A 144,179-nucleotide genomic window follows, 5' to 3' on the forward strand; every position below is an offset into this window, starting at 1 on the left:
GAGAAGTTTCGGATTAGACACAAAATTTCTTTCAAAGCGATTTGTAGAGAATCCGCAGATCTCAACATGCCCACTGTCATAGAACGGTTTGATAAATTACCTTCAATAGTTTGTAATTACATATTACCTTGTTTACTAATTTACATAAGAAAATATCGAAACCTCTCTAAGATGGACACTTCTATAGCGGACAATTTTTGATTCCTCACGGCTGTCCGCTTTAGAGAGGTTTCACTGTATATAGTGTTGTGTCGATCATGAATCATGGCGTGAATCAAATGAATTATTATTCTACAAATTAATCATGTGTACTTTTCACTTAATTGTTTGCCGTGATCGAAATGTATGAATTGTGAATCACAAACTGCGAGCTTGGGTAAATAAATCGCTAGTGTTGCTTTATTTGCATAATGCGCTTTCAGTTCACAGTGGGTAAGAGAGTGGCAAAATAAGTCAAAACGTACGAGCACTTCTTTTCTTCGTGCTTTCGTTCATACACCACAACAGAGAAAGCAAGTAGCATTACTAAAAACTAAGTAATTTAAAAATAAATTTTCCTGCTGCTTTGTCGCTGTCTTAGGACGCTAAGCACTGACATAGTTACTCAAGTAGGTGTAATACAATTTTCTTGTTGGTTTCAACATACTCGATGACTGTTTATCAATTAAAAGGTGCTGTATAGGTATTGTATACACGACTCCAAAAGTCTATTACCACCAGTAATTCTCCTTCTCCTGCAATAGCAAGTAACCCAAAAAGCTCGGCGGTTGGATTGGTTGCGAATTCGAAAGGCGTTGAACCAAACCTCAATTTTGTTACAAATATATCAGTGTGGCAAACTGCAAATAAGAGAATAAAATAAATTGTTAAGAATGACAATTTTATTATCGTAACGGAGTTGGATGACATCAAAAGTTACAAAATGATCAACTTAAGCAGTTCATACAAGATGAATGGCGAGAAATAGATATCAGATTAAAGCATTGCTCTCCTTCCCCTCAAAAAATAATCTCAAAAAAGTTACACAATGCAAAGGTTTAATATAAAAGCCCCACCCAAAATTTTGACAGTTGACGCCCGAAAGGCAAGAAGAATGGAACTGAACTGAATGAAATTATGCACTGATATTGTAGACATAAAATGAGGATACGGGTTTCGTATTTTCCTGGAGAAAACGGTTGGGTGGGGCACAGTAGTAGGCCCCCACGTATGTCCAGCCGAGTCAGCAAAAATTTTCTCGATTCTGATTGGCTGAGAGAGGTCACGTGACGTTAGGCCCCGCCCACGCGGGAAATTCAAATTTTCAGGTCACGTGGTATGACGTCATGAGTCACCCTGTGGGGAAATCCCTCATTCTCTTTTATGACCGGGATTTTTGAAAATTGTTCCCTTTTACGGGTAAGATGTGTGATTCTGATTGGTTGACAGCTGTCACATGATCTTAGACCCTGCGATATTTGAAATTCGTTCCCTTTTACGGTAAGATGAATGGTTTGGTACCACGATGCTGATTGGCTGACAGAGGTCACGTGATCTTAGGCTCAGGGATTTTTTAAAATTTGTTCCCTTTTATGGGTAAGATGAGTGGTTTGGTACCTTGAATTTGATTGATTGATAGCGGTCACATGATCTTAGACCCTGGGATTTTGAAATTTGGGTATCCTCTTTGATGAGTACTTTGGTACTACGATACTGATTGGCTGATAGAGGTTACATGATCTTAGACCCGCTACACGGTGAACAGGTCACATGGTATGACGTCATGTTTTACCCTTGCGGGGAAATCCATCACTAATTCGTTTCCTTTTACGGGTAAGATAAGTGCTTTGGTACCTTGATTCTGATTGGATGATAGAGATCACGGGATTTTAGGTCCTAGGATTTTGAAATTAGGGTGTCCTTTCTGATGTATACTTTGGTATCTCGATTCTGATTGGTTGATAGAGGTCACATGATTTTAGACCCGCCACACAGTGAACAGGTTACATGGGAAAACCCCTCACTCATTTGTTTTATTTTATGTGTAAGATGAGTGTTTTGGTACCTCAATTTTGATTGGTGGATAGAAGTCACATGATCTTAGCCCCCCCCCAGTCCATGAGGGAAATACAGAGCGATATGACGGCGATCCATCCTAGACCTGGATTTTAGAATTTTGTCCCCTTTTTATGGTTATCCTTAAAGTTCCCATGGAGGGTTCAACCTCCTCCTTAAATAACCCTTTTTGGTATCATGATATTGTACTGAAGTTTACCTTAAATATTATCATTCTCTTTGACAGATAAGATGATTACCAGTTTTCTTACCTTGATGGAGAGACAGCTTGCCTTATACGTTTACGTATGGAGATCATGTCCATTAATTAGTTGCCTATGCCTCTGAAATTATACATTTATTTTAACAATGGTGAAAGAGGGGTCCATCCTTGTCGCTTGTAGATTTCTTATAACACATTGTTGTGAGTTTAAGAGATTTTTTTTAAACGCTCAGTAAGCGCTTCATTAATGGAAACAGTGTTGCCAGATTTTTCTTACCTAAACTGCTCCGATTCTTTTCGAAACGGTTTCGCAGAGTGCAAGAATTTTCAAACTAAAAATTTTTCGAACTAAAAAAAATTTCAAAACTAAAAATTTTCGAACCAAAAAAATTTCAAACAAAAAGTTTCAAACACAATTTTCGAACTAAAAATTTTGAAACAAAAATTACAAAAAATTTTCGAACTAAAAATTTAAACAATTTTTTTTGAACAAAAAATTTTAAACTAAAAACTTTCGAACTAAATTTTCAGATCAAAAATTTTTCGAACAAAAAATTTTCGAACCAAAAAAATTTCAAAAAATTTCGAACCAATTTTTAAAAACAAGTTTCGAACTAAAGTTGTAAACCACATCTAAAAATTTTCAAATCCAAATTTTTTCGAACTAAATTAAAAATCAAATTTTGGACACTAAAAAAATTCTTTAATTATTTTTTCGAACAAAATCATGTAAACCAAATCTTGAATATATTTTCCACCTTAAATTTTCAAGATTACCATGATTTGAAAACAAGTGTTCAGGGTTTCAAGAAATAATAAAACATATTTTTTTTCAACTTGTTGTATTTTAACGAAAAGTATGTGCTCTTCCTATACATGTTTATTAACATAATAAATACAGGATCTAGTTTAATGAATATGTTGGACGTGTCATCATCTTCGAATGTTGTAGACGTATCCTGTAAAGAAAAAGAAGAAACGACGGATTACTTTATGAATTTCTTTTTTTTTTCTGAAACAATAAAAACGAGTCAATATTGATAAGAGAGAAATAAAACTTACTCGTAAATGATGGATCTGTTTAGGTTCATCTTCCTCCTCGGGTACGAGATGACAGCATTTCTTCCACTGATGGATGTTTATGAACTCTTCTGGGTACTGCATTTTTCTTGGTGTTGCTGCTTTATGGTCAAGGTTCCCCCTTCGGTACGAGATGACTACATTTCTTCCACTGATGGTGGTGTTGATGGTTTATGATCTCTTCTGGGTACTTCATTTTTTCTGGGTGTTGCTGCTTTGTGGTTAAGGAGTGGAAAAAGGAAAAGGAAAAAGAAATGGCGGCCTTATTGGGTGTTTACAGTTTTTTCTTCTTCATCTTCTTTTTCCAGTTCCATCTTCTGTTTTTTAACGTACCCGTACGGAACCGTATCATAAGAATTGAGTTCTTTAAATCGACGTTTTGTGTATCGGATGCTGTACATTTTTTCTTCTTTGCGTGTGACGATGGTATGGTCTTTGGTCCTGCATATTTTATGTGGGATAGTGATGGTGACTTGTCCACGGCATTGATTTGTAATCATTTCTTTTAGCGTGTTGAAATTTAATTGCTGTCCTGCATTGTAGTTTAATGTAAATCCTCTAATTTTACATATGTAGCTGGTGACGTTGGTATCCGGATTGTATATTTCTAAGCTGTAATTTTTCGGTCCTCCACTGACAAATGTCTTGATGTATGCTCGTTGGCCATAAGACTCCATCTCGTCCGATAAGCATCCCAAGTACGTTGAAGGTTCAATGGTTGGCTCCCCGGGCTTTTCTGTAAATATCACAGAATCCGTGTCGAAATATAAAACACGTTCCTGCAACATTTCCAGGTACTTGTACAGTTCCAGACGTGCCTGACATGTTGTAAATGCACCTAACACGACATTGGTGTTTCGGTTTTGAGCAGGCACATGTTCATTGTACTCCCAGTACGCATACAACATCGTATCATTGATGGGTACAATTTGATGGAGTTTAATGTCGGGGGAAGTGAGTTTTTCATAAAATTCTTCCGGCCGATCAATAATTGTGGTCTGGCTAAAGTTTGAACGCTGACAAAGCTTTCCCCATAATGAGTTAACACAAAGCTTAGATAAACTTCTTCGTGCAGGATTATTTTCAATTTTGGACGGATCCAATGCAATACCTTCACGCTCCAGGACGGTTTGTATGAATTTTGTTTTGTCTTCTTCGGTCACACAGGAACTAGGCCAGCCAGAAGCTTCCATTTTCGATTTTAAAAACGTATTGATATATTCCGTGAACAAGCCACCTGTTTTCGTGATGGGATCATATTGTTCAATGTCATAATCCCAAATTTCAAAAATTTCCACTGGTTGATATCCTAATTCTATTGCTTTCTGTATTTCATATGATACCCATGTTCCAGTGAGGCATCGCTCCTGATCGTTGTGCGTACACGTTGCTGTAGGGTCTGGGTTCATTTCTTCGGCACACGCAGCACACAGTGGAAAGAGTAGTTTCTTGTTGCATCGGTAAGGCAGGAGACCATGATAAAGATGGCGACTTGGTAATATCGTCATTTTGATCAGACCATTGACTTTATTTATTGGTGGTATATTTTCATCACCCTGTAGATAAATTCTAGGATGGCCTACAGGGTATTTAGCACACTTATTTACATAAGGATAAAGCGAGACAATATCGAAATATTTTATTACTTCTCCTGCTTTTTCGTCGACTTGGTGGTACAATTTCACGCAATTGGTCCTTCCTCCAAAAAAGCTATCTCTTGGATTTAATGGTCTGCGGTTCATGTACGGGTGATTCTTCAGATACGTCGCCATTGCAGGATTTTGTTTTAAGAACTGATTAAATTCGCACTCCCACATTTCATGTACAATGTACCCCAATTCACGCAGTCTTGCATTTTTGCGTTGCGTTCGTTCATAACGGAATTCCATGGTGTGTTCTGGATTGTTGTAGATGGGCTGATTACGGCCTGTAGTAAAACATACTTTACACCCGTGATAAAAACAGCCGGCATGCTCGTAGACGTGCTCCTCTAACGTCTCAGGATCTTGGTAGTAGCCATCAACATGGAATCCCGCAATAAACACTTCTTTTTGTCGGGCCGCATGTAAGATTTGTTTTTCTTCGGTTTTTTCAATGTAGGCCAGCCATTGCATTGCAGCGATCGATTGGGTACTTCTCCATCGATAGCCATGTGCCGGTAGAATTCCAATGGTGTTGGGTTTGAGGAAATTCCGGCGGAATACTAAATTGAAAGCACTGGCAATCGTGATCGTCTCCAAGAAGGGATTCACTTTGGTTTCTGTTTCAAATGACGTCATAAACGAAACACATGCTTGTCGCAGTACATTGACATCTTGAATACAATACTTGAGAATTTCCTTCTGGAAATCAAACGTGTCATTACGATGATCGTTGTACCACTGCATGAACTTGTTCCTGTCTTCGACGGCCATTTCATTTGCACCATAATACTTCGTTTCTGGAAGTGGTCCAATATACGATTGATTCTCTTTGGTGTTGAAGAAATGCGGGAAGTAGCCTTTGGTTGCGGGTAAATTGAACGCTTTTGACAATTTACTTAATGCCATAGGTAGGAAGTTCAAAGAGTCAATGAACGTCAGATTATTCAACGTTAAACTCAGTATCTTGGTCCCATTTAATATGACGTCAGGTCTCCATTGGCATTGTTCTACCATGGTCTTTAGGATAAAATGTCCATCGTATCCCTTCGCGTTGTGAGCGAGACAGAAAATCCTATTTATATTGGGACGACGTTCCCGCAAGTACTGGAGAAAATTATAAATTGGATCCTCTCCTTGGAAAATATGCTGGCGCTGACCACACGTACTGCAAGACTGCTGGATATTATTGTTTTCAACACATGCATAACATAATTGTTGTGCAACCAATAAATTTGGAACGTGTACATACGTATTATCGCCAATATTCTTGTCTTGCATAGATTCTATATCGTAAAAAATCAATAATGCTTTCTTTGCATGCATGAGCGAAGGAACACCAGGTTTCAAACATTGTCGATCGGGAAGCATAAAACATTGATGTGATCCCGGAACAATCTTCTTACAAACATTGCAAAAGATCTCATTACAATCATGAAGGCGTTGTCCACTTCGTACAAAAGAATATACTCTGTAGCATCTAGTACATTGCTTCACCATTTTGCATATAGCTTCCCCTTGATGATATACAATATTACGATGATTGTTAAAACATTCTTCGCCATAAAATTGACGATTGCAGTCGTTGCACAGCACTAGCGTTTGATTCTTGTCGCATAGAGGTCTCTGTAAACATTTGGAGCACGTTACAGGACAATTTTTCACATGTTCATTGCGTTTACTATACTTTTTATGGCACGCTTCACAGTAGAACTTGGTTGCAAAACAAGCAGTTAAAGATTGGATGATGTCAAAATGGCCAGCCAAACAAATCAAATTTATGGGAGTGCGATTTTCATCATTGGGCCCCTCGTACATGATGTCACGGCCTGTGAAACTAGTATACACAGTAATTTTATATTCTTTGAGGTATGCCTGGAATTGTCGAATTTCATTTACACTGGCACCATGATCCAAATTGACTCCTGCATTTGAACATAACGCATCAACTTCATCGTCCACAATACATTTCGATTGATGTTGATACTGCTTATGTCGTTTTACATCTACATTCTTTTATTTTTTTCAGGCCAATAGCAATAACAAGGGCGTACGCCAAACACCTCGAATCTTGATTTTTTACACGTACAATCCCTCGCTTTATTCGTAACAATTCTTCATTTTGAAGTACTCCTTGCCGCAAACCGCCGCCGTAGCCACGTGGAATATCCACACGATGAAAATGAACGGTAAATGGTTCGTGCAGGAGAAATGCATTGTTACTTTGTAACACTCTTTCGAACGAGGCCCACATCGTTTCCAGTGATAGGTTTCGTGCTTGGCGAAAACTCACCCAAAATGGCTTATTCGTGTTGCGTGGCGATATTACTGATAAACCAACCATCGCCTCATTGTCGACATTGGCTAACAAATGGTCCAGCATTGCTTGGAAACTATTATGTACATACTGTATGATATCGGTTCCTACGGGTGGTGCGTTGAATTGAATTTCGAGCATTCTGCCTTCAATGTTAAATCGTCTATAATGACGAGTGATTTCATTGCGAACAGTAAAACCCGATTCGGCCATGGTTAACAAAGGAGAAAACAAACAAACAGGTACAATTGCGATAAATGTGTAAGGGAAAAAAGGAATTGAGCAGCGTGAATTTACTACAAAAGAAAAGAAGAAAGAAAAATCTTAATCACCTGATAAACAGGAAATCATAACATTCATGATAAATAATTAACTAAGTAATTCATGTAAAGGTCCTGAGTTTGATTCCCTGGCGGGGCGTTCAGAATCTCATTATGAAAGCACGTGTACTAGAAATCAAAGTTAAAAAATAATTATGTTACTGAAATGAGTGTTTTATTGCTGTCAAACTCGAGACCATTACATCCGCATTTAACTGACCTATCATTCTATAGTGATAAAAAGAATGCATGAATGAATGTTTCATCAGTACTGAGATGTGATAAAGCACGCGTAAGCATTTTTTCTACTCACAACGACCTTTAAATGATGCGTTTGCAAGTTGAAGATATTCATCAAACATTAACGATACCCATGCGTAATTGTCAAAATAAAATCTGTATAGCGTATTTTTTTTATTATTGTGACTAAGCGGTTAGCGTACATGGTTCGGACGTGGAAGTCCCTGGTTCAATCCTCGGCGGGTTTGCTTTCCACGTCGGGGGCATGTCAAGCCTTTTCTGTAATTTAATATTCTCATGCGTTATCATACATTCTTTTCAAAACTAAGCTAAATGACTGACGTACACACCTCATAATACATAAACGTACATAAATCGTCTATAATGACGAGTGATTTCATTACAAACAGTAAAACCCGATTCGGCCATGGTTAAAAATGAAAACAAACAAACAGGTACGGTAAAACAAATATGTAATGGGAAAAAAAGGAATTGAGCAGCGTGAATTTACTACAAAAGAAAAGAAGAAAGAAAAATCTTAATCACCTGATAAACAAGAAATCATAACATTCATGATAAATTCTTAACTAAGCAATTCATGTAAAGGTCCTGAGTTTGATTCCCTGGCGCTGGCGTTCAGAATCTCATTATGAAAGCACGTGTACTAGAAATCAAAGTTTTTTTTAAATAATTATGTTACTGAAATGAGTGTTTTATTGCTGTCAAACTCGAAACCATTACATCAGCATGTAACTGACCTACCATTCTATAGTGATAAAAAGAATGCATGAATGAATGAATGTTTCAACAGTACTGAGATGTGATAAAGCACGCGTAAGCATTTTTTCTACTCACAACGACCTTTAAATGATGCGTTTGCAAGTTGAAGAGATTCACCAAGCATTAACGTAACACATACGTAATTGTCAAAACAAAATCTGTATAGCGTATTTTTTTTTATTATTGTGACTAAGCGGTTAGCGTACATGGTTCGGACGTGGAAGGCCCTGGTTCAATCCTCGGTGGGGTTTGCTTTCACACATCGGATCGCTGTCAACCCTTTTCTGAAATTTAATATTCTCATGCGTTATCATACATTCTTTTTCAAAACTAAGCTAAATGATTGACGTACACACCTCTGGCCTTGGTTCAATCCCGGGTGATTGCTCGAATATCACGTTAAGCTGAAGGGGACGCTAATGGTTTCAAAGGGAATCGAACCATATTATTCTCAGGCATAGTTTCTGAAATTTTGTAATGTATTCTTTTCAAAACTAAGCGTACACACTTTTCTGGCCATGGCTCAATTCCCTACGGGAGTTCACATTCAACATTAAGCTGAAGGGACGCTAAACCATATCATTTATCGTGCTTACTTCTAATGTGTGGGGGTCCTGATTCGTACTCCCACTTTCCCATTCCACTAATTTCTTCATAGTCTAAATATTTCGTACTAAAAGTAAAACAGTGTATGAGTGATCCACCCCCACAAATATGAAATAAAAATAATTTTCGAATCTTGTGTGAAAAATAAAATCTCACTGAACTTACCTCAAATTCAATGAACAAAAAGTCGGTGCAGTAAAGCTTCTTAAATGAAGACACTTTTAAAAAACAGACCTTCTCACTCGATAGTTGAGAGCGGTGTAGGATTTGAAAAATGAAATTTAGATTTTTATTTAGGTCGCTGCGAAAACGATGTCATCATCAACCAATCAGAAACGAGGAAATTTATAAAATGACATCACAACGAACCAATCAAAACGCTCGCTGCTTTTGTCATGAATCACGAACCAAAACGATGTGTAACAATCGATCGTGACGTCATTCACGTTTCTCAATAGTTACAACATCTAGTATCGCAATTCCGATGCCAATTCCCTTCTGCCAGGATCATGTCACTACTTGTCGTAACTGTGACGACATTTCATTTTCCTCATATTCCATACGAGAATGTCAATGTTTGCTTTTTTCATGAATCATGCTGACACGTTCGTAGTAAAACAAAAGTAATGCGATCCGATGACGTTTGCATTTTCAATCATATGTACTTCTATGTCAACACAAAAAAAAAGTCTATCAGCATTTTATTTTAATCCACGAACGGAAGCGTTACACTGTCAGATTTATTTTCTTAAAGTATATGTGTATCCTTTTCAAGAACCATGGTTCGAAACCCACCAAGCACGATTAAAACCGAATTCATTCATAGCTAAACGGTTAGCATACACATCTTTGGTTTGAAAGACCTGAGTTCGATTCCTGGAGAAACATTTCTTAGGATTTTTCTAAAACTTGGTTTAAATTTCTAGTTCGAAAATTTTAAAAGTTTAGTTCGATAAAAAGTTTGATTTGAAAATTTTTAGATGTGATTTACATCTTTAGTTCGAAACTTTGGTTTTTAAAAAATGTTTTAGTTTGACAAAATTTTGTTTCAATTTTTTTTAGTTCGAAATTTTTTTTGGGTTCGAAAATTTTTTGTTTGAAACTTTTTTGTTTCAAAATTTTTAGTTCGAAAATTTTTTGTTTGAAAATTTTTGTTTGAAAATTTTTTAGTTACAAATTTTTTTAGTTCGAAAAAATTTTAGTTTAAAATTTCTTGTACTCTGCGGAACCGTTTCGAAAAGAATCGGAGCAGTTTAGGTAAGAAAAATCTGGCAACACTGTTTCCATTAATGAAGCGCTTACTGAGCAATAAATCGCTTAAACTCACAACAATGTGTTATAAGAAATCTACAAGCGACACCCTCTTTTACCTGTAAAAGGAAACAAATGAGTGAGGGGTATTCCCATGTAACCTGTTCACCGTGTGACGGGTCTAAAATCATGTGACCTCTATCAACCAATCAGAATCGAGATACCAAAGTATACATCAGAAAGGACACCCTAATTTCAAAATCCTAGGACCTAAAATCCCGTGATCTCTATCATCCAATCAGAATCAAGGTACCAAAGCACTTATCTTACCCGTAAAAGGAAACGAATTAGTGATGGATTTCCCCGCAAGGGTAAAACATGACGTCATACCATGTGACCTGTTCACCGTGTAGCGGGTCTAAGATCATGTAACCTCTATCAGCCAATCAGTATCGTAGTACCAAAGTACTCATCAAAGAGGATACCCAAATTTCAAAATCCCAGGGTCTAAGATCATGTGACCGCTATCAATCAATCAAATTCAAGGTACCAAACCACTCATCTTACCCATAAAAGGGAACAAATTTTAAAAAATCCCTGAGCCTAAGATCACGTGACCTCTGTCAGCCAATCAGCATCGTGGTACCAAACCATTCATCTTACCGTAAAAGGGAACGAATTTCAAATATCGCAGGGTCTAAGATCATGTGACAGCTGTCAACCAATCAGAATCACACATCTTACCCGTAAAAGGGAACAATTTTCAAAAATCCCGGTCATAAAAGAGAATGAGGGATTTCCCCACAGGGTGACTCATGACGTCATACCACGTGACCTGAAAATTTGAATTTCCCGCGTGGGCGGGGCCTAACGTCACGTGACCTCTCTCAGCCAATCAGAATCGAGTAAATTTTTGCTGACTCGGCTGGACATACGCGGGGGCCTACTACTGGCACGGACCCCTCCAAACATTTGATCACGAAATATCAAAAGTGCTAGTAACAGTATGTCAGATGTGTGTAAAGGACATGAAGAATTGCAACTAAACTTTGTGTGTGGACAATACGCAAAAAATAAACGAATATGTTTTTTTTTTTAATTTTCTGCGGAAAAACGGTTTTGAGGGGCAAAAGTTCCCATCCAAAATTTTGAAATTTGACGCTCGAAAGGCAAAAAGAAGTGAGCCGGAGTGAATAAAATTGAGCAGAGATATTTTAGACGTAACATGTGGAAATACGGCTTTGGTATTTTCCTGGAAAAAACGGTTGGGTGTGGGACGGACCCCTCCAAACCTTTGATTACGAAATATCGAAAGTGCAAGTAACGGTGTGTCAGATATGTGTAAAGGATATGAAGAATTGTAACAAAACTTTGTGTATGAACAATAGGCAAAAAATAAAAGAATACTTTTTTATTTTTGGGGGGAAACGGCTTTTGGGGGCAAAAGCTCGCGTCCAAAATTTTGGAATTTGACCCCAAAAGGCAAGAATTGGACCGAAGTGAATGAAATGTGCAAAAATATTGGAGAGATAAGATGAGGGAATACGTGTTTCGTATTTTCCTGAAAAGAGAAAAGAACTGTTGAGTGCACCGAGGCGTTGAGTGGCGGGAGGAGTGAACAGAAGCGAATGAAATTTTAGTAGATATTGAATATGTAAAATATCGCATTTCGTGTTTCACAAGTGTCGCGTCTCCATCCGATTTCTTCAAATTTGGCAGATCAACTACAAGCACAAACAGTATAGCGTATTTTATAGTATTTCAGGAAACACCTTTAACCCTTACAGTGTTTTTGCGCATAAACAAAAACACGTCGATTTATTTCCAGTTTGCTGTTGATCTGCCAAATTTGAAGCAAAACGGATAGGGACACTTGAGAAAGACGAAAGGACTTATTTTACATAGGGTCTATATAGTATCTATACACAATTTCATTTGCTTCGGTCTACTCCTTCCTGCGCAATTACGGTAATATTTACTTTTTTTGTGATGGAGCCTAGGCCCCCCAAAATTAAAACACGTTTCATTTATTGTTTTGCAAATTGTCCCTATACGAAGTTTCGCTGCGATTCTCCATATTCTTTAGGAACTTCTGACGTATGATTATTTGCATTTTTGATATTTCGTAATCAACAGTTCCGTGACTCACTCAACCGCTTTTTTTCAGGAAAATACGAAACCCGATTATCTCATTTTACGTCTACAATATCTGTGCACAATGTCATTCGATTCCGTGCACTTCTTCTTGCCTTTTGATCTCAAATTTCAAAATTTTGAGTGGGAACTTTTACTCCCTAAAACCGTTTTTCCGCAAAAAATTAAAAAAAAACGTATTCGTTTATTTTTTTGCGTATTGTCCCTATACAATGTGTCGTTCCAATTCTTCATGTTCTTCAAGCACTTCTGACACACTGTTATTAGCACTTTTGATATTTCACGATCAAAGTTTTGGAGGGGTCTGTGTCCCACCTACACGGTTTTCTTTTTTCCAGGAAAATAAGAAACCCATATTCCCTCATTTTATGTCTACAACATCTATGTACAATTTATTTCACTTATGTTCACTTCTTTTTGCCTTTCTGGCGGCAACTTTCAAAATTTTGGGTGGGGGCTCTTTCCCCTTAAAACCGTTTTTCTGCAGAAAATAAAAAAAAACGTATTGTTTTATTTTTTGGGTATTGTCCATACATAAAGTTTCGTTGCAATTCTTCGCAATAGCGAGGCTTGAGTGGAGACAGGGTAGACAGCGTCTAACCTTTAGAATTTTATATTTATTAAACCATTAAGCCTAAATTACTAACTTAAAATATGTAATTTAAGGACTCTGAACTTAAAATTTCCTATAATTTATTCTGAGCTTTTTTTTTTTTTAAATGCTTCTATATGAAAGACAGAAAGCAAAGTGTCTCGCGAAACCATGAACATAATTTCTCTGCTGCATCCATTTAACTTGCATCAACCTATAGAAGAGTAGGAGGAAAGCCACGTGAGAAGTTCAAGTCCAAAGACTCGCGCTGTGTAGTAGTACCTGCGAAAAGACATTTGCTGTTTTGTCTAGGGTTAAAGGGTTGCCTATCTTGTTTATTTTAAGCTGGATTTGTAAATGAAAAAAAAAACAGACAGCTATTTCTTCTTTTGTTTTTATTTTAAACCATCTTTCGAGCTCCCTCTATAAAATGTTAAATTATAACGTACCCTTGGAGAACATTAGTATATATATTGTCCAAATGTCTCCAACATTAGAATAAAAAAAGACCCCCCGTAACGAAAAGTTGAGACGTATTGGCAATTCTGTCACTTTTATGTTTCTCGCGAGAATGATAAGTACTTTTAGATGTCCCGGTAAACGCCCCCCCCCCTGAGACCACATGATTCAATTTTAAAAAGAACACATCGCCTTGGTCTGGGGCCTAGACCAAGATACCCGTGATAAAATTTTGATATCCACCTTTCCTAACACTTTTTGTTCAGATCAGCTTAATAATGAACTTATCAACTTATGTTCCGATAGTAAACAACACATTTCTCTTCCCGAATATTTGAAATATATTCTCAGTAATGAACTTCAAAGCGTATATCTGGGAGACAATAAAGCTGCCAAATATGGTATTGAGCATTCTATCAACTTCAGGTTTTTGAAAACATTCATTAAGTGCCCTGAAAAGAGTGAAAACTTATTTAACGAACAGCATGACAAATTATGAACACTTCCTGAATTACGGACACTTATAATAACGAACTTGGTGTGGAAGGTTTGTACGATACCTGAATCCAAAGAAAGAGCTATTAATATTTTCGCCGAAATGAAGAAAAGGGTATGGAGCTCATTTAAAAGACTGTAAGGTATTAGGTAAGGTAAGCCCTATTTGGTATTAGGTTAGGTGTAAGGTGTTTTAATTCTATCGTTTATGTTTAATTTACAGCTCATTTCTAAGGTATTTAGAAATGACTATCCCTAAAGAGGGTATGCGGAACTAATTTCCCATTTCTAGCAAATGTGGTACCATTCAGAAATCTAGCCTTCGGAGAAAGAAATACTATACACCAAATTTCATTAATTATAAAATTTTATACTTAAAGGAACAGAGTAAATATTTATTGCAAAGAATATTGAAAACTCAAATATTAATAAGTCTACTATATTTATGAATTATCAGGGGTCATCTTACTTGGAATAGTGATGTATATCAGCATGCTTTATGCAGTACGAAATATCAGAACTAAAAATAGAAGTGAAAACCAAATACCCTACAAATACCGGTATATATATATATATATATATATATATATATATATATATATATATATATATATATATATATATATATTATGTGTGTGTGTGTGTTTGTGTCTGTCTACCCAGTTTTTAAAGCACGCTTCGCCACTGATTCTTCATGTCCTTTACACACATCTGACATACTGTTACTAGCACTTTTGATATTTCGTGATCAAATGTTTGGAGGGGCCCGCGCCCCACCCAACCGTTTTTTCCAGGAAAATACGAAACCCGTATTCCCTCTTTTACGTCTGCAATATCTGTGCACAATTTCATTCACTTCGGTTCAGTTGTTCTTGCCTTTCGTGTGTCAAATTTCAAAATTTTGGGTGGGGCTCTTATATTAAAGCTTTACATTATGTAACTTTTTTCTTTTTTTGAGATTCTTTTTTTTGGGGGGAGTAGAGAAATGCTTTCTTCTTATATCTGTTTCTTGCCATTCACCTTGTTTGAATTGCCTAAGTAAGAACATTTTGTAACTTTTGATGTCATCCAACTCCGTCACGATAAAAAAATTGTCATTCTAGACAATTTATTTTTCTCTTATTTGCAGTTTGCCACACTTAGTGCTCTCAAACGGGTCGGGTCAGCTCGGGTCGGGTTGTCGGGTCGGGTCACTCGGGTCGGGTCAGTCGGGTCAGTTCACTTTCTTCAACTGAGTTTAGGTTGAGCTTAAACTCGGCTGGAGGTGAAAGCTGCTGTTTTTCACTAGCTGCCTAATTAAAAATAGCAATTTTCAATTGATTTTATAGAAGCCATAAATCTATTTTGAACACTTGCAGCTAGTGTTTTTATGGTAAATGCTTATTTTTGTACTTGTGTGTACTTTAATTTTTAAATGTGGAAGATTGATTTTACAAATCGACTGTAATATTAATATCTACGCCAATATGGAGTCTGGATTTAGAACAAAACTAGCAGTTGTTTAAGCAAGGCCAAAAGAAAGATTGGATATGGACGACCAAGCCCAAGCAGGGCCGCGGTAGCTCAGTGGTAGAGAATTCATCTCTGGTGCATGGTGTCCATGGTTCGATCCCAGCTTGTGTTAAGTGGGCTTTGTGATGGAGAAACGCCGTGTAGTGGGTTTTCTCGAGGTTCTCTTGTTTCCTCCCACTTTCTTCATTCCACAATTTCATTCATTTCTCATGGTCACCATATCCCTTAGCCTCGGTGCAGAATCGAGGGACCTTAAACTGAATATTTCATTTTATTTCACCAAGCCCAAGAACATCGATACAAGAATAAGATAAAGATTGGATATGCAAGACGAAGTGCATAGTAATCTTGCTCTTGGCCTTGTTTTGGTGATCACCAAGTAGCGATGAGCATTGGTGCTTTCGTATAGTATGAAAGACCATAATCAAAGTCACACTTGGTCTTTATTTGTACCGATGAGGCTAGCATTCTTGGCTCTTGTATAGCATGAAAGACCACCAAGACTACGAAATGCAGGACCAATACTTGACTGTGCAAGACAAAGAATAAGACGCAGTATTGATGACCAAGACCCAGGGTGCGAATTGTTTGAATTTCATTTGTTGGGCTGAAAGTGATGAAATAAAATTAGTACTTTATAATTAATTATCATACTGTATTTTTAAATTTTAAACTACAAAATTCATATTATATATCTTCCTACTTGCAACTATATATACTGTGAAATACGTTTTAATTACCGAGAAAGAAAAATCAAAGTGACGCGGGTCCCGGAATCATAAGAACCTATTTTGGAATGAAAGTTGAAGGGTTGGAAAAATTCACACGTGTTCTTCCGTTTCCTCAACCCTTATCATTCTAGCTAAACCATTTCCTTTTGTCTCCGCCAAGAGACTCTTGCTACTGCCTTCCGAGAAGACACCCTGCCATTCGAGCAGGTGAGAACACTGACCTTGAATAAAAGTTTCGTCACATAGAACTAAAGCAAGAAAAAAATAAATTTCTCCCACGTCGGACACTGGTATCAGTTATAAAAAGACATAACCAAACCTCAAAAGTGCCAAATATTCATTAACATGCATATACAAATCCCCAGCTTGATCTAGCTAGTGGTTAACGTGTAAGACTTCGGTACACGTGATCCGGGTTTAATTCCCAATGGGAGTGTATTTTGGCGTTCACCCAGTGTCGTGACCATAGTGCTCTCAAATGGGCCGGGCTACGGATCGGGTCGGGTTGGGTCAACTCGGGTCGGGTCAGTCGGGTCAGCTCGGGTCGAGTTGTCGGGTCAGGCTACTCGGGTCGGGTCAGTCGGGTCAGCTCGGGTCGGGTTGTCGGGTCAGGTCAATCGGATCGGATCACGGGTCAGGTCACTCGGGTCGGGTCGGGTCAGTCAATTCGGGTCACGGGTCGGTCTTCAACCCGACCCAACCCGACCCGTTGAGAGCACTAGCCACACTGATATTTGTTACAAAATTGATGTTTGGTTCAATGCCTTTCGAATTCGCAACAAACCCAACCACCGAGCTTTTTGAGTTGCCCACTATTGCATTAAAAGGAGAATTGCAGGTGGTAATGCATTTTTGGAGTCGTGTATACATTAATATTGATACATCTAAGCTTCATGGAGTAATGGAAAGTTAATGAGTATTATGTTAGCAAACGCACGGATGACAATAGAATGTAGATATCACAGTGGTCTACATTCAAATAAACACTCTTACAAACTGAGAAGCAAACACATTACTAAAGGCTGATGTTGTTAGCCTCACAGGCGCTGAAGCTGTGGTGGGAGTATTATACATAAGTTTTCCAGTGCCACTTTATATCCCGATTTTTTTAGCAGCACCATGAGTTTCCATCTTCTGAGATTAAGGGATATGTTTTTTCCTTTATTTTTCTTATTATCCTAATTTGGTAACTTGGTTTGAATTTTGACCTATTCTTTGAATAATTTGGCTCTCCATTCTGGAACTTTATTTCGCCAATTGAACAATGGACGAAAGGACACATTTCTCAACATTAATTTTTTACGATGTTTCAGTGCCAATCTAGCATAATGATGCTAGATCTAGCATAATTTGCATGTCTTTAGCATCTAGCATCTTGCTTTTAACATCATGCCCAAATCTAGCACAATTTCAGCTAGTTTATCAAAAAGACGCACAACCTAGAGATGAGAAAGAAGTTGGTCATGGGAAGAAAAAGAACGGCAAAAATGTATCTTCTCCCATTGATTCATACAGTCGGTAAACCATACAGGCAGTCTCATTTTCCGAAGTAAGTTACAAAGGGCTCTGTTTTTTTTTTTTTTTTGTGGCTCCACCCAGGGTTTTCTAATCCTCTAACTGCGAGGCATGGGCGGAGCTATGGGGGCCATTCTCCCCCGAAATTTTGACAACTTCACCATCTTTATTTCTGATTTCATGACCATCTTTATTCCTGAAATGAAAGGTCCGAGACCGACCAAAAATCTGCCCCCCAGCAGACAATTCCCAACTCCGCTTATGCTGCGAGGTAACTTTCTTTCAAAATATGTAAACAAAAGCTTTGCATTCATTTATACGATATATACGCCATTGAGTCTGGCAACGACTGCACTAGTTTAGTTGAGTTAAAGCTTTGATGCGTGAAGTATTGAGTTCTATCCACGCATTCTTGCGCTCTGGGTATTTTAAGTTACGTTATCGTATCTCAACTTCGTTTTCTTTTTAACTCCTGAATTAGTAATTATGAGGATCTAGCATAATTTGACCAAATCTAGCATAATTTCGATCAGGTTTTGGAATAATTCCGAGCTGTGAGTCTGGCAACGCTGCATTATACACACTAGTTAAACCAATCTAAATTCACTTAAAAATTAAACGTCTTTCCTTGTTAATTGTTGTATACACTAATTATATTTCAGTTTGTAATTTGATTTTAATGCATATTAATTAATTAATTTATTTATTTAACAATCACCAGATACAGCATAGAGGCCATTTTATACTGGATTTTTATTAATAAATTAAAAAGTATTTAAACTTGCTTCTTTTTTATTATAACTAATAATAATAATAATAATAATAATAATAATAATAATAATAATAATAATAATAATTTGAAGTCATTAACGAAAATAAAAATAATGAACTAAGTATATCTATATTGCACTACTTTTGAGAACTTTTCTGAAAGTGTGATGTGCGGACCACTAGCTGTACAATATAATTTTGATTTACATATTGTATCATGTAATCAATGAGATCTCCAAGGGCTACGGTGCTCAGTGGTAGATCGTTCACCTCTGGGCATAGGGTCGCGGGTTCAATCCCAGTGAACTTTGTAGTGGACAAACACTGCGTTCGTGGGTTTCCTCGGGGTTCCCCCACTTCCACCATTTCATTAATTTCTCATGATCACCGTCTCCTTTAGCCTCGCCGGCATAATCGTGCGACGTAAAACTCAACGATTTTATTTCATTTCTTATGCTGTTCACAAGATCGTGTGAACTACCAAATATTGTGCGTTGTTTATTTTCGTTAATACTTACAACAATATTAAAAGTTTTATATTTCGTCTCTCTTTTCTTTCCTTTTCTTCTTTCCTGTAACAAATTATAATCACCAGAAATCTTCTTTAATCATTGCACATACACTCTTCGCTTGCTTATACATTTATATAATTTCCATCATCTCACCACGTTCACAACAAGACTGCGAACGGGATGGGGTTACCGGTACTCTGTGTGTAGTACAGAAGGTACCGGTAAGCGGGACGGATGAATTTCGGCCACTCGCCGTTCAAAAAAGAATTTGAACATGCAGTGTTGATAACTGTTGTTGACTAATTTGTCGTAATGTGACGCTTCATACAGCATGAAAGAAAACTTCTTTTGCAACTAAAGATAAGATTTGCTATTATTACCAATCTTTAATAATAAAAATAAACTAATGGGAAAAACAAAATTTCAACTTTCCAAGTCGTGTCGAGGAGAATGTATAGCTTTAAAACTCAACGGTGCCGACTTTCCAAAATTTATGTAGTTGCATATCAGTGGCGGGGCGTGTTATATGTTTTCAGAGAAGTCTCGATATTTTCTGATTGATTTCCTTTCAGTTAAAATCTTTTATGAACACTGTCATAAAGGGCTGTGCTCGGTTCTATTCACTATTTAGTTCCATTTTATTATTATTATTATTATTATTATTACAGTAAAACCTGCCTTCAACGGACCCTTTATTAAACGGAAAACTGTCTTAAACGGAAATATTTCATGGTCCCGTGAATTTTCCAGTAAAAAACGTCTAAAAGTCCCTTCATTAAGCGGAAACTGTGTTATGCGGACAACGGAAAGCAAATTAAACCTTTAACGGAAATTTCTAAGTTCCGGACTACAGCATTTAGACATCCTGTGAGAGGGGATACACATACATTTACACACATATACTCTCTCTTTATGGTCTATGGAACCCGGAGGTTCCATGCCGGTTCACAAAATCTCTCCACTGACTTCTATCTTTAACCAGCTATCTGTGATATACATTATACTGTCTGTGATAAATTCTTCGTTCTTTTGTTAAATTTTTTTGGGCATTGTTGACCTTCCCCAACCACTACTCATATTCACCCCCATAATTTGTCCTTAATCCCCTCACCTTAATCAAGAATCATACGGAAAGTCGGAAAGGAGAAGACGAGATGGAAGAAGAAGAGGAATACCGTGTTCCAAAAAAGGATTAGAATAAAGACGTATTAAGATGCTCTTAGAAGTTTGAAAGAACTGCAACAATTTGCCTTTCGAAAAAAATGACTCTGATTTACTTAGTGCTATTTCTCAGGCTAAAGTGTGTGCGGAAAGTAGAGCAGCCAAGCAGCAATGCATACAGAAAACACTGTTTGACTACTGGAAAATATAAAGAAAGCATGTGCTTAGCATATTTTGTATTAATTTTTAACTTTTTGCGTATTAATTCGTAGAAGATAGAAATACTGAAGAAATACTGTAATTGAAAAAGGTACGTAGAACATTTTCATAGTATGTCCATTATAAGCATGTATTTTAAAAAAGACAACGTCTACCTCCATTAAGCGGAAACCTGACTTTAACGGAAATTTTTGCGAGTCCCGCTCGATTCCGCTAAAGACAGGTTTCACTGTATTATTATTATTATTATTATTATTATTATTATTATTATTATTATTATTATTATTATTATTATTATTATTATTATTATTATTATTATTATTATTATTATTATTATTATTGTGGGGACTGCCTTTGATTAGGCCAGAGACATGTAAGGAATAGGGGAGTGTGTTGCTTGGTTGCCTTTGCATGAACACATTTGAAACAAACAATTATGTTTTAGAGGTTAGAAATTTTAACTTCCATCTCAGTGTTTTAATTGCTTATTATTTTTTGATAATGGCAAGTGAGAAATAAGTATTTTATTTTGTTTCTATCAAACTAAAAATCTTGTAGGTGCGCCCCGCACCCACAAGATTATTTGTGTGTGTGCTGGAGCCCCAGAACACCCACGTAGTCGGCGCGCATTCTCTCCACAATCCTTGAGAGCTGTTTGGCTTTTCAGGACACAACATATAGATAAGTACCGTAAGACGGGGTTACTTTGCACAAAAGATGAAAAGAGTTGCACAGTCCTCTGTCGGTAAAACCATGAACTGTGCCGGTAAAAGTCTCTGAACTCTGTCGGTAAAAGTTCCAACTGCCACCGTAAGATAGAACATCCATCTGTATTTTGGTTATAACGTTGGCGGTTAACATCAGTTCTAATTACCCGTAGAGTTTGTTGTTGTAGAGGCATTGAAAGCAGTCATTGTTAAGGCCGCTAAAATTTGAAAGATATCACCTACAAGAATTTATATTACTGTGCATAATGGGACTTTATAACAGTAGTTGAAATTGAAATGTGAAACGTTTTAGTCATAAAAAAAAAAGGATAAAACTGGGAGAAGGCGGTTTCAGCCTTTAATCGAGGTTACTTTGCACCGGTCCAAAGTAACCCCTTAGATAGGAAATCACTACTGCTGGTACCTCCTGCCTTCTAATTTTAGATAAATTTCCTATCCGCCGGATGGATTAGTAGGTAGATGCCGGAATTGATTTCTTGTTGGAAAATAAATTACGAACAGTGGTGGATCCAGAAAATTAGTTTGAGAGGGGCTTCACTCAGAAAAGCTTAACTCTTCTTTATTTTTAGAAATCAATGGACTTTTAGGTGAGGTGCCTGAAGCTTATATCTATAGGAATGACCAACATTAATTTAAAAAAAGAAAGAAAGAAAAGAAAAGAAAAGAAATCATGCAATTTGGGTGGGCTTCAGTCTGAAAGTCCCAAACACCGTAAATGTTCCACTGATTACGTTTGGGATGATATTCTCGGACATAAAGAGCAACCAAGGCAAATCAGTTCACGGAGATTTTTCTGTTCCTGAGTTCGTGTCAGGGGCGTCGTTAAGGGGGGTAAAAGGGAAAGCCTCCCCTCCAAAGTTACCAATTTCTTGACAAGTTGGCAAATTAAAATACATAGTTGGAAATTTGAAGAATGCCGTTTTGTTCAATTGACTTATTCGGTTTAACATTTTCTTAGGTACCCAGTTGCTGCAAATTATTATCAGTTCTTCTATAGATTTGGCATAAATTTTGTGTAGTTTCCAAATAAATTGATATATTCGTTTAAAGTTTCTTTACTTGTTGCAAGTGATCACACTTCACTTTTGTTAATTTGACATTCCTAAAGATTTGGAGGAATCTTTAATGAAAATTCGGGAATTGTACTACTGACTAAAGCAGAATAGAGCTGGCATGCAGAGACAGACAGAAGAGGCGTTTCGGTGGCAAGTAGAGCATTGGACGCAAAAGCATTTGATACAAGAGCGTATAGAAGGCAACAGGTAGTGACTGGCAGAATTGATGTTAATAAAACAAGAACAAGGCAGTGGTTGGTTAGTATTAGTGATGGGTAAATTCCCGGGAAGATATTTTTTGGGAATATTCACTGGGAATATTCCCGGGAAGATTCCCAAAAATGGGAATTTTCCGGGAATTTATGTATATACAATCACAAAGAAAATTGCATTCTATTACTATATTACGATTTCTAAGTTAAATTCGTTTTTATATCACTATATTATTACTGTTGTCCCCAGAGGAGTAACTATATATTTTGAACGGTGTTATGTTATTTTACTAATACTTTATTATATTTAGAGAGTACACATAAATGGATATTTATTTACAATATATTCTATGAAAGTAAATGTGTGTCAAAAATGGTATAGTAAGTCCACATACTTTTAAACCGCTAAACAGTTTAAATTTATATGTAGGTGTATTTTCTAAACTTGAAGTGTGTCTTTTCTACTACTGATGTCATAAACATATTAAATGTTTAAATGTTATTTTTAAAAAAAAATAAGCTGGGTAACTGCCAGAAGACACATGTCCCACTATTTTGTCAACATTTGCGCTCACAATATTTGCAAGATACTTTCTTATCTTTATAATTTTGCACGTAACATTGACACACCCAACCTTTCTTCCTGCCCATTTCTCGAAATTTCATGCGTTAATTCACATGTAAGAGAAGTCCGAGGACCTCTTCAGAAATTCGAGTCAGAGAGAGGAGACAGACCGACGTCTATTACTAACGGTGGTTCAGGGTTTATTAACAGTACTTCATCTCTATTTCTACATAATTCTACATTACTTTACAAAATGGCTCCTTTTCATCATTAGTAAAGGAGTAAACTAGTATTTTGCTACTTTTTAGTGTAAATGGAAATGGAACTTAAAAAATCATATTATATATTAATTTTATAAAGTACAGTAAAAGAATTTTAAAAATTTTAACCTTCAAATTATTTAAAACCTAGAAGTAAATCATAATATATTAAAATAAAGTAATTAGTCATATGATTCTTATCATTTTGAAGATAAAGCAAGGAAATTGAAATAAATTCCTTCCCGGGAATTTATATGCCAGGGAAAAAACCCGGAAATATTCCTATTTTTAAAACTCCTTCCCCCCGGGAATATTCCCACTGCCCATCACTAGTTAGTATTAAGCCTGCCATACGTCCCTAAAAAACGGGATAGTAAATTTAGTTGGGACAGGAAAATATCCCATATTTTAATTCCATCCTATTTCTGCGATCAATATAAGCTTATTCGAAAAGTGAAAAATCAAAAATTCTAACATTGACTGGAATAATGTGAATGAACAATAAAGTGTAGCATGTAACAGTTTTGAGCAAGTTATCACAATACCCTGTCCGACTTGATAGCGAGCGAAATTTGCGATGATACCTTTTCCATTGTAACTAATAGAATCTCGAGCACACACTCTCTCTCTCTCTCTCTCTCTCTCTAAAAAAAAAAAAAAAAATACAACCACATGAAAGATGAGTGACTTTTTCTTGAGAGAGACATTAAATAAAGTAACAAGAATTATAATATTTTTGACAGGCTATGGGCACAGAATTGTGCTTGGTCTAGGGCTTAGAAATATGTAAATCTGATCCTGACAATTATACACAACACAAAGAGAAAAATCAACTTTTCATCAGATTAAACTGACAAACGTAATTTTGGCAAATACTACCATGTAAATAAATATTGCTAAAGGCACGAAGAATATTGAATGTAGATTGTATCACTGATTTAAACCATTTGCATTTTGTTTTTCGGTAAAGCATTTTTATAAGACATTATCTTAAGTTTTTAAGGTGAAACTTTTATAGTTGGATTGTAAACATCTTCAGTCCGTAAAGTTAATTGCAGGGGAAGACAAGAGAAAAATAGCTGCACCTTAGGGAACTTCCGCCTATTATATTGTTGAAAAAAATAAATGTCGGCTAGGTTAAAGGAGACGGTGATGATGAGAAATCAATGTGTTTAATTTAAAATATTTGTCTATATATTATCGATTATGAAATTTAGATGCGTATAGTGGTTAGTATCTTATTACTCAAGTTAAACAGCTAAATAATAATTTGGTAGTATATTAAAGAAAGGAATTCAATGTATATGTTTATTACAAGGATATCTAAATCATTATTACAAATGTGCAGACGTAATATTATCAAACATTAAGTATTAAAAATGAGCTCAAAAGGTCTGCAAAACATTACAATAGTATTCATTAATAAATGATGAATTCTTAGCTTTAAGAGCTGTTATACTTGAGGCCATAGCAGGAGACTGCCTGAAGAAATTACTTCTTCAAAGAGACTTGAATTATTCAAAAGGTAAAGAACTTACTCTTAACGTTAGGAGGTCTCTCTCTCAGCTCGATGTTGACCATCATCGTTGAAGCTTCAAAGTCCAATTGTAAGTCGCAAGATGACGGAGTAGCGAAGACAAAGTATGATGAAGATTGAGATCGATTGAGATAAATAGTTCCAAAATTTTAAGCTTTTATACTAGTCTGAGAGAGTGAGTATGTGACAAACAACTTGTACGTAAGCAGTCCTTGTAACTTATTTTCGTTGTGGGTTTTTTCTTTAAAAGTTGTTTGTCTTATGACGTCTAACGTTGTTTTTTCGTATAACACTGATGAAATGTTCTTAATTGTACACTCATATACAAAAGTTTCGTTTTTAACATTTCAATAATTAATTAAACATAACAAATGCAATGGTAGAATGAAGAAAGTGGGAGGAAACGAGAGAACCCCGAGAAAACCCACACTCACGGTGTTTTTACACTACAAAGGCCATTTAAAGCGAGCTGGGATAGAACCAAGGACCCCATGCACCAGAAGTGAACATTATACCACTGAGCCACCGCGGCCTATTATACTGTTGTTCATAACCAGAGGTACAGTTTATTTATTGGATTGTGTTGGAAAGTTTGGGAAGGAGGGGGGGGGGGGTTAACGGGAACTAAGGTGTCCAGTATTCTCATGAAGAAAATATGGCAGGTTTATTAGTATAAACTTTTTACTATGTATAGTATATAAATTTGACAAATTTAAGAGTTTATTTTCTAATAGTAAAATGTCAAAGTGAAGTAGATGTTGATACCAGAGTGAATATACTTTCTATTGTGTAACCGTGTATGCTTTGTTTGTGAATAAACCTTCCGCTTTGAAACAAAAGGTGATCATATTAACCTTTAGGACACGAAGTAACTATATTTAGTTACCTAAAAATAAGGCTTGGGATACGAAGTAACTATTTATAGATACCTTGCAGTTTGCCCACTAAACCTAATTGTTTTTTTAACTTTCTGAGTATCACATATATCCACTTGCATGTGTTTTATTCAGGAGACATACTAGGCAACTGCAGAAATTGGCGCCGTATCCCAGGCTTTATTTTTTAAAAAGGCTCCGTAATCAAAAGGTTAATATAGAGGACAAGAATAGCTTATTTCAGTTCTGTTTTGCAGTAAGACTTCCTATTGACAGGGCTTTTCGAGTAGGGAGAACTGAATAAAAGTGTGTTTTGGGAATGGTATCACAAGTGCCTTGCATAACAGGGGTGATAGTCCCGGGCGCCGAAGAAAGGGGGCGCAAAATTGGGGAGAAAATGAAAAGAAGAGAATGAAAGAAAAAGAGAGAAAGGAAAAATTACTTGGAATATTACTAGTATGTACTTAAATCCTCTTCCTGCTTTAGGAAGTGGTCCTATAATGTTACTCATGTTAGGAAAATATATGTGCACATATATAAAATGGAAAGAAAAAAGTAATAAAAGTTGCTCAAAATCGAGGAAAAGCAGGGTTTATTTTTTAAAATTTTATTACGCTTCGCGCCAACCATGGTGGCGCTTCGCGGCTGATCTGTCGCCCTAACTCATATGTGCGAGGCCACCGTCGTATAATCTCGCCCCGGGTGCTGATTTTCCAGGGCACGGCACAGGGGGGCACAGTAGGTTTCTGGAAATGTTGTTCGAAGAAGGAAAGCTACAATGGATGAGTCAAGTCATTCTGTCGCTTCCGCCATGAACCTAAGTGCATGATGCCAAAAGTCACATTTTGGGGGGCCAAACAATACGTCTGTTGGGTGAAAGCATAGACCGTTGTGTGTTTCACTTCATTTTCATACAAATGTGTTGCCTTTCCTACTTTATTTTTAATGCCGTAGTTGCTTCTTTCGGAAAGTAAAACAAAAATTGCAATTCTTTCTTTCTTTATAGTATTTATAAGTCAAAGCATTACGTAACCATTGTATGTTACTTATGTAGCTCATGGGGGAGCAAGCGAGGCACGTGCCCCGGGCTTGTGGTTAGAGGGGCGCCTAAAATGGAGGTTATATATATTAGTAATTTTCTTGCCGGTATTTAATACTTTTCATCAGAATGCGAAATTATGAAATTGAAGTGGGAGGAAACTGGAGGTCAGAAGAGAAAAAAACGCTGCGCACTTTTGGTGAGGATTGGCTGGCGGGGATTAATTACGTAAACTAGCCATAAGTTGTCAAATTAACAGTTGTGCATCGTGGGAGATGATAATGATTCTGAGTTGAGGTGTGAAATTTTATTCGAAACCGGGGGCTATTCGTATTCGTATCTCAGACAGGGCACGGAATGGGACGAATATGAATATAAGGTTGCTGTAAAATTTTCCGCAGGGTTGGCAAAAGTGAGACCAAGATTTTCGAAACACTTGGTAATTTTTTATCAAGACTTGGCATTTTTTTTAAGTCAAGACTTGGCAATTCCAAGTTTCATCCCCCTCCCCAATCTTGTAATGCTGGTTGGCATTTTTGTGTTGTATATGCTAAACTATCAGAATGTGGTTTCTGTGCCGGGACCAGAAAATACATAATTTTCTTTACAAATATCAATAATTCATATTAAGTAGTGGTACCAGTACCATCATTCTAATATCAATATTTGTAGACTGCATGCAGTTTTGCGTAGGAAGTGAAATGTATTATATAAATACTGAAGTGAAAACATTGCAGAAACATTACGTTCGTATGTTGAACATACTTCTTTCTATGTTGTGCAAAGTATCCCCATCTATGGGGTTACTTTGCATCAAAGCTTATGTTTCAAGAACTATGGTAATACTAAATGTTTACCTCTGTAATGCACAAATATTTTTCTTATATATATCTAGCTATTATATATTTAAATTACAGCGTTCTGAATCATTATGTTTGTAAGTTACATGCGATTTTCTTTAAAATTCCCTAAATCTGGTGCAAAGTAATCCTGTCTTACGGTAAATGTAAAGTGAATGTAAAATCATTTCAGAAATATTATGGAGAAAACTATGTACAATATGTTTACTTGCTGGAGTTACACTTCAAACGCACAATTGTGTTGTTCCGTTGTGTTCGTTTGGCTTATAATTGAAATTTATTCTTCTCTTATACACCTAGGTACAGGCACGTAGCCAGGATTTCGTGAGGGGGGGAGGGGTCCGTGACATGAAATACTATGGTCATCTCACCAGGTGCTACATCATTCTAAACTATTTTACTGAAACATATATTGGTTCGTTTAGCCAGGATTTCGTGCCGGGGTGGGGTGGGGGGGTGACATAAAATTCTGAAGGCCCAGGAGCTTGATCAATCTAAACTAGTTTACTATCAACATATATTGGTTTGTTAGGACAATAAAATGAGGTTATGTTGGCAAGTATTTTAATAACAAACTATGAAGAAATCTCGAGTAAAATAATAATAATAATAATAAACGTATTGAAGATTTTAACAATATTTACGTCCTTCCTCAGTTATAGGAAAGGAGGGCAAAGCGGATCACTTAACTTCAAAGGCCTCAAATGGCAACTAAAATTAAGACTAGGAAACCAAAATTTTGAGGAAATATTTTATGATTATTAAACTTTCAAATAATAATACAATAGTAGCGAGAATTGCATATACATAAATGATATTACTTAATTACTGAACTACTGCAATTTATTCACTTTGCCCCACCGGTAGGGCAAAGCGGATCATGATAGTGGGGCAAAGTGAATAAGCAAAAACTCATACATTAAAAGTCAGGTTTAATACAGATATGCAAAATAGAAATTGTATAGAAGAACAATATATATGTACACAGTCTAAGATCATAAAAGAATGACACCTAAATGAACTGCTTTACCTACCAGAAGATCAAAATGTTTAATATTTTGTGAGTATTAGCCTAACACATTTAAATATAGAATTAAGTCTAGACAAACCTTGCATACACATGATCCCTAAATATGTTTAAAAAGCTCAAGTCCATAGAAGTCTTTTTTCTTATCAAGTAGGCATCTAGTATCTAGTTTCTTTCAATCTATAGTAACCCTAATGAGTACAATCTACGTAGCAGCAAACAGATTGAGAAAAAAAAAAAACAATAAGGCTTAAGGCTGAAAATAATATCACATCACACGCTTGGTTTACACAGATCACAAATGTAAATGTCTTGTCCCTTATAATATTCGGTACAGTTTTCGTGAAACCATGACAGACAAATAGAACACTGAATCCAGTCTTCATTGAGTGGATCTGAATAATATTCATTACAGAACTTGCAATGGTAACTACCGTCTCCTTCTGGTGATTTTGAATGTTAACGGAACAAATTCAATATGAATATCAATATTCAAATTAGCTGTGTTGCAACGTATACGTACTTATTTAGTGCCAAACAGATGTTCTAAAACAGTACTGCATTATGCTTGGGGCAAAGTGAATCGCTATTCGCTTTGCCCCTTCTAAAATTATTCTCTTTGCCCCACACTACCAAATGAGACAAAAGACTGTCTACAGCATATGGACGACGTATTTACGATAATTCTCAAACATGATAACAAAAGTAAGATCCCACCCTGTCCATGCATAGTGTGCTCGCAAACATTCAACGGAATAGTAAGAAAATATTTCAAAATCCTTACGTCTTGAATTTTTTAGCAAAATGCGTATTTTCTTTTTTTCTCCTCTCTCGTCTAAACAACAACACGTACACACAAAACAGTAACGTCCTTCTCTTCTTTAACTAGTGACGTCATAAACTGGGGCAAACATTTCCTGCCCTCTGTTTTCAGTTGACTGTAAATTGCGTTATTCGCTTTGCCTCATATATCCACTTTGCCCCCCTTTCCTCTAATTCAAATACAACAATTTTCCTTTCATTATGAATTCAACTATTATAAAAAGTACATATTCACTATTATAAAAACTACATACTCAATAATGTCTTGTAAACTATTTTACAATATTTGCGTTCCTTTCTCTGTTGAATCAAATGGTAACAGAACTTTCCACACAAATTTTTGTTTTTATTATTCCGCCAACTACTGTCGGTTCCAAATGACAGATTAAAGGAGCTGTAGAAAATTTTTCTTGGAATAACATGTTTGATACTGCAAGGATGCGATGACGAAAAATTATGATAAAAAATGTCCACGCTGTTACACAACGGCACTATGCTTTCGGAAGCTTAAAATCTTCCTGACTAGTAGCAGAAATTCTGAGAATTCCTTATTTTTTGTTGAAATTTCAAATTCCCTGAATCTTCCAGGATATCTCACTTACCTCGCCACCATGTATTGGAAACAATACAAATCTCCTCATAAGAAAGAGTAACCAAAAGCTCCCTCTAGTTTTATATTTTTAACGTTGCTCCTTTTTCTCATTTCATTTTGTTTAATCCTTCCTTAATTCAATTGGTAGAGCGTTGGCTTCGCATTCGGGAGGTCGCAGGTTCGAATCCCGCTGCCGACCATCCTGACTGAGGTTTTCCAGGGTTTCCCTCAGTCCTACCAGGCAAATGCCGGGATGGTACCTACTAAACAGGCCCTGGCCAATACCTTCCCAAATCCTTTCCATTATTATTGTTGTTGTTGGATATCCAGTGTAAAATGGCCTCTGAGCTGTATCTGGTGATTGTTAAATAAATAAATAAATAAATATTTTTTTCATTTCTGGTCTCCAAGGGGGAAGGGGTCCGGACCCCCTGGACCTTCCCCCCCTTGGCTACGTGTCTGCTAGATACATACTGTAGAACCAAGCTATCACAATCAGCCAATGAAAATAAATCACAGGTGACATGGGTGTGGAAGAGGATTGTTTACTCTGTAATGTTCGCCCCTCTGAGCAGGTGCGTGAGTTCGAACAGGTTCTTTTATTTCTCAGGGCGCAAATTTCCCGGTGCAGGTACACTCATGTCCAAAATTATTGTCGCATGTTTATAAATATGTTGTTGTAGGAATATAATTTGATAACGAATTCACCCGGTTTTTCTTATAATGTTAGTATGTGTATAATCGGCAAAAACATGCGACAATAATTTTGAACATGAAAAAAATGAAATGAAATCTTTGAGTTTTACGTCCCACGGTTATGCCGGTTAGGCTAAAGGAGACGGTGATGATGAGTAATGAATGAAATGGTGGAATGAAGAAAGTGGGAGGAAACGGGAGAACCCCGAGAAAACTCACGCACACGGTGTTTGTCCACCACAAAGTTCACTTGGCGGGGGCTGGGATTGAACCCGGGACCCCAAGCACCAGAGGTGAACGCTCTACCACTGAGCCACCGCGGCCCTAATTTTGAACATGAGTGTACATTGCGGGCGCAATTTTCCCTCTTCTTGAGGTAGGGCGCAAATTTTCCAGGCGCAAAATTCTCAACACCATCTCGACCCACAACCCACTTCATCTCTGATCACTACATTCCATTCAAACCTCTAACCCTCATCCCGATGAAAGCTAAGCTTGAACGGCAATAGAAGTGTTTCTATTCATTTCAGCAATCCCGAAAACTATGTATTGCAGATTAATAACTGTCGTTTTCGACTATTTCTACATGACATTATTATTAAATTTTTCGCATAAATTATTACTTCCCCCTAACCCACTTATTATGCGCATTTTAATCAATTTAATATCATAAGATCTTGAGGGGGTGTGTGTCTATGGTTGATAATCATGTCAAGTATCATTTCAGTTGATTCGGTAGTTAATGCGTGATGCGATCAGATACTAACATTAACTCTTACTACATACGTAATAATAAAAACAATAACGATTCTTCTTCTTCTTCTTCTTCTTCTTATTATTATTATTATTATTATTATTATTATTATTATTATTATTATTATTATTATTATTAGATTGTCAACACGTTTCAAAAGAATTATATCGTTACAGTGTTTAATCAACCTACTGAATCAACGTATTGAAAGCATTATTAAATTATCTGAAACAAAGACTAAAAAAAAAAAAAAAAAAAAAAAAAAAAAAAATCAAAAATGAGGAACCGCGCCCAGCTCACACCTCTCAGCTGAAAATCTCAATTGCTTTAGTGAGCAGAAGTGTTTATGTTGTCGCCACCTGTTTTTTTGTCATCCAACGATCGGAGTTCAGAAGCTACCAGCAGATGGCACTACAAGTACACAGAGTAGCAGATTGGTTGACATGAATCCTGTAATCAATAGACGAGACGAGGTTTTGCCAGTTTACTTGACTAGCATTGATCGGTAATATAGTTTAACAGCTCTTCCCTAGGTGTCTCTACTGTTCTCTCCTGGTTGGTTTGTTATCCTGTGTTGTTAGGTTCACTGCACACCGTAAATTCGTCTGTTGATTCCATTTTAGTGGCAGGCGGCTATATTCCTTTTTTTTTTCTATTAACGTATTCCAAAATCGGTAAGTACCCAGTATTGCCTTATCAATGGTAAATGTGCTTCTTCGTCTAATTTTGTAAAGAAAGGGAATAGGTTTTAAAAGATGCTTTGTTTCCCCTCATACCAATTCAAATTTCATCTTAAAAACAAAGAGAACCGGAATCTTCTCTTTTTTTTTCTTTCTGTGTTAATACAATAGTAAAAAATCATATACAAGTACGTAAACTACTTACCAAGATCTAAATTCATTAAAGACTATATTTTACGCGTTTTTATTGTCTTTCGTGAGACAATAAGTCAATATACATAAGTGAATGAAGCCAATATTTATTCTAGCCGCTCGTTCCACAACAAAAAGTAACTAACATTTTTCCTTTTTTGGTTAATCTCTCAGCAATTACTTGTCAATAGTTTATTGTCACTTTTTCAAATGGTTTTCGAAAGAAGGTGAAAATATACCGTTAAAAAAGGAAACATTTGATGATAATTTTAGTTATATTGCGTTTTGAATGAGAGATATACTTTTTTAAAACTTCCAAATTATACTACGGATACATACGTATGGGAAGTCTTAAATATAACCGACCGTCTATCAACAGGTAACAGAACAAGAACTGGTTTTTGATATTAATCCACCACCCTAAGAGTAGGATCCATTTCCACCTTTGACCCCTATTCAAACCGAAAATGCTGCAAATAAATCGTTTTGGGGGTTTAACACTGATCACCAAAGTGAAATTACAGTAGATAGCAAGAAGGGGTTTCTTGATATTTCAAGAATATGTTTCATTTCTGCTTTTATCGCTCCATTCAAACCGGAAGTGATGGAAATCTATTGTCGCTTCCGGTTTTAATTGAAGCAAGCGTTAGCAAATCTTCTATTATTCGACTCGATTGGCATTTATGTATCTGTCCATCTGTTTCACGATAACTCTCGTAAAACTTAAAATGATTTTGATGAAGCCTGGTATGTGCCTCCCTCTACTTGCAGAAATAACCCTATTGTTGGGGTTGCAATACATCAAGTGTAAGGACAAGGTAAAATCCACCCCACACATATGTACATGCAAGACAATTTTCCAGTATAAACCAAGACATTTTTATGGCATTGAAAATATTCCTGGAGCCGCGGTGGCGCAGTGGTATAGCGTTCACATCTGGTGCACGGGGTCCTTGTTTCGATCCCAGCTTTGTGACCAGTGAGCTTTGTGGTGGATAAACGCAGTGTGCGTGGGTTTTTTCGGGGTTCTCCAGTTTCCTCCCACTTCCTTAGTTTGTCCATTTCATTCATTTATTATCATCAGCGTCTCCTTTAGCCTAGCTGAGATAACCGTGGTCGTAAACCTTAAAGATTTTATTTCATTTTGAAAATATTCCCACAGTTTAGGGTCAAAAGCTGCCACAATAGAAGTGTAATCACCCCTTACCTTCAATTCAAAAAATAAGTTCCACAATAATTCTTGTTTTAAAATATTCAATTTTGGCGTAATATGTTGTACATTTTCTTTGAGGATTTCCAATCATCCTCTCTGCAAGGAATTAAAATCAGTAAACAATAAATGAAATAATTCAGTTTAACGTCCTACGATTATGGCTGTTAGGCTAAGAGAGACGATGATTAAAGCAGGTGAATGATGATGGAAGAATTGGCGGAATGAGAAAGTGAGAGGAGATTGAAATACCTCGAGAAAACCCACGGACATGATGTTGTCCACCATAAATTTACTTGGCTGGAGATCGAAACAGGGACCCCAGGCACCAGAGTCAAGCGCTCTACCTCTGAGCCATCGTCCCCCCCCCAGTAAACAATAAAGTAGTAGATTTACCCTCCTAGCTCACTTCGATTTCCTTAAGAGTTCCACGACAATTTCCTTAAATTCATTCGGTTTCTATACGGTATAATGTACCTTTTCTTTAAATCTTTTCCGTAATCTCCGGTGCTTGGGATGAAAATAAGCCAAGATTGAACTGTAAATTTAGCCCTCTCATGTGGTAAGGATTAGCCGTCTCCTTAAATTTCAAAAGCACTTCCACAATAATTTCCAATACAACTGTTCGATTTTGATGTAATATCATAAATTTTCTTTAAAGCATCATAACCATTCAATAAGCATGGAGCTGAAATCATTAAAGAGTAAAGTTGTGGTATTATCACCTCCCCCCCCCCCCCGTATTTGAGTTTGATTACAATATTATGGATATTTTTTGAACTCTTTTTCGTAATCCTCTGTGCTTGAGATTAAAATTAATCAAGAATTAACTTTAAATTTAGCTCTTTAATGAGATAAGGATTCAAGGTAGAATTAGGCTATTTTTCCAGGGAAGTGGGGATAAAGTAAAAAAAAAAAAAAACGTTTAAACCAACTCGCTATAATCGTGCCAACTCTGCTGACATCAACAATTATTCTTAATATACTTGGCTTAGGTTTGGGGCGGGAAAGTACACCAATATTATACCATTTTTATCCAAACCTACAGCAGCAGGTCGCACTAAAATTTCTTTTTCAAAAACACATCAACCTTAACGTAACCTAACCAAATTACTTTTTTACAATGAATTTTCTATTAACAATTCCCAAAAGGATTTGCGTTAAGCACATTGAATTAAATAATTTGAATGATGTAAGAAATATAACTGAGGATAGAAGGGGAAAATAGCATCCCACACTGGACATTTTTTCTGCCTTCCAGCTAGGGATAAGACGTTTCCAGAGGGGGATTTCCCCCTCTATCCCTGACCGTAATTCGCACCCTGTAGGGATTACTCCCCTCCCCTTTCAGATTAAAATATATGATCCAAGTTATCTTCCGTAAAAAAGAAAAAAAATGTTAGATTTTCATGGAAAGTGGTATATGCCTTTCTGAGATTTCACAATCATTCCCACTACTTAAATTCAAAATCAATCGAGAGAAAGAGAATGAACCCCTTCCCCTTCCGAGGTTTAACAACAAATGTTCTATGGTAAATTTTGTGAATACTGTTCGAGTTCAGCACGATATGATGTAGTATATGTTTATTAAAGTTTTCACATAATCCCCACTCTTGCAATTGAAGTTAATCAAATATCAGGACCAGTGGCGTCTCGTGACATAATTTTTCGGTAGTTCACAGTCGTTAGAAAATTCTATTCTACGTAGAATTCTTTCAGTATTCAAAATTAAAAAAAAAAAAAACTATAGATAATCAATGAAAGTAACCATATATATTTATATATTTACCATGAAAAGTACCAATTTATAAACAAATGCTTCATTTCATTCGTATGTGAAATTGCTTCTCATGTTCTTCTGGGCAATTATTTGTCCATAACGCTTCTGAAGTTTATTTTTTTTAAATTTTTTTTTCTCTGTTGATATTATAGCTAATGCACTGAAACTATTTTGAGCTACGGTACTCCTTTAAATGCTTTCATATTTCTTCAATATGGTACCACAACTTTCAGTTTCTGAAGTCGACTTCGGATTATTTGCTATAATTTTCACGAATTTTGTTGTATGCCATTCTCTTTCTACAAACTCACCATCAATTTCACAATATGCTAAATGTAATCTCCATTAGTATCAAGACTGCAAACATTTGCTATCTCGTATATTTGAAGAGCTCCTTTGTGGCTAAGCGGTTAGCGTACGTGCCTTCGGCATGGGAGACCCGGATTCGATTCTCGGAGGGAGCTCATGTGGTTCGGATTCCACGTTAATCAGTTGGTCCCGTCTCACATAGCCTCGCTGCTGAAAGGGACGTTAAACTCAAAATCAACTCAATTCGTATATTTGAATTGCCATGTATACTCTTTAGTGAACTGTTAACAGTATACATGAAACATGCAATGTATCAAATTATTATGATAGTTGCAGAGGCACCTTTAATTAGGAACGCTTTGTCCATGTACTTTTGTATTGTTATCTCAAGACACTTCATTACTGTTCCGGCCCCCTCCAAATAATAATAAAAAAAAACTTCCGGTTACAGCTGAACGTACGTTACTGCAAATCTCAATATTCGTCTTTTTCTATTTTGCATGCGTTAAAGATGAATGTTGAAAAAAATTCAATTCCAAAATTTCCTTCAGGTTCCCACAATACAGAAGGTAAGATTTTACCATTGTAGGATTATAACCAAGTACAGCATGTTTTGATAAGCTATTCGCTTTTCTTACAAATATTTAGTTTATTTAGGTAGAAAAACCGTAGCCTAAAGAAAAATAAGATATTATACATATTTTTAAAAAGTCTTGAAAATAAATTAAAATTTAATTTTATTTTGCATTAAGATAAAAATCTCTGGGAAATGGTTTTAAACCTTCCATTCCCCTTAGTACGACCTTGGAAAGCCATAATTTTGTTTGTTTCATTAGTGTATTTTCATTACGAGAAATTGAGATAAAAAGAAATGTAGAGAACTGATTGAAAGAATGAGTTATGCTATAGTTCTATATATTGTAAGTTGCAGTCATGGTCGGCCTTAAGCCGATTGGACCGATTGCTCCCAATCCGGTCCCGCGCCTAAGGGGGCCCCGCGCTAGTATCGTCTACTCTACTGTGCAGTCTAATCTACTTTCCAGTGCCGTTTTAACAACATACATACAGCAGTTGCAGGTTTGCTTATGCTTCTTTCTTGATGTTCCACACTTCTCTGCCAAGTTTGGTCAAGGAACTAGATTTCGACATCGATAAATTCACTTGTAAGAGAAGAAAACTATGAAATGCTTCTCGAAAATTGCGGGGTACAAGAGTGAAATATGTATTTTAAAATTCATTCACTATCTGCATTTCTATTTGAGTTATTTCTCTTAAAATAAATAAATAAATAAGCTGCTATAAGCAATGAACAGGCTGAGCGTTTTCACCAGAGCATTTTACAGATGAAAAAACGCCGTATATAAATGGGGCCCCGCAAAATGTTCCCAATCGGGCCCCGCACCATGTAAGTCTGGCTCTGATTGCAGTTCATTGTTTGATTTTGTTCAAAGCGTCACATTACTGGAAATAAGTCAACAACAGTGCTGTCAACGCTGCTTGTGCAAACCTTGATTTGAACGACATGAGACCGCAGTTCCTCCCCCCGACTGCCCGTGTTTCCTTCCGTACTACACACAGAACAGCTTATCACACTCGCTTCTCTGTTGTGACCGTAGTGTGATGATGGAATGCATATACGCAAGGGGTAAAACAAGCAAAGAATAGAAGCGAAACGACAATACATAAATATTCTAAATATTATTAAATGTCTTAAGGAGTAACAAACAGCACACGATGCTTGGTGGTTCACGTGCTCTTGCGAACTGCACAAGTCGACACCACTGATCAGGACTCGCTTAACCCACGAAAATTTAAATAAATCTTCAATGATGATAACTTTCGTAGAAAAAAAGTATGCAATAAGATCTAGAGGGTGGTCCATAAGTCTTAGTACTGTGGATTATTTTGGAAACAAACATGATTAAAGCAAATCTAACTAGTGGAGGGCGGACTTGGGTAAAGGAGCTACCGATTGATGCATGCGTGGTGAATGGCGGATATCTTGATGGCCGCCATCTTGGATCCAGGTTAATTTTTTCAAACGGGAAGGTAGGCATGTGACACATCAATTAACATTGCTTTTTTGCAGGGGAATGCAGTCCTGCAAGCAGAAATGCGTTAATATATCCCGTTCCAAAGTTATGACGCCCCAAAGTTGACGGTTATCTGTTTCCTTGCAGGAAGAGCTTCATGGCACTAACGCTGCAAGAAAGACGTGACGCCCCAAATTTGACAAGTTTTCTTTTCGTTGCAAATAGAGCGAGATTGCACTGACAAAGCAGGAAAGAATTGAGATCACCCTAATGTCTGGGGAAAGAGCAGTCGTCCAGGGGAAAGAATCACATTGCCCAGGACTTCAACGCGCGCCAGCCCGAAAGACCTGCAATAAGCCACAACACCGTTAGCTACCTCATTACGAAATTCAGTGTACCTGGTAATGTTGCCGACAGACCACTGTCAAGTTCCCCACAAACCGCGACAGAGGAAAAGACATCCACAATGGTGCTTGCTGCGAGTGTGAAAAGTCAGAATCGCAGCACAAGACAATTATCAGGGATAACAGGCGTACCACGTGCTTCCGTGATGAGGATTCTCCATACGAACAAGTAGCATCCCTTCAAGCTGCAGCTTGTCTACAACCTTTCAGAGGAAGACCCAGACCTGCCCATGGAATTATCCAATTGGGCTTTGTCACAATATGACCGAGATCCGCATTTCCCAGCCAGCGTTCTCTTCACACACGAGGCAAACTTTTATTTGGATGGGGAAGTGAATCGCCAGAACACGCGATATTGGTCGGATGCAAACCAACATGCGATCAATCCCTTCAAGACGGTTTCCCCTGCTCATATCATGGTGTGTGATGTGGCATATAGAACACGTCGATCATAGGACCCTTATTCATTCCTGGTACCCTAAATGGTTTCCGATATCTGGACATGTTACAGGAGTTGGTGTTTCCGTTGCTTCTCCGCTCTGATTCCACCTTGCCACGATATTTTCAGCAAGATGGTGCCCCACCGCACTATGCGCTGTCTGTGCGAGAATGCTTGGATCTGCATTTTCCTGGACGTTGGATCGGTCGCCGATGCCCTGTGGTGTGACCAGCCCGGTCGCCGGACCTCACTTCCTTGGATTTTTATGGGGACACTTAAAATACCTGGTGTATCAGGAGAAGATTCGGGATGTTGCACACCTACAGGGACGTATTCAGGATGCCTGTGATAGCATCACCCCCGCTGTGTTGTTACAGGTTAAGGAGGACTGGATTAAGAGACTCCGGTTGTGTGTTGTAATGGGCTGGCAATATATGGAGCACATCCTGTAGGTGAAACCTTGGGGCGTCATAACTTTGGAACGGAACATAATAACGCATTTCTGCTTGTAGGACTGCATTCCCCTGCAAAAACCAGTAATAATTGATGTGTCACGTGCCTACCTTCCCGTTTGAAAAAAAAACTGTATCCAAGATGGCGGGCATCAAGATATCCGCCATTCACCACGCATGCATCAATCTGTAGCTCCTTTACCCAAGTCCACCCTCCGCTAGTCAGATTTGCTTTAATCATACAGAGTCTTTGTTTCTAAAATAATTAACTGTACTAATACTTATAGACCACTCTGTATATTTTTTTCTGAGAATTTACAATCGTCTCAATTGTTTACAGTTGAAATAGACCAACGCGCTTTCCTCAATTTTTATATAACATATTTTGCTGAATATTTATTTGAAACCCTCAGATTTTTATAGTGTATTATGTGTGTTTTGTTGGAGATTAGAGTCTCCCTCCTATAGTATGGGGTTGAAATTATTGAGAGGGAGAATTGTTTGCTTCAACGATGTATAGCAGCGTTTCCCAACCTTTTTCAACTTGCGGCACACATATTATTATTATTATTATTATTATTATTATTATTATTATTATTTGAAAATATAAAATACTGTAGTATTTTTTTCTGATTACTGACATCCTTCTCACAGAGAAGAAAGCTAGACCACTGCTTTTTCCCCGTGGTAAATCATTATGCTTATTTTTCATTTTAATTTAAAAATAGAAAACAATTACAATCAGATATAGGGCTCAAGTTGTTAAAAATACATTTTTTTTTTTTTTCGAAAACTGTATCCAACCTTTCATTAAGAAGGAGGATCACTAAATAACGAACGAACAAACGAATCTCTTTTACTTTTAAAACACAAATATAGGTAATTCGTATGCATGTTTACTTTGCCGGAAGGATTGAATAATATTTTAAAATTTCAAGTTACGAAATAGTCTGCAACAATAAAGAAGCAATAATGGTCATAACAATGATAACAAATACTTTTTTTTCAAAATTAGAAATGTACAGAAAAATGTTCTACAGAAAAGTAACACAGTATGAAACTTTAAATTTTAGAATCATAGTAGTAATTTGAAATACAAATATACCTTTTTCTGTATGTCTTGCAATTTGATTGCTATAGAATTAATAATTTTGTTCCGATTTCCTCGCGGCACACCAGCGACCCATTCGCGGCACACCACTGTGCCGCGGCACACCGGTTGGGAAACGCTGATGTATAGCATCGCTAGTATAAATCCCCAAAACGATATGAATTTAGAATCCTAAAGAAATAATCCATCTCAGCCATTATTCTTCCATTAAAACCGGAAATGGTAGGGTCGTACTATTACTTCCGGTTTCAGTATTATACTCCATAGAGCAAAATCGTTAATAGATAACAATAAGTTGTTGTTGATATTGTTTCAGCATCTCAGGAAGAATTTCTGTAAGCTCCGCCCTTATGCTTTCACTGAAATCAAAAATGGTGGAAATTTACAAGTACCTTCGATTCCAACATTGATCACCACAAAACGAAGGCTGTATAGGAGAACGACAAACGGTTCCTGGTATGGATTCAATGTCTCATGAATATGTTCCATCTGCGCACTCATCTCTCTATTGAAACCGGAAGTAGTACGAATCTATCATTCCCGGTTTCAATACTGTATCTACCCATATAATAAACTAGCAGAATATCCATTCTTCACACGGGAAGAATGCGTTTCAGTCTGGACATAACATATAGGGGTGAATTTGAATTTGAACAGCATCGGAAGTGTCACTGTTCGTCCCAATAACCCCGAAAACTATGTATTCGATACTAATATCGGTCACTTTCGAACGTTTTTAACTATTTCATCCCAGCAGCGCCGACTTTCCAAACTTTATGTGGGTGCATATCAATGGCGGGACTTGTTAGCCTTTGTTTTCAGGGAAGCCTCGATATTTGATTGATTTATTTTTAGTTAACTGTCATAAAGGGCTCTACTATGATAAAGTAAAAATATACCGGAACTATAAGGATAAGTCGAGGCTACCTTAGGTAAGTCGATAACACGGCTGACTGAAACGCAAGAGAAATGGCTTCATACCCGGGTCTAAACTTAAAATCTTGTGAGTGCGCCGGACCCATAAGATTTTTTATGTGGGTGCCGGAGCCCCGGAGCACCCACGTAGTCAGCGCGCATGTTTCATCCTCCCCCTCCCTTACGTTGTATCGTTAAAGTGAAATGATAAGAATCATTGCAGGTTCGAATCTCATCTATGTTGAAAATTTGATCGAGATCGATCGGGTGGTTCAAGAAGTATGAAGTCACAAATATACTCACTTTGATTTTTATACAAGTCTATATAGATAACAAAGAAGGGTATTCAAAGCCCAGTAATAGATTTGCTATCTTCGTCCTTATTCTTCTATTAAAATCAGGGTGCTAGAAATGTTCCACCTCCAGTTTTACTGTTAGATGTGCGTAGAACGAAAAGGTTTTTTTTTTTTTTTTTTTTTTTTGTATAAGATACTGTTTTCCAAGAGTAGGCTCCCACTCTGCCCTCGCTTCCTCTAATTAGGGCTAAATCAATTCCGGTTATAATACTGGATCCCTTTAAATTGGAAGTCTTCCATAGTTAGAGAATGTGAAAAAATATTCACGTGTAATGTGTGTTATCCTTGTTTTGAATAACTTCTCTGCGTGGCTACTATCTGTCATTACAAGTGGAATGAGAATATATACATAGATGGTTATCAATACGTCTTGGAATTCTATGACTTAAAAATTTTGAAAATATGCATGCATTTATAGCCTAAAAAAATAGCTAAATATGACCTAAAATATAAACTAAAGGCAAAGTATTCTTTGGGACTTCAGGAGTGAGGGCATATATATTTTAATCAATACTACAAATAACATTTTAATGAAGAACGTAAAACTTTATCTATTTATATCGAAAAATCTTCTCCTCCCAAGCAAATACACAAATGACGCTACTGCTTAAAAAAAAAAAAAAAAAAAAAAAAAAAAACGCAACTTAACACTACGTAGCAGAACATGCAGTGAATCTATGCATCGTGATGATAGACAGTCCCTCTTAATACTTGTCAAATATCCCTCATGCTAGAAAAATATCCATATACTTAGCGTAGAGAAAGAAACAATGCAAAAGAAGAAAAGACGGATCTTTAAGTACCATTAATGATTTCGCGAGGTGGTGGTTCGAGTGGAAATTTTTGTTGTCATGTGTACCCCAGGCCCAGATTGTGGTTAATGTGGAATATCAGTATTTTCTCAATATTGATTTCACCTCTTGTATATTTATTTAAAGTCTCAAGAGGATATGGGTGAAAATATTTCCCACTAATATGCAACAAACATACTTCGGGTATCTTTTGCAGTGGAGGAGAAAAAGTGAGGCAGGGACATGATCAGAGGCTGAAGAGTCGATCTCAATTCAGTGATAGATACTGTACCGTCACACTGTACAGTATTCTTTCAAACTCAATACACAAAATCAAACATTTCTAAGAAAATAGTCCCAAATTACCTCACTGCCAATACTAGCAAACATATTTCTGAGCAATAAGTAATATTTGCTTAAAATACCACCAATGTGCTTTTGCATCACTTGGGGGTCAAATATGATCTGAAGCTAAAATGTTATTCAAATATGCATTTATATGACCATAAAAGATGTATTTTCATATTCACAAGAGTCAGAAATGTGTGTATATTTAATTAGAGACGTAGAAAGCTGCCAGGATGAAAATATGACGTCATAGAAATCCGATCCTTAAAGATATCAACATAATAAAATCACCCGTAGCTTGCCATGTAAGATCTATACACATATACGTGTCCAATGGTTGGTCGTTGTTAGTAATTTCTTAGGTGTTGGTCTGTATTATGTCTTGTAAGGAGGAGGAACGGGGTAGAATGGAGGCGTGTCAAGAAGAAAAGTGTCCAAGGTGGTAACATCTATAGAATCCATGGCAAAAATTAAGTCGGCAAAGACCCAACACCTGCAAAGCATGTTGCAACAATGTCCAACACAAGTTGTGTAATCCAAGATCTGCGATTGGGTAGCAATTTCCAAACTTCTCATCACAGACAACAATTAGTATCGTCATTTCAGGTTTTGCTTTGGAGAGGATGGAGAGCAACATATTCATCGATACAGTATATAAGCAGAGTTCTCTTTTTCTTCATTAATATATTACTGTATTATTTATCGTCGGCGGCAATTCAAAACCTGCTATGTGCATTTTGCAGGAGAAGCGAAAAACAGTATCCTGGTTAGATTTTTCGCTTTATAAAAGTGATGTTATAAGTAATATTTGATGCTGCACGTAACTGGTACCTTCTCAAGTTACTTGAAAAGGTATCAAGTTACGTGCAGCATCAAATATTACTTATAACATCACTTCTATAAAGCCAAAAAGCTAACCAGGATACTGTTTTTCGCTTCTCCTGCAAAATGCACATAGCAGGTTTTGAATTGCCGCCGACGTTATTATAATGTGTATCTCAAACTAGATATGCAAAAAGCCGGCTTTTCAAGTGTGTTTTTTTTTTCATACAAAGATAGCTGTTTTTAAAACGGAATTTTTCCCTTAAAAAAAAAATCTTGTGGTTTTATTATTCAAGTACCGCCATTGTTTACCTATAGTGAATAGTACATATACCATAATTAAAACAATAAAAGAACATTTTTGTGTTGTTAATTTTACCACATAAAGGTACTGCAAGTATTATGCAACTATAGTGCCTACACACGCCACGTGATTTTTTTTTTAGCAAGAAGAAAAATCACGTAAATCACCACACTCAGTGTTCCCAAATGTTCCGGATTTTAAGAGACAGTCCCTTATTTTATGATTTTGTCTCGCGTCCCGGGGAGCTTCGATACGGGGCAGCAAAAGTCCCATATTTTGCCCAAATGACAAATTTACCTCAGACAACGACTTTAAAGCCCGCAATTTTTAATGAGTCGTCATGAGTGCGTCCAGTAAATGGCAAATGCTATTTCAGAAAAGATCCGAGTTGCCAAATTTATTTAAAGTCGTCTCCTTTTGCCTAAGGATCCCACCGTCAAATTCATTTGTGGAAAGTCTTCTCATATATGAATTTGAAATGGACTGACACAGAAATATGTGTTTCTGTCCAGTTGATGACAGCTGAGTTTTTCGACAGCCTAAAGAAAAATCCAAACTTGAAAAAGATTATAAGTACGTACAGTTAAGTCAAGCGTGAAGTAGGATTTTTGAAATAGTTTAGATTACGTAAATCCAATGTTTTAAAAGTAAGATTTACCTATTTTTTTCTTAGATCTATATTAACTATTTGTATTAGTTTATACTTTTGTATTTCTTTCAGTCTAAAATGATTACTTTTTTTATGTGATGCATGGTTCATTTTCTACCACTAGATCATGTTTATTAAAACCTTCCTGTTAATACTCATTGAAACTCGTCAACCCATCCCTTATTTAGACTATTTTTATTTGGCAATCCTGACTACACTACACTTGTCTAAATCCACTCAGACTTACGTGACAGACAACTTGTCCCTCTGTTTAGTGCACGTTAGTAGTAACGCCACAACGACCGAAAGGTCAACTATGCCCTGTACGTTAAATCTCATGTTACGAGAGGGATATGGTAAGACGCTAAGGGATCGTAGCCGGCGATGATTTTACAATTACTTGTCGTCTTTTCGGAAGCAGAATAATACCAGCTCACAGTTATGTAGTTGAGTTGATTTTAGTTTAGCGTCCCGTTCAGCGAGCCTATATGAGACGTGGACCTACTGATTAACGTGGAATCCGAACCAGATGAGCTCCCGCCGGGAATCGAACCCGGGTTTTCCCCGACTTTGGACCCCTCCCAACAAAAAGTTCTAGGTGCGCGCCTGCAGGAATAGACATCTTGACGTATGAGAATTGCATTGTTTCAATTTAAGTATTTCGAAATAGGGCAAGGGGCGTAAGCGTATTTAAAATTGGGCAGTTTGCGTACTTGTAATCATTTAGTTGCAATATAAACTGTATATCTTTCAATTTAATTATCACTAGCCAACAGTGAAAATGTAACTGGAATGAAGTAAATGTTTGTTTACTATATCGACAACGCTGATAATGAAAACGACAACGAAAAACTCGAATTAGCTCTCCTTTCCAAATTAGCATTCATTGCCAATCGCTTCCCGTATAGACTTCGAAATCCCGCTGATGGTAGACAGACTGAGTTATCTACAGGTAATAATAGCTGTGGTATTTTGTTGCTACTTTTAGCCCATGCTCGTAGCAACAATGGGGGAAGGGGGAGAGGAATTGAGGAGTGGTGCATGTTTCATTTAAGCGTAGTTTCAGTCTGTTATAAGCTTGTTCTTGGTTCGATCCCAGATCGCGCTAAGGGAGCTTTGTGGTGGACAAACAGAGTGTGCGTGGGTTTTCTCGGGGTTCTCTCGTTTCCTCCCACTTTCTTCATTCTACCATTTTTACTCATTCCTCATCCTCAGCGCCTCCTTTAGCCTAGCCGAAATAATAGTGGGACGTAAAACTTAGATTTCGTTTCATCTTCTGATATAAGCTGTTTTTATCTGTTCATGTGCCGGAAGAATGTGCTACTGAAGTGTAGTTAGTGCATGTGGTCATTGTAATTCCTTTGATTCAATATGCCTCGCAAATGCGTAAACGGTACTGACAATTTTTGCTACATTTGCGAACAGGATACAATGAATTCGCAAAGTAGGATAATAACGCCATATATTAGGAAGGCGGGCATACTGTAGTTTGGCTGTGAAATTGGTTACTAGGACAAGCCCTGGATTCCTCATGTATATTGCATATCTTGTGTCTCGAATTTTCATTCATGGTTGAATCGTAAAAGATCTTCCGTGGGCTTTGCTATACCTATAATCTGGCGAGAACCATCAAACCATGTGAATGATTGCTACCTTTGTATAACAACTTATTAATACATGGAATGGTCAGAGAAGAAATGGTCTTCCTTGACATATACTGACTTCTTTCCTGACAACTGTGATACAATAAACGACGAGCACAGGGAAATCTTCCACTAGCAAATTTTGAACATGGATATGAGATATCAGGGAAAGTGGAGTGCATCAATGTTAGCCGATTACTGCTGGACACTAATCAGGGAATCACCAACAGAAAACTCCAAACGCCAGTCAAATCAGTTGCGCCTTCAGTGACCTTCCTCCGAGAGATTACAACAAGGTAAATACATGCTTAAGGCTATATCTATATTATAAAAGAGAACGTACAAATCCTTTGTTCCCTCATCACGCTAATACGGCTGAACCAATTTCTTTTATTTTTGGGGGGTTATTAGGATTTGGACCCTAGATGGTTTTTATCATATCACTTTAATTTTTAATTACCAGTGTCTTGAGATAATTGACCATTCAAGTGTCCATACGTACAAATCCTTTGTTATTAGTTCATCATAGGTAAAAATAAACGTATTTATATGCAACCCGCATGACCGTGTCACTCGGCGGGTTAACATAAATGACAGGCGCTATAATGTTAACATTTACTGCAATTTGAAAGCGAAAAAGTAAAAATTATCTAAGTAACAAAGTTTATTGCGTTCCGGGGTGACCGCAGCGAAGCGGGGTGAACGCTGCTAGTAGGCAATAACGTAAAGTTATCGTAACTTCAAAACGAGAGTTAATCTTGCATTTTCATTGACATTTTCGTTATCAGCACTCCCGAAAACATAAAGATTATCTGTTTTCATGCCAGTTACAGAAAAAAAAGTAAAATTTTGTTGGCTATTAGTGTTATTTGAACATGAACGTACTTAGCTGTTATTAAGAGCCGTAAACACATGTAGATTAGTCCAGTAAAGATAGGATTGAGAAAGGAACAAATTAGTAACAAGCTGAAAATTGGTATGGAAGTAGGGGGATGTGTCAGGAATAACATACTAAAAGTCTCCTAAAATCCCACTGTAGCTTTTCCCGCAATTTTGAAAAATGTCCGCCATCTTTAGACGACGACAAGGAATTTATGGAAATCGTCACCCTTTATGTTTATTCCTCTAGCCACCGTTCTAATTATCACAAACCCATGAATCATATATGGTTGGAAACCTTGAAAGACAGAAAATCTAAGTAAATAACATACATGCCCATCGTGCTAAATTTCTAGAAGAAGAGGAAGAAGAAAACAGCTTTTTTATTTAAAAAAGATATATTTTCAGAAATCATGAGAAGTTTGCAACACTGACAGTTATTGCACACAAACGAAACACCACCAACAGATGTCATTGATATTTAACTCAATCATAGTTAACAATGACACAAATCGATGCAATACAAGCCGAGAAAAAATATAACTTATGTTACTTTCTGACCTCTTTGTACAAAAGTGCATAATATGACATACACTTTCGCTGTTCTAGTCACCTTCTTTTATCACATAGGACCAAGAGTTATATATCATTGAAAATCTTAATAAACATAAATTCGAACGAGGTAACACATACTAATCAAGCCCAATTTGTGGAAGAAGCGCAAAACCCAAAATTTCGGGATAAAACGTGATTTTCGCATAAATTCTTTAAAACTTGGAACACTGACAATTATCGTATGTTAACAAAACTCAGCCACCGTTTTCACTATCATTATTATTAATTTACTCTTAAAATGGCCAACGTTTTTCCCAATGGAGTAAGCTTTTATGATACATAGTTTTACATCACTTAAATATAACACAAAAATCATTTATTGACAGCATTAGAAAGTAGCAGAAATTGGTAGTCTACTATTCATAGGAAAATCTAATTCACACACTTAAAATCACTCTCAACTACAATAGTCATTTGAATGTAATTTTTTAAAAATGTCTTGTTTATGACTAGAATGAAATTTTCCTCCAAGTATTCTTCAAATCAACTTAATATTTACATTACACGTTAGTATGCACTTTAAGAACATTTTTGTAACTAGTCCATTCGGACTTATTTTATTAGAAATCAATGAGGTTATCATTATCTCGTTCATCTCCATGGTTTTCATCATTTGATTTATCATTCACACATCCAATTCCTCGACAGTGATATAAATAAGAGCACACAATTCCTGCTTTCCGACAACCGTGCATACGTTCACAGCCCTTTTTACAGTTACAGGATATTACCGGAGTGGGTTCCTTGGTCATTCTTGCTGGTACGAGGATACTTCCTAATGTTGTCCATTCATATTCAGTCGCTCGCATATCATTGAGCAATACCTGGGCTCAAAATATGTATACTGTCAAAGAACGAATGAAATATACCACTTTTAACGTACACACGCAAAGGTAATGGCCTTTCGGATTTAATCATTGAAGATATAAGATACCTTCTTGTTCTGATTATCCAAACTGAAATCCACCTTCTGTACGATGTAACATGGATGATTCTCAAGTAGTTGAACACACCAACGTGCCCGAATTGGAATGGATTTATGCAGCTGGTGACAAGCAACAACCATAAGTACCAAACATAGTAAGTAGTAATTCAACCTTGCATCAATCTTCAGCAAATAAGCATGGATGCTGTATACTCGGCGCTTATGTTTGCCAGCAAAGAATGTGCAGGAAATAAGCAAAAAAGCGTGCTTAGTCACGTTGGATCAACCTTTGTACTCTAAAGCATGTGACATTGTAGCAGCATGTAGAAATTCTGGTGAATTACCGTCAGTGGTTGTTAGACTTGGGGGTTTTCCACACTATAATGTCATTTATGGAAACAGTTGCATATATAATGAAAGGTAGTGGCATTGAAGAAGTTTGGTCTTGTGTGTATGCTAGTAACTCCATGCCACAGATAAAGTCAGGCCATTCTTATTGCTCGTGCTTTGCGACCTCATTTTTTTTTTAACACAGTTAGCAATTGCAATATATACTGTTTAATTAATGAATCAGACGCCACTGAGGAGTTTGTGCGTCAATTGCGAGATGTTTGTATTCCTCTGATGACTGAAGAAGATATCGATACTGATATAGTTGTTCAACATTCAAACATAGTCAATCAAGATTGCAAATGATTGCAAATGTTATTCATTAACGCTGCTGCAGAAACAAGCAGTATCTCTAAGTTATTCTCTCTGTACTTTCAGCTTGTAGAAATTATGAGTCTTTTAATTCGAAAGAACTGGAGACTTGAATCTTCATCTTCACTGCATGTGAGAAATGTTACCATACTCCTATGCAGCTCAGCATCTTTTGTATGCCAAATACGCACATCTGTACTTACAGGAAATGTTGCGGTTGGAGGATGAAATGGATCTTCATGAGTTCCAGCTACTTACAGGAGACGGTTACTTCACTATTCGTAGAAAATATATATTTTGGAGTGGTACATGGTCTGATATGACGATTGAGCAGGTTTTAGCGAGAGCAATGAAGAGCAGCGGTGGACTGACCCATGGGAGAGGCATGACTGAAGAGATAATATCTAGGTGTGTGTCAAGTATACCAGCAGCGTGCTACTTACGAGAATGTCTTGAAAAATTGTTAAACAATAGGCAAGAACTTCACACTGGTCGGCATGTGGACCTGTACCAAAGCAGTCAATCGCGTGATATATTACATCCAAAGAAATTCTTGCGTGAGTTTTGCCAGCATTCTCCATTCCCTTCATATTTGGAGCTCGCGTCCCTAAGCACTGGCATGGTAGGTAATGAAATGGTCAACTGATAAATATAAGGAAATCGGATTGGCTGCTATGGAAGGAATGTTTGGACGGACTTTTGGAAATGTGAAACTTAAACAAAAAGATAAAGCCATCCCACTATCCATAATTCACAATGTAGTGCGTATCTGTGATGAGCTACTGGCTGTAAACACCATACTTCAACTGAATCATATGAGTAGAAGTCCGAAAAAGAAGTCCAGCAATGTTTTGCTTACGAGCTTCCACCCTATTCACTTTCTAAATGTCCATAAGAAAAACGAAAAAGTCCACTTTGTACGACATGTTTGAATATCGGACAAATTTTTAAACTCAAATTGAAAACACTGTGTACGTTATAGCTGGAGGCTGGCTTCTACATCATGTTGTTTGGCCACAACATGGAACATACCTTGACGTGCACAACTCGTATGTGTCCTATGTACTCACAAACTCAGGAACGAAAGCAACAATTATTTTTTTTTATGGGTATTGCACTGAAAACTGTACAAAAGCCGCTGAGCGGGAGCAACGTGAGTCAAAAGTTAAATCAGCTTTGGTGTTATTCACAAATGAAACCACATTATTAACAAAAAAAGATAAATTCTTAGGTAATTTCAAAAATAAGGATTGTTTCGCCTGTGAGTTGATGGTTCATTTGACACAAGCTGGAATTCAAACCCAGCAAGCAAGAAGTGATGCTGACGCACTTATAGCTAAAACTGCTGTAGCCAAGTCTTTAAATCCTTGTAGGCACGTCGTGATAATAGGCGAGGATGTTGACATTTTAATCATTTTGCTTGAACAAGGTAATAATCAGTACATCACATTTCGAAAGCTTGGACGTGTACAAGACGTGAGTAAAGAATTTAGTACTAAGAAGTTGTAAGATACACAGACAAATATACTAACTGTTTTGCTCAGCTACCACGCTTTAACTAGATGCGACACATCATGTGGTTTGTATCGACAGGGAAAGAAAAAGCCATTGCGATTACTTCAAAAACGGGAAGATTTATGCCGATCACTTGAAGTTTTGAACCATGATAATGCTAGTGTACAATCCATAATGCTGGCATATCATTTCTACGAACACACTACGATTCTCCAGCAATAGTAACCTTACTGGATGAATTCCAGTATCATTTATACATCCATGCAGTACGTCGCTCTCCATTCACAACGAAATACAATTGGTAAAATTGCCACCCACCAGTGATGCTGCGAAACACCATATAATCAGGTTCAATTGTACCGTGGAAATGACTTGGGAGCGACTGAATTTGGATGGACAACATTAGGAGGCATTCTCGTACCAGCAAGAATGACCAAGGAACCCACTCCGGTAATATCCTGTAACTGTAAAAAGGGCTGTGAACGTATGCACGGTTGTCGGAAAGCAGGAATTGTGTGCTCTTATTTATGTCACTGTCGAGGAATTGGATGTGTGAATGATAAATCAAATGATGAAAACCATGGAGATGAACGAGATAATGATAACCTCATCGATTTCTAATAAAATAAGTCCGAATGGACTAGTTACAAAAATGTTCTTAAAGTGCATACTAACGTGTAATGTAAATATTAAGTTGATTTGAAAAATACTTGGAGGAAAATTTCATTCTAGTCATAAACAAGACATTTTTAAAAAATTACATTCAAATGACTATTGTAGTTGAGAGTGATTTTAAGTGTGTGAATTAGATTTTCCTATGAATAGTAGACTACCAATTTCTGCTACTTTCTAATGCTGTCAATAAATGATTTTTGTGTTATATTTAAGTGATGTAAAACTATGTATCATAAAAGCTTACTCCATTGGGAAAAACGTTGGCCATTTTAAGAGTAAATTAATAATAATGATAGTGAAGACGGTGGCTGAGTTTTGTTAACATACGATAATTGTCAGTGTTCCAAGTTTTAAAGAATTTATGCGAAAATCACGTTTTATCCCGAAATTTTGGGTTTTGCGCTTCTTCCACAAATTGGGCTTGATTAGTATAAGTGTTACCTCGTTCGAATTTATGTTTATTAAGATTTTCAATGATATATAACTCTTGGTCCTATGTGATAAAAGAAGGTGACTAGAACAGCGAAAGTGTATGTCATCTTATGCACTTTTGTACAAAGAGGTCAGAAAGTAACATAAGTTATATTTTTTCTCGGCTTGTATTGCATCGATTTGTGTCATTGTTAACTATGATTGAGATAAATATCAATGACATCTGTTGGTGGTGTTTCGTTTGTGTGCAATAACTGTCAGTGTTGCAAACTTCTCATGATTTCTGAAAATATATCTTTTTTAAATAAAAAAAGCTGTTTTCTTCTTCCTCTTCTTCTAGAAATTTAGCACGATGGGCATATATGTTATTTACTTAGATTTTCTGTCTTTCAAGGTTTCCAACCATATATGATTCATGGGTTTGTGATAATTAGAACGGTAGCTTGAGGAATAAACATAAAGGGTGACGATTTCCATAAATTCCTTGTCGTCGTCTAAAGATGGCGGACATTTTTCAAAATTGCGGGAAAAGCTACAGTGGGATTTTAGGGGACTTTTAGTATGTTATTCCTGACACATCCCCCTACTTCCATACCAATTTTCAGCTTGTTGCTAATTTGTTCCTTTCTTGGCAGAAAAATGGGCTATCTTTACTGGACTAGATGTGAGCATTACAGTTTTGTGTAACTCATATTGGTTGTTGAGGAAACTAAAGGGAAAAAATAAACATAAACACTTAAAACTTTATAAATAAGCACGATTTTAGCCTATAGTGTACAGCAGGCAGAAGACGCAGGTTGAACAGCTAGTATTCATAAATGTTAAATGGCAATATTGTTTCGTGAAATCTATTACATTTTCAGAACAATTGTTGCTAACACCATTAAACTTTTTACTATAAAAGTCTTGTCCTTGAATATTGCTCTACGATTAATTCGTTGGAACTACTCGTAAAAAAAAAAAAAAAAAAAAAAAAAAAAAAAAAAAAAAAAAAAAAAAAAAAAACCTGCTTCTACCGGTTTATCCTTTTACTTTCAAACAAAGCCCGATTTTATTTATTGCTTAAATATTTTCATGATTTTTTTCTTCAAAATGCAGTCGTTAAATCTTTTTTCGTGTTATAATGGGAATGAGAAGATAGTGTATTGTTATCGCTTCGTTAGAATCGAAAATTTAAAAAGCCCAAAATTTACGAACAAAAATCTTATCTTCGGTCCTTCCCCCAAGAAAACGGTATTTTCCGAGAGTTTGCATCTCTATCTCAAACCCAAGAGGATATATTAACCTCCTATCCCCTAAGTGACGCCCCTTTCAAACAACATTTTACCTTTGAGAACGATAATCATTTACTAGAACATAATTTAATTTCGTTCATCCTCCAGCAGAGTAGACAGAATTTCATCACTGACGGATTCACTCACGTTCATATCGTTTCAGATGTTTGTGAAAATATTTTAATATTATGCTAAATGTTTATTTTTGCGTATCTTATTGAAGGGAGGGGACGTTAAAAGATTGGAAACCTCCCTCTTCTGTACGCCATTGATCCTCACAATCACTGTGCGACGTAGCAAATTCTCCTTGTTTGGACGACTTATATTTACATTGTCAATATTTGAAGTAGAAGATTAAAGTTATGCTTATAAACTGCGTTTGTTCTCTGACTTTTATTTGATCTTGTATATTCATTTTTAGTTTCGAGCGACGATAGGAGTGAAGAAAGTATGATGACTGTAAAAAAGAAATCTAATCTAAGATTTTAACGGATTTACACATTTCATGGCTACTAGATGGCGAAAAAGTGTTTTTGTGTTTTCGTTTTCCATATCTGACCATCTGGTCACCCTAATGTATACTCGTCTAGAGGTACCGTTCAATGTACCTTGACAAATTTAAACATTTTTATAGTTCGAATTTTGTACCTACCCCAAAATTAAGGGTAGTTTACTAAAAAAGTAAAAACAAAAATTCGTGAATTTCTCGGTAACGCCTCCAAACATTTTGTTCATTTTCCATAAATTAATATTCAGTAACAGCTCTATACTCTAGTAGAAGTCGTTTCTCTGTAGTAGGGCGGCTTAACCCGGAAAATCAAACGAAAACTGCATTTAGTGAAAGAATTATGAAACTTGGCATACTTTTAGAGTAAGCCATGGGAAACATTTTGAGAAATGGAGACATTCGAAATTCGTTCTTGTTTGGCCGCCACCTTGAAAATGAAGGTGGCGTCCCCGCGAAGGCACAGACTTTTACTTAAATAATAATATCTCCTCACAGAACTACCCTAGAAACCCCCTTCTTGCGTCAAATTAAAGAAAATGAAAGAGTTAAGAATTTAAACTTAGTACATGTTATTTGTACAGCCACTATTATCACTAAATTTTAGTTGTAGTTGTTATTGAATATTGTTATAATGGCAAATAACTTTAAAACTATCAAATTTATACATTTACATAGAGGTAAACATAATAGCGCATAATCTAGCCTTTCCAATGATGTTGGTATCTTTGTTCTATCTTTAAAACGAAGAAAGCTAGTCGATTTTATGTATTACAGGGCGTTGTGCTTTGAGATCTTCAATTTCTCACCAATGTGTAATTATGTTCTCAAATAATTACTATAATTACTTTGTTGTACTCATTAAAATGAATATTTTCGTGTCATTAATTGTTAAGTTTGGGTAACCTGACCTGATATGAAGTAAATGGATTCTTTAAATCGCAGAGATCTGGCAACGCTGCACGATCTTTCGTTGCTTGCAAATAAACATAGTACATGGTGACCCAGCTGTCAAAATAGATCAGTATGAAGTATAAATACAAGTCTCTTTATCCTAAATATGTCACATCATATTTTGGTGGGAGTGGCAAGAAGATACAAGAAATTAGCTCACGAAATTACACCCGTTGCTCTTTATCAACTTATGAAAGAAGACTATGAGAAGGATAACAGAATCTCGAATTCCAAAAATGGACAAAAGCAAAAAGTCAAGATATACCAATGTTTAAGTACTGGACTACATGCCTGGATCTTCAGATGATTCTGTTCATGTTTGTACGACCATAGAGGACTGGAGATTACAATCTCTTCGTTTCAACCTTGAAGAATATGATACCCTGTTTTTTTTCGATGGATTTTCACAATTACGCAATATAGCTTCCGGTGTTTGTTAAAGATCTAGTCCAGCTTCCGCAAACATTGCCTAAAATATACGAGGCTTTTCAACAGGGACTGTTCGTTGTTAAAAAGACGGACAGAAAATTTTCGTCTATGGTGATAAATCAAGCCCATGATTAGAACAACGCTCTTGTCAAAGAAGACGGTGGGGATGCTTGCTGGGCCCGAAATGTCATCTGTGATTCAAGACTTCGAGGAAGGTCAATTGGGATTGCACACAGAAACAGGGTATATGCACCATGAAGAAACATCGTCTTTTCAGAAGAGATTTCGTGCAAAGGTGAAAGCGCTTCGTGAGGTATTGGTGGGCTTGGAAATCCATTTCTTGAAGAAGGAAACGAATTATTTTCCCCGTTGTAGTGCAAGCGGAATGCAAACGAAAGCTTATGATTATTGAAGAAACAGGGAAGAACCAATACAAATCATACTTAGAGGATAGAATTTTGAATCAACGAGTCTCAATATACTCACCAATATCTAAGAATTATTTCAAGATGTTTGGATTAGCTAGAAAGGCTCGATCCACTAATGTGCTTATAAAGTCCTAAAATACGACATAGATCTCTTTTCTAAGCTGTTTGTAATTTGTCTGAAAAGAGAATTGGATATCGACAACTTCTTTGCCTTTGAAACCAACTATTTCCACCCTCCATTTCTGAGAATGGGATTATGAGAACTGGTGATAAAGCTCAGTTGCTAAGGTGCTTTGGTACTGGAGGACAATATATTATGAACGATGCAGTAGTAGGAGATTGCTCTAACACAGAAAGTGAAAATGACCAGGAGGAATCTTATACCACACCTTTCTACCACTACGTTAAAGAATGTAGCTTCTCTTAAGTTTGATGTAATTACGTACGATGGGGCAGCCCTTGTTCACATTCTTAAGTCAACAGCTACAAGTACGTTCCTTGAGTACTCCTCAATGATATTTCAAGAACACATCAAACAAGATGCTAACAAGTACAATTCGCAACGAATGGACATTGTATGGGACACTTATATCTAGCATTAAATCTCATACTAGGGAATCTCGAGGTATTGGACAGAGATTACAGGTACGACCAAATGGATCATTGCCAAGGAACTGGCAAAACTTCCTTTAAAATTCCGAAAATAAATCTGAACTATTTCCGTTCCTAGGAGAAGAAATAGTAACTTCGGGGTCCTTTTCAGACATTGAAGTAGTATCTATTCATGGTTCAGGAGTTATAACAAATCGCTCTTATTTTCGCGAAGTTTGCAACACGAAGAAACCGATACAAGCATTATTTTGCATGTTCAGGATGCTGTACTTCATGGTAAACATGACATATGTATCAGAACAGTTGACACCGATGTTGTGGTTTTGGCAGTATCGTATTATTCCGAGTTGAAACGTCAAGGTCTTAAACGGTTGTTCATCAAGTTTGGTAGTGGAAAACATGCCACATTCTTCTATGTCCATGTTATCGATGAACAACTTGGAGAACGAAAGTCAGTTGCACTTCGCGGTTTCCACGCTTTCAGTGGATACGACAGTGTTTCGTTTTTTTCTGGGCGTGGAAAAGCAACCATGTGAAAGCGATGAAATTCATTTCCTGAAGTATTGGAAGCATTTGAGTTTCTGTCGTTTCCTCAAGATACAATCACTTACAATGTATCTGATCTACTCCAACGATATACCGTGCTCCACTATGCTCAGACGAGTGACTTAATTACTGTAAATGAGGCTTTAAACCAACTATTTCCTTCCTTCAACAGAACGATGTTCAACATTCCTCCAACAGCTGATGCTTTGAAGCAGCATATTTTAAGGGCATTTCACCAAAGTGGTCACATATGGGGACAAGCCACAATGAACATCATTAATACACCACCACTACAAGGTTGGGGATGGATTTTGCTAGGTGGGAAATCAACACCAAAATGGCTGCAAAAAAGGATGCCAGCAAAATGCTTTCCAGTGCAAAAAAGAAAGGCCTGTTGTGTAAGCTTATGTGCAAAAATTGTGCAGTAGCTTGCTCCTGAAGTGACTTGACGCTTTGAAATTTCTGTTATCCACTTTTTATTTATTTATTTTTTTTAAAGTCTCATATAATACAATAAAATTTCTAATAATAATATTTCAAAATAATTTTTTACTAATATAAGGGTTGTACACCGTTTATTGTAACTGTAGACAAATCAGTGTAGCATGCGGCAAAACGAGTAAATATATTCTGCTAGTCTGATATTTTTAGGAAATTAATTTTATTTAATTTGACTCGAGAAAGAAGTATTTATCGTAATTTCTTGAGAACATAATTACACGTTGGTGTGCAATTAAAGATCCCAAAGCACAACACCCTGTAACACATAAAGTAGACTAGCTCCCTTTATTTTGAAGATAGAGCAAAGGTACTGACATCGTTGGAAAGGCTAGATTATGCTCTATCCTATTTACTTCTACGTGAATGTACAAATCTGATAGTTTCATAGTTATTTGCCATTATAGCAATATTTAATAACAAGTACAACTAAAATTTATGATAGTCGCTATATTTAAATATGGTTTCTGCACAAATAACATGTACTAAGTTTAAATTCTTAACCCTTTCATTATCTTTAATTTGATGCAAGAAGGAAGTTTCTAGTTCTGTGAGGAGATATTATTATTTAAGTAAAAGTCTGTGGCTTCGCATGGACGCCATATTGATTTTCAAGATGGCGGCCAAGCAAGCACAAATTTCGAATGTCTCCATATCTTAAAATGTTTCCCATGGCTTGCTGTATAAGTGTGCCAAGTTCTTTCACTAAATGCAGTGTTTTATGACTACGCCACGCTACTACTGGGGAAACTCAAGAAGGGATAGTTTATTTTCGGGGAGAGTTCTTCTTTGGAAAGTTTTTTTTTAAAGAGACTTTTACAGTTTTGTTCATACAGTAAGACCTGTCTTTAACGGACCCTTTATTAAATAGAAACTTGTGTTAAACGGAAATATTTCACGTTTTCATGAATTTACTGGCAAAAATCGTGTTAAATTCCTTTCATTAAACGGAAACTGTATTACGCAGACAACGGAAATCAAAATAAGCCTGTTAACGGAAAATTTCAAATTTCGGACTGCAGCATTTAGAAAATTTCTAGACATCCTATGAGAGGTTACATTATTTTTAGCAAAACAGATAGTGACGTGCAAACCGGAGCAGACACAATGGATATACATATTTTAATTGAGAATTATACGAAAGTCTAAAAGGAGAAGATGAAGTGGAGGAAGGAGAGTTGGCATTGGAAAAGAGATATACATGGCATTGAGTTGGAAGGGGAATGTAGGCTAAAGAAATACCAAGATTCTGTCAAAAGTTTAAAGGAACTGCAACATTTGCCTTACGTCGGAGTGACACTAGTGTGCTTAGTATGGTTTCTCAGGCTAAAGTCTTTGTGTAAAGTTGAACAAACAAGCAGCGATGTGTATAGAAAACCCTCCTTGACTATTGAACCAATTAAGTTAAAGTGTGTTCAGTATTTTTCAGTTCATTGTAAGCTTTGCGTCTATTAATTCGTAATAGAAATAAATACTCGAAATTGACTAAGATAAGTACAGGATCTTATTTTATATCAGTATGTCCATTATATGCATGCTTTTTTTTTTTTGCATAGTCTACCTTCGTTAACCGGAAACCTATCTTTAACGAAAATTCTAGCGAGTTCCCATTCGATTCTGCTAAAGACAGGTTTTTATTGTATTTTATAAATACATGTTCCATTAACAAACCTTCAGTACGATATAAATTATTTTTCGCTATAAAATTCACAATATATTCCTGGGATAAAGCTTTTTTTTTTTACCTCAAGAACTGTTCAGTTTATTTTATTTCTAAATAAATATTTCATTAACGATCTAATAATAACAGCATAAATCAGTTTGCATGAAGAAGTCCCAAGAGGTAGTTTACCTTACGTTGAGTTCTTTACAGACGATCTCAACATTGACTTCGACAATTTAGTATTTATTTCATAAATAACATCTCTCTAACAGTCCTACAAAATGACATCAGTAAATCATTTCTCATGAAAAATCCACAAGGGGTATTTGCTCTGTCATCATTCTACAATAGTATTAAAACCGGAACTGGTTGAAGTGCACTGCAACGTCTTCCGGTTTGAATATCGACCTCATTAAAAAAAGCTTTAATAAATAGCGAGAAAATAGCTTTCCATATGAATGTAGTATCCAAAAAAAAAAAAAAAAAAAAAGAAAGAAAAAGAAAGAAAGAAAGAAAGAAAGAAAGAAAGAAAGAAAAGGCTTCATTTCCAACTTCAACGTTAATCGCAATATACAGCAAAAATAGTCAAATATAGCGGAAAACAATTCTTTCATACGAGTTCAGCATCTCCAGAACATTCCTCTTCTCTGCACGTATTCCTATACTAAAATCGGAAATGGTTTAAATATACTATGACTTCTAGTTTCATTATTGAGACATAAAATTTATACGTTACACTTACGTACACGGAAACTTAAGACTGTATTTTACATTGTAAAATTTAATTATTTACAATATCTGGAGATGAATTTTGCTTCAAGCCCTGAAATGAGCTTCAGATAGAAATCTTAAAGATGAAATATATTCAAAATGACGGACTTGATTTCCTTATATATTGAACACACCAAACATTTCACTTTTGGTTAGAATATTGGACTCCTATGAGTGAAACGAAACTCGATTTATTTCCTCATCGACTTCGTATTTAAATACTTAGATCTTACGATTGCTCTTGCACTTAAATTAAATAATGTGCCATGCAGAAAGTAATTACTTTGCAAATGAAAATAAGCGAATGTTAGTGGATCCGAAGGTTGCTGTGTGTAATAAAATGAAGTTGGAGAATTCTTTTCTACCTACTACGTGTGGGATTTTAATTACTTCACGAATTAATTTGTAGTATTTCAGTTTTGCAAAAAAAAAAAAAAAAAAAAAAAAAAAAAAAACTGTTGGTGGTGACTGTATCAAATGCTTTGTTAAGTAATAATAGTACTACGAAGTAGATCTTGTTTTCATTTATTGTATGAACCGTGTCTTCCATTATATCCAATACATTGCTGGCATACTTCTTATGCCTTTGACAAATCTATTCTTGGGTTAAAGCACATAACATGGAAGTTTACTTGTGTCGAACATGAACATTGAAACAAATACTGCTGTCTTACCATAACAAAATTCTGGATCTGTTTGAAGATAGTTATTGTACTTATTGTGTGAATTATCCATGCTATGAACAAAGGCAGAACAGATATTTTTTTAAAAGGCATTATAAGCAAAGATGTTGAACATGCAATAAAATTCCCGCAGAATGCGTAGCATATCCGTGGTTTATAAGTATCAATTAAAAACAAATAAAGATGCCTTTTCATTAGCGAAAACAATGATTATTGTTACAATTGTCTTTTTTTCGTTGATGATGCTTTGAGGAAGTCTAAAATTATGTACTTTGTGAGTTTGAATGCAATATTATTTTATGATATTTCAGTAAGGTTTCCCGGGAGGAAAAACTAAATCGCTTTACTAGGGGTTAGATGGGGAAGCCTGTAGTCAATAGCGTAATTAAGGGAGAATGGGATAGAGACGGACAAGGTAGCTCTGGGACTAAGTTAAATGTGCAATCGAGAAGAAACAATAGAAAGGAGACATTTTATTAGTATTGTTAGCCTGCTGACCAGTAGCAAGTCTTTCTGCATCTTCGCATCTATCTGGGAGATAATTACCTGCATCTCTCTACGAAACTCGTCCAGGCGTTTACACGTCCAAGCGGAAGTTTGAAGAAGTTGGAGCATTCATATTTGGCCGTTCGTATATTGACCAGAGGAAGGCTAGCCAACCAAGTCGAGGCAGGAGAGTATGCGGCAAAACAAACTACTGAAATCATATTTGGCATTTATTTATTTCTTTTTTGTATAACGTAATGAAACATATGAAATGTCAAAAAGATGTCAGCTAATTATACTCAACACAAATTATAAATTTAAGAGAAATCGAGCCTGTACATCACGTCTTCAAAATGTTGACCATTACGTCTAACATTCTTCATAGCCGTTCTGTAGATCGATGAACATGTTAGTGAACACGGCTTGCTAGAACAACAAAACAAATGATCGAATTTTCTCTCTTAACTCCAGTACAGTGGTAGGGTATTATGTATTCGGAAAATTGCTTCCTTTAGTATACCCCACATGGAGGCATCTCCACCCATCTCCTGCAGTGAGATGCTGGCCCACAACATATGAGCGAAAATAGTGCTCTAAAATAAACACCTGTTCCTCTGTTGTGAGTAACATTATTGCTCCACGTGCATACTCCACAAGTCCACACACAGCTAAGCATACAAGCATACAATGTGGTGCTCACAGCTCATACCACATTGTGCGCGCTCGCGTTGGCTCAGTGGTAGAGCGTTCACCTCTGGTGCTTGGGGTCCCGGGTTCGATCCCAGCCCCCGCCAAGTGAACTTTGTGGTGGACAAACACCGTGTACGTGGGTTTTCTCGGGGTTCTCCCGTTTCCTCCCACTTTCTTCATTCCACCATTTCATTCATTACTCATCATCACCATCTCCTTTAGCCTAACCGGCATAAACGTGGGACGTAAAACTCAAAGATTTCATTTCATTTTATATGTATCGAGAGAGAGAGAGAGAGGGGGGGGGAGAGTTTTTAATAAGTTTTTAAAAACCTGAAAATCATTGGTTAGATGTTGAGTAAGGAATAGACGCAATGAAATCAATCAATAGAATCATCGGAAACTTTTCTTTTCAGTTCAACCGGTCAGTGGAAACAAGAATATGATATAGTCTAGGGTCTGGCTGCCCCACCCCCAAGTTTTAACCTTCAAGATCCGCCACTGGTGTTGTTTTCAAGTTCTGACACTAGTCCTTCATCTTCCAATCAAGTTAAAATATGAAAAAGAAAAACTACCGAGACCGTAGTTAATTATTTCGAGAGCTAACACAAGATGATACAATTCTCTTCTGGGACATTGGCAAAGTTGGTAGTTGGGGAGCCTAGAACTTAAAATAGCGAGATAATTGAATTATGTATCAAAGAAAAGATCATGACGAAGAAGCATTGATGGTGACTCTGATAATTGTCATAATGATGATGGTAGAAGTCAAGAAGTGAAAAAAAAAAGAAAGAAAGAAAAGAAAACGAAGAACAGAAAATTATGCACAACTTGGTATTGTCCGTTCAATCTAGGACGGAAAATTGTTTACAAACGAATTGTAGTGCGAACGTCAAAACCTTGCTTCTCAAGAACACTACATGGTTAATTCATGGTTGCCAGGCACATGAATCGCCGAACCGAATGTACTTACTTCTGCACTTACATAAATTGCTGCTTTCGAGATGACTGAGACATTAACGTTATGACAAATCGAGTTAGTTATTATATAATACAATCTTACATACAATGCCCACTCAATTTTGTACAAAGGTTCGCTGGACAGCATTGTTTTCATGACAAGACGACAGAAACGTATTGTACTGATTGTAAACAGGGCTGGGAATTTCGATGCGAATATAGGTGGAAATATTCTCGCCACATAATGCTGTCTTCTCACGTGGTCACCGAGTGACGTGACTTAGTTGAGTCACTGCTTGTGAAAAGAAATACAAACCAGGCGACCGGCAGCAGGTACCGAGGCCTCTTGTCCTTTTCTGTTTTTCCCTCCCTTTTATTGTCCAAATTATGTATGGTGTTGCCAGGACACATAGAAATACATGGAACACGCAGAAACACACATATAGCCATTCATGGTTCTATATTGCAGTTAACATACATTGGTATCAACATAACACTGGCAACCTTGTGCGGTGACGGTCACTGCAGTGTCCCCGTGTGAAAGTTAGAATTTAAAGCAATGCTTTTCCTCGAGTGACGGACACTGAGAGTTGCTCGAGACAGTTGCGGGAGAGCGGTCGGTGACGGCAACCGTTTTAGTGACGGCAACTGCAGTTGCCTCGTACGAATACTACAATTTAAAGCAATGTTTCACAAGCAGTTGTGTCACCGAGATGCGTCACTCAGTGACTGCGTATGAATAAGCAGTCAGTGAAGGTTTGCAATGTTGCAAACTGCCAAGTCTAGAATTTCATACTAATTGAACGAGCTTTGAGAAGGAGGAGTATGATGCAATAATTATAATGACTAACAACCATAGACTTACAGTACTAGAGCATGCTGCTGTAAGAAGAATATAATACTCATTGAATTACGTGTTCAAAGTGCAGTATAAAGGGAATTTTAACATGTAAACATTTTTAAGCAGTACAGATTTTCTCTCACTGTGTGGGTGTTCTTTCCAGACACTGTCCAACAAAAAAAAAGGCATTAAAATAGGTAGATCGAGCGTGGGCATGAACCCGGTTCCGGCCGATCTTCCTGATTAAGGTTTTCCTATCTCATGAGGTGAATGCCTAGATGGTAGCTTCTGTAACAGAATTGGGCCGAACACGGAGACCCCAGAATTGGCAAGAGATATATTTCACCAGAATATTATGTCGCCAACACTTTCGCAAATATTCTGGTGGTGGGTTCTGATATTCTTTTTTTCGTTTTAGATTGCTTAAATTCGTTACGAAGTAAATATAGAAGCGTTTCTTTCATTTTCTTTCTTTTTCCTACTCATCTTACTCATCCTCGCTCTCTTTTCCCCACTTTCTTAAAATCCGAATACTATCTTCCTGTAAGACTTCGTTTCTCTTCACGGCCCAAGCTGAGAGACCAATCTGATATTGTTAACTATTAGCAGAAGTGTATCAATAAATTCAAATTAGGGAAGAAGTAAAGTGTTTGTTTCGAAATTTACGCAACTTGCAAATACCAAACCCTACTAGTGCTAAGGTTGATGAGTTAGTGTCACTGTTAAAATTGCGATAAGAGGAAAGAAGGAGAAGAACTGCTAAGATTCGCTAGACGGGTTTTGTGTCAAAACACAGCGCCAAGCAATAGTAAACGGACAATACAATTTGTATTTATTGTGTTTATAATAAATACAATAGACATGATTGTTGTAGTATAGTCTATTGGCAATCCTTAGCAGTGCGTCAATCCTGTGTCAATCTTGACAGTAATGAGATACGTAAGATAGATAAAAAATAACGTTATGGCAAACTGCATCAAAATCGAATTATGGCAAACTACATGTATTCATACAGCGATAATCTGCAATGTGTAGACATATTTCTGACTCAAAGCAAACACTCAATTTTTCTACCTCTTACCAAAATACAACTCGGGCACGGTCGGAATGCCCGCAGGAGTTTGTCCAAACGGTCGCAAAAAATCGACACACAAGCACAGTCGCAAATATACATACACTTTAAAGCATGCATGCATATAATACCTACGTGAAAAACGACAACTATTTACACAGATTGTATAACGTTATTAACAACAGTACTACAATATTACTGTAGTATTTTATATGTGAATAACAAATTCTAATATGTTTTGATATGTATTTCGAACAATCTTTCAGTTGAATGTCCTACGATTATGTCCTATAGACTAAGGGAAACGGATGATTAAGGCAAGTGAATGATCATGGAAAAATTGGTGGAATGAGAATGTGGGAGGAAACGGGAGTATCCCGAGGAAACCCCACGGACACGATGTTGTCCACCAGAAACTTACTTTATCCTGGATCGAACTAAGGACCCCATGCACCAGAGGTAAGCACTCTACCACTGAGCCATCGTCCTCTTCATGTATTTCAAAGAATTGAACTTCCTTCGAGGGTAACTTCCCACCTCCTTGCTTCACTCTAAGGGAGGCCATGAACATGATGGCTCAGTGGTAGAGCGCGCATCTCTGATGCTAAGATTATTTGATCAGTTTCAAGTAAAGTAAATTTGCGGCGGACAATGTTATGTCTGTGAGTTTTTACTAGATTTTTCCGTTTTTTTCTGCTACATTTAAATCCGACATTTTTAAAATACAAAATTAATATTTATTTTCAAACTGGTTTTAACGTTTTAGTTATTTTATCTCCATCCTCCAAGGAATTCAATAGTGCTTCTTGTTTCAAGATCTTCCATTGTGGGTACACCTGCGCAAAGAGATGTTCGGAATATTGGTTCAACTAGGATATTTTGGTAGGGGACAATGCCCCCTTACTTCTAAAAATTGAAAGAACCTTACTGGTCCAACGGTACTCTAGGGGGCCTAGAGCGTTCTAAGAGCAGTGATCCCTCTTTAGTTACGCCTGTGGTTCGGAGTTCTAACAACCTACTTCAGTCAGTAGGATAGGCCTTTTGATCATATATACTATGTGATCAAAAGCATCCGGACACCTGGCTGAAAATGACTTACAAGTTCGTGGCGCCCTCTATCGGTACTGCTGGAATTCAATATGGTGTTGGCCCACCCTTAGCCTTGATGACAGCTTCCACTCTTGCAAGCATACTGTCAATCAGGTGCTGGAAGGTTTCTTGGGAAATGGCAGCCCATTCTTCACGGAGTGCTGAACTGAGCAGAGGTATCGATGTAGGTCGGTGAGGCCTGGCACGAAGTCGGCGTTCCAAAACATCCCAAAGGTGTTCTATAGGATTCAAGTCAGGACTCTGTGCAGGCCAGTCCATTACAGGGATGTTATGGTGGTGTAACCACTCCGCCACAAGCGGTGCAGTATGAACAGGTGCTCGATCATGTTGAAAGATGCAATCGTCATCCCCGAATTGCTCTTCACAGTCGGAAGCAAGAAGGTGCTTAAAACATCAATGTAGGCCTGCGCTGTGAGAGTGCCACGCAAAACAACAAGGAGTGCAAGCCCCCTCCAAGAAAAACATGACCACACAATAACACCACCACCTCCGAATTTTACTGTTGGCATTACACACGCTGACAGATGACGTTCACCGGGCATTCGCCATGCCCACACTCTGTCATCGGATCGCTACATTGTGTACCGTGATTCGTCACTCCACACAACGTTTTTCCACTGTTCAATCGTCCAATGTTTACGCTCCTTACACCAAGCGAGGCGTCGTTTGGCATTTATCTGCTGATGTGTGGCTTCTGAGCAGCCGCTCGACCATAAAATCCAAGTTTTCTCACCTCACGTCTAACTGTCATAGTACTTGGAGTGGATCCTGATGCAATTTGGAATTCCTGTGTGATGGTCTGGATAGATGTCTGCCTATTACACTTTACGATCTTCTTCAACTGTCGGCGGTCTCTGTCAGTCAACAGACGAGATCGACCTGTACGCTTTGTGCTGTACGTGTCCCTTCACGTTTCCACTTCATTATCACATCAGACACAGTGGACCTAGGGATGCTTAGGAGTTTGAAAATCTAGCGTACAGACTTCTGACACAAGTGACACCCAATCATCTGACCACGCTTGAAGTCCGTGAGTTCCGCGGAGTGGCCCATTCTGCTTTCTCAAGATGTCTAATGACTACTGAGATCGCTGATAACGAGTACCTGGCAGTAGGTGGCAGCATAATGCACCTAATATGGAAAATGTTTGTTTTGGGGGTTGTCCGGATACTTTTGATCACATAGTATATATATATATATTAAAATGCTACAATAGCAATTAAAAGCGCCTGAGCTCCAACCTATAACTTTAGCTTTCAAATCTTTCATTTACGGTTATGTGTGATTTCACGTTTAACAGAGACAAACATTTTAAGTATTTGTACTTTAAATAGTCTAAATTAGTTAACTATATCTTTTTCATAAAGTTTATGATATAAAATTATTGTTCAAACTCTTTGTATTTTAATAAGTCTTCTCTAAAATCAATACATGTGAGTTGTGCTTCCATCTTCCGAGTTCTTTTAAACTATGTTGATATGTTTGTGGCCTTCCTTTCGACAATGAGATCTCGGAAACTACAGGCTCTAGAAAGATGACGTTTTCACTGATCGATTGGAAATTTTGCGTAGATTGTCCAGTTCTAATTGAATATTTAAAAAAACATAACCATTATTTCTTTATTACATTTTTTAGGGTACGCTGGAAGCGTTGAAATTAAAAAAAAAAGCATCATATCCTATGTGTTATACATTCCAACACCACAGTGTTGTATATTGGGGTTGTATATGTCTCAGGAGTTTGTTCCAAGGCCAAATAATAGTGAAAAGGGAAGGATAACCATTTCTCGAGTCTTAAGATAAATCTTTATTTTTTGAGTGTTTTGCCCAATGAACACCATATATAACTGACATTATAATTAATTGTATATATAATGTATTTGCTTATTACATACTGCATGCAAGAAGAAAGAAAACACTGGTCATACATGAATTAGAAACTCCAACGGGAAGTAGGGGGCGCGGTGGCTCAGTGGTAGAGCGTTCACCTCCGGTGCTTGGGGTTCCTGGTTCGATCCCAGCTCGCGCCGTCTGGACTTTGTGGTGGACAAACACCGTGCTCGTGGATTTTCTCGTGGTATCCCGTTTCCTCCCACTTTCTTCAATCCACCATCTCACTCATTTCTCATTATCACCGTCTCCTTTAGCCTAACCGGCATAACCGTGGGACGTAAAACTTAAAGATTTCATTTCATTTTTTTCCAACGGGAAGTAGGCTCAAATCTTGCAAACCGTGCGAGATATTGAGAAAAAATAATCGAAAAAATCTCCCCTTTATGATACCCCTTGCCGATTTTTTTTTTTTTTAAATAAAGACGTCTTTCACTTGTGTCTGTAAAGGGACATGTACATATGTTGTGAGGAATGAGAAGGAGATTTATGCTCATATGCGAATGATGCGCTGTATAGAGAGCGCAGGTTCAGCTAGTATATATATATATATATATATATATATATATATATATATATATATATATATATATATAAAACTCAGGTGTGCTCTGAAAGTTATGATATCGAGTGCTTGAACCTTCCCTCCCTTGATAAAATGTGCACACGGCACTGCCTCTATGTAACAAACTTCTTTCATTGTAGTAGCTGGAGAGTATAAGGTCTCATTATTCTTTGGCTGCATGACCTAACATAATAGAGCTGCGCTGTTGTTGAAGTGTTGTATGTGGATTTCACACCTGGCTGTACAGAAGAAATATTCTTTGTGTATTCTTAAAAAGAAAAGACATGGAAGAACAAGAGATAATATTGATTCGCACAATTCGTTCTTTGCTTTTTACTACTAAAGCCTTCACGAACCTTTTGGTCAAAACAATTGATCAACAAAAGAAAACAAGTGCACGCCAACGTCAACTAAATTCCGATCCCCTCAAATGGATGAATGTATGACTGAATGGACAAATTAATGACCTTCCGTTCAGTTTTGTTGGCTATAAATTCAAAAGCTGACTTGTTTTTGAGCTTGTAACGCTTGTTCGTGTATTACAAGCAAATACCACGTATCCATGCACATACCGAAAGCCGTATTTAGTCATTACATGCTTTTTTTCTAATTACCTCACTTTTTATTTCTAATTTTAGTGGTATTTCCATTCTGTTTCATTTCCAAATTCGACTATAACAGACAGTGATGTGTGTATGTACCCTATTATAACTCTGGAAAGCTTGGAACTATTTCAATCATTACTTACTTCAACCAACTTGGTACACACATTACTTTACAATAAAAAAATACTCTGAGAGTGACAAGACTCCTAGTATCCGTAGGGATGGGGAAGGAAATGGGGTGACATGTAAAATAATCGAAAACGACTGATAAGAGGGTCGAATCTATAGTTTTGGTGGTCACTGAGATGAATAGCAAGACTCCCAACGCCGTTTAAGTGTAAGTTCAGCCCAAGCTCGTATCCACGAGGGGTCTAGGGGGCCGTTCCCTAAAGTTTTACTGGTCCCCCTAAAATTTTCACGGTAGGTTTGCAAGTGAAATATTATATGGTTAGATAGGCCCCCTACATTTGTGGGCTGGCTACCGGCCTGGTTCAGCCCTAGAATATCGGCATGGGGGTGAGAAGGAGTTAAAAATACTATGACCGAGATTAATGTCCAATTCATACGTAATTTCAGATCGCTAAGACATTGTCGACAGTTCCAATTGACAATGCTCCATCGTTTCCGGAAGTTCTATCTCTTAAGTGGGAAAGGAAGTAATTTCTAAAATGTTTTATTTTCTCATTTTGTGTTCTTAAATAGTCAAAGCGAGGAAACGTTTGAAACGAATTTTTGAGCAGCTCTAGGGTTGACCTGAAATTTTTATCATGTCACTTTGATTAAAATGCGTATCAGTAAAATAATTCCATGAATGTATTTTTCCCGTCGTTAGAACATATGCGCAAATGTGGACTTGAATTATTTCTTCACGTAATTCAATTCATATACAGATCAGAGAGAGTTTGTTATATACAGGGTAGACTATTTATCTGGAAATACCTTTGTAACCTTTAACATTATAAATGTTAAAAATATATAATTTTCTACCATTGACATATCACCAAGGACATTGTTTCACATACTCTATTGGAGCTGCTGTGGTTCAGTGGTAGAGCGTTCATCTCTGGTGCAGGGGATCCTTGGTTCGATCCCAGCTCCTGCCAAGTGAACTTTGTGGTGGACAATCGGAGCTCTCCCGTTTCTTCGCACTTTCTTGATTCCACTATTTCATTAATTTCTCATTATCACCATATCTTTTAGCCTAGCCGGCATAACCATGGGACGTAAAGATTTCATTTCACATACTCTACAATACCACCAGTCTAACAGTGTTGCCAACTGAACATCAAGTTGGAGTCTTGGTTCGATCCCCGACTAAGTAAGTTTGTGGTGAATAACATCTTGTCCGTGGATTTTCTCCAACATTATCATTCCATAATTTCTTCCATCATCATTCACGTTCCTAAATCATCTGTCTCCCTTAGCCTAACTGGACGTTAACTGAATATTTTCTTTTCATTTTCAAATATACATATTAAACCAAAGATTGCATACCACAGTTATTATTTAGTGTTACAAAGTAAGAACGCTACAGGATCACTAAGATCAAAAACCAACCAAACTTTGGAGGGTTCTTCAACAATAATAACGCAAATAAGACGGACAGGGCAATGCATGTTCTCAGTATCTTGATGTCGAATACTATTGTCATGATATGAGGCAGTCTGAATAAAATATGAACAAAAGTTACAAGAGAAAGAAAATTTGAATGTTCTCAAAAGCCTTTATTTCGAAAAGTGTCTTTAATACAACTACGTACAATAAAATGGAATGTTCTCAAAAGACATAGTGCTGTTTAAAGACATAGTGCTGTAAAATTCATAGTGCTGTTTACAACAACTTTATATCTCAAACTGAGGGGTAGCACGGTGGCTCAGTGGTAGAGTGCTTCCCTTTTGTGTGTTTCGTCCCTAGTTCGATCCCCGGCCAAGTAAGTTTTAGTGCACAACATCGAGTCTGTGACTTCTCTCGAGGTATTCCCGCTTCCTCCTGCATTCTCATTCCATAGATTCTTCCATCATTATTCATATACCTAAGTCATCCGTCTTCCTTAGCCTAAAACAACATAAACATGGAACGTTAAACTGAAATATTTCAAAAGATAATAAATACCAAACTTCTCCGAAGGTACGAATAAACATGGCTAAATGCCCATGTAACGCCATGATAAGACCTATTAGTCCTGGAATTGTGGCTACCAAGAAATATAGGTTTGGAGGACTATGACACTATATTGCATCTCTGGGTAATTTTATTAGAGATACCACATAAACTACAGAGATTGATGACAGAGTGACGTAATAAGTGTGAAAGGAGATGGATTACATTCTATGGTCTATGAAATGCAGTAACAGTTTTATTTTTCTGAAGTGAGTTAGGAAACATTTTTCAACACTAACATCATGTTCTGAAGTAAATACTATTTGCAAGATCAATGAATCTGAACACCCTAGCTATTTTATCAGAACTTCTACCGGTCTGCTTACAAACACTTGCTGATATATTGAAGGCAAAGATGGCCTAACTGTATATTACTATACCCTCAGACAGAGTGTTTCAGTTGCATTGTCCAACTCATGTATATCTTTTTTGCGGTTATCGATAGCAACAGCAGTCACTTATCAGAACTCACCGAAAGAATTGCTTTGTTTTTGCGTGTGTTTCCACGCAAAGATCGATTCGTATAGAAGAATTGCAGATCGGCTATTCATCAATATCTGGCCTACCGCCAAATGCTTTTGTCCAGTTCAGTATTATGGATATATATGGTGCCTTTCCATTTCGTACACAGATTCAATTTCTGGAAGCTAGCCACACTACTACATTGTGCTGTACAGTGCAATTAATTAGAAAGGGAAACCTAATTCTTGTTGAATTATTGTGAAAGGAAATATTCAAGATTGGAAAACGGATATACAAGAGATTTAACTACTAAGTTTATATAGTATACCACTTGATTCCTTCTGGGAAGCATACTACGGTATCTACATATATATTACATGTGAATCATATAGACATTGAGGTAACAAAAAAAAAAAAAAAAAAATGAAAGACGAAAATGTTGAAAGATATTTAAGTTATATGCATATGTGTATGTATTGTGTATGCAGAGAAAGATTAAACATTGAAACAAATTGTATTTAAAATGAGATTTTTAATATCCTTCAAGGCGTCTTAGTATCCTTTCATCACTGCCGAATGTCGAAATTGTACAAATATGCGTTAAAAAATCCAGCAAAATCTCTTTCTTTAATACGAGTACAGTGTGTTTAAGGTAAAATGTCATTTCATCTGTATCTTGAAATTTGTTAATTACTTATAAATAAAGAAGCATATTCTTCAATTATGAAAACATGTTTCAGCGAAAATAAAATATCATGTGATATACAGTACATTGCAAACTCTACGCTTTGTGTATGCGTTAGTTCCATCTTTGAAATAGAAGTTATTGACGAATCTATTGAATTGAATTTCTGAATAATAATATAAATCTATTTGGTGTGTATTTCTTAAATAAGCCTATCTATAACAAGGACCTTCGCAATTCCTCTCTGAGGTGACAGGATCCAGAAACACACCGTATAAAAACAAGGAAATGTTCCAAAAAGTTAATTGTAATATGAAATTTGCAGTAGTAGTCAATTAGTTACTCGTACTTACTGAATAGTTTCCAACATTTTAAAAGAACAGCTTTGTTGTTGGAGAATTGTGGACAACAAAAATTTAACTATTTTAAGTCTCTCACTTTCAGGTATAAAAACAGAACTAACCTTTGGTGCAACCAGGGCCGTAACTTGTGGGAGGCAGGAGGGTCAACTGCCCCTCGAGGAAGCTCCCGGCCGTCCGAGGGGGCTCACTTTAAGACAAAATTTTCTTACTCCATATAAGATACGAACATGAAATTATAAACGAAGCATCAAACAGGTTCACTACATTACATAAATAAAACAGCGCACAAAACGTAAATAAAACAAAAATTTGTCGTGAGCCCATTTCAGTAAAAAATGTCTGTTATTAGGGGCCCTAGGAATAATATTTATTCGTATGGCTTTGAGATTTATCAATATTGTCCTCTCAATGAATTTGTCATGTATGGAACGGGCCCAGGGGTGTAACTAACGGCCCCGCAGACCTTGCCGTACAGAAGGGCCCACAGGCTCCAGGGGATCATAAAGAGTAAGAAAAAAGATGGAAAGAGGGGCCAAGAATTAGAAAAACACCTTTTCTAGGGGCCCAAATACGCGCATTAATGCTTCCCCCCAGAAAAATCTAAGTTACGGCGCTGGGTGCAACATTTGATAGCTACGGTACTTAAAGATAAATGCGATTCCATACTTGGATAGAGGGAGATTGAAGATAGTGAAAAAGTTGGAAAAAAGAATGTGTGGTGAATTATGCTATTTAAATATTCACTTACGTTAGTGTTTGAAGAGACAACTTTTACCTTCAACACCTCTTCAAGAGAGCAATGTCCAAAACAAAACCTCTCCGGACACCTCTATGTCGTTCTTGCTCCACTACTGTCTCGGCCCGATGATCAAACAGATAGCTATATGTCCCTGTTAAGACAGGGTTGACCCGGGGAGAAATTTTCTCAAGAGTATATCTTCGATCAAGTAGGTTACCAGTAATTTCTCAGTATGATTTTCACCCCTCGTTTATTGATACTTCCTTCCCCGGAAGGAAATCTTCTGAGACCATCACTGCCTCAGTACAGGCCCGTATCGACGGGGGGCTAGGGGGGCCGGACCCCTCAAAATTTTTATGATAGGCTTGCAAATGAACTATAATATGGTGATGATCTATGATATGGTATTATCGGGCTGCCCTCCTAACTTCTACCGGACCCCCCTACATTCTTGGGCTGGCTACGGGCCTGCCTCAGAGTCCCTGTTAAGACTACATTTTCATCACCTCTATAGCAAGATATGGAAATACAAATACATCTGTCAAAGAATGAATATTTTTCAGCATAATATCTGAACAACACATATTTTTAAGTGAGAATTATATCTTTTTAACAGGATCAACATTTTGTTTTTTTTTCCGACCGTGACCCTGAACATTTTTTTCAGTGGAATGTGCCATAACTCAAAGTAATTTTTTTGTTTGAATGACACTTTTGTGAAATTTAATTTTTCATAAATAAAAAAAATACATCTCATGTAATTGTGCTATAAAAGTGGAAATCACTGAACTGAAAAATATCAATAGTAATAAAACTAAGTATGTAATGTTTCGAAATCTAGCTTTATAATGTAAGTTGTAATATCAAATGTTTTATTTTTCACTACCACTTAAATAAGTATGCACAGCCCTATCGTCAAATATTTGTTCCGGAATTCTCCCTCAAGAAACCAAGGCGATTGACCAAAAATTGAATGATCGGCGTGTTTAGCCGTTCCTCCTTTAAACAGGTAGAAATTCTACAATATTATTAATATTAGAATTTAATGGAAAAAAAGTTTAACAGATGAGACATTTACCAACCGATAGATAATATTGATATGAACCAAATGATAAGCGTTGAATATTTATGTTTATGCGTAGTTTTCAAGAAAATGAACAAAAACCAGTATTCGTAGGTTTCCTTAAGAAAATTTTCCTCGACTTATACAAAATTTTCTCTTTTCTTATAAAATTTTTCGTAGTTTGTTAAGTGTCCAATTCCTATAACAGAAGTTATGTGATGAGATTAATTTAACTTATATCAAAGGAAGTGCCAGCCATCTTTTATTGATTGTGTGCGTGGGTTTTCTCGGGGTTCTCCCGTTTCCTCCCACTTTCTTCATTCCACCATTTCATTCATTACTCATCATCACCGTCTCCTTTAGCCTAACCGGCATAACCGTGGGACGTAAAACTCAAAGATATCTTTTATTGATTGGTTTTTGTTTCTCTTCTTTTAAAGAAGAAAAGTGCAAACAAATACACCCCCGTGAAGTTAGCAACCAAAAGTTTAAAAAATCGATATATTTTTAGAGTTCTGAGTAACACTCAAAGAGTTCTAGAGTTCCTGATAGGTTAGACCAATAGTTCTGGGTAAATAAAGATTTTATAGCGATTTTAAAGTTTCGCTGCTAACTTCACGCAAAACCAGAAATCTTAAATATGTCTATATTTTTTGGTTGCTCAACCATCTCCAAGAAATAGTCCAAAGTTAACCGTGTAACAATCGGGAGAGCACATAAAGCTGAACAAACTAGCATTTTTGAGGGTAATTATTGTTTTGCTTAGTTTTTTTTAAATTTTATTTTAGAAAATTGATGGCGATAAAATTCTGTTCCAACAATAATTCACAGCCTTTATTTTGCTGGAAGAGATTTCTATTTATGTACTGTATATACAGCATTAACTAATAGATTGTATCTATTATTATCTGTCTTTTTCTAGCGGTGACAAACATTCCTTTACACACATCTTACTTGTGAAATCTATATACAGTACGTATATAAAAATGAAACTGACCTAAAACGCCTATCTGTTGAACCACTGGACCACTCTCAATCAAATTTTCAACATAGATGAGGTTTAGGCCTGGAATGGATTTTATCGTTTCACTTTGACCGTACAAGATAGGTGGCGTGTTATTTGCCACGACTTTATTTTTGTGTTGTTTGCCACAATCTTTGCATTCTGATTTTATCAGATCTGATTATCGTGAAGATACACACACACTTGGAGTAAAAGAAGGGTTGCCAGGCACTTTCGATTTTGATTCCCTGGGACAAGTGGTAAGTGGAAGAGTAAGCTTTTGGAAGAGAGAAGTTTCATTAGACTCGCTGCTGAAAGAGAACATTAAGCTCCAAACAAATGAACACAAAACATCATTAATATCACAATAGGGTCAATCCATATGAAGTGGTCCAAAGATGGGAAAAATGGTTGCTCAACCATCTCCAAAAATTATAAAACTTTACGTGTAACGAACCTTTTGTATGAGAAGGTCAATAACACTATTCACGTTGTCGTATGCACAAGTATTCCTGAATGGCGGCCATCTTTGTTGTCGGTGGAGTGCCATTTTTTGTACTTGCAAGCAAAAACTATAGTTTACTCAGGAGGTACATATCACACGAATTATAAACAAAAACGAATGTTTAGAGGAGAGACTGAGGTACACGAAGAACATATACTTTACTACTTCTAAATAAATATGCAGGGTTCCAAAAAATACATGAAATCACTAGAAAAAGTACAGAAAATGACACTTTTAAACGGGCTGTAATATGGAATGGCATAAAGTGGGGGTTCATAAATTTTGTAGTGAATAATATTGCTTGTAGAAAGTCTGTAGAAATATCCACACCTATGATACTACTGGCACCATAGATTTATGGGGGTTCGAAAGTTGAAGTTTGTGATTTTGATGCCATGTTTGAAGCGTAATATCTTAGGAAGGTAAAGTGCTAAAAATTGCTGCTTAAGCCACAAAGAAATTCTGTATGTGAATAAACTATTGAAAAAAAAAAAAAAATCATGACTGATATTACATGAAGAAAAAAGTGAGAACATGGTACAAACGCGAAGAAAGTACGCGCGTGACGACGGTCGTAGCCTGGAAAAAAATTAAATGTTTTGCTATATTTCATGCTAGATCTCAAAAACTACGCATGGTTCAACAATTAGGCCCGTTTTTGTTTGTGTTCAGTTGTGAAAAATCTTGCGTGCGAGTGGCGTTTGTTCCATCTTTTCTAGCTCCATGGTCATTGTCACGTCTATATGGTAAGAGGGTTAGCTCGTCCTTGCACCCACGACACCCGTCGTCGAACTAGACCGCGGTATTAAGGCACGTAATGTATCAGCAAGGTATCATTGAAATCCAATCCCAGTTACGGAAGTTAATGTGCTCACAAGGTTTCATTACACTTATCTATCCTATCCTGTTGAAAATGGCGTATTTATGGAAAATATTTAAAATGATGGTTGCTTCCTTTCTCTTCTATAGCATTACAGCGATAGCTTTTAGTAGCTGTAATTACAAGTTCTCGCAATTACACGATTTAAGTCGTGTTGCAAACTTCAGCAATATTTATCATATCTCCGGAACAGTTTGAGACATCGAAGTGCTGTAAACGGCAAAATAATTTGCACATCCATTACAAACCATACAAGTAACTAGATATGATACTTATCTCAGCATTTTTTCGAAATAAATGCTTTAAAAAAAATTCAAGCCCTAGTAACTTCGTTCCTATTCATTCGAAACAAGTCATACCATGACCATAGTATCCAACGCTAAAGTATTTTCGATGTGCATTATCCTGTGCATCCTCGTTGGCTGTATTTGCGTTAAAGGCTTCCGAACATTGGATGTCTGTGATACTATAATATCCTCAGTTTGCAACACTGAATACTAAACGTGATATTTTAAGATTACGTTTGACACGCTGATTTGAAATCTGTAATAATCTAACGTAGTGCCATTTGAAAAAAAATATAACTTTATATTGGGTTGGCAACACTGTTAATCGAGTCTTTCTGTCTAATACATACAAAGATGTCCCCCTTCGTATAGTTGCTTCCTGCAAAGTTTCGCTTTTCTCTCTCTTTTGGTTTGTCCGTTATAGCGGATGGTCAAGATAACTTGTCCACTCTCTAGACGTGGCAATGATAATAGAGCTAGAAAAACGGAACAAACGCCACTGGCAAGCTTTTGCACAACTGAACACATACAAAAACGGGCCTAATTGTTGAACCATGCGTAGGTTTTGAGATCTAGCATGAAACATACGAAAACATTACAATTTTTCTTAGCTACAACCATAATCACGCTCGTACTTTCTTAGCGTTTTTACCATATCCTTACTTTTTCTCCATGTAATATCAGTCATTTTTTTTGCAATAGTTTATTCACATACAGAATTTCTTTGTGGCTTAAGCAGCAATTTTTAGCATCTTGCCCTCCTGAGATATTACGCCCCAAACATGGCATCAAAATCACAAACTTCAACTTTCGGACCCTCATAAATCTATGATGCCAGTAGTATCATAGGTGTGGATATTTCTACAGACTCTTTACATGCAATAGTACTCAGCACAAAATTTATGAACCCCTCACTTTATGCCATTCCAAATTACAACCCCTTTAAAAGTGTAATTTTCTGTACTTTTCTAGTGATTTCATGTATTGGTTTGCAACTCTGCATGTTTATTTAGAAGCAAGAGTATATATTCTCCGTTTACTTCAGTCTCTCCTCTAAACGTTCGTTTTTGTTCGGAGTTCGTCTGATACGTACGTATTGAGCAACTGTAGTTTTCGTAAACGCTTGCAAATACAAAAAATGGCACTCCATCGACAACAAAGATGGTCGCCATTCAGCACCACTTGTACAGTCACGAACATTAATAAATGGAGGCATAAGCCATTATTGATTATGGCTCCAACCTCCATTTATTAATGTTCGTGACTGTACATATGACAACGTGAATAGTGATATTGACCTCATACACAAGGTTCGTTACACTCAAAGTTTTATAATTTTTGGAGACGGTCGAGCAACCACTTCTGGACCACTTCGTATGGATTTACCCAATAGCTTAGTAAATTGATAGCCCTATACTTGAATTTTCTCTTTTAACGGAGTTTTTAATATCGTCTCCTGTTACATAACGTTGGGTTTTTCGTTATGTTACGCTACTAAAGAACTGGATTTTATATAAAAATGAAATGAAATATTTCCGTTTTACGTCCCACGCTTATGCCGGATAAGCTAAAGGATATAATGATGATGAGAATGAATAAAAAATAATGTATTGAAGAAAGTGGGAGGAAACAGAAGAACCCCGAGAAAACTTACGCATACGGTGTTTGCCCACCACAAAGCCACTTCGTGCGAGCTGAAATCTGACCAGAGATCCTGATTGTATGAAACAACAGCAAGCAAATATAAGTAGAAAACCTCAATAAAAACAAATGTAAACGGAAAATCACACTTCAAACTGATAAAATGGAGATATTTCCTGGCATATGACTATAAACACGTAACAGTATCCTGATATTTTTCGAACTATGCTTAAATATAAATATATCTCAATAGAGTCAGCCTTTACAAACTCATTAAAACATAAATTAATAAGGAACCGAGTGCTGTCTAATGTCAAACGTCCAAAAATATAAATCCACTAAAATGGCTTACGGTCAAAGTCAGAAATGGAAAATTCAGATATAATTTAAATTTTGAAAATAAACTAAAAACACCCCTAAAAATAGTTTGGAGAGAAATGTTCAATGAATACTCAAAACTAGGGTTAGGAGTAAGAGTAGTAACCCAATAACATGTTCGTGACCGTTTGTGTTGTATGTATTCTGTTTATAAATATGATAGAGTTGATTGTTATAATATAGTCATCTGGCAACCCTCAACTTCTGAGTCGATTTTCTATAAATCTTCACGATTATGATATAAGATAAATCAGAGAGATCAATACCGTGGCAAACAACACGTAATCACAAGATAGGGGAGGGAGAGCGGGTATATATATATATATATATATATATATCAAAACAAAACTTAATAACTCTTGAACAACGCGACCGATCTCGGTCAAATTTGCCACATAGATAAGGTTTGGGCATGTGATGGCTTTTACCAGCAACTTAGGAGAGGGGGATATATATATACGATCGAAAATGACTGATATTACTATCGAATCCTTAGTTTTCGGGATCGCTCAGACGAACAGTGACACTTCCGATGCCGTTTAAATTCAAATCCAGTCCCCATTAGTACTTGTGAGGGGGGATGGTGACATATAAAAAGTATTTAAAATGACCGATATTAGTGTCGAATTCATAATTTTTGGGTCCCTAAGTTGATTGATGACAGTTTTGTTGTCCTGTATGTCCAAAATGAAACCTATTCTCCCGTGTGAAGAACGGATATTCTGCTAGTATTTTCTGCGTACATTGTTCTTTTTTAACAAAAATCTAGAGATTTCACTTTTCTTGTTGCTGCTTTTGGGAGAGAGGGGTTGTAATTCTGTTTGCTTAGCTTTAGCCCCTTTAGATTATGCCTGTCTTCTACGCTGATAATTATTTACTTGAAATAAACAACCTTCATTATCCTACGACAATTCTGTAGGAACTGTAAGGGAATTCTAAATAGGAGCTAGTACGTTGGCTAAATGATTTTCCCAATCGTTACCGTGTCCTAATGCGACATCGTAACAGAGAAATCAATAGGTAGAACTGTGATATCACGAGGTATAAAATTGAAATAAATTGCATGCAGCTAAAGCATCCAGAGGAATATGGTCAAGGAAATAAAGATAATTTTTATGATTTTTTAAAAACATTGCTTTTCAAGCTTGAACTAGCGAAGTGTTTACCGATATTGGAAAAACTCATCCTTCATTGATTCTAACATTTTAGTATAACTACATACTGCATTTAATTAACTATTAATAGATTAACGCTGCGTTTCCAAAACTTTCTGATGTCACAGATCTCTTGTAGCGCAAATTCTCTGAGGCCCTCCATAATATATATATATATATATATATATATATATATATATATATATATATATATATATATATATAAAATAAAAATATACTTTACTTATCAATACTTATTACGTAAATGTTTAACCTCACAATTATGTTTAACAAGTGAGGGCTTTATGCGAGTCGTTTTGACGTATGATTAGCATCATAATAAAGGCCCGACTACTGCAGGAAACATATATAGCTTGAACTCTTTAGTATGACATTAATCACGCATCAGAACGACTCTTCATAAGGCCCTGAATGTTTAATCTCATATTAACGATTAACAGGGGAATGCTTAATCTTAAATTAACGTTCAACACGTAAATGTTTAATCACACAATAATATTTAACAAGCGAACGTTTAATCTCAGATTACGTTTAACAGGTGAATGCTTAATCTCAAATTAACATTTAACAAGTGATGTTTAATCTCAAATTAACGTTTAACAGGTGAATGTTTAATTTTAAATTAACGTTTAGCAGATAAATATTTAATTTCCAGTTACGTTTAACAAGTGAATGTTTAATCTCAAATTACTGTACGTTTAACAGGTGAATGTTTAATCTCAAAGTAACGCGTAACACGCAAATGTTTAATGTCACAATAATATTTATAAGTGAATGTTTAATCTCATATTAACATTTAACAAAAGAACGTTTATTCTCAAATTAACGTTTAATAATATGTTTATTTCACGTACCGTACTTCTTGTTCTAAATAAAAATTAATGTAATTTATTGCAAAAATTTGACTTAATCCGAGCCCCGAACTTGATCGGCAATAACTCAGCAACTAAAGATCTGCATAAGGAGGTATTTTACATACGTGCTAAACAACTCCAGATCAACCCCTGTGCAAGAGCGCTGATCCTGGAGCGGCCGGACCCCCCAAAGTTCATGTCGGCCCCCGCATTGTATTTATGAATATACAATATTTGGCATAATTTGAATTCAATTTGTTTTAAAATCCTCATATATTTCTTAAAATCCTTATATGAGCTCCACAAAGTTACAGAGAAATTGGCGCCCTTGTCACTGTGACAAGTCTCGTCAACATTGGATGAGTTCTGTAGGTCCCGTCCGATTTATATACCGGTACACTATTCTTGTAATTTATTTTTAGACTTGCAAATTATACAATGCGTAAATATAGGAAGTCTGACTATGTTCACCTATCAGTCAAAGGTATCAGAGCAAAACACATAAGATATATTCAGAAGATTTTTTAAAAAAGTGATTCAGCATCCCAAGAATAGGTTTCATCTACTCTATTGACACATTTAGGTAGCCTTCACACTAGGATCCTGTGATCCGCAGATGCTAGCTTTACATTGTCTTAAATGTACGCCTTCACACATGCGCTTTGGTGCAAGTTAGTCGCAGCTCTGAGCTGCTATGAAGATCACCCTGCCAGTAGCTGGCTTGAGCGGGCTGCTGGCGGAGAAGGAAATAACACGCATTCTTATGAGAGCCCTTCACACGTGAGCGGGAACTCTAGTTGGAATGGAAAAAGTGTACATATATTTGATGTTGAGAATTTTCTCACTCTGGCGTTACTCTGATAAGATGCACACTTTATAGTATTATACAGTTTGTCAAAAGAAGATATAGACTTCCTGAAGTAATTGAAAAATTTTCCTTCACCTTCTTTCAGTTTATAAACAGACCGTAAAATGAACACTCTTCCAGTCTTGATCGATTTATAGGATGAATCCTCTTTGTTCCATATCTTCTATTCTCTTTTAGTTTTCAATTTTTCGCCAAGAAAGCTTCTTCTGGTTCTTTCATGGCTGCCATTTTGTTATCACGATCTTCTGAGCTGCTCAGAAGTATTCAATGCCTTCAGGTTCACATAAGCGGCTCACAAGATCCTAATGTGAAGGCAGCCTTAGTGTTTTCTAATTGTCTCTTGATACTAAAAATAATAAATTCTGACAGACAGTAAAAAGGATTTTGCACCAGAAGTTTCAATTTTGTCCTATAGATGTCAAGCATGCTGCCTGTTTACTACCATCTAACGGCACGATGTGTAACTTTATTTTAATAGTTGAAAATGGGAGATCGATAGTTACCGTTACCGTTGAAGATGCCAATAGATTGACTCGATTAACGGACTCAGCTGAGACAATAACTGTAGCTACCTATAGCAAAAGACAGAATTCAACAATACATTTTCGTCCAAGAGTCATCGTCTGGAGTAACGGATACATACTAACATAACGATCTTATAAGTTCCTCTTCCCTGATCCAAATAATGCTTTTCATCGACATTGCCTATAAAACTCACAATTATCCACCACCAAACATATCCTTAAGATATACTGAGTGGCCTAAAAGTAGGTATACACCCCTGTATTGATCAAGTATAACATTATAGCTTATAGGTTTGTTTGTTTCGGCTGTTCCGAAAAAATGAAATCTTTAAGTTTAACGTCCCACGGTTATGCCGGTTAGGCTAAAGGAGACGGTGATAATGAGAAATGAGTGAAATGGTGGAATGAAGAAAGTGGGAGGAAATGGAAGAACCCCGAGAAAGCCCACGAGCACGGTGTTTGTCCACCACAAAGTCCACACGGCGCGAGCTGGGATCGAACCACGGACTTGTCAAGTCGGACTTGTCACGACGGTGGCATATGTTGGAGGCAGATACTAGCGGATTTCGTCGGAAACGTCCCAGTACTGAACACTTGGTATATTTAGCTGCACTGGCATATATACCTGCAATTGCCTTATTTTTTAGTACAACTAAACTTAGTCGTTGGCAAGCTTTCATTGATTTGTAGGCAGTATCTTGTCCAAGCGACCGAACATGCGATTTATCATCATGTTGGCTGCGGTGCTATTATTAAATAAAATAACGAAATCACAAAGACAGTAAAAATTTATCCTTCTAACTTGAAATATGTCAATCAGTTATGTATAGGACTAGTCGTCAGTGCAATGGAATTTGCCAAATATTTTTGTGGTGTATGTTTTTTGACGACTTGATTGGTTACTACTCCTGGACTTGTTACAGTCAAAGGTGGTCAAATAAATCAAATTACAACATTTTAAGAAATGAAAATCTTTCAGTTTATCGTCCAACAATTATGTCCTTTAGGGTAAGGGAGACGGATCATTAAGGCAACTGAATGATGATGGAAGAATTGGTGGAATGAGAATGTGGAAAGAAACGATTACCCTCCGAAAACCTACGAATACGATGCTGTCCACCACAGAGAAAATTTTAAGAATAGTCTACATGAATGGCTATATGTCTTATGATACTCAATTACATTTCAACATTGAAAAATTGAATATATATATATATATATATATATATATATATATATATATATATATATATATATATATATAAGGTGTTTCAAAACAACACCGACAACGTTTGGGAGGTGATTCCTGACACCAAGATAAGACAAAAAGTATAGACCAACTTGGGTGCGTAAATGCTTCCTTTTGGAGTTATAGGCTGCCGAAAACGTGAAAAAATGAAATTTAAAGGTCCACAGCTCCAAAAATATGGGGCCTACCGTGGTCGGGTCAAGACTACTTAGGAGCTAATACGTGCTCTATCCAAAAATACATGCTTCAAAATCCTGCAGTACTTCCGCAACAATTTTTATAGAGGTAGTTAGTGAGTACTTTAGATTATATGCTCATAACGAAACTGCCTGTACAAAATTTGTTGCGTGAGTACCTTAGGATTCTGAAACATGTATTTTTGGATAGAGCACATATTAGTTCCTAAGTAAAGTCTTGACCCGACTACGGTAGGTCCCATAGTTTTAGAGGTATGGACCTTTAAAATTCATTTTTTCATGTTTCGGCAGCCTATAACTCCGAAAGGAAGCATTTGTGCATCCAAGTTGGTCTATACTTTTCGTCTTATTTTGGTGTCAGGAATCACCTCCCAAACGTTGTCGGTGTTGTTTTGAAACACCCGATATATATATATATATATATATATATATATATATATATATATATATATATATATAGATTGATTGATTGATTGATTGAAACACGTTTTTGTAGAGGCTTGATGAAAGAAGGATCATCATATTACATACTTTTAATTATAACGTGTACATGAATGAAGTTTTATATATTTTAGTGCTTCGCTACTAGAATTTTATACACGTACCGTGTCAATGCACGTTTGACACACGAAACACATCCATACGCATAAAATAAAAATAACACTTAGAAACTCATTGATTGATATTAGAAACACCAATCCTGATATAAAAGTATATAAAAGTATCAAACTTGTTTTTTTTCTTTTTCTGTTGTTACATTGCTGTCAGTCTATATTGTTTTATGCAGTAGAAGTTCATTTGATTGAATCTTTTGTGTATTTTAATTAGACATATTTTAGTGTGTTATTTTTCTTATGCAGATCGATCAGTATCAATAAAATTAAACCCAAAAAAAGTCTAGCCTATTTTCCATACAGTAAAGCTATAATGTGGCCCTCGAAGAGCTTCAGATCCTAGTTTGATAGTGCACAATTATGTTTACATTTTGGAAAGATATACCTTCCAACTTTAAATTTGCTATTTGCCATGTATTAATTCTGTTGATATTTTTGAAAGTGTGAAAATTTAACCTAACGACCTTAAGGCAGGATTCTCTCTCTAAGGTTCTGTACTTTTTCCACTGGCTCACCACCAAAGCATATTAATTATTAATACTATCATAAGTTGCTCGTACTACCAAAAATGGCTCACGTGCCACCAGTGGTACCCGTACAACAGGTTGAGACACCTTGCCTGAAGGTATATCCGTTAGGGTAGGATTCTCACCAGGGCAAGGGAATTCGATCATAATTTTACCATTATTGTTGCCATCATAATTCATTTGTCACCACCATATTCTTCAGCTTATAAGGTATTAATTATACGTTGTAGAACTCAGGAAGTAAATATATAAATTCACCCGTGAGATATGCAACATATGGTAGAATAATCTATTTTTTAGGTTCAAGTAATAATGTAGCAAAGCGAAGCTGAAGGTGATCGATTTATCGGAAGCACGGAAACACGCGAATCTCATTGTCCTTTGCTGTATATAGCATAAATCTATATTAAATTCTATCAATAAATGCTCGTTTCAAGCATGCAGACGCTAGAAGCTCTCCTTCATTTAATATCTATTTCAGAGAGAGTTATTAAAATAGTGTTTTGCATATCCCAACTATACTTCCATTTCTTTCGTTTCCTTTCTTAGAAGGAAGCATTTCAACGTATTATAATGCGAATCACATATTTATGATATTATATATTTTCGTTATTACGTTATATTTTGGTGTAAAAGGTACTGACTACTTGGAGTACATTTTACATTGAACTACATTCACATTTTACATTGTTCCTAATTTTCACGTTTATTTCATAAACGGTTATGTTATCGAAATTCCCATACAAAAGTTAAGAATCTGTGTGTGTATCTATTATTTCTACTTTATCTTAAATGTTTTTCTTAGCATCTATATAATTTGGTTTTGTCCAAATTTTACTAAGTAGTATCTAAATGATAAGATGTATTGATTAAAGTTTCATTTTAAGTTACATAAATATATTTTGATAATTCAGAGCCTGATAAGTTTTCCCACTGTCAGCTTTACATTCCTATCTCTATTCGTTAAAGTAAATGTATCATTTTCCAGAAACCAAATTACTTTTAAGCAGACTTATAATTAAGGCGTTAAAAATATTATCGATTAAATTAATCAGTAAAAAATGTTAATTTTTATTTTTTAAAAGTTTAATCAATTAAATTTTCCAGGAGTTAATTTTTAATTGATAATTGTTTAAAAAATCATGAAATTTAAGAGATTAGTAGTTTTTACTCTCAAAATCCATGTGAAATTAATATTTCTGAGTTTTATGGTAAGGTAACTGCAGGTATATACACCAGTGCAGCAAAATACGCCAAGTGTTCAGTACTGGGACGTTTCCTACGAAATCCGCTGGAATCTGCCTCCAATATGTGTACGGTCGTGCACAAGTCCGATTTGACGAATACTCCGGGAGAAACGATGAGACCACCACACGTAAAGTGTTGTTTGCTTCGGAAATGTTTCGTGGAAGAACGTTATTCCAATAGAGCTAAGAATCTGTTATTAGTACTGTGCTAATTCAGAACATTGCCGATTGTTTACAGCAATGTACGCCCTATTTCGTGTCTGTCTAGAAACACTTTGTTTTGTACGTGTAATATAATTTCAATATTTGTAATTCCATGGCTACTAAATCAATACCAAACATGATGCAGCGAAATACGCGGGGCCTTGTGTAAGACTGACTGCAGAAGACAAATTTGTTTTCATTTGTCCCACATGTTCCATGTATTATCTTTTTTTTTTTTTTTTTTGTTAAGTCACAGTCCAGTGACACTGTTTGTTTTTCTTCTTATGGACTAAAACTTTTCAGTTTGAAACTTCATTTCAATTTTGGAAAGTATCGTTTTTACATTTTATCCGTTAATCTCCATCTGGCACTTTGGTTATTCTATTCTTTGTTTCAGCCATGTTTTGTAGTTTTATTTGAGTTCATATGATACAGCTGATGTAAGCCATTGCAAGATTTATTACATGTTTCTGGCAGTATCCTAGACTTGGCGTAATTACCTGGACGTGTTGGTAAATACACCACTTTGTAACACTTTTTTCTTTTGCCTTGTGTACAAAATAGAAGTGAGTCGCATCATTGCCACATTTTTTTTTCTATACGCGGAAAAGGTTACTCTGCAACGTACATGTCTTGTTCTTTGTGTTTCATGAAAACTAAGGCCATAAAAAATACAACACCCTTAACATGGCGTATTTACCTGCATCTACCTTGTTTCAATTCTACTGTTTAATAATTATCAGTTTTGTCTGAAAATTATGTAGTAAACTAATTTTCCAATGCTTTTAACTTTATCTATTAAATTGTACATTAACTTTCACAACTCAAGACCAGAGATGGTGTGGATCGATGAAAACTTGACCTATGACCCTACCCACCGTGACCCACAACCTACCATAACCTACCGTCATCAACTCCGACCCATGACCTACGCTCTCCTCTCAACTGAATAAAGAGTTTACACTTATAAAACAAGACTGTGAAATTATTATTAATTGGAGTTTGAATTTCTACGGTTAATCGCTCAAACACCGCTGTGTTACAATACTGGTAGATCTGACCTTCAGATATGAAATAGTAAAGTGTTTGTCATGGGACATATTACGATGAATTCCAATTTAATTATCATATATAATTATTTTCTTGTTGAATTACAGATACTTTTCAGTGGAAAATAGGATGAAATTTGAGTCTCAAATCAAGGTAAAGTAGGCTAACGCAAAAATAAATAAATAAATAAATAAAACTAAACTAAACTAAAATAAAATATATAAATAAATAAAATAAAATAAAAATAAAGTCCAATACTCGACCGTGTCTCGAAAGCCAAGTAAAGAAATAAGTTTTACTTGGTACTATTACCATTACAAAAATATCAATATCCAAAAAGTGTCTGAGGCTTTTTTTAGATATACTCATCTGAGGTAAGTAAATAGAAAGAAATGAAAAAGGGAAAAAAAATAGAGGTCTTGAAAGTAAAACGTAGAAAAATTCACCAGTGTTCAGAAGAAGCTGTGTACAATGATTGAGCCAAGTGGTTCAGAATATGTCGTAGTGGGTCAGTGGATCAGTGGATCATGATGGGTCAGAGTGGGTCACGGTGGGTAGTGGGTCGCAGTGGAGCACATCCTTTGGACCCACTGACCCACTCAGTAGCGGAACAATGGTCTTTGGCACCCCTAGGCAAAATCCCTAGTGGCGCCCCCTCATCCATTGAATAGGCCCCATGCATGACCATCTATAACCTATGCGTACGCGCAGACGGCCATAAACCTAAAATTATTACTGGGAGGGTATTGACCGCTTTTCTTTTTATATCGTTGTGGTATGTCTTTTAAAAGTAAACTGGATAGAGTGCCCTGTTCATTAAAAATATACTTATGTAAAATACTGATTTTTTTTTTTTTTTTTGCAATGGTAGTGTAAATAAATAGTAATGTATCAACCAGTATTACCAAAAGGATTTCAAATGAATATATATAGTATGTTACGATTTTACATAATTATAAAATAAAAATAAATCTTGTAAAACCGCTTATAATCATTTTTTCTATTTTCAGTTTTTAAAATCGACAAATTGGATCCAAAATCAGAAGGTTTCTCATTTTTGCTTCGGCAAATTCTTTTATCAGATCAGAGATGTCCAATTCTTGAGCTCTTTTCCCTCAATACTCAACATAGACACAGAACAAAGGCATTCTTGGGTCATACTGTTTCTGAGATATGTTCTGATTAGTTTTAATTAAGAGAATGATTGCTCAGCAGTTGCAATTGTAATAGGAAGCACAGTCGCAAGATTTGGAAATATTGAGCTGAGGTCAGATTCGGTAATAAAATGAAGAATCTCTTCGTGGGTTGAAAAATTTGAAAGTCTGTCTTGAAAAATGTCTCTGAAAGTCAACATTTCTCGTGGAAAGTCACTGGATAAATTGTCTGCATACAGAAGCGCAAAGTCATACGACTGCTTGGTGACCTCTTCTTCAAAAGTGGTTCGTAACATTGACTTGCATAAGAACGAAAATATTTCACGAAGTTCCCTCATTCCATGGTAACCTTATTTTTACTAGTACGGAGTTGAGGATAGGCAATAGCACTTTGATCTCGAATTCTTTGACAGGGTCAATAAATTACATATCTTGTACCAATTCATCAAATAATATTTTCGGCACTGGCTTCCTTCTTTCTTCTAACTTATCTAAAACTCCAAATTAACGCGCGCGCGCAAACACTGACTTTCTCGAATACTTGAGACACATTCTTTCTAAGAACTTGCACCATTGTACAGCATTTTTTCAGTTCTCGTTGACACTGACAAGCACATACGTATACTAGGGCTCTGCAGCTTCTTTTTCCCACAACACAAGCATTACCACGAAATCGAACCTTTCCATTTTTCGTTTATAACCAGTTGCTTGTGTCCGTTCTTTCTGTTCCATTTCATAACGTCCGCATATCTCTTTCTTGGTGCGAACACGGCATTATGACTTCAATCCCAGCGTGTTTGAGAGAGTTTCTTCAGTGTTGTTTCATTTTTCGGAGATGTATCCTTGGAAATACAGTCTAGTAAAGCCTTCCAGCGTTTCCCGCTCGTACCAAACGAGTTACATATATTTTGTAGAGTGGCAAGGAAATTAACAGCTTCTGTGTTAACTTTTGCAGCATCCGATAACACGAGGTTCAGATTATGTGCTATGCAGTGAACATACATGGCATTCTTGGCATGTTTTTGAATCCGCGTTTGGAAGCTAGGAATACGACCACTCATTATTGCTGCTCCATCTTAGCCTTGCCCTCACTTCTTAATGTCAATCTCATTTTCTAATAGGACTTTTAAATCTTCATATTTTTCTGCACAGTGTTCGTCCATAGCATGAAATCCAAGGAAGCTTTCTACAATTTCGAACTGTGGGAAATGATTACTAGGTTTAGAAGATAACATAACGAATGATGATGCTTATTTGCTCGATTTGTGTAATGTCTTGCTTTAATCCAGGATAATGCTGAAGAAAGGAGCCTCTAGAATCTCATTCCAGATGTCTTTCCTATTTTTTTTTTTTTTTTTTTTCTCAGTGAGATCGATGATTTCATTCTGAATTTGTGGGCTTAGGTATTTGATCTTCTTCCTGTCGTCTTCTAAAAAGGCTTTTCAAAACACCATCAAATTCTGCCATAAGACTGATAGTTCAAAAGAAACTACCTGGGCATTCTGCCAGATTCTCGATGTCCGCGATGTTACATTACCAGACTATAGGGAAATGAAAACACAAAACAGTCGTTTTAATACTTACTGTCAATAATTAATTCTCGCTTGTGTTTCCAAATCGAGTTTGCTTACCATTGTTTGCCTTTTGAACTATGCAGATTTCGCCATTACTGACTGAATATGGGTTTCTGAGCTTTCATGTCTTAGTATTTTATTTGACAAGTTCTTCTATGTATTTATGCCATTAATCCATTCTTCTCGGAAATTTCGTCCTCGTCTATCTGCAAACAGCCAGCAAGACTCACAACAGACCAAATCCAACTTCGAGAATACCAGCCTTATTTCGAAAAGTTAGGATTTAGGATTTAGATTTCTGGGCTTTCGGCATCTAAGTCCATTTAGCCCGTCACGATTTGAGGGATGACGTCCCTCGGTGAGCACACAATCCGGGGAAAGGGAAGGAAGAAAGGATTGGGGAAGGAAGGAGACGGCCTGGGACCTATAAGTTAGGTGTGAATGAGGAAAACCCAGGAAAACCTCATTCAGGGTTGGCCTGAAAAAGCGAGTTACACTTTTTCGACCGAGTGACCCCACCGCGAATCGAACCCGGGACCGCTAGCACCGAAGGCGAGAGCGTTAGCGACTACGCTACGCGGGGCCACGAATATTTCGAAAAGTGTAGTACTCATTGGAAAATCTGCGATTTCCATCATTTTCATTTGTAGAATACACAGGTAATCGTGGCCTGCATGAGCAATATACATCTGCTTTTTAAGAACAATATCCGTCACTTCAGATGGATAGATTGGTGCTCATTTGGGCGCCCTCTGACGTTGGCGCCCCGGGCAGTTGCTCGGTTTGCCCGACCCTTGGTGCTTGTGCTTGATTCTGTGTAACCGCGATACGGGGCAATTCTGCTGTGTCTCATAATCATGGCAACTCTTTTTATCTCGTTTTAATCCAGATCTTATAGGTCATAAAATTTGTCATTATTGTTGAAAGTCTGTTGCGCAGGGGAATTTTATTTAAAGTTAGTAAGTTCAGTATACGTATGTAATAGGGCCTATAGGACTTATATCGCATTAATACAAGATGATTAATTTCTTAATCATACAGTGCTACAACCTCAACGAGTTTACAATAATGCCAATAGTGAGCAAGAATTTTTATTCTTGAAATATTCGGAAATGAAGACCGCGAAAATTTGGGGCTCCATTTATATAATTTGCTGCAATTTTTTAAATTAAAAACCCGGGGCGACCCATAATATACTGAAAAGCCTTGCGCCCATAGGCAATGCCTACCTGCCCACCCTATTGCTACGCCACTGGATCCACTCTATCTTTGCTTAAGACAATTCTCATTGCATAGTAGTGAAAATTGTCGTTTTTAATTCTAATCAATTAATTTTGAAGTCAACTTTAATTTAAACCGTTACTTTTTTTCTGAACTAATTTTAAATTTAACTATATTTTCATAAGTCTAACTTTTGATCTGAATCCGTTAAAATTTTTATTTATTTTTCCAACTTTAAAGTACGTTATGTCACCAGTAGCATATTTCGGTGATATATTGCATATTCCAAATCCTATGAATTCTGTACATCAAATTTTCATTAGAAGCCCTGCAGGCTGGTAGCCAGCCCAAAAATGTAGGGGGTGGGGCGATCCAAAAATATTATAGTTCATTTGCAAGCCTACTGTGAAAATTTTAGGGGGGTCCGCAAAAATTTAGAGGGGGCCGTCCCCCCTAGACCCCCCTGGATACGGGCCTGAAGCCCTGCATGGAAGTTCTGGTTAAACCGTTGACTTTATAAGCTGTTAAATCAGTTTTTTTAAAGATATTTATAACATTTTGATTCATAATCTTCAAGAAAATTGGCACAAATTATTGAATATAAGGTCAATAAAATGCAGTGAAGTTTTTTTTTTACTGCATCTAGTGGCTCATTTTACATGTAATACCAAATGCACAGAAAACTCACTACAATATTAATACTTATACGAAAACTATTAGTAACTATGTGAAAACGAGCTCCTCCGTGGCTAAGCGGTTAGCATATGCGCCTTTGGCGCGGGAGACCCGGGTTCGATTCCCGGCGGGAGCTCATGTGGTTCGGATTCCACGTTAATCAGTAGGTCCACGTCTCATATAGCCTCGCTGCTGAACGGGACGTAAAACTCAAAATCAATCAATCAATCAAAAATTATGTGAAAACTATTCAATTACATATGCTTGTGCTGTATGTTTTTGTGGAAAGAATGTGAGATATTGACTATATCTTCAGAGTGTACTTTAGATCTAACTTCGGTAACTTCTTTTCTGAATTCTATATGATTTACTAACATACAGAATTAGATTGCATGATAACCTATGCACTCACCTATCTGACGAGTTCGTGCATTTTTTTTTTATTTTTTATTTTTGAGTCGCTGCTGCTGCTACTAGTTCAAAGAATTGTCGGAAGGGGAGGTATGAGTTCTGCATTACTTTGCAGCGTGCCCAGAACATACGAGTACTGAAAGTCAATACACACAGTTTATTTCTTGGCTGGTAATGTTATAACGTTGTTAAAGTGATCTTTGCGATTTAAAGTGTAAAATGGAAACGAAAAAACAATAACCAAACAAAGTCATGCATTCCGATATTACAAGGACTACTATATATAAAATGTTAAAACTTTGTTGAAAAGAAAGAAAAAAAGTGGACGCATATTGCATTTAATAAAACATCAGACAGCTGTCGGTGTGGTAGACAGAACTGTGAAAATGTTATTAAAATTGGTATATTTTATTCAATCAAACTATTCAAAGTATATGAGCAAATCCACACTGTAGAGCAGTGGCATAGGGAAGAGGCTGACGCACTTAACCCTATCTCTTCTTAGTGTAGTGATATCAAAAATTGATTCTGCTAATATGCAGTATATTCTATTGGTGATCCCGATAATACCACTTTTCTTATAATTTATCACAAATATTGTACAGCCATGTTAAAAACAAAACTTACTTCGCAGAAATCCTCCTTAATCCTACATAAGATTAAAAAAAAAAAAATGGAGAGAGCACGGTGTTTCAGTGTAGAGCGCTTTCCTTTGTTACGTCAGGTTCCTGGTTCGATTCCTGGCCAAGTAAGTTTGTGATGGACAACAACGTGTCCGTGGGTTTTCTTGAGGATACTCCCGTTTCCTTCCACATTCTCTTTCCACCATTTCTTCCATCATCATTCACTTGCTTAAATCGTTCGTCTTCCTTAGCCTAACGGGACGTTAAACTGAATAATTACATTTCATTTAACAAAATTGGTTAAGTACTGAATTATCTTCTTTAGAGAAGACGGGCTCTTTCTTCTCAGCACAAGCATGAAAATGTATCGTCTGCAGGTGCGAGTAAGAACATCAAAAAGGAACAAGTTGCTGATTAAAGAAAATGACCTGCTTAGCTTTATTGTTAGCACATACAAGATCGTAGTGCGTCGTCCCTGGCTCTACTTCCAATTATACCACTAACATTTTCTGGTATAAACTCATTATCATGAAGAACCGCGGTAGCTCAATGGTAGAGCGACTTTGATGTGTGGGATCCCTGGTTTGATCCCAGCTTGCGCCAAGTGGGCCGTGTGGTGGACAATCACCATTGCATGAATTTTCTCATGTTCTCCCGTTTCTTCCTACTTTCTTCATTCCACCATTTCATTTACTATCATCAGATTCCTTAACCTTCAAGGCATAATCGTAAAACTGAAAAATTTCATTTCATTTTTTCATATCATGAGACAATTGAGGAACCATATACCCTCATGAGGAACCATTTGTATTTTAAGAAGCAGGAAACTCAAGTCCAGAAAGTAAGAAATAATGACATGTGAGAGCTGATGCACTGACCAGGGATCATCACGTTGAACGTGCTAGATCTGGCTAACCATAGTACTTCATGGATTGTAGCGTGAATACTTCCTTCTATCTGTTAACTAATTTCATCAGTATTTCAACCCGTATGACTCTAAAGAATGAGACTTCTTTGTTACCTGTCTCACCTGCAAATCGACTAACCTCTAGCAGTGAAATTAAATACTTAACGTAGTATCACAAGTGTACATGACATATAGTCAATGCGTCGGTTTACACTATAAGTTATATGCTTGGCTGCGCTTCTTTGACATAGCAGTTTATTAATCCTATGATGTTTTTCTGGCTTCGTCACTGCTGTAGACATACTAAATTAATGTCTTTTTATGTTATTTGATATTTTTATTATATACTATTTGATATTCTTAAAGTATTTATATGGGAAGATTAAGTTTGCAGACATCTACATGGTTTATTGTTTTATCTTATGTTAAATAGTTTTACGTATCAGCGCACAACGATTTAAAGTATGTACACGACTGATTTCATTAAATTTGATTTGGTTCAAAATAGGCTTTTGATTTACATAAAAAACTGAATATGAAAGAAATCTGAAATAAAACCAGTGCCTACCTCTGGCAACCGTGCCATGCGGCTGACATCACTTGTAAACAAAGAAATTAGTTCGCAACTTTGCCGCACGCACAGATAAATCAAATGAGATATACTTAAATGATCCTCCATTACAATGAAGAATTAGCTGCTGGTATTTCTTGTTCCAAATGTGAAAAAATACAAATTAATTTCCTCTTAACAAACCTAACTTCTTTGTAATGATAATTGTATTCGTTGCACAAAATGCAAAAGAAAGGTTTAGATCAAGCAAAGTATAAATACTGGGTACATCCAAAGAGTGTATGTCACAGAGAATATTTCGAGAGATAAATATTTCCTACATGCACTTTGGCTTTCCTGACTATTGAATAGTAAAAAATTGTACTGTCATATCTCGTATGAAGGATATACGAGAGTGTAAAATTTTCAAAATAAAAATTTCTTAACTTTTGAAGTGTTCTTTGTTTTGTGTTAATGTGTTAATTATTGTGTTTTTGCATTACTGATTGATATTTTTTTAATATTTTGCAGGTAAAATTTATAGTTTTCTCTAAGTCTCCTGAAAGAGCGACTGCCATGGATATCAGAGGATCACCACCTTCATGTACCATAAAGGAACCTGGTATTCTAATGAATAGCGACAATTATGGATAGTGCTATAGTGTTATATAAAATATTATTAGTGATCAGTGATTGCTTCTCAACTACGACATACCTACAAATAAAAAGAATGCTACTATTTCTAAGAGAAAGTGGGAACATTTATATGATATATAAATATGGCGTTGTTTAGCAAAGCACATGTGGGATAAATACAAAACTAATTGTGAAACTGGCTTCATTCCCAAATCGAAACACAAATGACAAGCGAAGAGAAAAAGGACAATATGAGAACACTAACTCGCAGCTCAAGGTTACGAAGTATCGCAAAGGGTAAAGGGAAACGAAGTCAACGATTAAGAGAACGGGCCAATCTGTCCTTTTTCATAGTTGTAATTTTTTTTGCAGTATTTGGCATCATTGTTGTAGCAGAGATTTTCTTCATAGATGAGAAGCATTCAGGAATGTATTACGGAGATAACAGGCGGAAGAATGTACGTTCCGAATATGAGGACGTATTGTCAGATGATTATTTTGTATATCGTGGATTTGATGACAATCTCGGGATGTTCTTGCGCGAAGAGAAATCTTTAAAAGATGAAAAGGCTTCGGATACTTCATCGCTGTCCACCGTGGCGACTACAGAGAAAACAGCTGACGGTCAGCGGACTAGCAACGATAAACGAGATCTTCAAGTCAAAATAAATGTTGCCAAATTAGTAAAAGATAAACGCTTCCTTAATGATCACTCATCCTTGTACAATTCGTCATCGGGTCTTGAAATAGGAAGCACCAATTTAACAGCAGTAGATGGTGAATGGCAAACTGTCAAAGGAACTAGGTTCAAATTCTACGTATTTTCAGCTTTTTATGATCGTCGAGAAGAACGTTCTATAAGAATAATTGGTGCTACGAAAACGAGGAATCCTGAAAAAGTGTGGTGTAAATTTTGGTACCAAAATGGAACTTACCATGCGGTACAGGCTCATGTGAAAGTTATTCGTGAGAATTGGAATCTTAAATATAGTGCTTGCTTTATTTTGTGTCCAATCTACTCCAGATTTTTGAAACGAAATATGTCTGTACCGGCCACTGTTTCCGTTGTTAGTCAACTGAGTGAACCGCCGTCGAATCATTTGCTTGTAAGAAACACTGATGAAGATCTGTCAAATGTCACAAAATCTTTCCATGTAGTTGGCCAAAATGCAGCTGTGTGTGTGAAACCTTTACACTTTAGTTATAATCAAGTCCTTCAAATGCTTGAGTTTCTAGAACTGAATGGATTGCTAGGGATGAGTCATTTTACTATGTATAATCATACAATTGGTCCTGACGTTAATTGTGTTCTCCGCGAATACATTCAAGATGGAAACATTACGTTATTACCATGGAACTTAAACATGGTATCTCAAAAGGAAATCAGAACTGAGGGTCTATTTGCTGCGCTCAATGACTGTTTGTACAGAAATATGTATCGCTATCGCTTCCTAGTCATGATAGATTTAGACGAATTCATTATTCCCAAATATAATGAAACGCTGCAAGACCTAACCGAATTTTTCAGTAAGAAAATCAACACAAAGAATATGGGTTCATATTCCTTCCAAAATGCATTCTTCTACCTTCAATGGGCTGATGACCCAAATGCAGCTAATTTACCCAACTTAGTCACTTTAAGGAAGACTAGGCGCCGTGCCAAGTACCATCCTCATAAACAACGGTCTAAATATATGTGCAGACCTGAATTCGTGGTTGAAGCAGGAAATCATTTTGTATGGGAATACATTCCAGGACACGGAACCTTCAACGTGCCTGCAGAATCGGGATATCTTCACCATTATAGAGTGTGTGAGTTTGGAGGTGATGACTGTATCAAAACGCAATCAGTCTTGGATAGAACTGCCTTCCGCTACAAGGATCGACTAATTAGAAGAATCACTGATAGATTAAGTCGGCTCAAAGACAAATGTAATGTAACTGAATTGTATAATCAAGTAAAACAAAGCTAGCAGATATCATATGGGAGTCATGAAGATTAGGTAGGCGAAAAGGTATATCTCAGAGATATTTCCTCCTTCCTCGTGACATGTAATGTGTATGGTTGTGTCATGATGGTATCCAGAATTTTTAGTCCATTTAATGCAAGTTTTTGAACTCATTATCCCAAAACCACTCAGTTAAAAAGGAAATTTGAGAGTTTGTCGTGTAGTAAAATATAATTTATAATCCTGTTCGTAGTCATAAGTTACTAATTGCGGTTGCGTATTTTAGGAACAACATTAACGATTTTGCCAACCAGTATCCCACTCGGATTATTATAAACATGCATCTAATAATATTTGAGTTTCAATTCAAGATCCACGTAAAGGTTTAATTAACGAACAATTCACACGCATAACTTGGATACCGTTTGAATCTAAGAGCAACAGTGAGTTTTCTAAAAATGTTTCTTTTCTTTTCTTCATCTAAAAGAAAACACGTTCATTTTTTGGGGGGAGGGGTATTTGTCTTGACTAATTAAAGTGGGATGATTCTCTAACGTTAAACCATCTCTTTTAGTTCAACGGACATAACCATGAGGCGTTAAAATAAAAAAAAATCTTCAAATTTCATTTTAACGTCAAATAAAGAGTATGCGTGAAATATTTCTTTGTCAATCCAGTTGACTCGCTTATTTATTTGATTTGTTTATAGACTGTCTTGCATAGCGGTTATTAATGTAAATTTTCTTACTATTCATTGCTATAATTTAAAAACTAAAAAAAAATCACAATAAATAAATTAACTGTTAAAATGTATAGGAGGATCATTTGTTCATACGAGAACTCCGATCCATAACATAGAATTCCCTGAGACAATGCATTGCTAGCTGTTTTTAGTAAGACAATTTTCAAGCTGAAAGTGGGTGGAACAAAAAAAATCTGCCTTATTCAGTCACGTTACACAAGAACCACTCAGGTACAAATGGTTCATGACTAATGAATTCTATAGCTATTATATCCTGCTTCATTACTTTATTCAACCTCGATACCCACAATATCTTAATAGATATACTTTCTTTTTTAAAAAATCTGAGGATTATTTTTCGTCACATAAACGCCGAATGAACAGTCTCATTTTGAAATTTATTTTTCTTGCTCTTACTCTCTATTTTTAAACCAAAATTCTATCCGTATGTCTATACACAGGATTGTAAGAGATACTTATGTTGTTTGCCTCTGAAGCAGCTTGCTTCCCTGCCTATACGCATGAAACATGTTGCTTTGAGTATAAATGTAGATATTTAAAAAGGAAAGTGAGTGGTGTAATATTTTGAACTGTAAGTTTACAAGTTGGAGGATGTAGAACTAATATTAATATTTTTATCCTAATTTATTTATTTTATTAATTAATTATGTTAAACGTTGAAATCAGGTATTTTATTGGTAAATATTGTTGAAGATATTTTAATACACGTAAGATATATATTTCATGTGATATGTGATTTGTGTATTAATTTTTTGTACAGGTTAACTTTGACACTGTTGCGAAAACGTATCAATTCATTCATATCAATTCAGATTCCTTTTTGTATTTAATGTTTGATTTACTTATATACTTTTTCATAACGCCGACAGCAAAGCACTAATTTGTAAACTATATTCTGAGATATACCTTTCTTTGAGTGATATTACGATAGTTTCTATGTTAAAATATTACTAGGACCATTCACAGTTAATTGTACAGAAGTACGATTTTGAAAGAAAAATGATGATATTTTCGTAATGTCTGTTAATTGATAACTGCAATAAGGTGTATGTGGGCTTAATTTTAAAATCTCTGCTATGGATACCATGAGAAGCAATAAAGGATAGCGATTGATTGTGGATGAACAGTGTGATGAAACACAGCAGAATAGGACATTTCTTTCTTGTGTTTGTCCTCGAGATTCGTATTAGGCATTATAAATTCGCTTGTTATAGGAAGTCCTAAGAAAGAAATGCTTCATTAACTTCCATGGAATTTTATAGTTTAATTTTGCATTGTAAAGATTATGTTGAACTATTCGTAATCTTAAAATAAAGTGATCGTATGCCATATATAAGATCAATGTGTGTTAAGTAGACTCCAATATTTCTTTATTTCGCTAATTATCTCATTTTATGAGTTTTCAGTTGGTTCTACGAGACAAAATTTATTCCTTACAGATCATTACAATGCACTAACAATACTGAATTTTAATGCCTGTAATATTTGAAATAAAGTGAAATTTATTCTTCCTACATAAATCACTATACATTTCTTCCAAAATGATTATTATTAAAATTTCCGAAATATATAAAACATCTTGAAAACTTGATTTCAAAGCATACCATTTAATATAATAAAAAACATGGAAAGATATATTTTTAAAAATTGTAGCTATACTTGTCGTGTAACTTTCTAGCTCTGAGTTAATTATATTTTGTATGAATGAAAAAGCAATTTACGAGCATTTCATACTTTTAATACGAGCATACTTCAGTATGTTCTTTTAAATGAGTTAATTTAATAAATGTTAAAATAAGTTAATCTAGTATACTTATCCCACTAAAAGGTTTATAGATATATTTTTATTAACTATAAAATCCAGATCATGTAGTTTATGATATAAGTTGCATTTGATATCATAGTGGTTAACACGGTATATCTTGATGCTACAATTATTATATTCGAAATAAATATATGTGTGATAGAAGAAGATCTAGTCACAATCATATTAGCCAACTTTCTATTGTTGCATATAGGCCTCGACTGTGGTTGGAAGAAATTTAATAGTAGGTTATCATGTTTCTAAATATTTTCTCTTTAGCAATGTTCCGTTTACTAACACTAGTATATTTTTCAAGTAAAATTTAAATAAAACAACTGGCGATAAATGTTCCGGATTTAAATCTTCCTTTGAGAAGATATGAAAAAATAAACATGAACCATATTAAGATATGTATACAAACATCTGAAATGATATCAACTTACTAGCTTGAACTCTCCTTGATGAAATTCTACTGATAATCACTTATAATTATTAAAACTAATAAAACAAAATCATTTTTGATTCAATGTAGTCTTGTTTTAAATATATTAATTACAAAACGAAATATAAGAATCCAAAGAAATTCTATTAACTGAGTTTACTACTACTATTACTATTACTACTACTACTACTACTACTACTACTACTACTACTACTACTACTACTACTACTAATAATAATAATAATAATAATAATAATAATAATAATAATAATAATAATAATAATAATAATAAACTCCAATTGGTTATAAAAGTAAGTAGTGCTATGCGTCAGAACCATCGTCATAACAAAATAAAAAATGTAAGAAAGTTCTAAACGCGCATAACAAATTATCTTTCTAATTCTACAATGCTGTTAAAATCGCACAAGGATGAAGTTATTATGCTTATTATACTTACTACTCTGTGTGTAGTTTCTGAAGATCCTAGCAGGTCGTGTAAAGATCAGTACCACCGGACAAGAAAATAAAAGTCGCTGATTAAGTATATATAAAGTGTTGAAGTTATATCGCATTTGATGTGCATAATATCATGACACTGACTATCTGACTAGCTACTTCATAATTAAACCTACAGGTAACGTGATAGATCTTTAATAAGCCGTTCCAAAACGAATAATAACGAAAATAAGGTATGATAACTTGAAATTCCATTCAGCAAAGTTTTATTTTATTTCGTTTGTGGTGGTGTACATCAGTGTTTGAAGAAATTTGCAAAGAACTTAATTACGTCAAAAATGTCATATATGTTGCCCATTTTAATTTATCCGTCAGTATATACAAAAAGTATTACCTAACTCCATTTGTCCAGAAACTGGTTTATAAATTACGCAGAATAACATTGTATGTCTAAATTTTAAACGATTAATATGAGTACAAAATAAGATTTATTTTCGAATTTATCAATTAGTGTTCTTACTGTGATAATTAACATTTAGTATGTATGAATAGTTTACTGTATTATTGCATTATATAAAAAATATGATAGTTCAAAAATTACCAGATTCAGTTCTATTTAGTATTAAGTGTATTAGTTGGAAGTACGAATAGTGGAAGTCCGTTCAGGCCTAATTTTTCGATAAATAACAGTATAAAACAAATATGGCAATTTTAAGAAAGAGATCAGTAAATATCTTCAAAATGTTATTAAATGAAAAATAGTTATTTTCAGAGGTCTGTACGAATGCGGATATATCCGCGGATATTCGCATTATTCTAGCTTCTGCAGACATATTCTCAGTTCCTGTGCTGTATGACGAATAAAAACGCGGATATTCGTCAAGACAAGCACTTAAGTGATCATTCCTCTAAACGCTATTAATTATTTACATTTTATAATAAAGTGTGATTACCCTTTCGGAACAAATAACCACAAGAAGAAAATTTAGTAATTTTCTTTCTTTTCTGCTTTTAAACGCAATAGTAAATATGACGTGTTAAATTTGTTTTATTGAGGTTTCAGTAAGATGGCTTATTCTTCTTTCTGGCTTATTTTTTAAAGGTACTTTCATTTTATCTTTGCGTTATGGGTTAAGATACTTATATTTTATGAGTTAGGGAAAATAAAGAAAAAAGAATTGTTCTAAAATTAATTGATAGACTTGGTATCACCAGCTTGACAATTTTGCTGTCAGAAATTTGAATTTGAGTTCTTAAGTAAATAAGGTATATCTTCCATTATTTTCTTTCTCTGTTTGCATGAATTATATTTCTGTTTGCATGAATTATATTGCGTTTTATCTAAAGTAATTGACTCACAATAGGAAGAGATAGTTCTAAATTTTATTGATATATCATACGTTTGAAGAAATTATATATAAAAAGTATTTACAACTGTTATAGTAGGAACTATTTTGAAATTGTAATTGTCATAGAATAAATAAGTTCTATATTTGTTATGGATATGGAGATATTGTTGATGCGGTATAGACGCAGATGTGATTTTTTACATCCGCGCAGACATCTTGTTATTTTAAAGACCTTTCACATAGTGGAGAAATTAGATCGCTAGATAATTATGACGTCACAAGATCTATAAGATCATGAACCTTTTCTTCTTGATTGTAAAAAAAGACCTTGCAACAGACAATTGTTCATTTTATAGCATTTTGTAAATTCTTTTTGGCTTACTTTCAATATTTCAGACATTTTAAATCGTATTTGACATAAATTTTAAACGTATAATGGAAGAGATAGTAAAGGCCTTTAAAGTGTAGAACTTGATGAAAAATATAAATCTGCAGTGTAATTTAACTGTATTACATCTACAAACACTGTAAGTTGAATATCTGTTCAATCAATAGAACTTGAAATTCATTTATGAACTTCTACTCTTATCATATGTTTTAATATGTACAGTTTATTACAATTTATCTCATTCCTTTATTAGGATACGGTGCTGCCCTTGTGGCGTCATTTGGAACATCAGGGGGAGCAGGTACTCCTGAGTACTAGTAAATATTATGTATGTGTGTGTGAGTGTATTAATCAATATTATAATGATACAGTAACGAAAAATGTGAAATTTTCCTTGTGTCGGAGAGTCCTGTCCCCCAAGTATAAAATTGAAATGACGCTGCTGTGCTGCACTTGCTCATTGTAGGGGGTGTTATGAAAATATTCAAGGGAAACAAGCTATTTATTCCTGTTCTCAATGTTATTTGACAAAGTGATAAACTTGTTTATATGTACGTATGTCTTTGAGAAATTAGTAGTAATGTATTTGTAAGTCACACATTGTAAAATGCAAGTAAATCTGACATGTGAACATGAAGTCTTTCGGGCTCAACCATCCCAGGTAGCCAAAGTGTGATACTGAAGAATTCTTCCAAATGATGGGAAAAATGGATATATTTTTCTTTCAAATATTTGATGTGGTAACTGTAAATGGTCCTACAAAATGCTCAAGCTTTTATGATATTAGACGTGTCACGTGTAGATTTGGTGAAAGGATTACACAGGGTCACGGTCTTAAGTGACTTAATATTTCAGGATATATTCTCTTTTTTTTTTAAAAAAAAAACTTTAAACTTATTTGATAAAAGACCTGAAATTCAGCATATCTCTATCCATGTGGTACACTACCAAAATTGTTTTTGAAGACTTTGATTGATAATACGTATATTCTTACTGACATTAACTAATACGTATAATACTTGAATAATGAAACTGTTTATTTTAACAAAACAGAATTTTCGTAATATTTTTTAAGTGTTCCCTGACTCGGTACTGATATCACTTTCTCGGTACTGATTCGTTCTTTCATTTTTTATATAACTACTTTGCAACGTGTGTTTACACATTTTACGCATTTTTCTCTCATATAATGTTTAATATTATAGTTACTTTATTGCAGCTGATATTATTAATTCAATCTAAATTCACATTATCACCTAATAAAATCAAAAGTTTATATTTTACGAAACAAAGCGAGTAATATTATCCAAATTGACTACGGTTAGTTCCGTACAAGGTGACCAACTTGTTAATGTCTAATCAACGCTCCTATAACGAGATATAATCGTTATATTCATGTTTTCATAGATGTGCGCAACATTACTCAAGTGAACAGTTTAAAATTCAAAGCTACTTTGTATACTATTTTATGATTCTTGGAATACATTAAGATAAAACATTTAAAGAATATTTCTTTGTTTGAAAACTATGGTTTTTTAATAAGCTTAAACATGTATCGGACCTTGCTGTATATGTTAAACATATTTGCGTTTAAAAAAAGTAATAAATGAAAATTAAAGATTGTTGACTTCATTAGTTAGTAATGTAATTATTTACTACTTGAATCAGTACTGAAAATACTGAAAGAACAATTTGAATATTATGTTCTTAAATATTGATGTTACATTGTCACTTATAAACTAACTCATGCTAGGCAAATCTTCTTATAGTTGTATTGAGATTTACATATTGTACATCTAAAAATCATACGCAACAGAAAGATAAGAACATGGGGAAATCACTGCCTTAAATTTCAGGTCTGAAAAGATTCTCTTAAAATTTAGTTAATATCAGAAAATGTTTTAGAATATATCCTGATAAAAAGAGTCCTTGAAAATAATGTGTACAATCAAGCATTTTATACGAGACTTAACGGTTGATAGTATTATTTCTCAAGCATCAGCTTTCTAAACAAACTAATAATTAATAAAAAATAATTTAGGACATATTCTACTGTTATTTGATATTGCACTTGTTCAACATTAGCATTCATTAAAAGTATATTTGAAACAAATTTTCAAAAGTAAACAAAACAAAAAAAAAACTTTTTATACAAATTGAACCTTGCCATTTTGCAGAAAGCTAGAAATCCTATTCATATTTGTAAAAAGAAGTACATTTGACTGTTCTTGTATTCTAAAGTGCTGCAAATTTCATGTATTAGAAATCTTATATTTAACATATGACGCTATTAAAATAGGAATCGTGTGCTATAGTTAGTATATGATACGGAATTTAACGTATTCATCATGGCGAACGACTTGAAGTTTTGTTGTACACGTATTTTGACTAGATGTGAAGTATTTTATGTTGTAAATTTTGGGAGTGTAATAGGAAAGTGTATGTAGAATATATTCAGTTTGTTTTTGCGATATTAATATTTGTACATGATATGATCATCTTATATATGTATTAACGCATTTAAAATATTGTAAGTTAAAAGAGGCATATTGTCATATCAGCTCAAAAGAATCTTTGATTTTAATAACCGATACATATAATATATTTTATGGAAAAGTCCACTACATGACATTCTTAATAACATACAAGAGCAACTACAATAAATAAAAGCAATGCAAAACTGTTTTATCTTTTGTGTAAACACATTATTTTTTATCTTTATTTACCCTATTAAATGGAGATATTAGGTATCAAACCATGAAAATTAATTTGTTAGTGATAAAGAGTTTCTCCATATTGAATAAGACTGATGATTGATCATAATAGAAATAAGTGGAGTCTAAAACTGACTCTACTCTTTTCTCAATGATCACATTTGAAAAATCTATGTTCACTAATCCATCTTTTTTTATGAAGAATCCTAATTAAAAATAAAGTACTTAGTTCAATATCAAAATTTGAATAGAATCACGCTTTATTCTGGGAAAACTTTTTACATAATTCATAAAATCTAGACGTCTGTAAGAATACAATAGATAAATAGTCAAACGGAATGAAAAAATCAATTTAAATCTTGAGTGCATATGTAAATTGGAGCTTTGAAAAACTATATTCAAGAATTGTCTAGAAAATGCTTTTCAAACACATGGGCTTAAACACATGTGCGGTGATGTTAATTGAAATAATTTATACAGAAAGTGAAAGGAAGTATCTTCTTTTGTCATGGTGGCCAAAATTATTAGGTTTATCTTCTGACTTCCAGATTGTACAAAGAAATCGGCTGATTCTGAGGAAGAATATGAAACATGTGTAACATATTCTATTTGTTGCAGGTATTTTAACACCATGGGTTGAACACTTATTGGAGCTGAACGTGTATCAAGTTCATAGAACAGGTACACTGAACTCCCCGTCCTTTATGAGCATTAAAAAACTTTGAATTGGTGTGACACTATTCTATTTACAGAGTACAGATCGATCGAGGTTTCTTGTAGCGATTGTATTGTATTTATAACTGCTACATGAATTTCGACAGACTTTTTTTTTTATATATTTTTCATTGTCGCAAGAGAATAAAACTCCCTAGATTACAACTCATGGACTCCGAATTTATTGTTGTTGTGACTAGTTCCATTACGTTATACCAATTTATTAGAATTAAATGGCTTATCGTATTGCTGATAGTGATGATAATAAAAACAATATTAAAAATATTTCATTTACCCTCACGTTCCTTTTAATCTCAGCCATTAGGTATATACGAGTAGGTATGTCCAGAAATAGAAATTTCCGTTCCAAAACTTCAATAAGATTTTGATTGAATTTCAAGAGTCGCGGAATGACTAGAGGAGTTAAAATATTTCTATATTGACTACTGCACCAATCTGAATAGTTAATAACGTAACATCTGGGTTCTTTCCAACAGGGCTCATCAATTTGTGCAAAATACACTGTGAACCAACTGAAGTGAAATTAGTAATTTCCACAAGCAATAAAAAAAAAAAAAAAAAACTTGAGAGAACGCTACGTTTAGTTTCCAAAGAAAATCTTGTTGATTGCGGTACGTAACTATGAGTTGCAATTTAAACCTAAAAATAAACAGTTATCATATGTAATTTGTTAGAACCATTCATTTTTCTTTATTTAGACTTTAGAATTACAGTTGTCTTTTTATAAATTAAAATTTGTTTACATCTTTTGTTCAAAAATGATGATATGAGATTAAGAAACAGTAAGATAATTAAAACCGTACGATAATTAAAACACTATCTACTATGAAAGTCATAAATGGAAAATATTTATAATCTTACAGAGAAAGTGACATGTTTCTAAAATATAAGTACATTTTACTTTTTAGCACATAATATGAAACATGAAGTCAAAATATTTTATTGCAGGCCCTTTGGTATCACGTGAGCTAGTGAGAAACTTGAAGTCAAATAAAATTACACTTTCTGCATACTACTGCTACTATCACTACCTGACTAATTACACTGTACAACACAGCAGGAAGTTTGCATTCTGCCTAAAATGTTTTTCTAATGCATTTTTGCAAGCTAAACAAATCCACGTTTTTTTTTTTTTTTTTTTTTTGAAAAACATGCATACGTATATTACGTAAGAACTAGTGGGTAAAATTAATGGAGACACCTTTTTCCTTCAAGACTTACCATGTAGCAACTATGCACTTAAATGATGGATTTACACTTATAGAAGAGTGGTACGTAACTTATTACCTCCCGAATGTCTTTGAAGCTTGGAAATCTGCCCACAAAAATTTCCACCGTCTAACATTCTTCCTCATCACGACATTGCACGGACATTCTTCCTCATCACAATCGCGAAACTTTTAGAATTTCTACCAAAAAAGTGGAGTCCATATTCTATCATACCCGGCTTACTCTCTAGATTTAGCTCCATGTGACTTTCTCTTCTTCATAAAGCTCAAGACAAAGCTTCAAGTACGCCGCTTTCAAATAAAGAGGCTATCACAGCCTATTATAATGAAATAACCCATACTCCAAAAAACGAATCAGTTATAATTCTTTATCGGAACAGATACAGACTTGGCTTATATGTCATTATTAGACTTCGGAATTTTAGGCACGAAAAACTTACATTTTAGGCGCCTAAAATAGGTCCCCAAAATGCGAAAATAGGCGCTAAAAATAAAAAAATAGGCTCTAAAATTTCAACTGTATATTTCCCAAACATCTTTTATTTGTGTCTTTCAACAAGACATATACATATCACAATAGTAAGATTTTATTCATAGTTCACAGAACAGTAAATGACCAAAAGTCTTTCCAACTTTTCTACAGTCCATCTGTGTCTCTTATCTGTTAAAATCATTTTCGCTGCAAAGAATGATCTCTCAACTGAAACCGATGTTATACATGCATATTTGAATTTGCTTGCATTTGATAAAAGTACTTCTTTCGGAAGCATCTCGTTTTTTCCCGTCAAGAATCTTGCCGTGCGATCCAACACATTAAGTCCACTTTTTTTTTTTTTTTTTTTTAAATCAGTTTCCCATTTGCACTTCACTTTTTCCCCAACTTTTCCGTTTTCTTTCTGCTTCCTTTACCACTGTCACCTGCTCAACAAGTGTTCTTTCCTTTCCTTCCAATTTGGCAATTGTTACAGGCAAAAATGAAAAATTTGCCTTTATGTACACAAGATCTCTCTACTACTGCGTCCTACACAAGCTCCTTCAAAGGTGAGACACGCACTACTATATATTCTCACCAGGAAGTTCTTCAACAACAGGCCCAATAGCATCCAAGTTTTCAGCTTAGTACAGAGGTGCCTCAATCCATGTTCCCCAGCGTGTTAAAACAGGCTGTGGAGGAAGAGGGACGTAGGGAAGTTTTTCCCTGAAAAATTCAATTCTGGATGGAGCTTTACAGAAAGTTTTCTTTATGTTTGAAATTAGGTTATTTACTTCAGAGAATCCACTTCTGACGGTTTCAGAAATCCTGTGAAAAGCATATGCCATACTGGTAACATGAATTAAGTTGGGATAGAAGGTTTTCAGATGTTTAGAGGCAGGAATCGTGTAGGAGGCAGTGTCGGTACAGAGGAGAATTTTGGAATCATCTACACCATTGAGATATAAGAGTTGCAAACTTTTGTTTATAACGTGAACAATTGACTGGTCATTTACTTTCTGGATTTCCTTAGGATTTTCTTATTTTAGGTTTGAAAAGTACAAAAAAAAAAGGCAAAAATAGGCGCTAACACCTCTTTTAGAACATTTCAGGTCACTAAAACATTCTTTCAATAGACCAAAATATTCATAATTCGTAAAGATCCAAAATTTTATTGCCGTACTGTGAAAGGAAAAAAATATGCATTTGCCCTAAAATCCGAAGTGTAGTCATTATATGCAAAACACCTCAAGTTTGACTCACGTAGCGAGTAGTTACGGAGTTGACCACACGCGGCGCAACTGGTCAGTCGTTGAAAATGGAGACTTTCACTGGTACGGAAAGAGCTAAGTGCGTGTTTTGGTTTGAAGAAACGAAGTCAGCAACGAGTGTACAGCATACAATATGGCAAGGAATCACCCAGGAGACAAACAGTGTACAAATGGAATCACCCAGACATTTGTTGAAATAGGTTGTTCTGTGTGACACACAATGGCTCCAGGGCGCTCATCCGTGACTGACGATGTGGTGGAAGCAATTAGAGAGAGTTTTGTCCGCAGTCCGCGAAAATCTACACGACGTTCATAACAAGAAACTTGTATCCCTCAGACCACTGTTTGGCGTGTATTGCGTAAACGATTGTCCATGTAGCCATACAGAGTGTCCTTGGTTCAAACACTGAGTGAAGCGAATAAACATACCCGACTTGAATTCTGGGTTACCATGTTGGATCGCATTAGTGGTGGCGAATCATTCTGAACAATGTGGTATGCAGTGACGAATCAACTTTTCACCTTTCCAGCCGAGTCAACACACACAATTGTCGTATTTGGGTCACGGAAAATCCACATGCGCAAGTGGAGCTGGTTCGTGACAGCAAGAAAGTGAATGTGTTTTGCGCTGTTTTCACAGCAAAGGGGTGTATGTCTAGAGGTGTGGGTCGGGTAAATACCCAGTGGGTAGGTAAATAAAAAATGGGTATTTTATGAAAGTTCAATTATTATGAAGTTTTAAGAATTGTTAACCATACCGGTGACGTTTTTCTGTTTTGGGGGGTCTCTCGAGCGTGATGTCTCATTCATTCACTATAAATGTGCAAAATAATAATCAGTTTACCCACTTCAGGTGCGGAGCGGGTTATCCATGGTGCACCAGCGGTACAATTTTGGATATTATGTTATTCTAGGTTAAAGCGATATCTAAAATCTATTTTTTAAAAATATATGTTTCCTCGAAGAATTTCATAGGTAAAGAGGAAATCAAAATATTGAATCGAATGTTTTGAAAGGGGCAAATGGTGGGGGTGAGTTGTTACATTTTTCAGACGAAGCCCTTGTGTACACCTATATGTACATCAAAGTTTGATCAACGTCGATCAAGCCAATCTTGAGAAATAATTCACACCACATTTCCGGTTTTACGTCATTGCTCACGAACAAATCAGATTGAGAATCAGAATCAAAAGTTGAAACTTGAGGGATTAATGTCTCCTTGGGATACCTACATTAACATCCACTTGTCGGCCCAAGATTGATCTTGGGCTATTTTACTATACTTATCCAACTATTCCCTTTCTTCACCAAGGTGTGAACGGCTTTTAAACTTGGATTAGTTTCACACCAAGACTTTTTAAAAAAATAATAAATCGTAGTATGACTTCAAGCCTTAGATTGTCCAAGCATAGAAATAATATATAAACTCTCTTTGTCGAATCTTTGGGAGACAGCCCCAGTTTTAAATGTAAAATCTGCAATACGCCACCAATTTTCAAGAACCTTCTCAAGTTATTGTGCATTTTCATTGAGAACAGATGTTTTGAGACTCCTTCAATCCAAGAGGTTTTCCTGAAACGTGCAATTTTGAAATTTTAAAATTCTCAGGAATGTTTCACAAAAAACTCAGACACCCGACACACAAATAAAAGATAAACGAAAGCTGGATCATGGATATAAAGCATTACATCTCAGAGGCTATAACTAGTTGAATAAATACACCCAAAATTATCAATATCTTTCCGAGTCGAACATTATAGACTTCAAGTTAATCATGAAAAAAGTGTGCCCTAGGTCTACTAGTTTCGAACTCAAAAGAACATTTTAGAGTAGTTTTATCATGAAAGGAGAAAATGAGTTCGATATACTTGATGTAGTCGCATTTATTATATGAAAATATGCTGAAGTAAAAAAAAATTACATCAATTTCCATAAAATGTACAGGCTTTTCTTAACTTTTTATGGCTTCTTAGGTTCAACGTTACTATTTAGTTTTGATAGAATCGTGATATTGATGTTTCTTAAAACAAATACCGACGTATGGAATGTTATCGAAGTCTTACAGGAAGTGTTGAACGAAAACATTGCCACAGCGTGTCTTCCTTAGTGGGTGTCCTCTGTCACTTGTTGATCACCCTTTGTGGATTGAATTTTTTAAAAGAAAATTCGTCCTTCGTATGCTCTTCCATCAAGGTATCGCCTGGTTACCAGTTACTTGGATGCTCTACACAGTGAAATGCAAGAGGAAATTAAAATGAAGCTAGAGGAATTCTCCAAATCTACATTTACAGTGTGACGGTTGGACTAACTTGAGAAATGAATCTATCATTTATATCGTAATTTCAAAGCTTGAACCTGTTTTTGTTGATTTTGCGTTGTCGAAAGATCCACATTGCTCGTCTGAAGAGATTATGAATGTTCTGTAAACAATAAAACCCTGAAAAAAAATTAGTAATCATAGGAGACAACGCGTATAACATGAGAGTAGATTTATATTAGTAAAACAGAAGTATCCTAATATAGTATCTTTGGGTTGTCTTGCTCATCTCCATTTGCTTTGTTCTGACATCCTCGGATGTCCTTCGGTAAAGACATTACTAGGAAGTGAAACTGATGTTGTTAATACAAACATAGACATAACTTTCAAGCACTATTTACACAAATCTCAAGGGAGAAAAGGGTTACAATTTCGTTAAAGTTGCTTGGGAAAACAAGATGGGGAAGCCATTTACACTGCCTCCAAAGTTTGCTTATCAATAAAACTAGGCTTCAGACGCTCGCTGTGAGTGAGGAATTGTCGTCATTACTTTCAGAAATCAAGAAAAGAATTGTTGATTATGTATTCTGGATTTGTATTTAAAACCTTGCAGCCATTTTGAAACCTATAGTGGATTTGATTAATTGCTTCGAGTAAAATAAGCTTCCTATGCACTCAAAATTCCAGAGCCTTCATCAAACTCTGACAGAACAGTTACCATCGTCAATTCTTTCAAAATCAGAAGAGTAATCAATAATGGAAAAATTTAAAGTATGAAGTGAGTTCGGCTTGGGTCCAATTCATCTGGCTGCAGATCTCCTCAATCCCACTTTTCAGGGCTGCAAATTGACCGCTGAAGAATTGCTTGATGAAGTAAACTTCGTTTGTGAAGTTGGAAAACAAATTGGGTTGAATTCTGTTTTACTGAGAGCACATTTGACTGACTATAGAGACAAGGAAGAAATATGAGAAAGGAAGTTTTTGTGAGACGGAATGGAACAAATGACCTCATTACTTTGGTGGAGAGGTTTCGAGGCATCAGTGAATTAGCTGATGTCGCCATTCGAATCCTTAGTGCTCCTGTTACATCTGCTGCCACAGAAAGAACTCTCTCTACATTTAGTTGGAACATAGTAAAACAATAAATTGTTTATCATCGGAGAGGGCAGGGAAACTAAGATATATTTCATATAACTGGAAGCTTTTAAGTAAGAAATTACCTGAAGTTTCACGGATGCAACACTAAGAACCAGGGTCTATAAGGAAGAAATCACCAGCTTTTGGCATGGAACAGAACAAAACACCAGAGACATTGGAAGGGGAAAAATGAGTGACAGAAGAAAATAAAGAAACGAGTGATAGTGATGTTGACACTGAAGAATTACTCTGATCTTACGGTTGATTCTAAGTAGAACAGTAAAATTTGTGATAGTTTTATTTATAATGCTCCGAATATGGTAGGGGTTAATTGCTGTTCTATACTGAATAATTTAAGGTATAAATATTACCTTCACTTAGTTACTATACAATTTAACGTTTTTTTATCACATTAATATTTTAAATTACAATAAATACTTTCACAAAGCATTATTGGTAGTGTTAAACTCCGTTTAGTGAACACTTCTAAAAATCAGGAATTAGTTACTTAAGTGCTTTACAAAGTATTATTTCTTATTTTATGGATCATTTTCTTTCAACGGCATATTTAGTAAATAATTTGATCGAACAATTTATTAAATTCAGTTACTTTGATTATTCTGCAACTTTCGTAATCATATAATTACTTCTACAAAATGGCAAATTAGTAAATGTGTAATTTGTTGTTTCTAAATATTTTCTAGGTTATTACTTACTAGAGTCGAGTTTCTTTACTTTGATATAACTATATCAACAACTTAGATGTTACAATACAGTTTCCTAATTAGATTTAATTTGTAAATTCAGTAAACCAGAAGTGAAATATAAGAAACATATTGCTCCAATTTTTTGCATAATTGACAATTCAGGACATCTCATTGCCTAATAGATGAAATACCAAAAATAACATTATTTTGCGTGAAGAAAGTAAGAAGCTGTATTTGAAATATCAGTTCAGTTTTGTTAATTATTAAAAAAAAGTTATTTTACATCAGTACTATTCACATTTTTTAAGGTAAACTTTAGAACCGTAAAATAGGAAAGCAATTATTAATAATTCATTTTCCGGAATAATGACTTTGGTAAACCTAAAGAAAAAGTGGTTGTTCATTTTAGTTGATCCCACTGTTAATTAAATAGTTTAGTTAGTGTGCTCATCGGTGATTTGAAAAACTGGTGAAGGTATTGGAAGATAAAAGAAGATGTGCCAGATCGAAAAAATGGAGAAAGCAATTTAATCAAACTCGAACCTAAAGAAGAACTTAAATTCCGTATCATTAATACCAGGAGCTGCTGGCAGACAAAATACTTCATAATAGTAAATGATTAGTTTGGTGGTAACTGACTTCACATTCTTTGGTCACCGTCATGTTTTGTCATAAATTTTATATTTTCGTGTTGGTTTGGTTCACTATTGAATTCTATACCGTGCAACTGATTAGACGCCTCAGGGGCACACTAAGGTAAGAATTTACGGGGTAGAGTGGTCAATTATTTTCCGCCAAGGGTAATAGAAGGAAATTTAGTGTAAGTAGAAAGAAAATAACGGTGAGCAACTAGGAAATCCGTACTGTGTTACATAATAAATATCAAATTCATTCTTTAATCGCAAGAAAAAATGATTAATTTAGTGGTTATTTAGTGCTCCTGTTGCAGGTGATACAAATGACCATTATATTTTTCATTGACAACAATAAAATTCATTTATTGGTAATTGAAACATAAGATACCCACTAAAATACCAATTTTGGGTAAATACCCGGGTATTTTACCCGCTGAAATAAATACCCAGGTATTTTACATCCCTATGTATGTCCCATCCTTCTTTGGTGAGAGCACCATCACCGGCATCGCCTATCTTGGTATGCTGTAGAACTTTCTTGTTCCACAGTTAGATGAAAATGATCACGATGGCCACTTATGGTGGCAACAAGATTGCGCCCCGCCGCACTACCTGATAGACGTAAGGGAATTTCTTGATTAGCGTTTCCCAGATAAGTGGACAGGTAGTGGTGGATCAATTGCCTGGCCGCCATGGTCTCCAATTACAAGCCACTTGACTTTTTGTGTGAGAGTTTGTAAAAGATAAGGTGTACACCCCTCCCCTACCTGATAATGTTAATGAACTGAAACATCGCATCACAACAGTCATCGCGAACGTCACCTCCGAAATACTAGCTACTGTTTGGCAGGAAATCGACTGTCGTTGGGATGTGTCCAGAATGATCGCAGGTGCACACATTGAGCCATAATGGATTTGTCACAAAAAACTTGAAGTGTTTTGCAGTATAATGACCAGTATCGGACTGGAGCTGTCAGAGCTAGGCGGAGATGGTAACTTAGAGGGCGCCTCATGGACAAATTAATGTAAACACTTTTGCTTTTAAAATACTTTTTTAAATTTATTCACAGCATTAAACATGCACAGTTACACACAAAACAACTAGGACGAAATATCGTAAATGTTGCATAGCACAGAATAATCCTGTAATTCCAGCCAACAAAAAAATATGAATGTAGGATAGATAAATTAGCAGTAACCTAACTATTCCAGCACAAATAGAAGGAATAATATACCATTATGTACAATTGTGACTATATTAAGTTCCAAGCTTGAGTAATCGTTTAAGATCTTTTGAGCTTTCTGCTGTTTCGCTTATAATAACATCGTAATCTACAGGAAAATTCTGAATATATTCAATATTAAGGAGCATTACATTTCCAGTTGGCTTTGCCCTAAAACTGACCTCAGTTTTGATTTAATGATCTTCAACTTAGAAAATGAGCATTCACATTCGCATTCACCTGGGTTACACACAATATAAGTTGCTATAAGTGCTTAGATTTAAAGTCAGTTCATACAAGAGTGTGTGTATGGAACCCTGTTTACGATGTCAAGGATTCAGCTGATTCAGATCTTCCGTTTTCTTTTTATCCCATTCCTCTTCATTTCCAAAATCAACTGGACACTGAACCACATCGAAGTCACTACTAGAAGCATCCTTCAGATTCTTAAATTAATCTTTGTAATGGCTGGCAAATTGTTTGAGTTCGCATGACAAGGTTTCTTTAAACACGCCTATATTTACTGCTAATGTTTTCAGGGCTCCATCTGCAGTGGCCCATGGGTAGGGAAGCATGGGACCCCAGTTTTTTTGAATGATCAAATTATTTGAAACTATAACTTAAATATTTTTGAAAATTTATAGTAAGTGTTGCCTTTTATTCTTTTTTTGGAAAATTTTTGGAACATTAGATATAGTTTTAGTTGCAGTTTTTCTGTTATACAATGTGTAAAGCAATACTTGAGGTCCACAATGTCAACGTCCAACCTAGCCGTAATATTCACCGGGAGAGATTTAAAGTGGAAACTTCTGCAGGACCCATGAAAAATTGTAAACTCATGATAGTCTGACAGTGAGTTCTGGCTGTCATCCAGTTTTTAACCTCTATACACGCCACTGTCCATCTGGTAATTCACTTGTATTTATTTCTTCAAATCTCTTCGGATCCAAACAGACACATTCTTTCATAAATGTTCATTTGGAGCAAACCTCTCCTCAACACTTGTAAGAGTAGGTGTCGAAATTTCTGTAGAAGGTTTTCTCTTGGAACTTCTTCCAATAGCCTTCTTCTTGCAAAGACGAGTTTTCATCAGAGCAGTTTTCATCAAAAAAGCGCTTTTTACATCGAATCCATTTCGTTGCAAAATCAGCATCTACCTCGAGATGAATTTCGATCACTTCAAATTCTCTATTAAAATTTTCCGAAAACATTTTAACGTTTCCATACAGCTGAAAAAATTCTCTCTGAGTGATTTCAAACTCGTTGCTAGTCTTTGGACCATTTCCTGCTAAATAGTTCATGTTTGGTGATTGCAAGTAATTCAAAGTTGGTATTGTACGCTCAAATAGTTCTGTGTAAAGAGCTGCTGTCATTAGAGTTTCGAATTCGAACCATTTGTCATCAGCAGACTCGGACTGGCCAGGGCAGGAGGGCAAGGATCCCTGTGGGGGCCCCCTCTCGCTCATATATAAGAATGAATATTGAATAACATGGAAAGTAAGATAAAACATGTCTACTGTGTTCGAGCATAGTTACTCGTTGTAGTTCGTTCCGTTCTCCGAGTTCGGTGGCCCCCAGCATTGAATGTAGTCTTGAGGTCCCATTATTGGAATGAAACTAATAGTATTATAAAGTCCTGTTTGGGGCCCTTTGTTTGTGGCCTAGTAAGAATATATTTTAACAATATGAAGAATGGGGCCGCAGCATCATATTGTCTAAATGTGTATTGGGGCCCCATGAATGCCGAAATGAAACTTACTTTTAAAAATTCATGTTAGGGCCCTTTGTTAGTTGTTTGACAAGTTATTGCAACACCATAAAGAAATAGAACAGGTCCGCACCCTGGGGTCTCATTACCACGCGTAAATGAAGTTCACAGTTTTATGAAGAAAAGCCACCCCTCCGTCGCAAAGGTTTTACAAGACTATGTTAAATTTGTACTACTACTACTAGTAGTACTATATTATTATTATTATTATTATTATTATTATTATTATTATTATTATTATTATTATTATTATTATTAATAATAATAATAATAATAATAATAATAATAATAATAATAATAATAATAATAATAATAATAATAATAATAATAATAAGGGTTCCTCCAAGTGAGGCTCCTGCCGCGGCCCTATACTCCCCAGTCCGAGACTGAGTGGAAGCTAAACGAGACTTAAATGCAGTGTGGCAATTGAAGGGGAAAGGTTGGAAATTCTCAGGCACCTCTGAACACTTCACCGGAACCTCGTTCCCTCTGTGCTTTCTAGGGGGGAACTTACTAATGACATCAAACCTTCATGTGTAATTGCAAAAATTAAATTATAAGTAAATAAGAAATCAAATCATCAGTTTTTCAATTTACTATTAAGGAATCAGTATCAAAATGGATTTTACTCCAAGAAGACAGAGTACAAAGCTGACAGAGTACAATGAGTTCCGAAACGCTGAAAAGTAACATCTCCTGAACAGTGAACAGGTCAAGGTGTGTTGCAGTCTCTCAGGTTTAGTTCTGTGTTTCGTTAAAAATTATTTTACTGTGAAGAATGGATATAAGCTAGTTTTTAACAAATATCTCTTCTACCTTTTTTGTATAATACACCTCATTTAAACAAGAAGGTTAACTACTTTGAATAAATAATCATCATAATTGTAGTTATGCATATTTGTAACTTAAACTTATCGTGATGTTCTAGTGATTACACCAATTACAATTATGAGCACACTTTATGGAGACGCTTTCACAGAGGGTACCCAAGGATCTTTATACGCTATGTATATTAGAAAAACTGATTTTCCAAGTTTTTTGTGAGGAAAATACTCTGAACTGAGAAATCATAACCTTTTCCATATTGTACAGGAGTATTTTCCTGCGAGTAAAAGTTACTTTTGGAGTGCGTTGAGAAATTAACACTTACACCGTGTAGTCTGCAAGATAGTAGCGTATTTTTTGGACTACTAGGCCTACCGGCGGTAGCCCTAGAATATTACAAAATAAAGTTATTATAATATAAACTAAATTATATTAATAATTTTATACTTTAGTATCTTCTTTCAATGATACAAGTTTCTGAAAACTGTATGTATTTAGAAAGATCCACTAACTTTTTTGTACGCAGCCTGTCTCACGAACTTAAGAGATCTTAGATATGACACCGCAGCAGAAAGCACTCTCTAGCTACTACAGCAAGAATCGTGTCAGAGCATTCTCCTTTGCTCCACCTCCGCCCACAGCGTACGAACGGGCTGCCACGTAATAGTAATTGCCTCTAGAGAAATCGGTTTCTTGGACGTTGAGCGAAGAGTAAAGGAAATTATGCAAGTAATGACAGTGCATTTTGCAGGATCTCTGGGAGTTGTTTTGGACATCATGAGCTTCGTTCCATGCGGTTTGCATTAACGCAACGAAAATTTTGTGTTTTACAGCAGTTAGTGAAGCTCTTACAGACTGAGACTCGTTCTTTGCTAATCGCCTATTTCAGCGTTCATTCTTACTCGGGCAGCTTCCATTTACTCTGTGAGTAGGGTTACCACCTGTCCAGTGCGAAATGTAGCGATACTTCATGCAATAAATGAAGGTAGAAATGTACGATCGTTTCTCTCTAATACTAATAAGGTAATATAAGTCTTGCTAGTGAAGAGAAAATATTTATCTACTTGATAAAAGGATGGTGTAAGTTTTTCCTATTTGGAAAACCGTATAATAACGTGGAAACTAAACTATAATAATAATAATAATAATAATAATAATAATAATAATAATAATAATACAAGTTCAGTGATGTCTGCGTGAAACTTCAATAGGATCTACAGAGAGTTCAAATATAGTGTGATAAGAATAAATTATTCCTGAATGTGTCCAAATGTAAATCTATATCTTTCACGAAGAAAGAAAAAATGCGATTAATTTTACTTATACAATAATTGGCACTTCCTTGTCTATCCCAAATATTATCAGATCTAGGAGTTATATTTGATAGTAAATTAACCTTTGCCCAACACGTTGACGCAATAACGACGTAATAATACTTACGTGTCCCAATAGGTAAGATTAGAACATCACACACTAGGATATTCTATTGTAGAAAAGCAAGAACTAACATATTACGTAAGTCTCCTATGTGGAGAATGTGTGCTTCATATAACGAAATGATTAGCATTCATGTAGTAGATGCATTTAGTATGTCCGAAAACAAGTTCAAAACAATTGTCAGGCAATAACTTCTGCATAATAAAACGCATATGAGGAGCATTTTTTCAAAAGCCGATAAATGCAATAATAATAATAATAATAATAATAATAATAATAATAATAATAATAATAATAATAATAATAATAATAATAATAATAATAATAATAATAATAATAATAATAAATGAGTTATCCTTTGTAATGGCATCACTTACTCCTTTTTCTTCATCCTGTGAATTTTGTTTTAGCAAAATGCGAAATGTATCGTGCGTAGAAATAGCCGAAACCACTAAGTTTGAGCAGAAGTCGACATATGCTCTCGAAGAGTTACAGCAGAAGTCAATAAATGCAATACAATTTTTGATATTCCAGACAAGTGTGTTATACAATCTCTGCGTCACAGGGGTGTCGGAACCGGGAAGCAAGATACTCGTTTTGCCCCTCCACTTTCAGACTGTAAAAACATCACATAAAAGTCAGGGGCGGACCAAGGGCCGCCAAAAGCAGTCTCAAAAGGTTAATTTTATAATGTACTTTCTACTGACTTTTTGGTTTATATTCTTATAAAGTAGCGTCAATTACATCATCTTTTCCCATTCCACCATGGAAGAAAACAGTTTCATAGTACTGGGGGGCTGTATCGATGAATGGAGACATGCATGTAGAAGAAAGAGTAGAGGTGGAATTGGCCTTGTTTTAGCGGGCCTGTTTTATGTGAACTTTTCCCAGGAAATGAATGTACATAAATCGGTACATAAATAATAATAAAAATACAATGTAATTGGTACCATATCTATATTTTTAAGTATTAAATATATCTATATCATGCATTTGAGTGTTAATTTTTCTTTTTAACAAGTGAGTTTAAAATATTAAAATCACTGTAATAAAATGTAAAATATATTCTAAGATTAGGGGGAGGGGCGCCAAAATGTCATTTTGCCCGGGTGAAAATTTTGCCTTGGTCCGCCCCTGTTAAAAGTGATTATATGAACTAAATTTTGTTTCCTTATGGTAATGAGAAAAAAATATCTCTATTCCAGATTCATCTTTCTCTTTGAGACATGAGAACGGATGCTTTTCTCAATTCATATTAGACAGAAAGATTTAGGAAAAAGAATTGAAAATTCTCTTTCTTTCCATTGGTGTACATTCTCAAAACACTAAATTCTTTAAGAATTGTTGTTTAATTAATCGTAAGTATGCAATATGAAACGAGACGTTGAGCGAGATTTTAAAGTTTAAAAAGAGATAATAGTTTAAATGCGTAACAGGACATTTAAATATACATATTTTCTATAAGTTTAAATTATTCTTAATTACAAACAATATTCAGAGTGTAGTGAGGAAAAATGTATCCCTTGTGAGCACTAACGAATGACAGTATTTAGGACGTTCTTGCTTGAAGAGGGGACAGGGCAGGGACACAACGTCAGCAACGAGACTTCTGATATGGATGTATGCGGGGTGGGTCCTGGGGGTCCGGACCTCCCCCGAAATCCCGACTATTCTGTATATTGAACTAAAAGAAACAAGAGGGTGGGAATCAGAAATTGCCATTGCATACGTATATACAGAACAGATGGTTTTAAAAGAATATTGTAACATTTAGGAATTATACAGTATAGTATACTTGTTCGCAGTCTTGAGAAGTAACGTAACAGAAGTAACGCGTTACTTTTTAAGTAACGTTTCCTAGTAACGCGTTACACTTTTTCCAAATAACTGTAACGGTAACGCGTTACAAAATTTTAAGTAACGTACCTAGTTTGCGTTACATTTCGGATGAGTAACTACAATATACGTTTTTTTTTTTTTTTTTTTAAGAAACAAATATTTCTTTTCTGTAAGTGAATTTCTCAGAATGGAACAATGGAGCATGAACAACTTATGTCAGTGACCGACAGTCACCGACACACACTGAAACAAATAAGATCATAGTGCAACTTGCTGTTTTTGGAAGATGAGGACAGCCACAGGGAAATCACGTGTACTAATTGCAAGTACCTGGAAGATTTTGTCATAGATTTTGACAGCTCCAAATCAATACATTCAGTGAGTGAACTACGGGTGCAACGGTATCGCTAGTCTATTATACTTTGATTACTGTTATTTTCATAAAGATGGAGAACGAAAATATTTTACCGTTCGAACATTTGAAAGAATACTTTTTCTTAAAAGCTGAGGATGATGGTGGATAGAATTTAATAGTAAAGTGTCTGAAAAGCCCCGGCGGGAAATATTTATCAACAGTTAGGGTGCCATAATGAACGATATACAGTAAGGGGTTAATATGAATAACTGTTGAGTTGAGTTTAACATCCCTTTCAGCAGCGAGGCTATATGAGACGGGATCTACTGATTAACGTGGAATCCGAATCACATGAGCTGTCGCCGGGAATCAAACCCAGAACTTCCACGCCAAAGGCGCGTACACTAACTACTTAGTCACAAAGAAACTCATGAATAAACTGTTCTGAAGAGCAGGCCTACTTCATTACCAGAAAATAGTTTGTTGATGGTATGTAATATTGGAGTTCTTTCAGATCAGTTGGCATATCCTACTGTCCCGTTGATTATGGGTTATGGAATAACTAGCTTTAAAAAGCATGTATCGATTTTAGAGTTACAGGCAAGTTTTGATTCACCCCCAGTTCATGTGTTCTCATTTTATTAGTTGTAGTGTAATGCTTCTCTATATTCTGTATTTTTAATTTTACATATCAACATTGTTATTATTATATAATTAGTTTAGCTGAATAATAATAAGCAGCCATTTTTTCTATCGCATAGGGATTGGTACGAGTCGAGCTAAAACTCGACTCGACTCGAATTCAAGTCGAGTTTCGAGTCGAGTCATAGGTAATTTTCTCAAGTCGAGTTCGGAGCCGATTCATTGTTTTTGATGTCGAGTTTCGAGTTGAGTCAAGTTTGATAAATGGCTCGCTCGTTCCGCTTGTTTCAACTCGTTTTGAAATCATGGTTTGATTACATTGGAAAGAGAAAAGAATGAGAAATGTAAGCAGTAATATGGAATACTTTCAGTGTTGCTAACGAGAGGAGACACTGCTCGTGTATTGTCTCGTCTCGTCGCGATAACGAGATCAGTAGAGATTTTTATAACAAGCCTAGTTCGGCTTGGCTCAACTGAGCCAATGGCTCGAGTCGGCTTGCTTGGGGTGAACCATTGGCTCAAGGCAGCTTGGTTAGGATGAGCCATCTGCTCGGTTCGGCTCTACTGAGCCGAGGGCTCTAGCCACCTCGGTTGGTGAGCTATTGGCTTCGCTTACTTCTCGGCTCGGGTCGATAGTGAATGAGCTGTGACCCGAGCTGCTCGAGTCATTGGCAATTCTAAACCCGGGCCGAGCAGTTTTGAACGTATTTGGCCAGCGCCCTATAACTATTAACAATGTTTGGCTCGAGCCCGAATACTCAACCTACACCTTCAACCTAAATTCAGAAGCTCGTGAACAATATCCTTGGCTCCTAGACTTCACGACTACCGAGGTTGGCAATCAGCTGACTTTTTAGTATTTAGATACAAATCGTTTATTTTTCATGTTTACACAAAATTTTGTTATTATTATTATTATTATTATTATTATTATTATTATTATTATTATTAATAATAATAATAATAATAATAATAAGAAGAAGAAGAAGAAGAAGAAGAAGAAAAAGAAGTTGTTGTTATAGTAGTAGTAGTATAATTGATAATAATTATATTGTCTATGTAGGATACTTGAAGAAAGTACCTGAAACTACACATAGGATTTGGCTCGACTCGACTCAAAACTCTACCCGAATTCGAGTCAAGTTGGAGGAAATATTTCGAGCCGAGTTGTTGAGTCGAGCACAAATATTTCTGTTTCGAGTCGAGTCGAGTCGAGTTTCGAAGAAAACTCGCTCGTGCATCCCTACGAGTAACGCAGTATGGCTTTTTAGTCAGTATTACATTATATAAAAGTGTTCATATAGCTGTCAAGAAAGAATTTGTTCTTGCATCTACATAAAGCGATTCAGAACCTGCAATAATAATAATAATAATAATAATAATAATAATAATAATAATAATAATAATAATAATAATAATAATAATAATAATAATAATAATAATAGTAGTAGTAGTAGTAGTAGTAGTAGTAGTAGTAGTAGTAGTAGTAGTAGTAGTAGTAGTAATACGGACAATTGAAATAATAAGAATTTTCCCGCATATTCAAAATTTCGGATCTAAAAGTAACGCGTTACTTTCGAAGTAGGGTAACAGTTACCTTTTTGGAGTAAGAAATGCGTTACATTTTAAGGGAAAGTAAAGTACTTGTAACGCGTTATATTTTTACAAGTAACTTACCCAACACTGTACCAGATAATCAAAGTGGTAATGAAATATTGATGTACGAACAGAATCGTTAATCGTTTCCGATGAAATCGCGTTTGTTTTTTTATTTTCATCTATCAGTAAATTACCTTTATTTTGGGGTATAGGAAGAAAATTCGAAAACCTTTCCTTGGAAATTTTATGAAAGTATTAAGATTAAAAAATATCTTCTAACATCACTCGAAATTAAAGAAACTTATCCAAAGCTGAGTTCGCCCTTACTACGAATCAATTCATTCGTATGTAAATGTGGAAACTTGCAAGTTCGGGTGGGTTTTACCCTCCTTTACTACCTTATTGCTTTCTAAAGTACTGGGGAGGTTTAAGAAAAGCCTTCGGCTCTCATCCTAAACGAAAGGAAAATCCCAACCTACACCTCCACGCGGGAGAAAGCGGGCAACGTCTTTGGCGGCTAACGTAGGTGGGGACCGACCGACTCCCGGGATAAGGGGGATGCGGCACAGGATCGACACGGCACAGGATCGACACGGCATACGACCGACAATTCAGCTCAGAAACCTGTTTCGGTCCTGTGCCGTGTCGATCCTGTGCCGTTTCGGTCCTATGCCGTGTCGATCCTATGCCGTGTCGATCCTGTGCCGTTTTGCTCTCACGCCGCTGCTCTGAAATAATTTAACTTTTAATCATGTGCCTAAAAAAATAATATTTTTTATTATCTGTTTAATCTTTGCTCTTACAAATTATAAACTCCTGTCGATTCTATGCCTGTGCAAGTTATATGCATAGAATACGTACGATCGAAACGGCATAGAGCCGACACGGCACAGGATCGACACGGCACAGGATCGACACGGCATAGGAACGAAACGGCACAGGATCGACACGGCACAGGATCGACACGGCGCAGGACCGAAACGGCATAGGACCGAAACGACGCACGATCATCCCCACTGCGTAGTATCTATAAAACCAAATATTTATTTCTCATAAAAGCAATCAGAGACCTGTCAATTGATTTTAAAATATAAGAATTATAAGATATTTACTATATGAATATTAATAATTGTGAGTGACAAAAGAATGATAGTGCTAAATGGACAAAATATAATTTCTTGTGTGCTTGGTCTAAAGCATTTCTATATGTATGGAATACTTATATTTATTATTATTATTATTATTATTATTATTATTATTATTATTATTATTATTATTATTATTATTATTATTATTATTATTATTATTATTATTATAAATATTATAATTATTATTATTATTATTATTATTATTATTATTATTATTATTATTATTATTATTATTATTATTATTATTATTATTATTATTATTATTACGTTTTAACTCGTTTTGAAATCATGGCCTGATTCCACTAGAAAGCGAAAGCCATGAGAAATGTAAGCTAAGTAGTAATATGGAATACTTTTAATGTTGCTCACTAGAGGAAACATGCTCGCATGTCTTCTCGTCTCGATATCGAGACCACAAGAGACTTTTTTAATAAGAAGCTCAGTTGGGAAGTAATAACTGAGCCGATGGCTCGAGCCGGTTCGCTTGGGGTGAACCATCGGCTCGAGCTGGCTTGGTTGGATGAACCATCTGCTCGGTTCGGCTCATCTGGGCCGAAGGCTCTTGCTGACACGGTTCGGTGAGCTGTTGGCTCGGCTCACTTCTCGGTTCGGGTCCATAGTGAGTGAGCTGTGAGCCCAGCTGCTCAAGTTGTTTACAATTGTAAACCCGGGCCGAACAGTTTTGAAGATATTTGGCCAGTGCCCTATAACTTTTAACAATGTTTGGCTCGAGCCCGAATACTCAACCTAAACCCTCAACCCAAATTCACAAGCTCGTGAACTTGACTCCTAGAATTCACGACTACCGAGGTTAGCAATCAACTAGTTTTTTAGTATTCAAACACAGACCGCGTTTCTTTCATGTTTAAACACAGTGTTGTTATAATTATAATTATAATTATTATTTATTATTATTAATAATAATAATAAAAGTTGTACTAGTAGTAGTACTAGTATCATTGATAACCTATATTGTCTATGCAAGATACTTGAAGAGAATACTCGAAACTACAAACCAGATTTGGTTCGACTCGACCCGAATTCGAGTCGAGTTGGAGGAAATTTTTCGAATTGCGTTCAAAGATGTCTGTTTTTAGTCGAATCGAGTTTCAAAGAATACTCGCTCGTACTCACTCGTGCCCATCGTAGGATGACCACATTCTAACAATCGAAAAGTAGGACACAAGTATAATAGTACTGTATATGATATCTTACTGCGTCGGCAATACGCATATCATTATTTCAATTAATGTTAACCTTAAGTTAATGAACATTTTTGTTAAGAAGAAGCACTGAACAAAATTATTAAAGGAATTAAACACAACTCCAAATGCTTTGATGAATAACAAATTGGTTTATTTTATGAACGTACAGTCAAAGTTCGTGTTGGGCTAAATAATAATAATAATAATAATAATAAATTTCGAAGCGTGGTATTATTTTAAGAAATGAAAGAAAATTTAGACCGGCACAAAGGAACTTCTATTTAACTTGGTTAGCATCACTGTTATAAGTTCAATAAGAAACCTTTCCTACTTTACCGATATCTCAACAAGGCCTTCTCAGTAAAAGCGATGTATTGTAAAAAATGGTTTGTTGATTGTTCTCCATCCCTAGTCTTCTGAGGAGTGTTAAAAAACACAGCGGTTCATCATTCAGGAAAAGAGTGTGTTTGATTCAAAATATTGTGAATAAAGAATGAAACATTAAGATATTGCAAATAAATTAACTCTGGACATTTCGCAGGACATTTTAAAGAAGAAGGATATTTCTCGATTTCCTAGACATCTTCGCAACACGCAGGACAGCTCTTTGAAAAACAGTACTGTACTGCGAAAATCAGTACGTCTGGTTACCCTAGGGCAATAATAATAATAATAATAATAATAATAATAATAATAATAATAATAATAATAATAATAATAATAATAATAATAATAATAATAATAATAATAATAAAAGCGATAGTAATAGTAGTACGGAAAATTGAAGTGATAACATTTGTTCACATACTCTAAGTTTCAGACCTAAAAGTAACGCGTTACTTTCGAAGTAAAGTAACAGTTACTTTTTGGGGGCAAGTAACGCGTTACATTTTAGGAAAAAGTAAAGTAACTTGTAACGCGTTACATTTTTACATGTAACTTACCCAAAACTGTCCATGGGAAAATTGTTCACTGCTCGGGCCAAGATTGTTTCTGACTGTCGACAGATGGATGCCGTTTATGGCAGACCTTTGCCTGAAGTACTGCCCAAAGTTTGTAGTCCAACGGGTTAAGATCCGGGCTGCTAGAAGGCCAATCAATGGTAGAAATGAAGTGAGGGACGTTCCGCGCCAGCCAGTCCTAAGTTGGTTTCGCTGTGTGGCCTGGAGCGGAATCCTGTTGGAAGGTCCACCTTTCTCCAGGGAACATGGTAGCAGATAGTGGTTACACTATAGGTGTTAGCACTGTGTTCTGGTATACCTTGGCAGATGTTTTAACACCTTGTTCGCAAAAATACAGCTGGGTTGTGCTTGAGTAGCTCACTCCCCACCAAACCATCACTGAGGCAGCATGATGTGTTGGGTGTCATCCAGAAGTCCTAAACGGCAGAACTCCTAAAAATATAGGCACTAGACCTGAATTTTAGTACTTCTGCAGTTTAGGACTTGTGGCACGGTATGATTTTTAGGATTTCTGCCGTTTAGGACTTGTGCCGCGATATGATTTTTAGGACTTCTGGCGTTTAGGACTTCTGCTTTTAGGACTTGTGCCGTTTAGGTCTTGTGCCTTTTTCATTCACTTGCTTTAGTTCTGAAATTCGCCACCACCCCACGAAATTGCGACGATGCAGCAACTAGTTGGCAATAATGTCACGAACGTAGCTAATTCCAACAATAACAACTATATTTGTACTACTAAGATTATTATTATCACTATCTGTTTTGCACTTATACGTGAATTACATAATACAACTTATTTCATTCTAAGAATTAATTACATAATTAGTTAAGAAATTCGTTTCTTTCGAATGGAGATACGAGAATCCCAAGACAAATTCCTAAAACAAAAATAAATAAATAAAAAATTGAAAAAAATGTTTAAAAAGCATATTTTACCAGACTTCTGAAAGCAAGAAAACATTCAGAATTTCAATATATACTGTGTGGAGCGAATTTTATTAAGAGTAAGACAAAAATCCACCAAAGTTTACTTAATTAAGACAAAAGCTCACTAGACATTTCACGAGTGAACATTAAATACCAACGGTATACATAAAGAACGCAGTAGATTTAAAATTGAACAAAGAACATTTACTATGCAATACATTGGGTGACATTCATAAGTTCTAAACGGCACAAGTCCTAAAAATATAGGCACTAGACCTAAATTTTAGGTCCTGTGCCATTTTTGCAGAAATTACTACATAGTCATTTAGGGGTGTAGCCTGCAATTTTTTCTAGGGGAGCTTGATTTTTATATATTAAAAGCAAATCAAAAGTTTATTTTCAGATTACAAAAGCTTCAATAAGACAATAAATTTATACATATTACACATGTACATAAATACATAATATTATTGTATTTCCAGTTACTTCCTTTTTGAAACCTGGACCTTGACAGAGCGTAAATTTAAAACCACAGCTTGTGGGAAATGTACGAATAAGTTAGTTATAAGAAATCGGAAACTGTTCATGGAAGTCCATTTGTTTGACTGTATTTATCTTCTGTACTCTTATATAAAAGAGTAAAGATGAGTGATTTTTGGGCATACTACTACAAGTAGAGTCGATAAATTTTAGTTATAAAATATAATTTTCTTATGAAAGCAGTACATAAGAAAGAATTTTTGGAAATAAGTATCGCAAAAAGGGTGGGGTAAGATTTTTTTTTAAAGGGTAGTGTATCTCGCAAGTTTCTAAAGCTAGTAAAATAAAACTTGGCATATAAGCTTTCCTATTAAAAAAAAACTGAAAATTGAAAATTGAAAATTGAACACATAAAAGGGAAAGAGCAAAGGGAGCACATTTTTTTATGTTCGATTTCCCCATTACTTACTCAGAAAATATGTAAATAAATTAAGGAAGGATTTGTTTAAGCTAGATGCGTGAAACTCGGCATTTGAACTTTTAACTAAAAGTAATAAAATACTATATGTTTCAGCGTCTTGAAAATTACACTTCTAAGCGAAAGGAGGGTCAGTTTCTATAATATTAAAATATCCCACTGCTTATGAGATTTGGGCAGAAAACTCTTTTTCCTTTAGGCCTCGGTTCATCCAGTTAAGCAAACGAGAGTACAAAGTGGCTGATTAATTAGGTTCTTTTAATTATTTTAACATGTTGACGTAGTTTAATTCTTTTAAAACTGTATTCTTTCACATTCTATTATAAACATATTTTATTTGCTGTAATTATTAAACACGTTTAATAAACATAAAACAGACTAACCTCCGGTCCCGGCCAGAATATGTTTTTGGTGTTAAGCCATCATTTGCTGTCCGTAACATAACCTTTGATTTAAACTTCACGTACTATCAAGACTCAAGTCTCAGAAATGTAGCATATATGAAATATACTACTTCTACTACTACTACTATACTACTACTACTACTACTACTACTACTAAATATTAATAACAATAATAATAATAACAATAATAATAATAATATAATAATAATAATAATAATAATAATAATAATAATAATAATAATAATAATAATAATAATAATAATAATAATAATAATAATATGTACTTCTGAAATACATATGTATCTATGTGTTATTAATTCTTTCATAATCTTGAAAGAAACTTTTGATTTGTTTTTAGTTTGTAAAAAGGAAGGCCCTCTAGAAAAACTTGCTGGCTATACCCTGAATGACTATGTATTGGTTTCTGTACACGTATTGTGTTATCACTTACTAGTCTAGTGTTATTTTTAGAACAAGACAATGGTTCTTGTCTTGGAATATTACTAGTTTGGTTTGGTAGTACAGTGATAGAGTGTGACCTATGATTTTATTTCCCTGTAGGGTATGCTATCTGCAATGCAATAAACTGTATATGCTTCTTCTTCCTAACAAGGCTGGGCGATAAGCCCCTGCAATTCCATTACAAATAAGGACGATATTATTTTATAAACTACTTGGTGAACCTTTGTTAATATAACGCTATTAGTTCTTACAACCTTTTGTTAATCTTATTTAACAATTGCAAAATGGAATAAGAGAGAAAATATATAATGATGATGATAGTTTATTTACATAAGGTATACATACAACAAAAGGGAATCTGTTGGTCACTACTGTGTATCTGCTAAACCAGGGTCAAACTCTGTGTGTCACAAAGGTTAGTTTAACAGAGTTTAAAATAATAATAGATATTTTGTTTGACTTACAAAGATTATCATATTAGCAAAATGATTTGAAATAACACGCCAGACATAGGATAAGCCTTGGGCTATATCGCTTAGAATTGTTTTAAGAGTAAATATATCATTTATGCATTAAATTTCATTACTGGCTACTTACACGTTTCGGCCTCGTATTGGAAGTCAGCTTCTCGTGTTCTTTTCATATTCCACGATAACTGTTTTAATTGCACACTCCGCCAAATTACCTTTCCGACCTTACAATACTTTCTTGGAAAACTTCGGCTAACATATATCACCAGACGTTTGGAAAACCGACATCCTTTACTTCAGGATGCAATGCGTTATTTAGCATTTCACCCAACACCTCACCGTTACTATCATTCTCCACTTTCGCTCCTATAATCTACCACCGTTAGATCCCTCTTTACTTATCATCGCCGATTACGTCATTCATGAACATCTTCCTCTCATTCACCCATCATTTCCAGCACAGTGATTACCATTATTTACTAACATGGGACTCATTCATTTTCATCATTGAATAGAGCAGCCTCTAGGCTAAAGATAAGCTCATTTGTCTAACTAATATCACCCACGTGTTGTCCTGTGTATGCATCTCGCCACATCATTCACGCCCATTACTATATCATACGTATCGTGCATTCTATACCTAATCCTTCGTTATGATCATTAATGTTCTTTCCTTATAATATACTGCCTGATTATTTTCTTATTTATCTTCTTACTAATAACAATCATATATATGTAAAGTAACTTGGCTTCAGTTATCGCATCCTTATTTGTATGCAACCGTGCACATCACATGGCATCAGTTTGAGGGAATATTATTGATGAATTGGCAATGGCTTTCATGTTCTTGACGCTAATCCTTACATTTCCGACGATTTGAACTCACGTTTACTGAGTATGAGTGCATTCTGGGGATTTTTCGTAAAGTGTTTCCACACATTTGAATCACCCTGCTTCACTGTTATGCTCTACCGACATTACAGATGTCTTTGTAGAGCATTTGAGTACAAATTCGCTATACTTAATACTCAGAACATCACTGTTGTCCGGCATCCATACCTGGCGATTATGCAACCACACACAACGGGCATGGTGTCTGCCATTTTATATTTGTTCCAGATATCGACTTAATACAAACGAATTATTGTTACCTGGTACAAGCTTATCAATTCATATCCATTTAGACCAAGTTTCACTTGGAAGATTATCCGGGACTCCCTACGTTCCTTTGGGGAACCCTTGCGCGTGCATGGTAGGATTGTGAAACATGCAAAATTCAATGGAGCAGGTATGACTTCTTCAGTGAATTTTTTACCCGCCCTCTTTATGTTGGTTAGTTTCCGAACTATTGGCGTCCGAAACTCATTTTTCCACGCTTTGTAGATCCGAAACTATGTCCGATAGCCGAAAGTTCAAGAGAACTTTTTTTCTTGTCTCAGTGGCAGGAGTCACCTCTCAAGAGTTGTAACACTTATTTTGCAACACTCGATATCTATCTATCTATCTATCTATCTATCTATCTATCTATCTATCTATCTATCTATATATATATATATATATATATATATATATATATATATATATAGTAAGTAAAGATCTAAGGGTTTACTTGTCCCTACCATAAATCCTTCATTGTAACCAGATTCCGGCGTTGCCGCTCTAACTCAGGTAGAACTGTATAAAGCTCTCAGTATGGCTAGCCCCATTACGGTTATCATAGTAGCCCGAGCCCGTGCAGACCTATAAACACATTACCCCACAGAAATGAGTGCCATAAGTCCATGCCTTCTAAAGGCTGTTGCGCCATGAATTTAGTTATCATTATTATTATTGCTAATATTAATATGTAATATTAGTAATAGGCTTAATAAAGATTCTCTGTATCTCTCTCACCCTATCAATTGAGTCAAGCGCTGCTAAGCGGAGGAATCCGTAACTATTACAGAAGCTGACCAGTTGCGGGAGAAAATGCAATCGCAAGAGAGCAATACGGGAAGATAGGAGCGATGCAAGAATAAATCCACTTCTCCATGTTAAGAAATAGGAGCTCGCTGCCATATGCTCAATGTTACTGCTTCCAGTGACAACGTTGGCTGCCACTGGAAATGTAAATCATCTCTTTCTTTCCGTTTTTTAATTGACTTTTTTCAGAAATGCATCAATACTGTTTTGCGCTCAAGATCAAAGGTTTATTTTTCACTGACACACTACTTTAATACTTAAAAATATTTTAAGTATTAAAAAAATGTCCGGTTGCACAACCATGCAACATTAGTACCAGCCGCCGCTGCTATTTGGTATTCTATCTTACATGTTATATGCTTAATACTTATATAGAATGGGTCTGCGTCATTTATATGTATATTGAGAGATCGGATTTTGTCTGCACGTGCACGAAAAGAAAAGCAAATTTCTACATTTTGTGACTGAATTTTTTTTGAATTTCTCCGGGGGGATGAACTTTCTTCGGGGGGAGATTTCCCCGGGCCACCCCCTGAATTCACCCCTGCCTGGCTATATGTCCTGCCCACCTAAGCCTCCTAGAGTTAATGATCCTAACAATGTTTGGTAAGCCGTATAATTTATGTAGTTCCTCGTTATGAAGTTTCCGCCATTCCTCTTGGGTCCCAATATTCGTCTGAGCATCTTGTTCTCAAATACTTTCAGTCTATGTTCTTCCCTCAGAGTAAGCGACCATGTTTCGAAACCATACAGAACAACAGGTATGATTACTGTTTTATATATTTTAAGCCTCAAACTCCTCGACTGAATTCGCGACGACAAGAGATTTTGAACTGAATAATAACACTAATTCCCTGTTTTAGTTGACATTTAATTTCTTCGTGAAAATGATTTTCGTTATCCTAGATATTTGAAAGTATCCACTTTATCAGAAGTATTATTTAATATTTTAACGCATTCATAATTGGCCGTATTACGTTCCCAACCCACTTCCATGTATTTAGTTTTCTCTGCATTTACTTCTAAACCCTTGTCCTGCAAGCGTTTAATAAGACCTTTGCATTTCTTTCTATTGTTCTCCCATCATCCCCTATTAAATTTACATCATCAGCGTACGCATAACCTGGTACCATTTCTTTCTTTACTATACCTAGTGCTCTCAACGGGTCGGGTCGGGTTCAAGACCGACCCGACCCGACCCGTGACTAGAATTGACTGACCCGACCCGACCAGTGATCCGATCCGATTGACCTGACCCGACAACCCGACCCGAGCTGACCCGACTCTACAACTCGACCCGACTAACCCGACCCGACAACCCGACCCGAGCTGACCCTATTGACCAGACCCGATAACCCGACCCGATTTGCCTGACCCGACAACCCGACCCGAGCTGACACGATTGACCCGACCCGACAAACCGACCCGAGCTGACCCGATTGACCCCGATCCGACAACCCGACCCGAGCTGACCCGACACGACAACCCGACTTGAGCTGACCCGACTGACCCGACACGACAACCCGACGCGAGTTGACCCGACCCGACCTGACCCATTTGAGAGCACTAACTACTCCTTACATATATGTAATAATAAGTAAGATGTAGTACCCAAATAGTATAACAGTTGAAGTACAATGACATTATATTTCTGTTCCCATGTTACCTGCTATTTAGTGGGGAGGAAAGCTTTTATATATAAATATTTCGATGGGGTAACTTGCAACATCTGTTGCAACATGCCGCATGCCATTGAAATAGAAATTTTTGCGGTTAAGCATTGTTATATGAACAATTGTTGTTGGTAATAAAACTAAGAGTATTATTATTATTCCATTATTATTATTATTATTATTATTATTATTATTATTATTATTATTATTATTATTATTATTATTATTATTATTATTATTATTATTATTATTATTATTATTATTATTATTATTATTATTATTATTATAGGCCAACAGTGATGGCTTATTGCTTGCAGTGCCTAGTAGTAGTTGTTTCCTTTCATCTTCTCAGTTAGAACTTCAGACTGCAGGTCAAAGTGAGCTTCATGGATCACCTGCAAATGCATCTAAGAAGATAGTGTAGAATCCTTCAGATGATCTCCTGAACATGTATGGTTCTATCCAAAATCTGGAACTAGAAAACTGACAGCTCGGAAAAGGAAGAGATGTGCTATTCTTACAGACACTCTAGAAAAAAGTACTTTCGAAATGAAAAAGAAGCATCTAAAAGCTACCGAAAACGTAAAATCATCAGCTGAGAAGAATTTATTCTCAAGTCGTCTGTTTGGTTTCTGAAGAACCGTACGAAGAACAGGATACAGAAGAAGACTGGGTACAGTGTTTATGTTGTGAGAAGTGGTCTCATTGGTCGTGTTCCGACAGAAATCCGTACTATTAATACATCTGTGTAGATTATAGACATTGACTGCCACAGTGAAAATGAGTGAAGCGATGTTCAAGCTGTAGATTTGATAGCATTAAATTTCTGAATCAAGTCCGATTGTTGCAACTTACCCCAGATGATGTTGCAATTTACCCCATGGGTGGGGCAAGTGTCAACAGTCGGACTTAGTTCAAAAAGTGGATGCTATCAAAACTGCCGTTCGATGTTTTGCACTTCTCTTTTTTTGGTATGTAGTTAAGGCATGTACCTTTTAGTACACTCAATATAGTTTTTATATCTATAATAATTTTCGAGTAAAAAAACAGACCTGAAAATTGTTGCAACTAGCCCCATCTTCCCCTACAATCACTTTTTCAAAAAAAAAAATGTATAAAGCCAGTAAAGCAATTAACATGTAGGTCTATTTTCGAAGATAATATAGGAATTTTTCGTGCTGCTAATTATTTATTTTTAAAAAAATCAGATGCTGAAACCAATCGATATAGCGCAGTTTAAGCAATTCAGTTTGTTTTATTTAAAAAGAAAACTCTCTATTTACAAATTTGATTGTTCCTATGTATTAGAGCAGTCTTCGAAAAATCAGTGCCTATTGTATTTCTAAAATATAGCTGGAGCCGCGGTGGGTCAGTGGTAGAGCGTTCACCCCTGGTGCATGGGGTCTCGGGTTCAAACCCTGCTCCCGCCAAGTGAACTTTGTGGTCGATAAACGCCGTGTGCGTGGATATTCTCGGGGTTCTCCCGTTTCCTCCCACTTTCTTCATTCCACCATTTCATTCCTTTCTCATAATCACCGTCTCCTTCAGCCTAACCGGCATAAGCGTGGGACGTAAAACTCAAAGATTTCATTTCATTTTCTAAAATATAGCTGTATTGATTTATTGGTATATATTTACCTTCAGTTTGTTTGAGAGAAAATTATTACAAGAACTAAAAAGTGTTTCTCTAGTAAATACGTTTTCATAGTTTAGCTATTTACGTTACTAAACAAATTTGTTTTTTTTAAATACATAAAATGGCGCCCGTATATATATATAGGGTGTAACTTAATTAATATAACAAACGTCGTTAGGTGATTCCTGACACCGAAATAAAACAAAAATTATACAACACCCGAACTACGTTGTGTAACACCCGAAAATTTGTCGGAAAAATGTATAAACCGCCATAACTCATGAACAAAACGTCGGATTGAAGTCGGGCAAAAGAATGTCCATTGTTTTTAGTCGTAGATTCGATTAGTGTACAGTGACGATGCCAGGATGACTTCCAAAGAAACTGGAGTATTCCTTTGAGTATTTTATCAAACGTTGAATGAAGAAATGATCAATCAAGTACAAGATTTAACATTAAAAAATAATAGTGCATCGTTCAAGTTAGAAGAACACTCAGAATTCGAAAGAAAGAGAGATACACATGTGTGATTCATCTATTTTGTCTCAGTACATAATGACGTCTCGGAAGAAGATTTTAAATGGAACAAAGTCTTTAACGTATCACACTTATATCTTCTAGGCTAATGGTAACGGATGATAAATGAACGGCTTCCTGTCCAAGAGTGTGTGAAAAAGGAAAAATAACTTTGATCCAGTTTAGGTTTAAAACGACTGTGCATAGGACAGTCAGGCGGCATGTAAATAAATATAACATCGAAAAATGCAAAGATCATATGTGAGGAACGAGTGTACAAGGAATTCTCCACATGACCCAGGGATTCAAAATATTGTGTGAATAGATATGGGGCAAAAGTAAGCTGCATTAAACGGTTTCTTCCTCGTAATATGTAATTCCGTGGAATATGGTACTTCTGTGCACAGAAGCAACAAAAGTGGGGAAACAAGGGATGTTGTACACGTTGCATAACGATACCAAGAAGTGCGCTGGAATAGTATACTTGATTTATCCGTTAGATGAATCTTCTCCCAGGAATACTTTTGATGGCGTTTTCCCCTTCCTTCGAGTTGGCAAACCTCAACTTTTCCCTAAGCTATGAAAAACTTCATTGCTATTGTGAATATACCAAAATACTATCCTAGTGTAGACCACTTACATTTTGATTTTATCATTGCCGAAGAAATTTTCTCAAAGGAAGCTCGTTGAAAGTACATTTTAAAAAAAAGGATAGTCTTTTTTCGACATTCTAATGTACATACCTTAGAGCTGTATGGAATACCTACACGGAGGAATACCTACGGAACTATCGTCCCTTGTGTGCCAATTGCGAGTGGCTTACAGAAGGCTGTCTTGAAGTTTTATTGTGGAATGGCTTCAGTTAGCATGGCTGAGTTGTAATAAGCATCTACGCAACTTGTGAGTGATATACATAGTCAGATGCTCTACTGTTACACGTGTAATTGCTGTATAACAGGATGGGAAATGTTGTGTTCAACGGTAGAGGGTTGTGTCCAGGTATTTAATTAAAAAGTTGGTGTTTAAGTAAAATTGATTGTGTTAACCTGTACACGCCTGCGCGATGGAAGATTACCCTGTCCACGAGCTGGCAGATATGCAACTCATTTATGGAGTAGCAAAGGGCAATAGCCCAGAAGTGAGGCGTTTACATCGGACCGTCGCCCTCAAAAGAGAGTAACTTTCCTTGTATTTTTCCACGCCTCCATATTCGACTTCGAGAGAGGGGTCCCTTCGGTTTCTCGTACGTGAAATCGGAGGAAATAGCCCCATATGGACAGCTGAACTTGAAGACAGCGTACGTCGAATGATCAAAACCGTCTTGAAACTATCATGTGTATGGCGTAAAAACCCACATGCAACTCTAGTAAACGATCAGCAGCAGAAATTTGGTGTGGTGTGGTGTGGTGGATAATTTTGTGGTAGGATCTTATTTATTATCGGTCTGCCTGTGTGGGAGTACGTATCTTTTATTTTTAGGTAATTGTCTCCCAAAATTGATAGAACATGTGCCCTTGAACATAAGACAGCAGATGTGATTTCAGTATGATAGTACACCTGCACATTTTGACAGGAATATGCAGACTTACCTAAATGAAACATTCCCAGATTGGGAGAGAAAAACGTGTTATGACAACCTCGTTCATTCTACCTCACGCTGCTTGATTTTTTATTTCGGAGATACGTATGAAACTCCGGCCACGACAGTCGAAGAACTTGTAGCTCGATGTAATATAGCTGCGGCAATTATCTACGAAATTTCGGATGTGCTTGATCACAGGCGGAAAAATTTGCTTCGCCGATGTCATCTTTGCAATGCGGTCAACGGTCGACAATATCAGACTGTGAACTGTTATTCTTCATAGCTGTCTCGTGTACACATACTGCATTGCGCAAATACTGTACAAGGTACCTCTGAGTATTTCACAGTTATCCTACCTTGTACGAAACAGAATAAATCGATAATTTGAAATTGTATTTCTTTCTTTCCTTGTGCAACACGCGCAACACCTTGAGTATCGTCGAATTTCATTCCTTCTGTACTCGTAGTTATTATCTTCCACGGATTTACGCATTACGGGGAGGAAATCTTTTAATCTAGCTTACTTTGGCTCAAATTATATTCACATAATTTGTGGGAATCACTGTTGTTATGTGAAGAATCCCTTATGCTCTAGTTCATCGTACATCATCTTTTGCCCCTGACTGTCTTATGCACAGTCGTTATAAAGCTACTCTGGATCAAAGTTATTTTTTTCTCATTTTTACACACTCTTAAGTTGAACAGGAAGCCGTTGATTGATCATCCGTTACCATTGGCATAGAAGTTATAATTATGATAAGCTAAAGACTTCGTTTCATTTAAATTCTTCTTCCGAGTCCAGGAATCACCTCCAGACGTTCATTACATTAATGAAGTTACACACTATATATATAATGATAAAAAATAATACCGATATTAGTATCGATGAAATAGTATTTGGAGTCACTCAGACGAACAGTAACACTCCCGATGCAGTTTAAATCCATACTCAGATTCCATTGCCCTTTATGCTCAAAATGAAACTATTCTCCCCGTGCGAAGAACGGGTATTCTGTTAATAATTTATTATTAAACATCACATCATAAAATACAAAGTGTATCACGTAATGTACACGTTATACTGTTACTTGCTTAATGTATAAATGGAGGATGAAGGACTATTATTGGATCAAAAGATCCAATATATTTCAGACAATAAATTTCTTGTAGGCTTTATATCTGGAGAACAACATATAGTGTACCCAAACCTAAACTATGACTGAACTCAGTATGATGTGCTTAGTGCCTGAATAAAACGAAAGCTCGATTTAGGGGCCATTCAAAAATTCTGTTGCCCTTGATCCAAAAAATCTAATATATTTCATTCAATAAACAAAAAATCTTGTACGTCTTATATCTGAAGAACTACATACAGTGCAGCCAAACCAAAACTTAACTCATCATGATGTGCTTATTCCGAAAGTAATACGAAACCTTGATTTAGGGACCGTCCAAACGTTTGTAGCCCCTGATCCAAAAAGTCCAATATATTTCATTCAATCAATAATTTTATTGTATGTCTTATATATGGAGAACTACATATAGTGTAACCCAACCCAAGATATCACTTAACTCAGTGTGATATGCTTATTGCGTAAAAAATATGAAAAGTCGATTTAGGGACCGTCCAAAAATTTTGTGGCCCGTTATAAAAAAAAATCCAAAATATTTAATTAATCGAAATTTTTCTTGTACTCCTTATACCTGGAGAACTACATATCTGGAGAAAACTCGATTTAGAGACCGTTCGAATATTTTATGGTAACTGATCCAAAAATTAATATTAGCCAAGATCATAATACTTTGATCCATTTTTTAGATCATTCCTAAAATTCTTGTTTTTATCCAATCTTTCTTTTAAACAGTGTCACTCTCTTTGTTCTCAATTTGAAATGTATCAAGCAATTATAAAGCATTGCTTATTATCCAATTTGTATTCGGTGTAGAGCTTCAATTTTCTCAAAGTTTCAAATAAGATAATAAAATATGATTTACTATCGGAATTCGTGTCAGGTATTATTATTACTTTTATTGGTGTTTTCCTTTCTTTCAATTGTTAAAACAAGAAACTACCTTGCACTGTCATAAAATATGTGCTCTTTTCCAATAGCATAATAAGTGCTCATATAATTTTGAACTTTAAAATTAAGGATTGAATCAGTACAAGAAGTACAATTTGGATAACGAATGACTTATAATTGATGTTTAGTGGCGTACTGAAGTAAAGGGATTAAGGACTTTGAAACCCCCCTTGAGCAAGGTATTATGCAAAATTAAGCACGTTTATCATATTAGCACGTTTATATATATAAACACTTGATATTATATAAACTTGTGTTCCTAAATCCCCTGAACCCCCTAAACATTTGCGTAGAGTACTGATTGTGTTTCTCTTATTATTTTAACCGTTTTATGCTTTGAACGAAATTTGAAGTGCAGGAACCCTGTGAAGGTGACCACCTTTACTATAAAAATTTCTTTAATGGTTCTTAGTTTTTCTTCAAAACAATCAATAACGAACGAAAAATAAATGATTGAGTTTGATTTTAAATCGAAATTTGAAATACCACCAAAAAGTTGGCCCACCCAACCTTATTTTGTAAATGACTCTTAATAATTTTCAAAACAAACTATTTCCTCTTCAAATCAATCAATAAGAAAGGAAAACATGTTATTAGCTTGAGTATTGAATCGATATTTAAAAGCAGAAAAAACAGTATGAAGTTGACCACCAAATGTATCCTGGAAATAGATATATTTTACTGGTTGTTTTGAAACAAGTGATTTTTTCTTCAAAATAAGCAAACCGCCCCGAAACAAATCACCTTCATCAACATTATTTCTTAATTATATTCTTATGTTTTTCGAATCAAATTACTTTTCTTCCAAACAAGCAACAACAAATCCATATCAAACGATTGATTTTGGTCTTGAATCGAAATTTTTAAGTAAAGGAATCAGATTGAATTTGATCACATTCTAAATTTATTTTGTCAATCTCTTTCTCTATTTTTTCGAAACAAGCGATTTGCTCTTAAAAACAACCAATAAGAAACGCTTGGCTTCGGTTTTGATTCGAGATTTTAAAGTGGAGCCAATATGAAATTCCATCACCCATTTCTCTTGAAAAGACTCTTTATGTTTTTCGAAACAGACTATTCTTTTTCAAAATAATTAGTAGCATACGCATATCAAACAATTGATTTTGATTTTCAATCAGAATTTTAAGTGGAGGAACAAGGGTAAATTTGGCCATATACCAACTTTATTTTGTAAACATCTCTTTATGTTTTAAGAAAGATACGATTTTTACTATTTTTCTTCAAAAAAGTCAATAACAAACGAAAAACAAACGATTGGCTTCCGATTTCAATTCGAAATTTGAAAGGAGGCAACTTAACATAGGTGCATTGCTTCGCTTAAAAAAAAAATCCAAACGCAAATTCTAAGCCTACAGTTTTAAAATTGCAGTTACATGTACATACTTCAACTTAGTATACATAAAAAATTACAGCATTATAAAAATATCAGACAAATAATATTATTTATTCGGTATTGAAAATCTCGAATCAACTATTGGAGTTATTTAGCGTATTTTTTTTTTAATATCACAAAATTAAAGGTGTATTTATTACGGCATGGATATATTACGCACAATATTTTTATACAATTTGTATATATATATAATTTTTTTAAAAATATACCATTTAGAATTATTTATCCTTACAATTTTTTATATCCACAAATTCAAGGTGAGGGATATGCGATATTGATATTTTCAGAAAGTGTTGACCACCCTACAGAATGTCGATCCTGTGCCGTGTCGATCCTATGCCGTGTCGATCCTGTGCCGTGTCGATCCTGTGCCGTGTCGGCCCTGTGCCGTTTCGGTCCTATGCCGTGTCGATCCTACGCCGTTTCGATCGTATGACGGTTCTCTCCTATATATCCTTGAGAAAATAATTGTTACTTAATATTGCGTAATTATAAAATAATGTATTTTTTATTATTTCGATCGTATGAAAGTTCTGCTGTCGATCCTATGCCGTGTCGATCCTGTGCCGTTTCGGTTCTGTGCCGTGTCGATCCTATGCCGTGTCGATCCTACGCCGTGTCGATCCTATGCCGTGTCGATCCTACGCCGTGTCGGTCCTGTGCATGTAATAATAATAATAATAATAATAATAATAATAATAATAATAATAATAATAATAATAATAATAATAATAATAATAGTAGTAGTAGTAGTAGTAATACGGACAATTGAAATAATAAGAATTTTCCCGCATATTCAAAATTTCGGATCTAAAAGTAACGCGTTACTTTCGAAGTAGGGTAACAGTTACCTTTTTGGAGTAAGAAATGCGTTACATTTTAAGGGAAAGTAAAGTACTTGTAACGCGTTATATTTTTACAAGTAACTTACCCAACACTGTACCAGATAATCAAAGTGGTAATGAAATATTGATGTACGAACAGAATCGTTAATCGTTTCCGATGAAATCGCGTTTGTTTTTTTATTTTCATCTATCAGTAAATTACCTTTATTTTGGGGTATAGGAAGAAAATTCGAAAACCTTTCCTTGGAAATTTTATGAAAGTATTAAGATTAAAAAATATCTTCTAACATCACTCGAAATTAAAGAAACTTATCCAAAGCTGAGTTCGCCCTTACTACGAATCAATTCATTCGTATGTAAATGTGGAAACTTGCAAGTTCGGGTGGGTTTTACCCTCCTTTACTACCTTATTGCTTTCTAAAGTACTGGGGAGGTTTAAGAAAAGCCTTCGGCTCTCATCCTAAACGAAAGGAAAATCCCAACCTACACCTCCACGCGGGAGAAAGCGGGCAACGTCTTTGGCGGCTAACGTAGGTGGGGACCGACCGACTCCCGGGATAAGGAGTCAGCTTCTACCAAGTGCCAACGGCCTTCTCGGAGGGCCGATGAGCGGGTGGAGATCAGGGCACCTTCTTGTCCTTAGGAGGGGAAACTGTCCAAAAAGGCGGGTGAACGCGTGAACCACTAGATGGTCAACGGCATGGAGATGTGGAAAAGAAAAAATGAAATGAAATCTTTGAGTTTTACGTCCCACGGTTATGCCGGTTAGGCTAAAGGAGACGGTGATAATGAGTAATGAATGAAATGGTGGAATGAAGAAAGTGGGAGGAAACGGGAGAACCCCGAGAAAACCCACGCACACGGTGTTTGTCCACCACAAAGTTCACTTGGCGGGGGCTGGGTTCGAACCCGGGACCCCAAGCGCCAGAGGTGAACGCTCTACCACTGAGCCACCGCGGCCCCTCATGTGGAAAAGAAATGGGAATACTACCACATTATCTTTTTCCCAGAAGGGACGAAGGAGGAGAATAAATAAATATGATGGTTCTTCCTGAGGTAAAATATTCCGGAGGTAAAATAGTCCCCCGTTCGGATCTCCGGGTGGGGACTACTCCGGGAAGAATCATCAGAGAAGAAAATGATAACCTGGAACGTACGAACTCTACGACGTGAGGGAAAACTTGAAAATTTAAAAGTGGAAATGGTCAAATGTAAAGTGGACGTAGTGGGTTTAAGTGAAGTGAAATGGCCAGGGAAAGATGAGATAATATCGGGAAATTACAGAATGTATTTTCTACTATTCGGGTGGCGATTAGGCCGAGAATAGTGTCGCGATAGCAATGAAGGACGAAGTAGCAAGAAGTGTAACCAAAGTGGAATACTGCAGTGTCCGCCTGATGTTTATAAAACTACATGCTAAACCAATGGATATTGTGAAAATACAAGTGTATATGCCAACAACCGACCATGATAATAATGAAGTAGAAGTAATGTATGATCAGATTAGTGACATATTGCATCAAGAAGGAAGAGGTAAGGTCAACGCCATAGTAATGGGAGACTTCAACAGCGTAGTAGGAGAAGGAGCTGCGAATAAGGTAGTGGGACCATTTGGACTAGGTAGAAGAAACGAACAAGGTCAAATGCTTATCGATTTCTGTAGGCAACATGATCTGGTGGTGATGAACACGTGGTTTAAGAAAAGAAAAACCAAGCTGTACACATGGAAAAATCCAGGAGATAAGAAACGCTACCAAATCGATTACACTCTTGTGAAGCAACGTTTCAGGAATAGTGAACGAGTTGTGAAGACACTGCCAGGAGCTGACATTGATTCGGATCACAATCTCCTGGTGGCGGAAGTGCAAACCTGGTTAAAGTCGATCAAGAAAAATGGGAGGAGAAATCGAAAATGGAACTTAGAGCGACTACGAAATATCGACGATGATGTGTGTAACGGACCGTTTCAGCTTTGTTCATTTCATTTCAGTATTAATGTTTGAATGTTTCGTTATGTTTATTCAATATGCCGACGTTATGTCTATCTGCGCTGTTGGGTTTAAGTTTACTACTTGTTAATTACTTCATGTTTATGTTGTAAAATTGTCTCTCTGACATATAAATAATCTTTGAAAATTGTAATTAAGTTTTAAAAAGAAGAAAGTGAGAAAGTGAGTGTGTAATATATAGTTTATTGTCGTAAAAACAAAAGGTAACGACAGAATAATCTTGTAAAATAATTTTATGTAGTTTAGACACCAAAATACTCACTTTAGAAAATAAATTGCAATTATTTATTTATCTGTTTTTCTAGTTTGGTGAAAGGGATTTGTCGCAAGGAAGTTTAATAAGAAAATGATGTATATGTAAACCAACATCCTCCGGAATCCTATAGTTATCATTAGCTGTATGACACTACATTGGATGTACGATTTATTTAGATCTGACAATCTAAGTTTTCTTTTATTGGTATCTAGCTCAACTTAACCATGTACACAATATTCATCAAATTCGTTAGCTACATCCAATTAGGCACTTTCTTATGGGGACACACCGTCTTGTTTCCGAACCTGTAATCTAGAAGGGTGTTAACACATGTGAAAGAAGAGTTTGAAGAAAAATTCCGTGCAATGACAGATATGGCTGACAATATAGAGAATAATAGTTGGGGAAAAGTTAAACAGATTATACTTCATACACTCCACAATAACATTGGCAGGATGGAAAGAGCACCGAGAAAACCATGGATAACTGAACCAATGCTTAAGAAGATGGAGGAAGGCAGAAGAGCAAAAAAACAAGGACATCAATGAATACAGAAAGCTGAATAATGAATTGAGAAGAGAAACGGACAAAGTCAAAGAAAAGTGCATGGAGCAAATATGTGAAGAAATAATGGAACTTCAACGGCGCGGAAGATATGAACTGATGTACCAGAAAGCACAAGAATTAGGAGGAAAAGCTAACAAAAGTATACGAATGTTTGGAATCGAAGATTAACAAGGTCATGTGATCACTGACCATCAAGGAATCCTTAGAATTTGGGAGGAATATATAAAAGATCTGTATGATCAGAAGAACCACCTCAAAGATATTGCGATCGAAGCAGAGGAAGAGGTG

The 144,179-nt window shown here is 35.8% G+C and overlaps 2 protein-coding genes across 2 annotated transcripts; one reads left to right on the forward strand and one right to left on the reverse strand.

Moving 5' to 3' along the window:
* Window positions 1-3,090: 3,090 nt before the first annotated feature.
* LOC145664617 (uncharacterized) lies at window positions 3,091-8,460 on the reverse strand. The gene is made up of 2 exons (XM_081731436.1): window positions 3,320-8,460; window positions 3,091-3,216 (listed from the first exon to the last, which is right to left on the reverse strand). Exon 1 carries the CDS (start codon window positions 6,793-6,795, stop codon window positions 3,601-3,603), a length of 3,195 nt encoding a protein of 1,064 aa, XP_081587562.1. The 5' UTR covers window positions 6,796-8,460; the 3' UTR covers window positions 3,091-3,216; window positions 3,320-3,600.
* A 23,681-nt stretch (window positions 8,461-32,141) lies between these two features.
* LOC145664618 (uncharacterized) lies at window positions 32,142-105,942 on the forward strand. The gene is made up of 2 exons (XM_081731437.1): window positions 32,142-32,308; window positions 94,717-105,942. The coding sequence occupies exon 2, from the start codon at window positions 95,046-95,048 to the stop codon at window positions 96,792-96,794; it is 1,749 nt and encodes a 582-aa protein (XP_081587563.1). The 5' UTR covers window positions 32,142-32,308; window positions 94,717-95,045; the 3' UTR covers window positions 96,795-105,942.
* Window positions 105,943-144,179: the final 38,237 nt, after the last annotated feature.

The sequence above is a fragment of the Thermobia domestica genome, chromosome 11, assembly GCF_964235325.1.
Source record: "Thermobia domestica chromosome 11, izTheDome1.hap1.1, whole genome shotgun sequence".
In the NCBI taxonomy this organism is placed as follows: Eukaryota; Metazoa; Arthropoda; class Insecta; order Zygentoma; family Lepismatidae; genus Thermobia; species Thermobia domestica.

Bases quoted from the DNA above. Each gene is read 5' to 3' on its own strand.
- LOC145664617 (XM_081731436.1), bottom strand. From the start codon at position 6,795: ATGTACGAGGGGCCCAATGATGAAAATCGCACTCCCATAAATTTGATT.
- LOC145664618 (XM_081731437.1), top strand. From the start codon at position 95,046: ATGACAAGCGAAGAGAAAAAGGACAATATGAGAACACTAACTCGCAGC.